Here is a 144179-nt window from a genome sequence, read left to right as displayed (position 1 = left end):
CTATTTATAACTATCTTCCTTTATATTTGTAATTCACTTGAGGTTTTTGCCTAGATAATTAAGAAATCAAGCAATATGGATTTTACTACTTGAGCAATTAGTCCAAATTCAAATTATTTGTACATCAGACCCACCATTCCTTACTTTTTCTATAATCTCATCCTGGATGAGCTGACCGGTGAAAGAGTTAATAATTATGAATTACATGCACATGTAATCCTTAACAAGATGATAACAATTACTTTAAAGTTACATCATTTCAAATGCCCTAGCAATTTTCACAACCTCAGAAGCAATTAAATGGTGTTCTTTTTACTTTCTCAAGTTCTTTAATAGAACGCATTAAAACCAAGGTTTTAAGGAGTCACAAAATGCTCCTTTATTTTCATACCATTACTGCATTTTACTAATTGCCAACAAAGATTTCTACTTTTCACACACATAGTGAGCCCAAAAGGATTATGATGTTTGAGTTTATTAACACTTATTACTTCGAAAAGCAGAATCACTTAAAAATTTTAATTTAGTTATTTGTAGGTTGTCATAAGATTCCTTTTTAAATGAGAGATAAATGGCTTTGTTTTTATATTCTGTTGTTTTAATTTTTCGAGTCTTGTTCTTTCAACATTTTCTAAGTAAAACTATATATTTAGAGAATGAGGCATCACAAATACTTTTTCTTTAACTTTTAGAAAATCATAATTAATATTAATGTTATTAATATTAAAAAAATTAAAAAATATAATTGGTGTAATCATGAATGCACAATCATGAAGATGATAAGCAATCATGAGTGTTAAGATTAAACTGTGAGTTTTTATCATTAACTTCTATAAAATGAATTTATTTACCTGTACTGTAGTTTTATACTAATAATTAAGCTTTCTCTTTGTCCTATTAGTCTTAGCTGCACAATGTCCATACAATAAAAAAAAACTGATTCTAATTATACATATGTCGAGAGAAGCAATAATTATTCATCTCTTGAGTCACATTATCAACTAGCTTCAAAAGAATTGAATCAGTCTTGGCATCTTACTAACCAACGTATTCAGGATAAAAGTGACCAGTGTTGTAGCCATGACTATATGACAAGATAGAAGAGTCACTAAGTGGAGTTGTTCAAGTAATATTTGTATTAATTAATTAATTTATTTATTTATTTTTAAAACATTTATTTATTTATTTTAGAGAGAGAGAGAGAGCATGAGTGGGAGGGGCAGGGGGAGAAAGAGAAAGAATCTCAAGCCGACTCCACACTGAGCACGGAGCCTGCTGCAAGGCTTGATCGCACCACACTGAGATCAGGGCCTCAGCCGAAACCAAGAATCTGACACTTAATCCACTGCCCCCCCCCCCCCCCGCTCAGGTGCCCCTCAAGTAATATTTTAAATAAAAACATAAAGTTTAAGGTAAGGATAATGTATACTTTTTTTCCCTTCTGTTTGGATAAGCCTCTTTGAACACATCCAGGAAAATTTAACCACATACATAAATGTTTTATAAGCCAGCTTTTTAGTAAAATAATCAAGTATATAAAAATAATATTATAACGTGTCTGATTTCTTTCTTGAAGAAATTTTAGCAATGTGAAGGCTGAAGGCCTAATTTGTTTGTTGTTTTTGAAAGCACAATGCTCAGATAGTCCAAGAGATGGCAGCCAACTTCTTTTAGGAAATAAATTATGTTGCTACTTTGTCATGGTAATTTTAATGTTTTTTTCTTTATTTTAATAACATCAACACTGAAGCAATCATTAAAAGAATAAAAACTGCTGAAATTCTAAATGTGGATATCTCATTGTTTAAGTGGGCTTTATTTAAAGAGATTCCTCAGAATATTTAAAAAGGCAAACTGAATAGATTTCTCTTTCCTTTTTTTAACTCCTGACTGCAGAGCAGTGGTTTCTGTCAGAATATTAACCTAAAATTACCTACAGAGAAGTAGGATTAAAGAATAAATTGTAGGGGCGGAACTCAGTCGGTTAGGCGTCTGCCTTTGGCTCAGGTCATGATCCCGGAGTCCCGGGATCAAGCCTCGCATCGGGTTCCCTGCACAGCAGGGAGTCTGCTTCTCCCTCCGACCCTCCCCCCTCTCATGCGCTCTCTCTCTCTCAAATAAATAAATAAATAAAATATTAAAAAAAAGAATAAATTATAATATTAATGATTATTTCAGCAGTATTAAAAACTAAGCACATGAAATACTAATATGTTATTTAGAAAGTATGTCAGAACCGATAGTTGAGGTTCTTTTGAATAACATATACCATTTTTGTTAAATTCATAATTAAAATTAACCCATTTTTATGACAGGTAAGAAATATTCTTTATAAAGCAAGAAAAGGATCAATACAGTGAAGATTTTGTTTATGTGTTTAAGAGGTTATTTTAACTATAAATATATTATTTTGACCAATATGAAGTTGTTTTGTTATGGGATTTTACAGAGTAAAGAAAGGCATTGTCTTGTTTGAGGTCGTTAATCAATTACAACTATGGACCTAGGAAACTTTGCTTCTCTGAATTCCAAAATTCAAATAAGGAAGTCTTTACATCATGTATTAGTTTTTTAATGCTGAGCAACAAATTCCCATAAACTAAATAGCTTACAAAACACCCATTTAGGGCGCCTGGGTGGCTCAGTTGGTTAAGCGACTGCCTTCGGCTCAGGTCATGATCCTGGAGTCCCGGGATCGAGTCCCGCATCGGGCTCCCTGCTCGGCAGGGAGTCTGCTTCTCTCTCTGACCCTCTTCCCTCTCGTGCTCTCTGTCCATTCTCTCTCTCTCGAATAAATAAATAAAATCTTTAAAAAAAAAACACCCATTTATTAGCTCACAGTTCTATAGGTCAGAAGCTGGACATAACTCAGTTTTCAGTTCAAGGTGTTGGCTCAGCTGTGTTCTCATCTGGAGCTCACGTGGGTGTGGCAAGATTCAGATCTTATTTTATAAGAAATAAGGAGGTATTGTAGAATTTTAAGTAGAGGAAAAACATCTTTTGATTTCTTTTATAGAAGCATCACTCTGACAGCAGAAAAGAGGTTGGATTTGAGGAGGCCAGGATGGGAGGTATGAAGGCTATTAAACTTTTTGTAAGAGATGAATTAATTAAAGCAGTGGAAGGTGAAAGAAAAGGGAGGGATAAATTAAGTTTGGAAAACCCACCAGTTTGATTAACTAATTGGAAATGATATATGATGGAAAGGAAGGAATCTAAGATAACTACTTGGTTCCTGGCTCAAGTAACTACTTAGATGGCAATGCCATTAACCAGGTCAGGTATATAGAGAATCTAATTAGTATTTTTTTTTTTTTAAGTAAGCTCTACACATGATGTGGGGCTCAAATTCATGGCTCCAAGATCAAGAGTGCCATGCTCCACCAACTAAGCCAGCCAGGCACCCTGAAGAGAATCTTATTTTTGAAATAAAAAATTTATTTTGATAATGTTGAATTTGAGGTATTTGTGGGAATTCAGAAGGAGATGCTCAATACTGGAAGATACAGGTCTGGAAACGTTACTGTGTAAGTGTTTATTGAAACCTGGTGGTTTTAAATATGTATGTTGCATTCTTGATCTGTGCTTCTTTTTCTTTAATATAAAGCTAAAAATCAATTTGAAATGTATCCAAATGTGAATAACATCATATTTGTTTTAATACATATTTTATAACTTCAAAGGTAAACTCCAAAAATTTGTGGATAAAAGTTATATAACTTTTTTTCTTAATTCCATTAAAAGATATGTTATTGTAGCTTGTGAGGTCTTAATACCTAAGCAGTATTGTACAGCATTTTATAAGCCATAACAATATTTCTAAGAGTAGTACTTCAAATTATTTTTATGTAACACATTTCAAACTTTAACAAATAACCTTATGTTGCTGAATAGTATAATTGGTAGACACTTGCATTTATTTTCTTCTTAAAAAGATCTGTTACCTTAGAGGCTGGGTTAAATAAATGGCTTTTCTCCAATTTCCATACAATCCTGAATATCATTTTACTGTAGCACTTATATTATTACATTGAAATGCTCTCTTTACACGTTTATCATCAAACAGCCCCCCTTCCCTCAGCCATCACCCTGGATTATGAAATAGTCTATAACAATAGCTTTCAAATCTTTTTGCTTTCAACTGTGGTAAGAAATACCTTTTATGTGAGTTACTGATAATGCTGAAATTAAATTTCACGAAACAATATTTATATTTGCTAAGGGAAATGTACTCTGATATTTTCCATTCCATTCCATTTCTTTAGAAACATTGGTGCAATCCAATGTATTGATTTAATGAAATTCTAATTGATCTCAAGCTGTGATTTGAAAAAACTTAATCCAAGACATGTCTTCTTGATGCTCATATCTCTAATGGTTAGCATAGGCTAAACTATTGGTTGCACTGTTGGTTGAATACAGACCTATAGAATTATTTTGATAGTACCGCAGATGTAAATTCTAATATAGGAAAAAAGAAGCTGCTTCCATTACGCTTAGAATAGGATTTTCTAAATTCACATTTTAAGAGGTAGGGTATGCTATGAAGCCATGAATTGTGTTAAAAAATAAAAGACTGTAAAGCGTTATTGCGTTGCATTTTTGTGTTTCTCCTAATACCAGTGTGACTTACCCACATGCATCCAAGGGTAACATACTGACAAATTCTCAATTAGTACAAGCATTTCTGAGCTTTTTGTAGGCAACTCTAAAGTATTAAAAGCTTTGTCACTTTCAGCATGGAAAAAACATAGAAACCAAATGATTGGGAGTATATAAAGGAGCTCAATTTTTTATTTAATGTTATTAAATATGAGGAAAAGTTGTTCATTTAAAATGACTACTCAGATAAACTAATAAATCAAGAGAAAATTATCCCATTTCACTATGAATAACAAAGTCCTAAAAACCTATATGAAATGTTGAATATAAAAATCTTAATAAGTATTTGTATTTATATTTATAGTATTTTTGTGATCTTGAGTATACATAGATAAATGAATAATATAAGAATCTATTATAGAATTCATAATACAGACATTTACATTTATATATTTTTTTCTAGCAGCCTCCCTTACTCTCTGCTCACTTTCACAGCTGAATTTCTAAATTTCAAGCTGCTTCAGTCAAGCTTTGTCCCAGTCATATCACTGAAAATGCCTTTGCTTCAATTATCAATGACCCCAACAATGCCCATTTCAAAGACACTTTAGGAACTGATCTTTCTTGCCAAATCTGCTCGATTTGATCCTGTAGTCAGTTTTGAAATTGTTTTCTTCCTTGGCTTCTTTGACACCATTCTTTTCCAGTTTTTTTCTACTTTTTATTGGTTGCTCCTTAATTTTCTCCCTGAAATCTGTTCTACGTAGTCTCTCAGAGAGTCTCCAGCAAGACTGAGCCCTAGTTGACTATGGTGTAATCCACATGTCAGTGTCCTTTTATTCGCTTTTTCCCTTCCCTGTTTGATTTTCCCACTCCTGCTTCTGGATCAACTCCAGCACAAGCTATTTGCACTCATGGTCTGAGAAACACATGTTGTACGCATTGCTTCTGGAGGAGAACAATGCTTTTCTTTCTCTTCAATCTTCCACATTCTGAGTGCCTTTCTGATAGAATTTAAAACAGAAAATTGCTTGCCAAGGTGTCTGGGAAATATAGTTTTTAGGTTTTTACTCCTTGTGGTACTATGATTTTTAATTTGCTGCTATTCTCAATTTTAGGTTAAAAAAAACTCCACTATTTTTGATGTCTTTTTATCAATGATTTATCAACTTTGAGCTGCTCATATAATCCAAGAGTATGCAGCACAGATAGATTCTAATTTAAAATAATTCATTTATAGCTCTCTTACTAAAGAAAGTTAATACATAATACAAATTTGTTTATAAATCAAGAGTCAGGAAGATTGGCTGTGGGTCATGTCTCAGTAGAATTGGCTTCATTCAGAATATTTGAGAGCTATTTCAATAGCTTAAGCTATTTGAGGTCTCAAGTTGTGTCTCATTCATCTTTGTATTCCTAAAACCCTAGCACAAGTCTGGGCATTTACTATGTCAGATTTCAAAGGTTGGTCCAAGATCATCTATTGGTATGCATGATGAATCTACTTTGGCTTACCCTTTGATTTTCTGCTGAATCAGCAATCAAGAATACAAGGGTTGTATATCACCAGGTGGATATATATGAATTGATATTGTTTCTTCAAATTTCCAGTTCTTCATGGAGATATGCCCTTAGTTTAATGATCAATGTAATACCTAAAGTGTAAGAATGTAGATAAGAAACTGTGAGGGAGGGGAGGTGGCCAGGCCAGCACTGTGTTCTACCTATTGCTTTGTAAGGCAATATCTTTTTTTTTTTTTAAAGATTTTATTTATTTGACAGAGAGAGAGAGACAGCGAGAGGGAACACAAGCAGGGAGAGTGGGAGAGGGAGAAGCAGGCCTCCCGCGGAGCAGGGAGCCAGATGCGGGGCTCGATCCCAGGACCCTAGGATTATGACCTGAGCCGAAGGCAGATGCTTAACCGTCTGAGCCACCCAGGCGCCCCTGTAAGGCAATATCTTGCTGCATACTCAAGTTCTGTGTCTTCTTGTGTTAGTCCCACCTACAGCATATCATACTTCCCTTGAAATTCATACAAGGTTTCGTTTGTGTAACTGAATAGATTTGGGCATTTTTGTGTGTGTGTAATTTCAGTAGTTAGATAAAGGGCACTTCAGAAACAGATGACATGGATCTATCTTAATTCCAGCATGGTGCTGCATTGAAAATACCATATGTATTGGTAGAAAAGTTCTATTGAGCCTTAACACAAGGTGGGGCAGTTCTACTGAGCCTTGACACAAATTTTCTTTGCCAAGAGTGTCATGTGGGACAAAAATATATATATTTTTTTAATTTTTTAGTTTTTTAAAAAAATTTTTAAGCAACTTCTCCACCCAGCATGGGGCTTGAACTCATGAACCCAAAATCAAGAGTCACATGCTCTACCAACTGAACCAGTTTAGTTTTTTTTAATGCTCTATAATGTTTGTTGTTATGATATACAAGAAAATTGAGCAAGATACCATGTAGTTTATTTTTCTTTCAGGATCAAATTTTAAGACATCATATTTAAAATCTTTTTTTAAAAATTGATTAACTTTATTTTTCAGAGACAGAGAGCGAGTAGGTGGGGAGGGGCAGAGAAGGAGGGAGAGAGAAAATCCTAAGCAGTCTCCATGCTGAGCATGCCGGGCTTGATCTCATGATCTTGAGATCATGAACAGAACTGAAATCAAGTCGTGCACTTAACCCACTGAGCCATCTGGGTGCCCCTAAGACATCATATTTAAAGTAAGAGAAGGTGGCTCAGTCAGTTAAGTGTCCAACTTGATTTCAGCTCAGGTCATGACCTCAGGGTCCTGGGATTGAGCCCTGTGTAGGGTTCTGCTCTCAGCACTGAGTCTGCTTGGGATTCACTCCCTCTCCCTTTGCCTCTTTCTCCCCTCCAAATAAATAAATAAATAAAAATTTTTTAAAAATAAAGAGAAAATTGACATTTGTAACTATCCCTTGTGCACCTCCAACAATGATCTGGTCTAGAAGTGAGAGTTAATGTTTTCAGGAACTTGTGGGCTAAATCCTTTATTTTTTAAAAAATACCCATTGAGGAAGACACCTGAGTAGTCATTACACACAACTTTTGTATTTGAACCTCTGCATAGTAAAGAAAACATCGAGAATATATTTGCAAACTTGGAGTCAAATATTTCTTAGATAAAACACGGAAAGCACAAATCATAAAAAGATAAGATAATAAATTAGACTTCATAAAAATTGAAAACTTCTGCTTATCAAAGATACCATTAAGAAAGTGATGTAAGGGACTCCTGGGTGGCTCAGTCAGTTAAGCGTCTGCCTTCAACTCAGGTCATGATCCCAGGGTCCTGGGACCGAGTCCCGCATTGGGCTCCCTGATCGGTAGGGAGCTTGCTTCTCTGTCTGCCTGCTGCTCCCCCTGCTTGTGTGCTCTCTCTCTGACAAATAAATAAATAAAGTCTTAAAAAAAAAAAGAAAAAGAAAGTGATGTAAAAGTGAAGTGACTAGGCATTCATAGATTTGAGAAAATATTTGCATTACTTATATTTAAAAAATGGATTTTTATTAGAATATATGAAGAATTCCTAAGATCCTATAATAGCTTTTGTGTTTAGATCTATCATCCTTCTTGAAATACTTTTTGAGAACTGTGAGAGTTTGAAGTTAGGTTGTTTTCCGTATGAATGTCCAATTGTTCCAATACCTTTTGTTGAAAGAACTTCTCTTTCTCCATTGAACTACTTTGATGTGTATAAAAATCAATTAATCATATAACTGATGTCTATTTCTGGACTCTATTCTATTCCATTGGTCTATTTGTCTACCCTTGAGCCAACACCACAGTGCCTTGATTACTGTAAATTTTGAAACCAGATAATGTGAATCTTCCAACTTTGTTCTTATTTTTCAAGACCATTTTGGCTATTGTGCATCCTTTTCACTTTCATACAATTTTTATAGTTTTGTTAATTTCTACAAAAAGGAGACTGCTGTGCTATGCCTGGGCTCCATGTCTTTGTGCAGTGGTTTGGAAAGTGCCTCCAGACCAAAGTCTGGGGAATTGAAGTACTTATCACAGTGGGTTCCTTTTGTCTCATAGATTACTGTTCTTTGCTACCTGTCACCGAAAATGTATCATCTGATGCTTCATCTATTTTATTCAACTTTATAGTTGTTTAAACCAAGATAGTTAATCTAGTACTGGTAACTCAGTCATGGTTGGAAACAGAAATCTTAGATAGAATTTTAACCTAGAATTCCCCACAAAAATAGGAGTATATTATATGGGAAATGTGACCATTCTCACTTTCTAATTACTACAGTGCAGAACTGTAGATTAGAATGTACAATATAATACTATATAAACAGATAAATACTATATACATAGAAGTTTAAAAAATCAAATGAAACTTTTGGTTGAACAAACTGATATGGTTCTGGGTGATTAATATTTTATTTTTTGTTTGCTGACCATTTGAATAAATTAAATAATTTCTCTTTAATTTGGTAATTAATGAAAGTAAACAATTTTCTCCTTTCCAAAACTTTGGAAACAAGTGCGGGTATTTTGGCTAAAAGTCTCTTTCGAGTTTGCTTTACATAATTGCTGTTTTTTTTTTTCTTGTGTTGTGTTTAATACCAATGACAGCAGGCACTTATTTAATGAATCCACTAATTTGAGTTGTAGCAGATGGACCAGCTGGATTATAGTTTGCACTTGTGTAAACATGGCGGAAAGTCTCCTACTTGGGACAGAAATTTAATTCCATCATTTGAAGCCATGAAATCAGATGCTTCCTATACATCATTTAAAATTCTGTAATTTTGGGATGTCTGGGAGGCTCAGTTGGTTAAGCGTCTGCTTTCAGATCAGGTCATGATCCCAGGGTTCTGGGATCGAGATCCACATTGGGCTCCTTGCCCAGCAGGCAGTCTGCTTCTCCCTCTCCCTCTACCTGCCACTCCCCCTACTTGTACTCTCTCTCTGTGTATCAAATAAATAAAATCTTAAAAAATAAAATAAAATAAAATTCTATAATTTCCAAAATAAGTGGGTAGAGTTCTCTGAGATTTGCCCCTACTTAAGTTTTTATGGTATTATTTTTATTATCACAATAATGTACTTAATAGTGTTAAGCACATACAAACATTTACAAAGACACAACACAAAGAATTATGATGAGCTATCAAACATTAAGAAGTTGGTTAAAGTAGCAGTGATTTGACTTGAAGTATGGTCAAAAAGATGTCATTTGATGGTTCTTGAAGAGATGGTAGTGAAGTCAACTAAGAGAAATGACAAAACTTAAATATATTAGAATAACTCAACATGAATTATAATTGCATATTCAGTAATTAGATAATCCAGAACTTTTTATGGGCCAGAAAAATATTATCTTGCAACTCCAATGATCATTTTATGTTCATTTAGCTTTGACAGTCAAATATGGAATCCAATCCAAGTGTCAGTGTTAAGGCATTAACCCTTTTCTTCCCTGCCTTAACTCCCATATAGTATTACAACAATTTGGAAGCCTCTTTTTACATCATTTGATTAAACAGTTTTATGTCCCTTTGCATGTAGGTGTTCTACCAAAGCAATGAAAATGGAGGAAAGAAGGAAGAATGGGTTGAGGAGACAACTTGAAAGTAAAATAAATAGGAGCTTATGGCCAATACAATGTTGAGGGGAAAAAAATGAGAGAGAGGAAAGGTAGTACATTCAAACTTTCATTAATTTGTTAGTGAATTTATTTAGTAAATCTAGATTAAATTCCTGATTTAGCATGCTGCAGTGCTGGGGAATAAAAGATGACTAGGGCAAGACTCCTTTCCCTAGGAAGTAAAAACACACCCAGTGAATTACAACACAATGTAATACATTATATTTTAATACTCCACTACTGTATAGTTAATGTACTGAGGGAAGACAGATGAGTGAACAAGTAATTACTAGGGAAAGCATGTGTGAAGACTCCAGAAAAGAGACAATGTTTATCTTAAATATTTAAAAAAAAGTGATCTTTCCAGGGAGAGAGATGTGGCACAGAAGGTTTGGGACAGAGGAAAAAAGTAAACAAAGGTAAAAGGTGTGGAATGCAAGGTGTGTTTGGAAAAGAGGAAATAGTTTGGCATGAGTGATTTTCAGGAATGTTTTGGGGAGTGTTGGGGGATGGCTCTGAAAAGCTAAGCTGTGAGTAAGTGGCAATGAGTTTTGTAAGTGAAGATTTTTGAATTATATCTTATAGGCTTTTGACAATCATTAGAGATTTTTTTTAAAAAAGATTATTTATTTATTTATTTGAGAGAGAGAAAGAAAGCAAGGGGAGGGGCAGAGGAAGAAGGAGAGAACCTCAGGCAGACTCTCCGCTGAGCATGGAGCTTGAGGCAGGGCTGGGTCTCAAGACTCTGAGATCTTGACCTGAGCTGAAATTAAGAGTCGGATGCTTAACTGGATAAGCCACCCAGGTGCCCCAACAATTAGTAGAGATTTTTAAAAGGAGAGTAACAGGAACAATTTATATTTTTCTTAAGTAACGCTGAAAGTAGGATAGATCAGAGAAGATTTCAATAATATAGGGAAGATGGTGGGACAAGAAATGACAAGGAAATGAGGGAAGCTTAAGAGACACTTTGAAAACAGAGTGAACTGGACCTTGAGACTAACTCTCAAGTCAGTGTGGGAGGGGAGATGACAGAATGAGACAGAATGGAGAGTGATACTACCAACTGAAGAGGACATGCAGAAGAGGAGCAGGTTGGCGGGGAAGTCGTGATCATACTGAATTAGATTTTGTTTGCAAGGCATTTGGGTGGGGATTTTAGTGGCCTAGAGGAAACAGTTCTGAGGCTTAAAAGTTTGGGCTGACGATAGAGGTTTGAAAATCGTACTGATATCAGTCTTAATCAAAATCAGGGAGAAAATCGTGTTGCCCTGGGAGAAGTTGTAATATAAAAAAGAGAAGAAGGCTGAGAATTGACATCTTAAGAAAACAGGTATTTGAGAGGTTAGCAGAAGGTGTCAGCAAAAGAGATGGAAAGTCATCCAAGAGAAGTAGTGAATAAAGACTGATGTCATGAAATTTAGTAGAGGAGCACCCAACAATATCACAACGTACTTCAGAGAGTTAAATCAAATGTTACCTGAAACTGGGTTCACCACTTGGTGGATGGCAAGCCAAAAGACATAGGCAAGCCAAAGAAGAGGAAAAGGAAAGGTTTTACCTGCAATAAGGAAAGAACACCAGGGATGTTTCCTAAAGCAGCGTCTCCCTGAACAATAAAACTGGGGAAGTTTAAAGCTAATGGTGCATGATATTCATGAAGGAGTTTGCAGAGTGGGGAATTCAGCATGGCATTGGGGCAAAAGTCATCCTTTTTTTTTTTTTAGAAATATCATTAAATCATTTATTCAGTAACAACACTTAGCAGGTAACAGTAATAAGTGCTGTACATACTCATTTCCCATTTAGCCTGAATTAGGAGTTTAGCTACACAATGCTTTCCTAATATAAGTTTTTCCACGGCCAGGGAAAACAGCATTTTAAATGGTCCATCTTCTTAAAGTTGAAGCGACTTTCTAAACAGGTATATAGAAAGGAAGTGGGAATAATTAAGCTTGGTTACTATGAAAAAGAAAACTAACACCACAATTATAGAAGAACATTTAAATAGGAAAATTATGAAACTATATATTAAAAAAGTATACATATATACACTATATCAAAATATCATTTCTATTTTGGTAACTAAATTTTTGAGATTAAAAACAGAGTAGTTCAAGCATTTCTAAATATAAAAATTTCAGATCTATGTTGATTAAAAACAAAATAATATCAGTTCTGTTGGAGTAACCATATATACATATATACACCAAGAAAAATACTTGCAACTCTGGAAACACAATTAATGAACAACTTCACATTTCTCAGTATTTTAATTGCTTAAATAGTCTACTTTTTTTAAATCTTCTTTTACTAAAATAGGTGTACTTAATTTTAAACTCAAGTCAGTGTGTGTGTTTTTGTTTTTGTCTTTGGTTTTTTTTTTTTTTTGCTTTTTGTAAAAGACAGCATACTTATTTAAAATGGTAGGCATTAAGGTTGCACCAGTTAAAAAATAACATTTACATTGTCTAGATGTAGCCATTTTAAAAACATACAAATTCAATATATAGTAGGAAAATATGTAAAAAGAAACCACATAAGGAATTATACCCCATTAAAAAATATAAATGCACATCGGGGTGACTGGGTGGCTCAGTCAGTTAAGCAGTCTGACTCTTGATCTCAGCTCAGGTCTTGATCTCAGGGTTGTGGGTTCAGGCCCCACATTGGGCTCCATGCTGGGCATCGATCCTACTTAAAAAAATAAAATAAAATAAAAATATACGATGCACCTTCTATTGATTTTTATAATTATTGAAAACTATTCTGATTTAAAAGTAGCTTCTATAAAATGTCAAAGTAATGTGCATTGTTTGCTTTCCTAATATAATGAATAAGTAAGTATTTCTATTGCGGTTGAATAGTACTACTAATATTTATTAGCAAAAATGTAGTATTACATATGGAAAGGTAGGCATTGCCCTGTATTCAAGTTTTTGTGTTTGATTTCCATTAAAATGTTTTCTATAACTTATAAGGACAACACACACAAAAGTAAAAAGATGAGGTAAATATCTTACACTTTTAAGGAATTATTTGAAACTTAATATTCAGATATTCTCCATGCTTAAGCTCTAGAATGATGCTAAAAAGATCCTCCAAAACAAAACAAAACAAAAACCAAACAGAAAGTCCTCCGTAATGACAATGATATGACACATATCTGAACCACACAATGAACCGCAGGTTTCTTGGTCTTCTGAATAGGCAAATGATGTTCTTCCCTCTGATTACAGAGCAATCATGACTAAGTTTTGCCAAAATTTTTGCTTCGGTGTGGGTTTCCATGAGGCACCGTGCTCCAGTTAAGAGCAACTAAAATGTCATTCAAAATTGCCATGCTATATAGCCCATGTGGAAAGAATGTCTGGTCAGTTTCTTGAATCTGACAGGTGAAAGAGAAGTAGGAGGAAATATTCCTGGCTCAAAAGAGTCAAAATAAGTCACTTTCCAAGAAAATCGACAGCAAGAGAATCCTGCAGATAGAGACACCGCAAGTGGAGCCCAGAATCCTAGCAGCCCAGTATCTATGTCATCTTTATTCTTCCAAATTCTCAGCATGTTAACTCTTTTACGATCAGGTGGGCAATGTCGAGGAGGAAGGTGAGGAGGATGGCGAGCAGCAGGGACAGGACATTGAGAGGCCATGGACAGGCCACCTCCTGGACTTGGCCACCCGCAACCACCCAGAAAATGCCACTGTGCTGGTCGAGCAGAACCGGAGACGCGTCCCTGTCCCGCTGGAGTAACGAGCCCTTCCTAGGCTCTGAGGACACCCTGGCTGAGGACTCCGCCCGTCGGCTGGGGGCCGCTTGGTCACATCCGTCGTCGTCATCCACTTCACGCTCACCCCAACTGCCCCCCTGAGTGAAGGCAGAGAATGCGGCCAATGGAGCAAATGGGACAGCAGTGCGGAGGCATCTTCACAGGACAGCTAGGCACCTCCTGCTCCCCATGAAATGGGGGGAAGAGGGGCAAAAGTCGCCTTAAAGTGACCGAGTCCAGGTCGAAGTCACCAGGGCTGGCAAAAGCCAGCATCTTTAATTCTTTGGCTTAGTTGGTCCAGTATGTGGGTGCCCAAAGGTGTTTAGAGCTGGCAAAGATAACTCAAGAACGTTAGTCCAATCTCTACTTTTGAACCAGCAATGGAGTTTTACCCCTGATTTATTATCCCTGATAGGATTAGGCTATCTCCTGACCTGACAGTGGCTGTTTGTTCTTAAATTTTTGCTGTTGTTGTTTTTGTTTGTTTCCTTAAAATCATTATCTACCGAGGTCAGTTCTTTTGCAATTTCAACATATCCCAGAAAGTTCTCCAAGAAATGTGCTTTGGGAAAGTAGCATAGATCCCAAGATGTCCGGGAGCCTAAAATGACTTTTTTTTTTTTTAATAATTTTTTATTGTTATGTTAATCACCATACATTACATCATTAGTTTTTGATGTAGTGTTCCATGATTCATTGTTTGTGCATAACACCCAGTGCTCCATGCAGAACGTGCCCTCTTTAATACCCATCACCAGGCTAACCCATCCCCCACCCCCTCCTCTCTAGAACCCTCAGTTTGTTTCTCAGAGTCCAGAGTCTCTCATGGTTCGTCTCCCCCTCCGACTTACTCCCCTTCATTCTTCCCCTATCTTCTTCTTCTTTTTTTTTTCTTAACATATATTGCATTATTTGTTTCAGAAGTACAGATATGTCTCATCTTTCTTCTTCTGGGGACCCCTAACTCTTTCTGCTTACAGAAGGGCATACGAAGAGAGACTGTTGGACCTGGGAGTTAGAAGATTTTGGTAACTTTTTAGAATAGTATCTACAGCATGATTGGTACAAACCATGGTACAGTAGGTTGAGGAGTGAGATAAAGGAGAATGGCAGGAGAGAAATCAGACAGTAGCTTAAGGGACATTTAGGGGAGAGGTAGGAGAAAGAAAACGGTTTCAGACTTTTGTAAAAATATGCTGTAGAAGTTCTAAATTACATTTTTTAAAAAAGATTTATTTATTTATTTGAGAGAGAGAGAGCAAGAGCAGGAGGGGCAGAGGGAGAGAGAGAAAGAATCTCAAGCAAACTCCAAGCTCAGCGGGAAGCCCAGTGTAGGCCTGGATCCCAGGATCCTGAGATCATGACCTGAGGCCAAAACCAAGAGTCCCACACTTAACCAACTGGGCCACCCAGGCACCCCTCTTTTTTTTTTTTGTAAGATTTATTTATTCATTTGAGAGAGAGAGAGCGCACGTGGGCAAGCAGGAGGAGGGAGAGAGAATCCTCAAGCAGAACTCTGCTGAGCAGGGAGCCCACCCCGGGCTGGATACCAGGACTCTGAGACCATGACCTGAGCCAAAATCAAGAGCCAGCTGCTTAATTGACTCAGCCACTGGGTGTCCCTCTAAGTTACATTCTCAATTATTTTATTGAAAAAATAAACTAGTGAAATAAGGGTTTACACAGATTTATGCAAGCTGGGGCTCCTGGATGCTCAAAAGTGACCCACCCATGATAGTGTTACTGACCAAGCATCCTGTTGTCCGATGTGCAGCAAAACCTGAACACTGTCACCAGTTTCTGTGGCAGAGAAAAAAGGTTTTAATGCAGGGCACCAAGCAAGGAGATGGGGAAAAAATTTTTCAAATCCGCCTCCCTAAGGAAAGAGAAAGCTGAGAATTTATAGGAATTTACAGGGTTGGGGAGGTATCTTGAGGATGGATGTAGGTGATTGGTGGTTGGGAAAAGGTGAGGTAAGGGGAAGGGAAGGTATCACTGCTTCTTGCAGGCGCCACCTAGTGACACGCTTGTACATCCCTCCTATGTATAAAAAATGAATGGCCTGCCAACTTGAGGAATGGACAGGAGGATCTCAGGGTGTGTCCTCATAGAGGCTACTTTCCTTCACCCTTATCCCTTCTGCACAACTGCAAGAATTCCTCCTGGTCTACTCCAGTTTTAGCTAGTCTCGTCGGTGGTCAGTACCACTTCTGCAAAACAGGCTCATAAATCAAGTTAGCCAGAGTTTCTTAAGGGTAGCATGATCAAACATTTGCTACCTTAACCTATCAGTTTCAGTAGTTCTGAAAATATTTCAGTTACTTTTCAACATCAGGATTATCTATGCCAATTCATGTATTTATCTGAGATAAACTTGGTAACTAAAATGTTAAAAACTATTTTTAAAGCCTTCAATCTAGCATAGGTAGGGATTATCTGTAGGAAAAAGATTATTTATAAGTGCAGAACATTTGGTAAGTAAAATCTTTAAACCGAAATTTTTCTTCTCCTGCGCACTACTCCATTCCCAATCCATGTGGAATAGATTTTAGTCATCGGTGTACAAAAAGTTGAAAGGGACCAAGAATTTCTGTCCCCTTCAAGGGTCCTTCTAGCTGGACTGAGAATCAAATCGACATGAGACAGATTATCAGGAGAAAATTAAAATTTTTTAAAGGTATTTATTTATTTATTTGACAGAGAGAGACACAGCAAGAGAGGGAACACAAGCAGGGGGAGTAGGAGAGGGAGAAGCAGGCTTCCCGCCGAGCAGGGAGCCCGATGTGGGCCTCGATCCCAGGACCCTGGGATCAGGACCTGGGCCGAAGGCAGACGCTTAATGACTGAGCCACCCAGGCGCCCCAGGAGAAAATTAAATTTAATAGCCTATGTGGGGAATCAACGCAGACGTGGCAATTCTAAAGATAGTTAGGCAAAATGAAGTATATATGTCACCCTGAACTAAGGAAAAGGGGGTAGGGGTCTGAGACTTCAGAAGAAAGGAATGCAATTCACAGGACAATAAGCAGAAAAGCAGATGTTTGGTAATTAGATGCTTGCCCTGCCATGCAGATGGGTCACTCAAATAAAATTGATTTAGGCTAATAACTCTCATTCTGGGAAAGACCTCTAATTTAGATTCTTCTATGTACTTAAGGGGCAAAAGTTTCTCTTGAAGTGGTAGGTTCTCCATTGCCTTCAGCTCAGAATAATCTTCATGCCAAAGAGGCCCATCTTGGGGTGGCCTGCCCTCAACTCCTCAGAGTCAAAGTAACAGTGCAAACTACTTGTCCCTAATTGCAAAGGGATTTATTGCTTAAAAAAAATAGACAAAATATTTTGTACAACAACAATACCATATCCAATAGAGACTTCATAAACGTACCTTTCTGTTCTGTCTACTCACTAAAGTTCTGCTGTTTTGGCTGTGACCTAAGAATCTATAATACTTTGTTATTAGTTACTTATTGCTGCACAAACAATTAGCTCTAAATATGGTGGCTTAAAATGACAACAAACATTTATTATCTCACACACTTTCTATGGGGCAGGAATTCGAAAGCAGTTTAGCTGGTTGGTTCTGGCTTGGGTTTTTCTTTATGAGGTTGCAGTTACATGCCAGCCAGGGTTGCAGTCATTTGAAGGCTTGACTAGGGCTGGAGGATCCTCTCCCTAGATGGTCCACTCACATGGCTGATAAATTGGTGCTGGAAATTGGCAGGAGGCTTTATTTAGTTCCTTACCCTAAAGACATCTCCATGGGACTATTAGAGTTTCCCCAATGCATGGTGACCACCTTTCCCAGAGTGAGGGATCCAAGAGAAAGAAGGCTTTGTGACCAGGGCTCAGAAGTTGCACTTTGTGGTTTCTACAGCATTCTACTGATATCATGGTCCAGTCCTATCCATTGTGACAGGGGAATACACAGGGGTGAGAATTCTAGGGATGAGGTTCACTGGGGAGCCATCCTGGAGCCTGGATCCCACATATTTATCATGGAGATGCCAATGTGTTACTTTGTGTAAGTCGGTTTTATAGTTCTTGCACAAAGACAGGGATTGATGCTCACATTAGCAGTGAGTCTTCTTTGCACTGGCTTATTCGCACATGCCTAGTAATTGCCGCTGTAACTTCTAGCAAGGGAGAAAGGTGCAGGGTTGGCTACTGTCTGGACTTCAGACAGCAGGAGGATTGGCTGCTGTCATTGCACAAAGCTGGTTAACCCCAGAGAACAGAGGACATGGGGAAGAGTTTCATTTTTAAGTATCATACCAATAAAAGGAGTGTTTATGCGGGAAAGTACATGCTGCTCTGATTTTTCGATGCTGCTCTTTCCATCATATCTCTGTGCTAAAAATTTGATTGATACAAAGGCCAACTTCCTTCAGCAAAGGGCAGGGTGAAGGTGTCATTCTAGGTTTTTAAAATGTGTATGTTTGCCTTAATGGCTGTATTTTAAATACTTAAACATTTCTCCTTGATGACAATAGTGGTGAGAACCTAGGAAACAAGTGCTAAAGTGTTCACTCTTTTCTCTTGTTTTCCTAACATGCATGTATCATCTATTTGAGGATATGTGGAGATCATTTTCCACCTGCATTTAACAATTATATAAACATATATATATTCTCTCTCTAGATGCTTATAAATTCCCACTTCGAAATACCTCTCGGACTGAACCAAAGAGAGAAATGATGAAACATATTTTTTTTAAAGATTTTATTTATTTATTTGAGAGAGAGAGAGAGAGAATGAGAGATAGAGAGCACGAGAGGGAAGAGGGACAGAGGAAGAAGCAGACTCCCTGCTGAGCAGGGAGCCCGATGTGGGACTCGATCCCGGGACTCCAGGATCATGACCTGAGCTGAAGGCAGTCGCTTAACCAACTGAGCCACCCAGGCGCCCCATGAGGAAACATATTTTAAAAAACATTCGTTTTCAAGTGTGAAATAGATCTCATATTCTAGAGGCACCTCTCAGTAGTTACACACAAATCTAACTGAATGATTGAGGTCAGGCAATCCTACAACAAAAGTATTAATAGGCTTTTGGCCACATTGAAATTTGTGTTGTCCAGATGCTTTCAGGCATAATTCTGATGATGTTGAGATCTGATTCTGAATTGGCAATGTACTGCATTATTTTTTTAAGTTAGCAGCATTTAATTGATTTGAGAATTATTTCTATGTTTGATATTTGGAGGAGAATGACAAACACCTCTTGTCCAGAATAACATTTTAAGACAAATTTCACATGACAGAGTGTTCTGTGATGCCAAATGTTACTCTTAGCTATTTTCTACAAGAAAGCATAATTATGATATTTCCATCAGCAAAATTATTTTAGTTTTTTTAATAAAAGTTGGTTTGCTTTATGTCAATGCAGTTGAAAGATAGACTTTACTGATACATTGTGAAAAAATTCACTGTTTAGTGTTTCCACAGAGAAATTACCAAGTACAGCAATCTCAGTGAAGACTATTTTGGACAATGAAGTTCAAAATACACCTATATACCTTTTTCAATAAACATTAATGTCATCATGATAATGGTTTATTTTATTTATTTATTTATTTTAAAAGATTTTATTTATTTATTTGACAGAGAGACACAGTGAGATAGGGAATACAAGCAGGGGGAGTGGGAGAGGGAGAAGCAAATTCCCCGTGGAGCAGGAAGCCGGATGTGGGGCTCGATCCTAGGACCCTGAGATCATGACCTGAGCCAAAGGCAGACACTTAGCGACTGAGTCAACCAGGCGCCCCCATGATAATTAATAATTAAGGATAAGGTTGTTTTTTTTTTTAATGATACTGTGGAAAGAGACGGAATTAAGACAGAAAAGCAAGAGTTCCAGTCCTAACTCTGTTGTGTATTACTGTGATCTTGAGTAAGTCCCTTAATATCTTTATTTTCAGTTCCATCAAGTGTGCCTGGGTTATAATCTACTGCGAGGATTAAATGAACGAATATATGAAATAATCCTGGTATAGATTCTAGAAATATTAGGTACTAAGTAAATATTCATGTCTATATTTACATTTTCTTTATTCTTTCCTCCTAGTTGCAAACTCTATTAAGTAACAGGTAAATCTAAGAAAATATGTTGCAAGAAGAAAAATCTTTTGTGTAATTTTGTACCAAGTTATTTCAGCCATGCAATTTTGCTAATGGATGTAGTTGGTTTAAGACTAAGGAGTATCTATAAATGAAAGTTTATTGTGTGTGATTTCTTGACAAATTTTATTGTTAAAATTCTTTATTTTAGGGAAAACCATTATGTAAAATATTGAATTTAAAGTAGGGGCCAAATGGTGGCCAGCATGATGATGATGATGATAATCAGAATGCCTTTACAAGGAACGTGACATTTGCAATTCTCTTTAGCTCCCAGCATTTCCTGTTGTCTTAATGGCTGGCTTCCTTCCTTTATACTACCTGAATAGTTCTTGTAAATATTCATTTGTTGTCTGTGGTTTCAAGCATTCATTCTAAGGATTTATTATTAGGCAAGACAATTTCCCTCTCCTGAGTTATGAGTGGAATGTGGAAATTGCCTACCAGAGCATCAGCTACAATAATACAAACTCAGATACTTGTGCTCATCTACTGCTTTCAAAGGCCAAAGAAATAGCAGCAGTAACAAAAATAATAGCTGATTACATCAAAACAGAAAAGGGCAAAACAAATCAACTTCCCCCTAAATGGATAAAAATTATCTACTTTGTTCTTTAGTTTCAGAACGGTAACATACTTCCCTTCTGTAAATAGCATTGGGTCCAGCATAGCTTATTTTGTAACATGTCTATACCTAAGTCAGGAATCATAGACATCTTAGGATTCAACAGTTTCAATTCCAGATCCTCTGAAAACTGATAGAATTCTGTTGAATTCTTACTATCAGCTTTGGAGCTTGTATCTTCAATGACAGGGACAACTTTTCTTAAAAATGTTTTCTTTCCCTTTAATTTGAAAATAATGTGTTCCAAATGCTTTGATTTTTATTGCAATTATCATTACAAATTTAAGAAAAACTAAATATTATCATAACATATACCTAAGCAGGAACCTAAAATTCATGTTTTGTTCACTTGTTTTGCAAAATGGGCTTATATTACCTAATAATCTGATCATTGAATTTATAGCTAATATTTACCCAAGATTAGACATATCATAATTGGAGCATGTTCCAATAAAACTATGTTTGGCATTACATCTAGTCTCCTAGTGCTTCCCAGGATTTATTTTCACGCTTATTTTACTGTACTTGTCCCCCCCCTTTATCTTCTTATGCTGACCTTCAAATAAGAAGATAGAGTATCGATAATAAAGTGAGGAGAATCCAGATGCCTCAGTAATATAAAGGGCATTAGATTCCACCAACTTAAAAACAACTTTATGATTTGGGATCAAATGGGTAGGTTAGTTTATAAGTACTGACATATCGGGGCACCTGGCTGGCTCAGTGGGTAGAACACACAACTCTTGATTTTGGGTTGTGAGTTAAAGCCCCACATTGGGTTCAGAGCTTACTTAAAAAAAAATGAAAAAAATAAAAGTGCTGACATGTTATCTAATCATCAGAGTTATGAAACATCAGGTACCAGAGCAGTTCTAGAGGTTCATTTCTGTTGACACTTTTAGGACACTGAGGAAAAAGTGTGATTGTCAGTTATTTCATTTTGTTACTTTTTTAAAAGACCTGCTGTTTGTTTGTTTGTTTTTTTTCCGGTGTAGCTAAGGAATCAATCTAAGTTTTCCCAACATGGCTCGCACATCAGGCAACCACTTCCAGATGTACTCTTTCCTGTATTCTCCATTTATGTGATTTTTCCCCCCAAGATACTTTAGGTTTTCTTACCTCATTAAAAAGTAATAACATCCATATACAAACATGAAATAATGTCATTCCTTCATTTGCTCAAAACCTGTGTATTGAACATTCTTCTTTTTTTTTTGTTAATGATTTTATTTGACAGAAAGAGATACAGCGAGAGAGAGAGAACACAAGCAGGGGGAGTGGGAGAGGGAGAAGCAGGCTTCCCATGGAGCAGGGAGCCCAATGAGGGGCTCAATCCCAGGACTCTGGGATCATGACCTGGGCCAAAGGCAGATGCTTAACGACTGAGCTACCCAGGTGCCCCGATTCTTCTGTTTTTTGGGACAGGCACTGGGGATGCAAAGTCTAATAAAATATGGTCCACAGACAACTAAATGTACAAGGGGAGAAGTTCTGATAATGATGTGTAAAGTGATATGGAGTTTCAGCGGGAGGGCATTCATGTCATCTGGGGTGGGAATTCTCAACTTCAGCTGCACATTAGAATCACCTGGGGAGGTGCTAAAAAATCCCTATGCCCAGGTGACATCCCCAACCAATTAAATCAGAATCTCTGAGGGTGGGTCCCAGGCCCCAGTTTTATTTTTAGAGCTTCCAAGTGATTCTAATGTGCAGCCAAGTTTGAGAACCATAGGTCTGGATATTCAGAGATGGGGTCCTAGAAGAGGTAAGACTTGAGTTTTATTTAGATATGAGTAAGGAAAGGGTTAAGGCATAGGCAGGGGACTGCTGGCTGGGCTCTGAAACTATTCCTGGCAGGCGGAAGCCTAAGCCAAAGTGAATAAGAGATAAGGAAGCAGACCACCTGGTCTCGGATGGTTGGGAATATTTTTCTCTGGTGGCTACAGTATAATCATAGAAAATGGCTAAACCTCAAGGAATTAAGTCATTAAGGGTGTTATCAATAGTCCATGCTCAAACCAAGTTGGCACAAGAATTTCACGGCCACAAGCTTCCCAGTCAGTTCCCAATAAAAGACTGCCACTAAAAGCCCTTAGTGGCAACCCACTTGGGACCCTCTCACTCTAGAGAGCTTCTCCTTTCCTTTCTGCTCTCGCCTTCACTTAATAAACTTTCACTTCATTTCACCCTTTTGTGTACACAAGATTCATTCTTTGACTCCGTGAGACAAGAACCCTGTAATCCTGTAACAGATGTATGAAGAGATTAGGGGATGCCATACTAGGGAGAGAGGGAGTCTTTTGAAGAGGCAAAGGATTATGAAATAACATGACAGGTTTAGGCAACTCATGAGTTACTCAGTACGGCAGAAAGAAAAACAGTGAATGAACTGTTCTAAGTAAGGTAGATAGAGAACTAATCATCAAAGACATTGACCTATTTATTTTCAACAGAAATGATTGTCATAGTCTGAGACAAACTGGGCATAAGAAACAAGGAATGAGTTTAGAAAGGAATAAAGATCTAAAGATTTAGAAGAATAAAGATAGGAGACTAGGAGTGCATGGCTATGAGGAAGAAAGGAATAAACCAGGATGGATAGGGTAGCACCCTCTGGAAGGAGCTAGGAGTTCAAATGATTGAAGGCAGAGGGGCTGCCTGAGGCAGGAAGGAAGAAAAAATTTTGATTATTGTAGGTCAGGATTGATATTCAATGTGGAAATCAGACAGGATTAATGTTTCTAGACAACTGTTTCCTCTTGTGTAATTTCATAGTGTGGATCAGGACGATAGTGCCTGGCCAAGGGGGTGGAAGGAACTAGGTAGGAGGTCCATGTCCTCTGTTACCTGGCCAGAGGGATCAGGACTCAACTATTTCAGGCATGGAGAATCAGAGGCCTGGTCTGAAGAGCAGATAGTGAGGTTGTTGTTTGATGCTTACTTTAATAACCAGGGATTGAAATCCTTCCTTTCCACACCTCTCTGCTGCTCCTTACTCTGCTTTCTCCTCCTATCTCCTGCACGTCAGTCTGAGTATGGAGAGGGACCACTGACCTATTTCTAAACCTCATTTATTACTGGGGAAGAAACTTCTTTTTTTATAAATATTTTATTTATTTATTTGAGACAGAGCATGAGAGACAGAGCACACAAGCAGGGGGAGTGGCAGGCAGAGGGAGAGGGAAAAGCAGACTCCTCACCGAGCAGGGAGCCCAATGAGGGACTCGATCCCAGAACCCTGGGATCATGACCTGAGCTGAAGGCAGACGCTTAACTGACTGAGCCACCCAAGCACCCTTGGGGAAGAAACTTCTAACATAGTGTTGACTAAACAAGACTTTCTCTGATTTGGGGAGTGGCTGTGTTTGAGCCTACAAAAAACATGCTATCATTATCCAAAGATGGAGGTATATGGAGATTGACAGTGACAGATTCTCACAAACCCATTTACTTCTTTTACAGGGTTCCATCATGAGAGCTCTGGTTTGCCTTTGCAGAAGGGCATCTGTCTTAGATGTAGTTTATAGCCTCAGAACAGAAATAATTAATAGACTATAGAGGGTTAAATAGAGCCCATACCCTCAGGTTGATTTGCATGGAACTAAATGGGCAGACTTGACTGATTAGCTACAGACAAGTATTAATAAATACACTAGCACTCAGAAAATAAGTATAAAGTTATACCAGCAAATTTAGGGCCTGCCTGTATCTGTAACCACATACCCTGCCCACCACTTGTTGCAATGGGCCCACTCTCTCTGCTTTTATTTGTGACAACACTTCCACAAGTATACTGGATCCCACCCCGTTAAAAAATTTTGTCTCTACAATTAATCCTTTGGCTTCTTTATTAACAATTGCCTTTTCCCTGCTGGACCTTTACCACCAATGACCAACACATTGCCGTCTTTAAAAGAACCCTCCCTGACCTCACATTCCCCTCCAGGTACCAGTCTTAGTTTTCTTATCTTCTTTATCTTAACCCATTTATTATCTCCATTATTCTTAGTCCTTTCAAGAAGGGCCATCTCTATTCCCTCTTTCTACTTCTTTACCTCAACTTTCTCCTGAACACACTCCAATAGGACTTTCATCTTCTCTCTTCCCCTATAGTCACTCTTGTAAAGGTCATTAATAACTTTCAAATTGCCCGAGTTGATGGCCAAATCATAATTCTCATTTTACCTGACTTTATTAGCATCATTTGGCAACAACTAGTCCCCATATAAAGCTTGAACCCTCTCTTCTTTTGACTTAGGGTACTGTTCTTGGTTGGTTTTAACCCACACATCACTGGCTGTATCTTCTCACTTACCTTGCTTTTATTTCCTTTTCTTAACTTCTCTATTGCCCCTCATTCCTTCTCAAGTTACACCCATTTGCTAGGTCATCTTATCCAGTCCAATGACTTTGATTTCCATCAATGGGCTGACTCATATTTTTATCCAGTCTTTCCCATGAGTTCTAGACTCATTTATCAAACTGTCTTTTTCAAAATCTCCATGTGAATCTTAAATAGATATGCTTCCAACAGAAATTCTTCATCTGCAACAGTTTCTTCCCCAGTGTTCCCTTACCCCAATACTTAAATTATAATTCTTGTAATTGATAGAATTTATGTTATGTTCTCTTGGCTACCTCTTTGATCTGTACTGTTTGCTACTCTTTCTCTTGACTCATTATACTAGCCATATTGATCTCCTTCCTATTTTTGAAAATGTCAGGCACACTCCCACCCCAGGGCCTTTGCACTTTCTGCTCCCACTCCCCGGAATGTGTTTCCCTGAGATATTCCTGAGGCTTACTCCCTTACTTCATTCAGGTCTCTGCTTAAATGTCCATCTTTTTAGAAAGCCTTTCTTGTTAACCCTAAAACTAAAAGCTTTTAAACATAATTCTGCATTCTATTTCTGTTTTATTTTTCTTTGAAAAACTTATCACTACCTGAGATTGTTATTTATCCGTTTACTTTTTGCCTGTGTTTCTTTTTTTTTTAAGTCTTTTTTATTTAAATTCCAGTCAGTTAACATACAGTGTAATATTAGTTTCAGGCATCTTTCTTACTAAAAAAAAACTCTAAGAGGGCAGGGATTTTGTCTGTATTGTTCCCAGCTTCATTATTTGCATCTCGTATAGTGAGTAGCACACAGTAAGGAGTTTCATAAATATTTGTTGACTGCTGATCAAATGAGTGAAAGAGCTGTTTATGAAATGAGATTCTCCTAGATAAGAGTGATGAGGGTTGCTGGAGGGTAGAGGGGTGGGGGGATAGGGTAGCTGGGTGATGGACATTAAGGAGGGCATGTGATATAGGGCGCCTGGGTGGCTCAGTTGGTTAAGCGACTGCCTTCAGCTCAGGTCATGATCCTGGAGTCCCAGGATCGAGTTCCGCATTGGGCTCCCTGCTCGGCGGGGAGTCTGCTTCTCCTTCTGACCCTCCCCCCTCTCATGTTCTCTCTCTCTATCTCATTCTCTCTCAAATAAATAAATAAATAAATCTTTAAAAAAAAAAAGGAGGGCATGTGATATAATGAGTACTGGATATTGTATAAGACTGATGAATCACTGACCTCTGAGACCTCTGAAACCAATAATACATTATATGTTAATTTAATTTAAATAAAAATATGAAAAAAAGAATGAATCATTTTGTGTTAAAATGATCTGATATAGTTTCTTGATTATTAGAAAACTTTCTGGGGCACCTGGGTTGCTGAGTCGTTAAGCATCTGCCTTCAGCTCAGGTCATGATCCCAGGGTCCTGGGATCGAGCCCCGCATCGGGCTCCATGCTCTGCGGGAAGCCTGCTTCTCCCTTTCCCTCTCCCCCTGCTTGTGCTCTCTCTCTCATTGTGTCTCTGTCAGATAAATACATAAAATCTTAAAAAAAAGAAAACTTTTTAACTATGAGAAAACCATTATTTTTAGGCTTGCACCTAGAGTTGTATTTGATATGCCCTCATAAACAAATTTCCAAGCATTGTGGCAAATTGTTCTTTATCTTATTCTAATAATCTGGTATTTGAACTCAAATAGGAAATATTAATTTCCCTTTGTTTTCTCAAAATTTTACTTTGTTATATACCCAACAGTTCTCCACTCCCCGCATTTTTCTATCATTCCTTTATCTTAATAATGATACATAAAATACAAAAGAGAAGGTAGAAGCAATCAGTTAGACTCTAGTGACACAATCTATGTTCTACATCAATGGATAGGTTTTAAATGGAACAAAGCGGGGCGCCTGGGTGGCTCAGTTGTTAAGCATCTGCCTTCGGCTCAGGTCATGATCCCAGGGTCCTGGGATGGAGCCCCGCATCGGGCTCTCTGCTCAGTGGGAAGCCTGCTTCTCCCTCTCCCACTCCCCACCTGCTTGTTCCCTCTCTTGCTGTGTCTCTCTCTATCAAATAAATTAAAAAAATCTTTAAAAAATAATAAATAAATGGAACAGAGGATGAGCTGTATTTTTCCCAAACTGCCTAATTCATAGAGCTAATCTGAGAAAAATGATTTGGCACACAATGGTAAAGGTTAGCTGACAAAGCAGATCGTTGAAATGGTTTTTCTATCTTCCACATTAAGATGTCATTTTAAAAGTTAGTGCTATATATAATAAAATTCTGAGTTTGGAGGCTTGTCTTTTTCATGAAAACCTGAAACCTGAGCCATTTATTTCAGCAGTTGTAAACATAAATCCCCATGGCTCATAATATGTTAGTAATCAGAAATGGCCCTTTGAGTAAGCATTTATGCATCAATAGCCTTTGAAAAATGTATCAATTCTGTGTTTTCTTTGATAAAGAGGAAAGGTGAGACGGAGAACTAAAAACATGAAAATGAGTAAAACTTAGAAAATACTAAAAATATTTACAACAGTAAAATCACTTGTTATGTTGTGTTTACATTTCTATAGTTTGTATTTTCAGATTTATAAGGGTTCAATTTTATTTCCAAATTAAACAACAGACAATGAGTAATGTAATATAAAATTGATTTCATTCATCAACTTAACTGGGAAGTGTTAGAGATGCCACATTGATATATAGCATCTAATCAAAGGAAAAGCACCCAATTGCTGATTTCGATGGCTCGTATGATAATAAATCCTCAGTCCATGCTAGAATTCTGTGATGTTCCTAGGCAACAGTAGTCCTCCAGTGACTTCATTATGATCATGTTAATGTTTTTTTTTTCCTCAAGGGTAGTTTGAGAAGCAAACTATAACTATTGCGAGTACTGGAATTACAGGGAAAATCCCAAATACCATATTATTTTGATATTATAAATAGTTCTATGCATAACAACAAAGTATATGAGGTTTACAATGATATTTAGGGCTTGGGGTCTCTTTTAGTATAGTAATTCATGAGCTTTCTAACCTCAGGCTGGGGACATATTTGTAATTTACTTCATTTCTTATAATTCACTTCAGGCTGGAAAGACTCTCAGGTTACACTTTCAAGGTTTCACAAGTGTAATGGCTTGTGATGTGTTTGTGATTCTGGTGATGACTTTAAATATTAAAACTGCAACTCTCATGATATTTACATGGGATCTGCCACTGACAACTTAAGAGGGAATGGTAGTTGCCTGCTTATAAAAACACATTCTATAATTCAGTAGTTGATATCCATTTAAAAAATTCAACCTTAAAACATCTTAATGCCCATTCAAAGCTCCTTACTTTCTAGTGATGAAATGCACAAACTGTTAAATACAATTTAGTTTAAATACTGGCAAATAATGAGAGACTTTAGAAACATCAGAACTTCTATATCCAAGCGAGAAAGAAGTCTGTGTACTTCTTTCAGTGACTCTGCCGTTCAAAATATATTGTCCTCAACAAAGGAAATCCTCCTCCACCCTTTTTCTTTTTTTTTCTTTTTTTAAAGATTTTATTTATTTATTTGAGAGAGAGAGAATGAGAGAGAGAGCATGAGGGGGGGAGGGTCAGAGGGAGAAGCGGACTCCCTGCTGAGCAGGGAGCTCAATGCGGGACTCGATCCGGGGACTCCAGGATCATGACCTGAGCCGAAGGCAGTCGATTAACCAACTGAGTCACCCAGGCGCCCTCCACCCTTTTTCTTATGATAAAAACCACATAATATGAAATCTACCCTCTTACCAACTTTTTTAGTATACAGCACACTGCTGTTACTATAAGCATAGTGTTGTATAGCATATCTCTAGAACGTTTTCATCTTTCATGGCTGAAACTATTTACCAATTGAACGGTGTATTGGTTAGGATTCTTCAGAGAAACAGATGAGTTGTATACATATTAATTAACTGTATATATCATAAAGAGATTTATTATAAGGAATTGCCTCAGGTGAGTATGGAGGCTGAGAAGTCTCAAGATCTGCAGTCAGCAAACTGGAGACCCAGGGGGGCAGATGTAGTTCTGGTCTGAGTCCGAAGGCTTGGAGACCGAAATTATTAATATTTTCTTCTTATGGATTTTGGGTAAGACAAGGCAGGAAATATATAATTACAGTAAGATTAAGTAATATTTGTCAGTAATTCTTGAATAACATTTTTCAGTCTGTATGTTTGCTATTACTGATATTTAAAGTAAGTATACAATACCAGTTATGTATTAGTTTCCACTTAGTATGGCTAATTTCTAGATGATCATAATGAGAAATTATTTTTTAAAATGAAATAATAGATGGCTAGGGAGAATAGAGAATCAAGTTTGTTAGAATGTATTTCTCTAGGATTGCCTGGGTGGCTCCGTCAGTTAAGCGTCTGCCTTCAATTCATGTCATGATCCCAGGGTCCTGGGATGGAGTCCTGCATCCAGCTCCTTGCTCAGTCAGGAGCGTGCTTCTCCCTCTCCCTCTGCTGCTCCCCCTGCTTGTGCTTGCTCTCTCTCTCTGACAAATAAATAAAATCTTCAAATAAAAAAAAGAATGGATTTCTCTTTCCAATTCTATTTCTTCCTTTTCTCCCCTACCCACCATAAATTATAGTTTTTAGTGATATTTGCCAACCCTTGGCATATTTAGTTTATATAACCTAATGTTGCTCAGGGGAAAAATATATTTACAGTGCCTGTCTGTAAGAAGACAAGAGTATTCTGTACATCAGACTTGTCCTGTAAGCTGTCCTAGAGCTTCAAGACCTCAAAGAATCTATGTCTTTACTTAAACATATTAACCAGCATGGATACTCATTAAATAGTAAGAGAAAGAGTCTACTTTTTAAATGTAAAATGACGAATTAATTAAGTGACATAAGAAAAAGAAAAGAAAAAAAAGAAAAAGTTCCCCTTCCCTCTCTCACTGTCTCTCTCTCTCTGTCAAATACATAAATAAAATCTTAAAAAGAAAAGAAAAGAAAAAGGTCCCCAGAATTAGGAAGTGGTACTAATGGTTTTCTTCATGACTCTGGAAGTTTTAATCTGTAATATGGTAGTATGGCAGTATGGCAAAAAAATATATATATATATATTTTTTTATTTGTTATTTGGTTGAAGATAATTTTATAGTTCAAACTGAAGGAAAATAAGGAAAGAGCTTAGAGATGTGGACTGAAATCTGAAAAAAAAGACTAGAGTGAAAGTTCTAGAGAATAATCAGTAATTGAAATACTTAAGGAACGCTTCCCTGCACTAATTTGCATATATGCATATGCATGTGTGTATATATTTGGGTATATGTAACTTCCTACATTTGTAAGAATGTACTTTTACTTTTCTCTGTTATTATGTTCATACTAGGTGGTAAATAATAGACGTGCATTTTATTTTAATTATTCATCAGTTTGTTTATTAATGAAATAACAAGTAGGATCTGATCCTAATTAGCAATATCAAGCAGTTCTCCAGCATCAGAGCTTCAACCAATTCATTTTTTTGCTCTTGTTCTCAAATTCATGCTTTCTATTTACTTTGTTGTTCAGAGAAGAAAGAAAGGAGCTAAGTTTTTCTTTGAGCACATACTATTGGTCATACATCGTGCTAAAAGTTTACATACAAACCATCTGATTCTTATAACTTGCTAGATAGCGTTAAACTCAGGTCTGCCTGACTTCCAGCCCATGCACTGTTTGACTATTCATAGTCTTTCTTGTTAAGTGTCACAGAACTCAAGATAGCTGATATTTAACAATACAGTTGACCCTTGAACAACACAGGTTTGAAGCACACAGACCCACTTATGTGTGGGTTTTTTTTAGATAAAGTACAGTACTGTATATGTATTTTCTCTTCCTTATGATTTTCTTCTTTTTTTTTTAAAGATTTTATTTATTTATTTAATTGACGGAGAAAGAGAGAGAGAGAGACAGTGAGAGAGGGAACACAAGCAGGGGGAGTGGGAGAGGGAGAAGCAGGCTTCCCACTGAGCAGGGAGCCTGATGTGGGGCTCGATCCCAGGACCCTGGGATCATGACCTGAGCCGAAGGCAGACGCTTAATGACTGAGCCACCCAGGCGCCCCTCTTTCTTATGATTTTCTTAATAACAGTTTCTTTTCTCTAGCTTAGTGTATTGTAAGAATACAGCATATAATGCATAAAACACACACATTATGCATTGACTGTTTATGTTATTAGTAAGGTGATTCAAAAGTTATACATGGATTTTAGGGGTGCCTGGCTGGCTCAGTGGGTAGAGCATTTGACTACTGATCTCAGGGTCGTGAGTTCAAGCCTATTGGGAGTGAGCCTACTAAAAAAAAAAAAAAAAGGTATACTTGGGTTTTTGACTATGTAGGGTGTTGGCATACCTAACCCCTAAGATGTTAAAGGGTCAACTATATTAAGCAGAAAATCCTTTTGCTCTTAGAAAGCATCTTTCTTTCAGTTGCCAAAATAGTATCATAAAACCCCTTGTATTGCTTTATACTTTTGTTTAAAATTCTCTAGCTCCACATTTCCTTCTTTGTGTAATGTCAGGAGTCTTTTTTTTTTTAAAGATTTTATTTATTTAATTGACAGAGAGAGAGAGAGAGAGAGAGGGAACACAAGCAGGGAGAGTGGGAGAGGGAGAAGCAGGCTTCCCCCTGAGCAGGGAGCCGGATGCGGGGCTCAATCCCAGGACTCTGGGATCATGACCTGAGCAGAAGGCAGATGCTTTAACCAACTGAGCCACCCAGGCGCCCCATAACGTCAGGAGTCTTAAAGTCAGATTCCTCTCTGCATTTGCGGATTCTTCTGTATACCCACACCCACTTTGGGTCCTGTCAAATTTACTTTAGTTCTCTGAACCTGCCTGGGTTCTTTTCTATTTCCCCGTTACACATTTGCTCTGCCTGTAATGCTTTTATTCCTTAATCCAATGACAAATTTCCACCCTTCTGTATTAGTCTGGGTCTCCAGAGAAGCAGAACCAATATAAGGTCTACATGTAAGATTTATTGTAAGAATTGGCTTACATGATTATGGAGGCTGAGAAGTCCCAGGATCTATAGTTAGCAAGCTGGAAACCCAGGAGAGCTGAGGGTATAGTTCTAGTCTGGGTTGAAAGAACTGAGAACCTGGAGAACTAATGGTGCAAATTCTAGTTCGGCTCCCAAAATAGGAGAAAACTGATGTCCCAGCTCAAAGACAGGCAGAGAAAGCAAATTCTCTGTAACTCCACTTTTTTGTTCTATTCAGGCGGGAAGCAATCTACTTTAAGTAGTCTATGGATTGAAATGTTAATCTCATCCACAAACACCCTTACAGACAGGCCCAGAATAATGTTTAACCAAATATCTGGGCTCCCTTGGGCCAGTTAAATTGACATTAACATTAACCATCACACCTTCCTTTACATTCGACATTTAAGGGCCATCTATGCTTTTAAAACTTTCCTGAGCATTCTGAGCTGAGTTAATTGTTTCCCTTGGCGTATATGGCAGAGATCACTAGCTGTTCATCCACTCTTCTTTTCCTGCTGGGCACACAGTTAGACCACATTACCCAAACCCCTTTTTGCTTTGGTGTGGCCATGTAGCCTTACTTAAATTTTTCTCACACAATCTGCTCTTCTCTCTTCTCCTGTCTGTTAGCTGTTTCCTTATACTGACAAGGAACACATTTGTTACTCTTCCGCCCCGCCTCAGCCTTACTGTCCTATTGGTTCCATTTTATGTGAGAAATAAATTTTATTGTATTAAGCCACTGATTTGGGGATTTATCTTTTACAACAGCAAATGTTACCCAATACACACATTGTAACAGATGTTCTTAATGTCCCTTCCCATATTGTTACAATAGCTTTGAGCTACTGCTTCTGTGGTAGGGAGTTTCTGGCACACTGACCAGTTTGCATCTTAAGCACCTGAATTTCTTTGCTTCACTATCTGAAGGTTTTCTTTGGCACCTTAGAAGCTTGCCATGCACTGTGGCAACCTGGAAGAGTGGGAGAAAGCCTCAGCCGATAGGAGGCAGAAGTCAGTGGATCACATGCTTCAACCTTCCCATACATGAGTGGGACAATTGTGAAGCGTGTTTTACATGGTTCTCAGAGGGCCCACAGTGGGATTAGTCCCAGAGCCCATTTGGTAACCTGCTTTTTAATACCTTCTCATTTCTCCTTTCCTCAACCCCTGGTAACCACTATTCTACTCTCTGCCCCATTAATTTGAGCATTTTAGTTTTCTCATAAATTTGGAAACATGCAGTATTTGTTCTGTCACTGGCTTATTTCACTTAGCATAATGTCCTCCAGCTTTATGTATGGTGTTGCAAATGGCAGGATTTCCTTCTTCTTCTTCTTCTTCTTCTTCTTCTTCTTCTTCTTCTTCTTCTTTAAGGCTGAGTAATATTCCATACATTTTCTTAATCTATTCATCCATTGGTGGACACTTAGGTTGTTTCCATGTCTTGGTTGTTGTAAATAATGCTGCAATGAACATATGGGTGCAGATATCACTTCAAGACAGTGATTTTATCTGCAGATATATATTCAGAAGTGTGATTACTGGATCAAATGGTAGTTCTATTTTTAATTTTTTTAAAGATTTTATTTTTTTAAAGTAATCTCTACCCCCAACATGGGGTACCAACCCCAAGACCAAGGGTCGCATGTTCTATAGAGTGCGCCAGCCAGGCACCCCTCTATTTTTAATTTTTTAGGAACTTCATAGATCTCCGTTTCTTTAGGGTCAGTTGTTGGAGCTTTGTTTCCTTTGGTCGTATCATCTTTACTTAATTCTTTCCGATCTTTGTATCTTTGAGTCGGTATCTGTGCACTTGAGTAAGCAGTCTCTTCCAGACTTTACAGGGAAAGGCCTTCACCAGTTAGCTCAGTCTGGGGTACTGGACAAGTCAGCTAGTAGTTTCTGGGGACAGGTGGGGCTGCTGTAGGAGTTTCTTGTTGGGTGAGGTAGCTGCCTGTGCTGAGGCTGGCTGGGCTCTGCCTTCAAGTAAGACTGCTGGGTTGGCTCCCTGCTCAGGCAGGGCAGCTGGCCACACTCTGTGGTGAGTTTGGGGCCACTAGTTGCCCTCCCCAATCTCCTCTGGTCTGGTGAGGTTGCGGGCTACGTTCCCAAGCAGGGCAGTGCCATTAATGCATTGTGCGATTGTGCAGGGCTTGCGGGCTGGGTGCTGCCGTCACTCCTGGTTGCGTGAGCCTCAGGCTGTATTCTGATTGGATGGTGCCACCCACAGGATTCTGGGTTCAGGCGGCAGCCGGTCGGGTTTCGCAGTCGGACCGGGGTCTCAGGCCGTGCTGTATGATCTGGCCGTGACTCAAACTGCATCCCGAAGTTGTTCAGGACCACGGGTCAGGCTTCCAGAGCAGGTAGGCTGTTGCCTCTGCTCCTCTAGGGGGTGAAGTTGCTGGCCCGGCTCCCTGGTGTAGAGGGGCCTTCAGCTGCGTCCCGCAGTTGGGGGTGGGGCTGTGCTCCGTTGCCTGGCCGGGTGGTGTCCTGGCTTCCTTGTTGGATGTGGCTGCAGACCGTGCTCTGCCACTGGGCATGGTCACTGGCTGGGCTCTTTGTGTGGGCGAGGCCACAGGCTGCATTGTGCCGTGCGGCAGGGTCCAGTGCCAGGCAGCGTTGCAGAGTGCAGTTGTGGGCGGGGCGCCGCTGCTGTTCGGGGTCCCTGGTTCTGTGGCCCTGGAAGCTATGTTCAACAGCTGGGCATGGCTGCTGGCTTGCCTCTCTGCCAGGAAGATAGGCTGTGTTCCACAACAGCTGGCTGTCTGTGGCCAGACTTCCGGAGGGATAGACTAGAGGCTGTGTCGAGCAGTTGGGCAGGACTGTGAATTTGCAATGTGGTAAAAGTGTAGTTGCTCCTCTTACCCTTCCTTTTCAGTTTTGGGGTCCAGGGGGTTGCTTCGGCTTTATCCACCGGGTTCTGGAATTTTCACGTTGGTGCCTTCTCTATGGATAGTTGTTAGTTGGTCTTATGAGGGGGACTGAAGTCAGAATGAGCTAAGTTGCCATATTGATGACGTCCCAGGGACAGAATTGTGGATTCAAATACTGCATCAGTGGTTTAGTAGCTGTATGATCGCGGTCAGTTACTTAACCCCTCAGGCTCAATTTAAAATGGGGATATTTAAAATGAGGATAATAAAGCTACCTTAGAGACTGTGATGAGATGACACTGTCTGTTGGACGTGGCTCCCAGTAAATCATAGCTTCCAAAGACAGTTGTGTTTAAATTTGAATGACTATCAATGGGAAGAGAAAAAGTTTAGCTATTTAAAAAGTTTTCATTTTGCAGATAAAATTTTACCATTCAGAGAGACAGAGGAACTTGCTCAGGTTTCGTTCTCACAACACTTGTAACTGTGATATAGATGTGAGAAGTTGAAAGCTTTATGTTTCTGAACTGGAAGCCCCTAAGGGAGGCAGGCAAGGAAGGAAAAACTCACATTTAAAGAACAAGGGAGAAATGTTTGGTTGCATGGTCATTTCTCTAAAGATGATTCCATCAACCACTGCATGGCAGTGACTGTGGTTCTCGACCTTTCTTTTGTTCATGGAGCCCTTTGGGCCAGGCTTGAAAATGCTTAGATGGAGTGAACGTGAGGAAAAGAAAGTAACGTCAGGTTAGGCTAGATGTGGGCCTGGAAACAGGTCATCTAGGATTCTGTAGATCAGTATAATCTTTGGGCCATTGAAAAAAAATTTTTTTTTAAGATTTTTAAAAATTTATTTGTTTGACAGAGAGACAGGGGTGGGGAGTGCACAAGCAGGGGTAGCGGCAGGCAGAGGGAGAGGGAGCAGGCTCCCCACCAAGCGAGGAGCCCAGATGCGGGACTCCATCCCAGGACCCCAGGATCATGACCTGAGCTGAAGGGAGATGCTCAACCGGCTGAGCCACCCAGGCGCCCCTGAAAATTTTTGAGCATGAATGAAAGTTTGTAATTCAGCCAACACTATGTGTCGATGATAATGATGTGATTCTGGAAGTGAGGAAATTGTGCTGGCATCTTCTCCTGGCCCAGAGTCCAGAGTGGTCACTCCCACTCACTCTCTCACCTGTGTTCTGGAAGATTCCTTCTCTGGCCTTTGCACTAAATGATAAACATCTTTCTTTTCTTTTCTTTCTTTCTTTCTTTCTTTCTTTCTTTCTCTTTCTTTCTTTCTTTCTTTTCTTTCTTTCTTTCTTTCTTTTCTTTCTTTCTTTCTTTCTTTCTTTCTTTCTTTCTTTCTTTCTTTCTTTCTTTCTTTCTTTCTTTCTTTCTTTCTTCCTTCCTTCCTTCCTTCCTTCCTTTCTTTTCTTTTCTTTTCTTTTCTTTTCTTTTCTTTTCTTTTCTTTTCTTCTTTTCTTTTCTTTTCTTTTCTTTTCTTTTCTTTTCTTCTTTCTTGACAGGAAGGGCAAAGAGAGAATCTTAAGCAGGCTCCATGCCCAGCACGGAGCCTGATGTGGGGCTTGGTCTCACGACCTTGAGATCATGACCTGAGCCAAAATTAAGAGTCAGCCCCTTAATGGACTGAGCCACCCAGGCGCCCCAACACATTTCATTTTTGAGCTTTTACAAGCCTGAGGAAATACTACCAGATGTTCTGTTATAGCTGAAAAGACTGGTGGAGTTTTGTTCAGTTTCTTAGGGTCAGCAATCCTGGAACAGCTCAGCTGAGTGTTTCTTGCTTAGGATCTTTCATGAGGCTACATTCAAGATGGTGGTGGGGGTTGCAGTCTCTGAAGGCGTGGCTGGGGTTGGTGCATCTGCTTCCAAGAATACTCCCTCATATGGTTGTTGTCAGGAGGCCTTAATTCCTCACCAAATGGGCCTTTCCACAGGGTTTCTTACAACATAGTAGTAGGACCTCCCACAGAGCAAGCACATGAGCAAGTGAGAGGGAGGTGGTGGAAGTTTTTAAAAGACATTTTCTCTTTCATTCTGCCTTTATGCAGAATGGTTTGCATATGCTTCTCACTAGCTCCTTGATCTCCAAGAAAGCACCAGATTCGTATTACCAGATTGGAACTCCTTTTTTGTCATATAGAAGGTATTGCAGATGCTTCATCCAGCCTGTGGGTGGCTTGACTCACAACTCATTACAACAGACTGTCCTTACCCTCTTCCTCCACTTCCCAGTGTCACATAAGCCAGAGGTTCAGTCAGTGGTTGAAAGCAGATTTGAGGAATAAGAGAGTCTCATTTAAGTCTGTCTTCCATGGAATTTTGCCTATGCTACCCCACTTGGTGTTAAGTTCTGATGCACCCATGCTTATGCATTAGCAATTCTGTTTGTTTGGAAAGCTCTTTTCCAGAATTTCATATGACTTTTTTGCTTTACCTCTTTAGAGAAGTCATTCATGACTGACCCATTTAAGGAAAAATGCTGTTATTGTTCTGTATCTCCCACGAAAGTGTAAATTCTGTGAGACAGGGACTTTGTTGGGTTTGGGCTTGTATACAGTTCTATTGCCCAATGCAATGCAGGGAAACTGGTATGTAATATGTACTCAGTAAATATTTTTAAAGATAAATAGATGAATAAAATCATGGCATTATATGTAGTAAGGTTGTATATACTTGAAAAGGGAGAAAGGAAGAAGAAAGGAAATTAACATCAATTGACAAACGATTATGTGCCCGTTCCCTGTACTAGATACCTTGAATACATTATCATACTTAATCTTCACATATCTATGAGGCCAAGATCAAAATCATACCACTAATTAGTGACAGAGATAGGTTTTAAGGTCTCAGTATACTGAATTTTTATTTTTTTATTTTTTATTATGTTATGTTAATCACCATACATTACATCATTAGTTTTTGATGTAGTGTTCCATGATTCATTGTTTGCGTATAACACCCAGTGCTCCATTCGGTACATGCCCTCTTTAATACTCATCACCAGGCTAACCCATCCTCCCACACAGTATACTGAATTTATATATCAAATAGTTTTAAGTACATGAGGATTACTGACTATATAAAGTAAGGAAGCAATAAATTCTGTTGTGTTGTAAATAATATTTTATGGACTATAATTGCAAGCTGTAAACATGAACTATTTTGTGGTTTTCAATATTCCACTACCAACAAATAGGATCTTGGAAATGTAGATGATAAGTGAAGTCTATGCTGGGATAACTCTTTGCCTTCAGTCTGTTTTTTTTTGTACAGAACTAATCATGAGAGCCACAAACAGCCGTTGGGGCTGAAAACTTCTTTTGATCAAGTGAATTACTGTTGTCTTGAATTTACTTTCTTTGCAATAAGTGAAGGAATGGATTAGGTATCCCATCTTCTAAATAGCCATCAAAAATCCTGGTAGGATTCCCATTTTTCTCCGAGCATTAAGTCTTTAAAATTGCAAATGCTTAAGTGTTTAGGGTTTTTAGTAATATACTTTCTTGGAAAATATATCGAAATGAAGTTGTCAGAGATTCCTTAAATCACTGCTGAGCAAATAATCCTCCAAGGCTGTCAGGTCTAAGGGGATTTTTATTCAGCTTAGGGGTTATTTTGTTGACAAGGAGCTTACTAAACACTGAATAGAAGAAAACCCATTTATGAGAAATGGGCCGGTTGGTGCATCAAATCAGTGGTTAATCTAAACCTGGCAGAGAAACACATTCAATGTGTCAGCTTAGTAGAATGCACATGGGTCATACATTTTCTTTTCATTTGCTCCAATCACAAACCAATTTAACTTTGTGGGTTGTGTGCTAAAAAGCTGATCCATGGATGCATGAAGAGAAATTGAGAAATAGCGTGCAGAAAATTTAGATTATATAATCTATTTAGGGAAATACTTAAATATAGCAAATTGTAATCAAGTCTCCTGCACTGCTTTAGCAATGTGAATATAGGTTAGTTTTTATGAAAAATTATGAAAAGTTCAAATGTGTACTGTTTTCAGCAATCTGAAAGAATAATTATTGAATTTGAAATTTAAGAAATTTTGTAAGAAATTGAGAATATGATAAATCTGAAATCATATTTGGATTTCTTGGAAAGGCAACACATATCTCATTCAAGCATTATGCCCTTGATGAACATGAAGAACATGGAGAAATCTTGGCCTTGAGTGGGGCAAGCATGAGGACAGAATTGAAGAGTCTGGATTTCCAGCCCTGGTTTTCTGAAACTATCGTGATTTGACCTGGATTAACTCACTTCATTTTCCAGGATTCAATCTCTTTCTCTGTGACTGAAGATTTACACCAGATCTACAGTTCTACTTTTTAGGTTTCAGAACTTTCTTTAAAATATTTATTAAACCATTATGTCTAAGCCTGAAATAGGAAACAACAACAACAACAACAACAGCAACAACAAAATAGGGCTGCTTTGGTTGGGGCTGTGACAGGGTGGTAACTGAGCACTTACATTTTCCTGGTCCTAACTCATGCTCCCATTGCCCATGAGAGTTTCCAGAGAAGACAATGGAACTATTTTATTTTTGGTAGGTAGTCCTTATCTTCTTTCCAGTTCTAATGCTTTGAGGTGTTTTTAAATAATGACAAACTCCCTTTGGATCAAAATTCCATTTTGAATTATGTAAAATGATTTCTTTAGTCAACAAATATTTATTGAGCTACTACTATATACCAGGCATTATTTAGGTTTTGGAATAAGTGAATGAACAAACAAGCAAAGAAATATTTTTTCACTCATGGTGCCTATATTTAGTGAGGAATGACACAATAGAAAAATAAATATGTTGTATGCCAAAAGATAAGTATGTGAAGGGGCTGGAGCTTCTGGGATGGGGAGTCTGTGTTGTTATTTTGTGCAGGATGGTCAGGAAAGTCCTCACTGAAGAGGGAACCACAGAATGCAGAGATTCTGAGGTAGGGGCATGCTTGGCATGTCCATAAACAAGCAAAGGGACCCATGTGGCTTGAATGAACTGGGCAAAAGGAAGAGTGGTAGAAGGATGATATTACAAAGGTCTTTGGGAGAGGGAGAGTGGAGAGATGGTGCAAAGTCATGTAGGACTTCTCGGCCACTGTAAGGGCTTTAGATTTCAGTACAAATGAGGTAGGCAGTCATGGGGGTTTTGAGCGAAGAAGTAATATTATATAACTTATGTTATAAAATAGCTTGCCCTGGCTTTTGTGTGGAGAGATAACTTTATTTTTTTACTTAAAATTTTTTTCTTTTTAATTTTTTAATTTAAATTGGATTAGCCAACATGTAGTACATCATTAGTTTCAGATGTAGTGTTCAATAATTTATCAGTTGCATATAATACCCAGTGCTCATCACATCGCGTGCCCTCCCTAATGCATATCACCCAGTTACCCCATCCCCCCACCCACCTTCTTTCCAGCAACCCTCAGTTTGTTTCCTATAGTTAAGAGTCTCTCATGGTTTTTCTCACTCCCTGATGACTTCCCATTCAGTTTTCCCTCCCTTACCCTATGATCCTCTGCACTGTATCTTATATTCCACATATGAGTGAAATCATATTATAATTGTCTTTCTCTGTTTGACTTATTTTGCCCAGCATAATACCCTTCAGTTCCATCCATGTCAATGTAAATAGTAATTCATTCTTCATAATGGCTGGGTAATATTCCATTATATATATATATGCACACACACATACACACACACCACGTCTTCTTTATCCATTCATCTCTTGATGGACTTCTCGGGCTCTTTCCATAGTTTGGCTATTGTGAACATTGCTGCTATGAATATTGGGGTGCAGGTGCCCCTTCAGATCACTACATTTGTATCTTTGGGGTAAATACCTACTAGTGCAATTGCTGGGTCAGAGGGTAGCTCTATTTTTAACTTTTTGAGGAACCTCTATACTGTTTTCCAGAGTGGCTGTACCCGTTTGCATTCCCACCAACAGTATAAGAGGGCTCGCATCCTTGTGAACATTTGTTGTTTCCTGTCTTGTTAATTTTGGCCATTTTGGTGTAAGGTGGTATCTCATTGTGGTTTTGAGTTGTATTTCACATGATGCCAAGTGATGTTGAGCATTTTTTTCATGTGTCTATTGGCCATTTGTATGTCTTCTTTGGAGAAATGTCTGTTCATGTCTTCCACCCATTAATTGACTGGATTATTTGTTCTTTGGGTGTTGAGTTTGGTAAGTTCTTTATAGATCTTGGATACTAGCCCTTTATTTGATACATCATTTGCAATTATCTTCTCCCCTTCCATTGGTTGCCTTTTAGTTTTGTTGTTTCCTTTGTGCAGAAGCTTTTTATCTTGACGAAGTTCCAATAGTTCATTTTTGTTTTTGTTTCCCTTGCTTTTGGAGACCTGTCTAGGAAGAAGTGGCTGTGGGTGTGGTCACAGAGGTTGCTGCCTGTGTTCTCTAGGATTTTGATGGTTTCCTGTCTCACATTTAGGTCTTTCCTCTATTTTGAGTTTATCTTTGTGTATGGTGTACGAAAAAGGTCCAGTTTCATTCTTCTGCACGTGGCTATCCACTTTTCCCAGCACAATTTATTGAAGAGACTGTCTTTTTTCCACTGGATATTCTTTGTGAAAGATTACTTGACCATAGAGTTGAGGGTTCATTTCTGGGGTCTCTGTTCTGTTCCATTGATTCATGTGTCTGTTTTTGTGCCAGTACCATACTGTTTTGATGATTACAGCTTTGTAATATAGCTTGAAGTCTGGCATTGTGATGCTACCAGGTTTGGTTTTCTTTTTTGACATTATTTTAGAAAAAAAACAAAACAGAACAAAACAAAACATTACTTTGGCTATTCAGGGTCTTCCTGGTTCTGTACAAATTTTAGGATTATTTGTTCCAGCTCTGTGAAAAATGTTGATGGTATTTTGATAGGGATTGCATTGAATGTGTAGATTGCTCTGGGTGGCACAGACATTTTAACAGTATTCTTCCAATCTCTGAGCATGGAATGTTTTTCCATTTCTTTGTGTCTTCCTTAATTTCTTACATAAATGTTCTGTAGTTTTTAGAGTCAAGGTCCTTTACCTCTTCGGTTAGGTTTATTCTTAGGTATCTTATGGTTTTTGGTGCAGTCATAAATGGGATTGACTCCTTAATTTCTCTTTCTTCTGTCTCATTGTTAGTGTATAGAAATGCAACTCATTTCTGTGCATTGGTTTTATATCCTGCCATGTTGCTGAAATTGCTCTATGAGTTCTAGCAATTTTGGGATGGAGTCTTTTGGGTTTTCCATATAAAGTGTCATGTCATCTGTGTAGAGTGAGAGTTTGACTTCTCTGACAATTTGAATGCCAGTTTATTTCTTTTTGTTGTCTGTTAGCTGAGGCTAGGACTTCTAGTACTGTGTTGAACAACAGTGATGAGAGTGGGTATCCCTGTTGTGTTCCTGACCTTAGGGAAAAGCCCTCAGTTTTTCCCTATTGAGAATGATATTTGCTGTGGGCTTTTCATATATGGCTTTCATGATATTGAGGCATGTTCCTTCTATCCCTACACTGTGGAGAGTTTTAATCAAGAAAGGATGCTGTACTTTGTCAAATGCTTTTTCTGCATTAATTGAGAGGATCATATGGTTCTTGTCCAGCAATAAATCCCACTAGGTTGTGGTGAATAATCCTTTTATTGTACTGTTGGATCCTATTGGTTAGTATCTTGGTGACAATTTTTGCATCCATGTTCATCAGGGATATTGGTCTGTAATTCTCCTTTTTTGGTGCAGTCTTGGTCTGGTTTTGGGATCAAGGTAATGCTGGCCTCATAGAACGAGTTTGGAAGTTTTCCTTCCATTTCTATTTTTTGAAACAGGTTCAGTAGACTAAGTATTATTTCTTCTTTAAATGTTTGGCAGAATTCCCCTGGGAAGCTCTCTGGCCCTGGACTCTTGTTTGTTGGGAGATTTTTGATTACTGCTTCAATTTCCTTTCTGGTTACAGGTCTCAGATTTTCTATTTCTTCCTGTTTCAGTTTTGGTAGTTTATAAGTTTCCAGGAATGCATCCATTTCTTCCAGATTGCTTAATTTGTTGGCATATAGTTGCTCATAATATGTTCTTAAAAATTGTTTGTATTTCCTTGGTGTTGGTTGTGAGTTCTCTTTCATTCATGATTTTATTTATTTGGACCCTTTCTCTGTTTTGATGAGTCTGGCTAGGGATTTATCGATCATATTAACTCTTTCAAAGAGTCAGCTTCTAGTTTTGCTGATCTGTTCTACTGTACTTCTGGTTTCTATTTCATTGATTTCTGCTCTAATCTTTATTATTTCTCTTCTGCTTGGTTTAGGCTTTATTTGCTGTTATCTTTCTGCAGCTCCTTTAGGTGTAAGGTTAGCTTGTGCATTTGAGATTTTTCTAATTTTTTTGAGAGGGGCTTATATTGCAATGTACTTCCCTCTTAGGACCATCTTTGCTGAATCCCAAAGGTTTTGAACAGTTGTGTTTTCATTTTCATTAGTTTCCATAAAATTATTCTTTAATTTCCTGGTTGACTCATTCATTCTTCAGTAGGTTGCTCTTTAACCTCCAAGTGTTTTAAGATTCTTCCAAATTTCCTCTTGTGATTGAGTTCAAATTTCAAAGCATTGTGGTCTGAAAATATGCAGGGAATAATCCCAGTCTTTTGGTGTTGGCTGAAACCTGATTTGTGACCCAGTATGTGACCTATTTTGGAGAAAGTTCCATGTGCACTCGAGAAGAATGTGTATTTTGTTGTTTTAGGATGGAGTGCTCTGTATATATCTGTGAAGTCCATCTGGTCCAGTGTGTCATTCAAAGTTCTTGTTTCCTTGTTGATCTTCTGCTTAGATGATCTGTCCTTTGCTGTGAATTGGGTGTTGAAGTTCCCTACTATTATTGTATTATTATCAAGGTGTTTCTTTAATTTGGTTATTAATGGTTGATATAATTGGCTGCTCCCAAATTAAGAGCATAAATATTTATAATTGTTAGAGCTTCTTGTTGGGTAGACCCTTTAAGAATGATATAGTCTTAATCTTAATACATCTCTTAATACAGTTTTTGGTTTAAAATCTAATTTGTCTGATATGAGGATTGCTACCCCAGCTTTCTTTTGAGGTCTGTCAGCATGATAAATGGTTCTTCACCCCCTCACTTTCAGTCTGAATGTGTCTTTAGGTCTAAAATGAGTCTCTTGTAGCTAGCATATGGATGGGTCTTGCTTTTTTATATAATCTGATATCCTGTGTCTTTTTTTTTTTTAAGATTTTATTTATTTATTTGAGAGAGAGAGAATGAGAGCCAGAGAGCACGAGAGGGAAGAGGGTCAGAGGGAGAAGCAGACTCCCTGCCGAGCAGGGAGCCCGATGTGGGACTCGATCCCGGGACTCCAGGATCATGACCTGAGCCGAAGGCAGTCGCTTAACCAACTGAGCCACCCAGGCGCCCTATCCTGTGTCTTTTGATTGAAGTATTTAGCCCATTTACATTCAGAGTAACTATTGAAAGATATGATTTAGTGCCATTGTATTACCTGTAAAGTCCCTGTTTCTGTAGATTATCTTTTGTTTCTTTCTGGTCTGTGTTAGTCTTGGGCTCTCTCTTCGCTTACAGGATCCCTCTTAATATTTCTTGCATGGCTGGCTTGGTAGTCACATATTCTTTCAGTTTCTGTCTGTCCTTGAAGCTCTTTATCTCTCCTTCCCATCTGAATGGCAACCTTACTGGATAAAGTATTCTTGGTGGCACATTTTTCTCATTTAGTACCGTGAATATATCATACCAGTCCTTTCTGGCCTGCCAGGTCTCTGTGGATAGGTCTGATGCCAGTCTATTATTCCTACCCCTGTAGGTTAGGAACCTTTTATCTCGAGCTGCTTTCAAGATTTTCTCTTTATCTCTGAAATTTGCAGTCTTCATTGTTACTTAAATGTCGGGGTGTTGATCTACTTTTATTGATTTTGGGAATGGTCCTCTCTACCTCTTGGGCATGAATGCCTTTTTCCTTCCCCAGATTAGGGAAGGAAATCTTTCTTCTCCCTTGGGCACCCCAGTAATTCTGATATTGTTTCATTTTATGGCATTGCTGATTTCTTGAAGCCTCACCTCATGGTCCATTAGTTGTTTTTCTCTCTTTTCCTCAGCTTCCTTCCTTTCCATCAACTTGTCTTCTCTGTCACTCTCTCTTCTGCCTCATTTATCCTAGCTATTAGAGCACCCAATTTAGACTGCATCTCAGAACATTTTTAATTTCGGCCCGATTAGATCTCATGTATGCACTAAAAGATTTGCTAGTGTCTTTTATGCTTTTTTCAAGTCCAGCTAGTAACTTTATAATTATTATCCTGATTTCCAGGTCTGATATTTTACTTATATCCATATCGATTAGATCTGTGGCAGAAAGTATTGCCTCTGGTTCTTTCTTTTGTTGTAAATTCCTCCTTCTAGTCATTTTGCCCAGAGAAGAATGAGTGAACCCGAAGCTGTCAGAAGCCAAGAATGAAAAGAAAAAGAAAGAGGAAAAGGAAAAAAAATGGGGGTGGGGTGGGGTGGGGAAGAGAGGTATATAATCATACAGGGTGTACAAAGCAAGGTGATCTGCTTGGTCCTGAGTGTATTTTGTCTGTGTGTTAAAAGACACTAAGTCCCAAAATTGTAAAGAAAGCAAAATTTATATACATAAAAATAATAAAATTGAATACGGTGAGAGGAAGCCAAAAATGAAGAATATATCTAAAAAATGCAAATGTAAAAAAAAGAAAGTTAAAAAAAGGCTTAAAAACAGAGTTGATAAAATAAAAAACTAGTTGAAAAAGGAAAGAAGAAAAAAAAGAAATGGCAAATTTTAAACCGAAAGATAAATGAATCATGAGAAAAAACCCTCAAATTGTATATACTATTTTCCCCTTGTGTTGGAGTTTTGCAGTCCTGTGTGGTCCGTAAACTTGCTGTTCACCTGTTTTTCCAGCTGGTCTTCTGGGGGAGGAGTTTGCTGAGCTGATTCTCAGGTGTCTTTGCCTGGGTGGAGTTGCACAGCCCTTTGCAAGGGGGCTGGGCTCAGTGTAAGCTGGTTGCTCTGTGTGGCTTTTATACCCTTAAGACTTTCTGCCGTGCTTCAGAGGATGAAAATAAAAATGGCCACTTGATCTCCAGCCCTAGAGCTGAAAGATCGGGGTCCCCTTCCTTCAGTAAACCCTCAGGGATAAGCAGTCTTCACTTTTGTGTGTGCCAAACTCTGAAGACTCCTATTGTGTGTGCCCACCCTGATCCTCCCCAGGGAAGGCAGAGGGTAGCTGCGTTTCTGCACTTTGTAGGGCGCTGGCACAGTGAAAGGTCACCTGATCATGCATACCTACTGTGCCCCTCCCACGGAAGGTGGAGGGTTGCCCGTTACTGTCCTTTACATGGCTCTTGCACTGAGAGCTGTCCCCTGGTCATGCAGGCACCTGCTCTGCTCCTCCCAGGGGAAGATGGAGAGTCCTCGTGTTCCAGACCTCTGCAGGGTCCCCATGCTGTGGCTCGTGGTTTATGGTGAACCGAGCTGAGAACCCCCTCCCCAGCTCACTGGCCTTAACCAGTTTCCCTGCTCCAATGCTTGGGAACTCTACTGGCTCAGGCACCCCTTTCTTTCTGTGACTTGGAGATCCTGAGACCACACTGTCCCACCTAGGATTCAGCCCCCACTTCACCAAGTGAGCACCTTTCAGGAAGGGATATCTCTCACTGGAGCAGATTTCTAAGGGTTCCGATTTTGTGCTCCAGGGCTATGTCACTTTCCTGTAGCCAGCTTAGGGAGGATCCCTCCCCACTCCGTTTATCTTCTGGTATCTCCCCTCAGATTCACTTCTCCACACCTCTTACCTTGCAAAAAGTGGTCACTTTTCTACTTGTAGAGTTCCAGTAAGTTCAGTCTTACCTCAGATTGAATTCATGGGTGTTCAGTATGATTTGATAGTTATGTAGCTAAATTCAAGGGACCAGATGAAATGAGGTTCCCTACACTTCCTCCATCTTGCCTCTCCTGATAATAACTTTAAAGAGGTCAAGTATAGAAGAAGAGAGAGCAGTTGAGTGGTTAATAGAACAATGTGGGTGAGATGTGTGATGGCTTGGACTAAGGTAGTAGTGGTGAAATAGTGAGAAATTGTTAGGTTCTGGATATATTTGGAATATAAAGCCAACAGAATATATTGGTGAACTGGATATGTGATATGTGAGAAACAGAGGAAACAAGGATGGTTCTAATTCTTAAGCTGAGTAACTGGAATGATGGAGATGGTGAGATGGAAAATCCTGCTGAAGGAACAGATTCTGGAGTAAAATAATCCAGAGTTCTCCTTTGGGGATATGCTTATTAGACATTCCAGTGGATGCTGAGTAAGTAGTTGGAGATGTGAGTCTTGAGCTCAGGCAAGAGCTCTGGGTTGATTATTAAATTGAAAGCAGAGAGCATATAGAGGAGATCATAACTGAAGTTATCACCAAGGGTATGAGTATAGATTGAAGGGAGTCCAAGTACTGAGCATTTCAATGTTAAGAAAGTAGAGCAACAAGGAGAAGCAAACAAAGGAGACTAGAAAGAATGGTTAGTGATACAGAAGTGGAGTCAAGAGAAAATGCATGGAAACTAATTGAAGGAAGCGTTTTGACAAGGAGTCTGAGTGATTAAGTGGTTTAAAAACTATAGATACGTTAAGTAAGGTGAAGTCTGAGAAGGAGGAGGAGGTGATCACTGGTGACTTCACAAGACTGAATGAAGTAGAGACCTTGACTGGATTGCATTCAATAGGAAAAAAATCATCAGGGAGTATAATAAATTTTTTGATGAGTTTTGCTGTAAAGGTGATATATGGTAACAAGAAGTTACTTAAAGATGACATATATTACTGCATGTTTGTGTGCTGATGGGGGATGGTCCATGGGGGTAATGTGATGATGCCTTAAAGAGAGAAGAATTCCTAGAACAATACTCTTTGAGTAGATAGAGGATATTGGGATCTAGGGCACACATGGAGAAGTCATACTAAGATAGAAGGAAAGAAGGTGGTCATAATCTGGGGGTGGAAGCATTAAAGATTTGAGGAAAGTGAAAAAGTTGTAAAATACAAGGAAAATCAAAGTATATGGTAGGAAAAAAAAATGTCTTGGGCAGCATGAAAGGCCTACTTGAGGTTAGTGCTCTTGACTTCAAAGTGAGACCAGTCAACATGGTTCTGTGTTTTTCTCCAGCTACTTGCACCTGCATGAAGGCAAGTGTTGTGTAAGGAAGGAGGAGAGAATATAACGGTATCTTATATACCGTTATATACCATTTCACATAACCTGTGAAAAAAAATTGCAAGATTGTAGGTTCTAGTGGGTAGAAGAAATATTGAAAATCGTAGCAGAGAGAATGAAGAAACGTGGAGGAGGGGGTGGTGCAAAAGAGAGTAATGTTTAATATTGAGATTGTGAAGGGAATGTCATTTAGGGCAGTGTGTGGCTTAAGAGAAGAGGAAATCAAAATTATTTAAAGAGTTAAGGTCAGTGAACTGCCTGGCTATTAAAATCACCAAGAATTATGACAGCAATCAAGTTGTAGACAATGGCAGTGACCGTATCTCAATTACATTATGAAAATCATGCTGTATTTTAATTGAAATTCAAAGTACTTAGGAATTAGAAGTATAGTTATCTTAATTTAATAGCAAAAATTTCCCTGGAAGAGTAGATTAGAAATCACTGCTCAAAAGCTGTATTTTATTGAAAAATGCCATGTCTTTTTGAGTTGCTCCATTTAGTGTACTTAGTAGAAACATTATAGATGTAGATATTTAGTAGAAATTCCTGACATATGTACTCCTTATGGCTCCCACATCTTTGTGCTTGGCCATCACCTCTCAAACCATAAAAGGATACAGAATCCTGTTGTGCAAAGAAGTATAAAAAGTCTAATACTTGTTTGAGAAGCAAGTTCTGCTAACCATTCTAAGTGATATAGGTCAAGTTTACCTGATTTTTTTTTTTTTGTAAACAAAGTGAAACATAGCCATGAAAACATAAACATTTATCTTTAGAACTAGATATTATTATCTGGACTATGATGTATATCTATTAACTATGCATTTATTATGTTTGATTTTTCAAACAGACTTACTATTGAACCCACGATTAGAGGATGGATGTCTGGGGTCTGAGTTTGGCTTAGCCATTGTGATAACAGTAGAGATATTAAAACTTTGATCCAGGCTTCCTATTTTTGAGCTACATTTTAGGGAAAAAGAAAGTTCATTTCAGATTTTGGCATGCAGAAAAAATTCAAAGATACCACCGAGGAAAAGTCACTGTTCCAAGATATTACCTGCTGTGCAACTTGAACAAATTACCAGTCAGCATCTGTCTTTGGCAATAAAGACTATAAACTAAATTGGCCCCCAATATATATTAGATGGAACCCCATCTTGTGCTCCTATCTATTTCTCCTGAAATTAGTGTCATTGTCTCACTTTTAATTTGTTTCACTTACTGTCATTATTTCACCTTTAAGTTGGAGAAGAATGTTCTAGGCTCTTGCACTTTTGTTTCAAAGCATTTTCTACCTGATCCTAGAATTTAACTCAAATCATCTCATTTTACCAGTAAGAAAACTGAGGACCAGGAGAACACAATGGTTTGTTCAAGTTCACATTATTAGTGGAAGTTACAATCGAAAGCTAGATCTCCTATATACATCTACTATATCTTACTGCCATTAAAATATTAGTTGTAAATAAGATTTGGCAAGGTTACAGCTTGACACTTGAAAATGTTAATGATTCTTTACTTTTAAAGAGCTTACTCAATTAAGACAAATATTCTGCTTTGTTACCACAGCACTACAGAAGCATAATTAGAGTCTGGGGGAATTTAAGCATTAACATTTATAACAGTGGCGTTTCTAAATAAAATCTGATTATAAGCTTCTAAATATGTTAATAATTACTATATAGCATATCCATTAGAAATATATGAGAAAGGTTCTTTTTCTAAAACATTTAAGTTTCTATTCTAGATTTTAAAAGCAGGAGAAGATGCATTACTGCTTTTAAAAATTCATATATAAGGCTTTTAGTAGTAGTGATAATATATCCAAAGATGGAGAAGTATAGTATTTCCTTTTATTTTTTTTAAAGATTTTATTTATTTATTTGACAGAGAGAGACACAGCGAGAGAGGGAACACAAGCAGAGGGAGAGGGAGAGGCAGAGGGAGAAGCAGGCTTCCCACAGAGCAAGGACCCCTATGCGGGGCTCGATCCCAGGACCCTGGGATCATGACCTGAGCTGAAGGCAGACACTTAACGACTGAGCCACCCAGGTGCCTCTAGTATTTCCTTTTAAATAAAAGAGAAGGACAACTCTATTGTGAATTTGTTGCTTAACTTTTATCCTATTTTCTGCATCATAACTCTGATATTAAAACCTTCTAATTTCAAAAGAATATTTTGTTTAAAAATATTTTCAGTTTTATTGCAGTATTATTGACAAATAAAAATTGTGTATATTGAAGGTGTACAACAAGATGTTTTGGTTCATGTGTACATGATTAGCACAATCAAGTTAATTAACAAATCCATCATCTGACATAGTTACTTTTATTTTTGTGGTGAGAACATTTGAGATATACTGTTATCGCAAATTTCAAGTATATCATACAGTATTATAACTGCAGTCGCTGTGCTGTACATGAGATCTCCAGAACTTACTCACCCTGCATGATTGTAAGTTTGTACCATTTAACCAACGTCTCCCCATTTTTTCCATTGTCCCAGTCCCTGGGAATCACCATCATGCTCTCTGCTTTTATGAGTTTAACTTTTTTAGCTTCTCTATATAAGTGAGGTCATGCAGTGTTTGTCTTTCTACATCTGGCTTATTTCACTTAGCACAATGTCCTCTAGGTTCATCTATACTGTTGCAGATGGCAGGATTTCCTTATTTTTAGAAGCTGATTAATATTCCATTGTGTATATAAACACACACACCATATTTTCTTTATTCATCTGTCAATGGACACTTTAGTTGTTTCTGTATATATCTTGATTCCTGTGAACAGTGCTGAAATGAATATGGGAGTGCAGATATCTTTTCAAGGTACTGATTTTGGTTTTTTTTAAATATATCCCAGAAGTGAGGTTGCTGGATCATATGGTAGTTTTATAGTTAATTTCTTGAGGAATCTTGAGGAATCTCTATATTGTTTTCTATAGTGGCTGTACAAATTTACATTCCATTACAAACGATGTACAAGGGTTCCCTTTTCGCTACATCCATACCAATACTTCTTATCTTTTGTATTTTTGCTAATAGCCATTCTAACAGGTGTGAGGTGATAACTCATTGTGGCTTTGATTTGCATTTCCCTGATGATTAGTGATTTGATCATCTTTTTATATATCTGTTGGGTTAAATTTTGTGAATGACACAATTTCTATAGCCTCAGATGCTATCCAGAACCTGGTTATCCTAAATGACTTAGTGATTTTGTCCACATGCAGAAAAAAGGATATTTTTATTCATAGCATATATTGAGTGTGATTTGACAGCAACATCAGTGGTAGTTTGGTTCTCTGTATTCACCACCCTACTTATTAGAAAAGATTCAACCATAAATATTCATTAATGATGTTGCTCCCCAGTGACCTACTGAATCAAGGGCTGTACCTGCCCAATTCCCAGGTTGTTGCCACTTTATTTATTAACTATTAGCACAGACATGTGTTTTTGATTTGACATTATCTGCTTATTGCCCCAATAGTTTTGTGTTTTTCTTTCAGACTCTGGGTATTAGTTGTAGGGACTATGGAGTTCTTTTTCCAATTTACTCCTTTATATAATTTGCTGATGTAGTAACCAGCTAAAATAAGATATTATCTTGGCTGACCTAGTTAATCTCAGTGCACTGACTACTCTTGGATATAAGTCTTTTGTGCCTTCACTAAAGTTTCTCTTAGCTCATGTTATTCTAACTACAAAAAAACCCATCCAATGAAAAAAACAAAAACAAAACAAACATAATAGGAAGCAAACACAACAGCCACAAAAAGCATAAACTGTTAGGATTGATCCATGAAAGATGACTAATAAATCCCTTCAATTACTGTTGAGTCATTGTCAAGAGAAGGCCTCAGACTACCTCATCCAGTGGCAACAAGATCACTTGAATTATTTTCTGTCTGTGATCATAATGGATTGGCAGCATATTATTAAAATTAAGTAAAATTATTCTAAACAGGAGGAGCCTGGGACACATAGGAAATCAGTGAGTTTCTGAAGATAAATATTAGATTTTTCATTTCCTGGCTTCTGTGAACAGATTATTTATATGATTTATGTGTTCATAGCTATGAATAAAGCAGTTATTTTGGAACATACTACTACTAACAGTAATAGTACCACTTATAGAGTTCTCATGTGCTGGACAGTGTGCTAAACACTTTTAGGGATATTATCTCTTTTGAGCTTCAAGATTTCTTCACAATACAGTTTTTGTTATTTTTTATACTGAAACCTAAGAGAAACTATACCCATAGAGCTCAAACAAAGATACTCATTGATGTCATAAAGAATATTCTCAAAGCATTCCTGTTATGTGTCAGACTGTGCTAGGGACTGACCTGCTATCTTGTATCTGGCCTTGAGTAAAAAGAAGATAAGTTAAACTTTAATTATTTCTTCTATTCTTCAGAATTCTGTCATTCTTAAGAGTTGAGGTGATTCTGGGATGATCCTCAAGGTTTTTTGTATCCTATTAACATTTTTCTTTTTTTTTTAAAGAGTCTGTTTATTTGAGAGAGAGAGAGAATGAGAGAGAGAAAGCACATGATAGGGGGGAGGGTCAGAGGGAGAAGCAGACTCCCCGCCGAGCAGGGAGCCTGATGTGGGACTCGATCCAGGGACTCCAGGATCATGACCTGAGCTGAAGGCAGTCGCTTAACCAACTGAGCCACCCAGGCGCCCAACATTTTTCTTATTTCCTCCTAAATCCAGGAGGGTTAGCCAGAAAGAATCCTGAATACTATGAAGAGATAATTCTCTGTGTAGTAACTGTTGCCATATTTGTTATGGAAGAGAAAATTCTAGAAAAGGTGTTCCTGCTATGCTTTTTTCCAGTGTAAGGTGTCTGATCATGCCAATAGACCTGTGTCTCTTGAGGTGCACCTGTACCTATAATCAGTGTGTAGAATCTGAGCAGGGAAAGGGCTTTTTTTTTTTAAATAAAGATTTATTTATTTTATTTACTTTAGAGAGAGAGAGAGAGGGAGAGAACATGCACGATTGCATGAGTGGGGGGAGGGGCAGAAGGAGAGAGAGAGAGAGACAATCTCAAGCAGACTTCTCGCTGGAGTGTGGAGCCTGACTCGGGGCTTGATCTCACGACCTTGAGATCATGACCGGAGCCAAAACCAAGAGTTGGATGCTCAATTGACTGAGCATTTTGCTAATATCAGTTACAATTAATCACTCTTGTATTTATTGAGTGCAGATATTCAGTTCAACCCTTATATATTATGTAATAACTATGGGGAAAACACTGTAGTGAATTAAATAATTTGGAGTATAAGAAGATGATGAAATAATTTTGCCTTCAAGAAGCTTACCATCATATTTTGGGGATGACAAATACACAAATACTTTCAGGTAGCTGTTTTTGTGTTATATTCATACCTTATAGTTCTTTTTCCCTCTGTATGAATTGGTTTGGTGTGTCTTGCTCTGTCATTACTGGCTGAAATCCAGCTGAATTTATTTTGAACTTGTTTCACATCTGTTGGAAGGCCAATGTCTGGCTCATCATCTTTGTGTAACATCCAGGTCCCCATGGACATATAAGATATATATATTAACTAATTTTTTTCTTTTTTTTTAAAGATTTTATTTATTTGAGAGAGAGAGAATGAGAGAGAGAGAGCACGAGAGGGAAGAGGGTCAGAGGGAGAAGCAGACTCCCTGCCGAGCAGGGAGCCCTATGCGGGACTCGATCCTGGGACTCCAGGATCATGACCTGAGCCGAAGGCAGTCGCTTAACCAACTGAGCCACCCAGGCGCCCAACTAATTTTTTTTTCTTTAGAAATAAGTTCCTAAGTATAAAATAACTAAAGGTATGTGTTTGAGTGAATATTTGTTCTGAAGCCTTGTTTCTGGCTGTGTGTTTGTACATACATGAAGGTGTCTGTTTAAGAATTGCTGGGGAATCTCACCCAAGCTGGATCAGGGTTGGAGCAAGGGAAAAATTGTTTTTTTGAAGAAATGGGAATAAATCAATCATGATTCTCCAGACAGAATGTTTGATTCTCTGAAATTTTCTAAAAGAGAGGATCCAGATAATACAGTAATGTAACTTCTTTTCATGTGGCTATTATCTGTTAATATCTTGACCATGTTATACTTGAATATAAATTGGTCTGAGCAGCTTTATATGATGCAAAATACATTATCATCTATTGAACAAGTTACTCTCAATAACTTTGTCTCCTGACATGATGTTCCATTTGCATGTGCGTTTTAGATGGAAATTGCTTTCTATATGGTTTAAGGGGACTGAAGGGATCATTGTGTGTAACTGCAGAGGATCATTGTGTGTAACTGCAGATGGTCTACTAGATCCTATTTCATTGTCTGTCTTTTTACTTTAGATTATAGTTTAAACTTTCCCCTTACCTTTGGTAGCCTTTTTATTAAAAGGTAAGAAAATTAATGGTGGAAATGGATGTTGTTTTCTAGGATTACTGAATGTATTTGCATGGATTTATTTCTGAGGAACCTACAAGAAGTTGCATGGGGATTACAAATTACTTTTTAACAGCCTTTGCAGACTTTTTCTCCATGTAATATTTTTGTCATTCTTCAGATTGAAAAGATTCTGGAGGGAAGATTGTGCTTGGATTGGCTAGAGAATATAGAGTAGGCAGAAGTCTGTGAGTAAGTGTGAATGTGAGTGTATGTATGTTTGTGTGAATGGAATGCATGGAAAAGGGCAAACATTTAAAATTATTTTATATAGGAATGTATAGAACATTCTGAATTGCTATCCAAGATATATTGGTTTTCTCCTTTTAATCTTTGAGAAAAGATAACTTTTTCTGTATTTCATAGTTTGTACTATGTTGGACTTGTGGCCCTCTGCCATTTCCAAAAATCTGGGATGCAGACCAGATTCCAAAAAGATTCATAGGCCACCCAGCAATCCATATGCTGACCAGTAAGTCAATCTTTAGTGACTGCCAGTTGTCAGTGTGTGATGTTGGACAACTTGGCAAGAAAACAACTAAGGAGGAAGAAACGGGAAAGAAGACTGAAAAAACTACAGTATATAATGTTTGCTGTAATGGTCTGTGATGTTAGAGTGCCAAGGGCTAAGTATTCAGGAGTCTTTTTTTTTTTAAGATTTTATTTATTTATTTGACACAGAGAAAGCATAAGCGGGGGTAGCTGTAGGCAGAGGGAGAGGGAGAAGCAGGCTCCCCGCCAAGCAAGGAGCCCGATGTGGGGCTCGATCCCAGGACCCTGGAATCATGACCTGAGCTGAAGGCAGACGCTTAACGACTGAGCCACCCGGGCACCCCTTATTCCAGACTCTTGAACTTAACCCTGAATTTCTTTGCTGCTGTAAGTTTGACATACTTAATTTTAGTTGTTATAGAATTTTCATGTTAGAAGAAATAATCTAATAAAAATGACAATTTTCAAGATAAGGAAATTGAGATATAGAATAGCTATTTTTCTCAAGATAACTTAGCTATTTAGTGGCAAATTCTTGGTTAAAAAGCAGGTCTCTTGACTCCCAGTCCATGGGATTTCCCATGAATTCAGGCACTGAAAGTTGGATTTTTTCCCCCTGATGATTACCTGACTGTAATTAATAGGCATATTAATCATGTGTAATATTTGAGATAAACTGATTTACAGATTATCTAATTTATAGTTTTCCAGATGAAGTTTCTACTGGTTATAATTTCCTCCCAGTGTCTACTTCAATTCTTAGCTAACGCTCGATTTTGTTATGATGTCCATGTTCTATCCTTATATAGTAGCTCCTCCCCCCACCCCTGGGGGATATGCACCAAGACCCCCAGTGGATGCCTGAAACCACGGATACTACTGGACCCTATATATACTATGCTTTTTCCTATACATACCTATGATAAAGTTTATTTTATAAATTAGGCACAGTGGGATTAACAACAACAATAGTAAAATAGAACATTTATAATAATATACTGTAGTAAAAGTTATGTGAATGTGGTCTTTCTCAAAATACCTTATTGTACCATACCCACCTTTCTTCTTGTGATGATGTGAGGTGATAAAATGCCTACATGAGGAGGAGGTGAGGTGAATGACTAGGTATTGTGATCTAGTGTTTGGTTACTACTGACCTTCTGACAGTGTGTCAGAAGCAGGATTATTTGCATCTGACTGCTGTTGACCTTGGTTAACTGAAACCTGGAAATCGAAACTGGATAAAGGGGGTCTACTGTACTCCACTCTACTTGACTGGCTCCCCTCCCCCCACCTTTTCTTAATCTAGGTAATCTCCTTGGCAACTGTACGGAATATGAGAAAAGTTAGTTGGCTGTCAGCATTGTTAAACAGGCAGTTCAACTCCCAAGTATTGTTTAGAGTTAACATCCTCTGATTCTTAGTCCAAGAATTTGTGGAGGTGCCCATAGGCAGAGGAGTAGAGGAGGAGAAGCAACAGAAATCAGATAGCACTGATTTATTTACACTGATTCACTACTGGGACAGTGGAAGCACTGACAGGTCTACAGCCCTGACATTTTCTAAATAAGCATATGTGAATTTATGTACATCTACAAATACAAGTCATACCCCTTCTTCATTGTTCCCTCTTTTGCCTTCACAAAGTTTCTCCCCATTTCTACTCTGGGAACAGTATGTGCCAACTCCTAGAGAGTCCCCAAAATGCTGCTTATTTTGTGCCACTATTAGACTTGGGCATCTAGTTTATTATACTAGTGCTATCATATCAGTATAATATGGGAAGAGGTTTGGGGTCCTAGGCTACCTTGTTTGGTACTTGGGCAGTTCTTTCTCAATGGTAATTCTTATCTTGGTTGGTTTATTTCCAAATGCATAGAAACAATATTATGCTTCTGTAATCTTAATTGTGCGAAACAAACAAAAAACTCCATGTTAGTTATTTTATTTTATTTAAAAGATTTTATTTATTTTGAGAGAGAGAGAGAGAGAGAAAAAGAGTGAGCACACACGCACGGGTGGGGGCAGGAGCAGAGGCAGAGAATCTCAAGAAACTCTGCACTGAGCATGGAGCCTGATGTGGAGCTCTATCTCACAACCCTGAGATCATGACCTGAGCTGAAATCAAGAGCTGAAAGCTTAGCCAATTGTGCCACCCAGGTGTTATTTTAAATTTATGTTAGTTATTTTAAATTTATTTTACAGACGTCAATTAACCTTAAATTGAGCTATTTTCCGCAAGTGTCTTTGTTCTTTGGTTCTGTTTTTGATACAAGGCTGTTCTCCCTTAGGTGATTAAACCTCCTTATTTCTAAAATGTTATTTGAACTTGGATCTATCTACATGTTATATTTTTATTCTTGTGATATTAGTTCCAAGTTTTCTAAATGGTGTTTTCCTGATAACTTATGTTTCTTGGCTTTCCTAGAATTCAAAGTCATTTCAGCCATTTGTGTCCTTTTTGATATGTAAGATGTTGGTGAAATATTTGGTGAAATTTTACTGGATTGGGCTCCAAGTCATAGGAAATAATGAGGAATGTCAGATTTTACATTAAAAATCCTTATCATGTTCTCCAGGAGAGTGAGATTTTTTTTCTGTTAAATTTTAACTTCCTGGAGATTAGGGTTATTTAATTCTTAATTACCTACCTGGATGATCTGCATTGTGAATAGGCACACTTTGTGTATGTGGTCAGTTTGGAGCCCAGTGTAGATAATTTGTCTTTGAATTATGAACATTTAACTTCATTTGAGGTAGAAATCTATTTAATTAATGACAACAATACAAATTTTCAGGCATGACAGAGGGGTCTAGACCTCCTTAAGCAGAGCATAGACCATATCTACTGTGTGTCATATGAGGTTTAAGAATGGGAAAATAAATTGCAAAAAGCAAGTTGAAAGAAATAATGGTAAATAATAACTGAATATTTAAGCAAAAGTGGTAGAAGAAAATGTAGACTTACTTATATATGTGATATGGGAAGATAGAAATAGTTCAAGGATAATACTGAAGTTATTAATAGTAAAGTTAACTGGGGCCTAAGGTGAGAGAAAGTTCATGCTCCAATACCATGCAGTAGTAACAAGCAGAATGTTTTGCTGTTCTATATGCTTCATTAGGCTCAAAAGTTAAAATGCCATTGCTTCCTTTGAACTTGCCTGTCATGTTTTATCTCACGATGAATTATACAATATTACCTTCATAAACAGCATATGAACTGTAGAGAGCCTCTTTTCTCTAGTTATTTGGAAAGATGAAAAACTCTGCATACACTAAAATAAATGATGTTTCTTCTAATTCCAAGGTTTTAATTGTTGAATTGTAATCACAAGGTATAGATGATATATTTGTTTAATTAAGAAAGTCTGATGTTCATGAGGAAATAAGAAAATGTGTAGCAGTGGCATGTAAGAGTCAACACCAAGGGCTAAGATTTTCACGACTGAGTTATCTTTGTGCATATAATTAAATACTATTCATCTCTCACGTCATATTTAAGGGAGATAGTTTAAAATGCTTTATATGTTTATGAATCTATAGTTTCCTTAGTATTGATCTGAACACCTAATAAACTTGGCTTTGAAGTAATTTTTGGTTGTATAATTTATTAGCAGCTTAGTTTTTTCATCTTTGAATCCATTTTAGTATTTGAATTTAAAATGAATTCAATTAAAGGGCAAATAAGCAATGATGAAAATAGAATGAGAGTGAGAGCAAATTGTTAACATTTGGTAGAAAGGCAAGAGAACTGAAATGGGAGTCAGATCATGCAAATTCTGGTCCTAGGCTGACTTTCACTCACTATGAGACCTTTATCTTCTGGGACCCCAGAAGCCTTTTATGTAAATTAAAACGTATAGATTAGAGGACTCCTGGCACATGAACTGCATAGTTGTTTAACAAATAAGATTCCCTTTTCCTATTGGGCATACAGATTCCTTTGCATTTTAGAAGTGCCCATTGGAAGGGCACCTGGGTGGCTCAGTGGGTCAAGTGTCTGACTCTTGATTTTGGCTCAGCTCATGATCTCAGGGTGGTGAGATTGAGCCCTGACTTGGGCTCTGTGCTGGGGGTGGAGTCTGCTTAAGATTCTCTTCCCCTCTCTCTGCCCCCCACCCACCCACATGCATGCATGATAAGGCTCTCTCTGTCTCTAAATAAATAAATAAATAAATAAAATATGCATTATGATTAGTGACCAGTGATGTCATTTCTTTCAAAATCTATTTTCTCAGTGAGCATGTTATTCAATTAATGCAAAATGTGAAGTTGTATAGCTTCTTTGTCAAGAACTGATAAACCCATGTGTCATTTTACACAAATGGTTACTTGGAAGAGGAAATTGGCTAATCAAGATGAAAGTACAGCAAAGAAACAAAAGATGATAGTGTTGGAAGTGAAATTCCAATTGAATGTAAATGTAGTTATAGAAGGAATAGCTGACTGTGGGAATGATAACTGCCTGCCATTGGGGAGACTAGATATGCATCCTGAGGAATTTAGTAATGGTGAACTTACTAACATACATGAGGGAAATAGTTGTGATGAAAAGGAGAAAGATGTCCCAGAGAAAGTGACACTGGCATAAAATTTAACACTAAAGGAACATTTGGGGATATTTCATGACATGGAAAATATAAAGATAAAAGTGTAGAAGCTGATCCAAACAAGAATATGACAATTTTCAAGGCATAGAAGAGGTGCTTGCTCTGTGTTGTAGTATATGACAAGGAAGCACATTCACACTACTCTTGATAAGATTTTTTAGATGAAGAATTAAAGCATTCTAATTCTTAATGTTTCTAATGTTTTAAATTACAGTATAAATATCAGCTTTACTATTTTTGAATAAATATCAGCTTTACTATTTTTTCACTTCCCTATATATTTATAGCCAACAGTAAGAGCATTTTAAATGTTTTGGCAAAAAATTACAAAGGTCACAAAATAATTATAAATCTTCCAACTGATGATTAAGGCCAGTTTGTACAATTTCAGCTTGCACAGTCATTGCATATGAAGGGATCTTTTCTGGATTCTCTATATGGTTCTATTTATCTAAACACATAATCTAACTCTAATACTACACTGTCCTGATTACTGTAGATTTATAGTAAAAGGTTTCAGATCAGTGTAACAAGCTTTGTTGTTTTTAAAAATTATTTGGGTTATTCTGTGCTCTTTGCATTTCTGTGATTTTAAAAATCAACTTGTCAATTTAAAAAAAAATATCCTTCTGGGATTTTAATTGGTGTTATTGTTGAATCTGTAGCTCTGTTTTGGAACAATTGATATCATATAGTTTGAACAATTGATATCGTATAGTTCAAGTCTCCTGAAGATGTTGTATCTCTTCATTTATTTAGGTCTACTTTGATTTTCCTATAATTTTCATTCTACAGATCTTACATATGTTATTATTATCTCTGCTAAGTGTTCCCTTTTTGAAATTATACTAGTATGTATGAAATAATTTTAAACATTCACATAATTTTTTTTAAAGATTTTTAATTTTTAAGTAAACTCTGTACCCAGCTTGGGGCTTGCACTTAAAACTCCGAAGTCAAGAGTCACATTCTCTACTGACTGAGCCAGCCAGGTGCCCCTGACATTCACATAAATTTTTTGAGTGGATATATTATTTATATTTATATTTATATTATTTATGTCTTCAGTTCTTTGGATAAATACCTAGGAGTGGAATTTTAGGACATATGGTAAGTATATGTTTAATTTTGTGAGAAAGTGCCAAACTCTCTTTCAGAGTGTCTATACTTTAAATATTTTTAGGTTGTATCTTATAATTTGATATACTTTTCATTTTCATTATATTCAAAATATTTTCAAAATTTCCATTGTGATTTTCTCTTTGAACCAGGGGTCATTTAGAAGTATGTTGTTTGATTTCTTAATACATAGGGGTTATTATATTAATATTTTCTTCTTATTGGCTTATAGTTTATTTACATAGTAAGTTTTGATCAAGAATCATATTCTGTATGATTTCAATACTTTTAAATTTATTGAGACTATTGTATGGCTCAGTATGTGGTTTCTTTTGGTTAATATTCCAGAGTGTTGTTTCACTCTCCTATATTTTTTTTGTTTGAGTCTTTTGTCTGTCGTGCCAATTGCCAAGAGAACAGCCCTCAAATTTCAACTATATTTATGTTTGCTTATTTTTCATTTTAGTTCTATCAGTTTTTGCTTCATATATTTTCAGGCTGTTTTGGGGGGCATATATATTTAAGATTTTTATGTCTTCTTGATAAATTGATCCCTTTATCATTACATAATGATATTCTTTATTCCCAGTAACATTCCTTATATTGAAGCCTATTTTGTCTATCGTCATCCCAAATTATTTTGGTTGGTGTTAACATGCTATGTCTTTTCCCATTTTTTTTTTTTTTTGTATTTCTGAAATTTTTTTTAAAATTTAATTTTATTATGTTAATCACCATACCCCATTTGTTTTTGTTTAATCTATCTGTGTTTTTTATTTAAAGTGGGTTTTGTATAGGTAGTTTATAGTTGGGTCTTGCTTCTTTTGCGCAGTCTGACAACTCTGTTTTTGTTGTTGTTGTTGTTTTTAAACATTTTATTTATTTACCTGACAGAGAGAGACACAGCAAGAGAGGGAACACAAGCAGGGGGAGTGGGAGAGGGAGAAGCAGGTTTCCCGCCGAGCAGGGAGCCCGATGTGGGGCTCGATTCCAGGACCCTGAGATTATGATCTGAGCCGAAGGCGGACACTTAACAACTGAGCCACCCAGGTGCCCCAACAACTCTGTTTTTTTTTATTGGAGTCTTCAGATCATTTACATTCACACATTTAATGTAAGTATCAATATCATTGGTTTAAATTTACCCTCTTTTCTTTGTTGTCTATTTGTCCTATATGTATTTTTTCACATTTCCTCTTTTACTGCATTCTTTTTGATTGAGATTAGTTGGGCTTTAAAAAATAATTCCACATTTATCTCCACATTTGACTTATTCATTATATACCCTTTTCTTAAAATTTTAGTGGTTGCTTTAAGCTTCCAATATACATCTTTACTCTTTTTTTTCTAAGATTTTATTTATTTATTTGAGAGAGAGAGAGAGAACGAGTGGTTGGTGAGGGGCAGAGGAGAGGGAGGAGAAGACTCCCCGCTGAGCAGGGATCCTGATGTGGGACTTGATCCCAGAGCCCTGGGATCATGGCCTGAGCTGAAGGCAGCCACTTAACTGAACCACCCAGGCATCCCTACATCTTTACTTTTTAAAGATAATGTTACGCTGCTACAAATATTGTGAAAGAAATTTACAACACAGTATTTCTATTCCTCCAGACCTTTTTGTGCTATTGTCACATATTTTACTTTACATATGTTATAAATGACAGAATACACTGTTACTATTTTTGCTTTGAACAGTTATCTTTACAATATTAAGATACAAAAATTTGTCTTTTATATTCATCCATAAATTTACCACTTCCATCTGGTATCATTTTCTTTCTTCCTGAAGAACTTTCTTTTACATTTATTCTATTCCAGGTTGGTGGCATTACAGTGAAACTTTTTAGCTTTTGTTTGTTTCAAAGTCTCTATTTGATCTTCATTTTTGAAAGATATTTTTACTGGGCTAGAATTCTGGGTTAAGCTGTTCTTTCAACAATTTAATTCTTTTAAAAATTTAAAGATGTCATTCCATTGTCTGCTGGGTGGCATAGTTTCTAATGAGATTTTTACTGTCATTGTTATCTTTGTTCTGCTGTACATAGTGTCTTTTTCTGTTGCTGCTTTTATGATTTTCACTTTATGCCTGTTTTTCAGCAATTTGGTTGTTATATGCCCTGATGTGGTTTTGTTTATTGTGCTTGGATTTTGTTGAGTTTCTTGGATTTGTGCCATTATAATTTCTAAGAACTTGGAAAATTTTGGCCATCAAATTGTCGCATAATTTTTCTCCTCTTGCCCTTTCTGGGAACAGTGATATACGTTGTAGACTTTTTGTTATTGTTCCACACGACACCAAGGCACTATTTATTATTATTTTTTAAATTTGGCACTATTTATTATTATTTTTTAAATTTGGGGTGGCGGGTGGCTTAGTCGGTTAAGCGTCTGACTATTGATTTCAGCTCAGGTCATGATCTCAGGGTTGTGATATCAAGCCCCGAGTTGGGTCCACACTGGGCTTGGAGCCTGCTTAAGATTCTCTCTCTGTCCCTTCCTCTGCCCCCATTCCTGTCTGAATGCGCTTGTGCCCTCGCTCCCTAAAAAAAAAAAAAAAAAAAAATTATTTTTTCTTTCTTTATTTCATTTTGGATAGTTTCTATAACTATGTCTTCAAGTTCACTGATATTTGTTCTGCAGTATCTAATCACTTGTTATTCCCATTCAGTATGTTTTGATTTCAGACATTGTATTTATATTTTTCCTTTGAATCCTTGAGCCTTTTTATATTTCTAAAGTTATTTGAAGTTTTTTATTTTTTTATTTTTTACCGCTAAGATACAATCTCTATCATGTCTGGACTTATTTCTATTGATTATTCTTTTTCCTATTTAGGGTTCCTATCTTCCTGTGTTTTGCTTGCCAGATGATTTTTGATTTGGCACTTGATGTTGTGAAATATGAATTGTTGATTGGAAGAATTTTGTTGTATTTCTTTAAAGAGTGTTGGAATTTGTTCTGACAAACAGTTGTTTATGGATCAGTTTGATCCTTTCACACTGTTTTTGAAGCTTTGAGTGAATGAAGAATAGCCTTTATTTAGCTGTTCCCACTCCCAAGGTGTTACCTTTCTAAAGAACCAATCAAATAACACAGAAGACCATAAATACTCATGTGCTATTAAAATTGGAGCTTAAATACATAAAATTTTGGATTCAACACTTTGGAAAATATACATAATGGGAATACTTTGAAAGTTTCTCAGGTTGGCATGAAAAGAAATTGAACACAGTATCTCTATTTTTTGAATAAATGAATTAATAACCTTTGGGGAATCATTAGTTAACATTTTATTATGAAAAACTTCACACATACATAAAATAGAGAGATTTGTAAGTGAACCTCTATACCTTCATATGTCCATTATCTAATTTATGTAATAGTCAACATTTGCCTTTCTTTTTTTGTAATCACATGCCATTATCACATCTAACAGAATTAACAGTAATACTCTAGTATCATCCCAATCCATATACAACATTCCATATGTTGCATTTGGTTATTATGTTTCTTGAGTCTTTTTTTATTTTGTAAAATCTTCCTGCCCCTTTCTTGGTCTGTGATTTAGTAGAAATTTCAGGTTGTATGTTATATAGAATAGTGCTTCTCAACTTTAATATTTGAGATATAAATTGTCTAAGGGTTTTGTCAAAATGCAGATTCTTCTTCAGTAAGTTTGGGAAGGGCCCTAAAATGTTGTATCTCTTTTTTTTAAATTAAAACATTTTTACTTTTTAAATTCAAGTATAATTAACATACAGAGTTATATTATTTTCAGGTAAACCCAATTAAGCAGTTCTATTCATTACTCAGTGCTCATCATGATAAACATGCTCTTCATCCCTTTACCTATTTCACCGATCCCCCTACCCACTCCCCCTGGCAACCACCACTTCTCTCTATTTTTAATTTTTTTTAGAATTTAAACTGTTGATTTTATTTTTTTGTTTCAAGTTTTTACTTAAATTCCAGTTAGTTAACATAGTGTATATTAGTTTCAAGTGTATGATTTAATGATTCATTACTTGCATACAACACCCAGTGCTCATCACAACAAGCACCCTCCCTAATACCCATCAGCTACTTAACCCATCCCCCTGCCCATCTCCCCTCCAGCAACCCTCAGTTTGTTCTCTATAGTTAAGAGTCTGTTTTATGGTTTGCTTCTCCTTTTTTTTTTCATATTTTCATGTTTTGTTTCTTAAATTCCATTTACATATGAGTGAAATCATACGGTATTTGTCTTTCTCTGACTTATTTCACTTAGCCTGATACTCTCTAGCTCCAACCATATGTCATTGCAAATGGCAAGATTTCATCCATTCTTTTTTTTATGGCTGGGTAATAGTCTGTTGTGTGTGTATATATATATATATATATATATATATATATATATATATATATATATATATACCACATCTTCTTTATCCATTCATCAGTCAGTGGACATTTGGGCTCTTTCCATAATTTGGGAGTTGTAGATAATCTGTCATAAACACCAGAGTGCATGTATCCCTTTGAATCAGTATTTTTGTATCTTTTGGGTAAATACCTAGTAGTGCAATTGCTGGGTCATAGGGTAGTTCTATTTTTAACTTTCTGAGGAACATCCATACTGTTTTCCAGAGTGGCTGGACCAGTTTGCATTCCCACCAACAGTGCTTGAGGGTTCCTTTTTCTCCACATCTTCATTTCTTGAGTTTTTAATTTTAGCCATTCTGACAGGTGTGAGGTGTATCTCATTATAGTTTTGATTTATATTTTCCTGATGATGAGTGATGTTGAACAATTTTGTATTTCTTTTTTAAAAGATTTATTTATTTATTTTAGAGAGAGAGAGAAAGAGACAAAGTGAGAGAGAGAATGTCAAACAGACTCCCTACTGAGTGTGGAACTGGTTGTGGGACTCAGTCCCAGGTCACTGAGATCATGACCTGAAATGAAGTCAAGAATCAGCTGCCCAACTGACTGAGCCACCCAGGTGCCCTGATAGATTTTGTGTTTCAAACCAAATCCCAGATGATGCCTATTTTAATGGACAGAGAACCACACTTAGAATAGCACAAGTTTCATAGCCATCTCCGCACTTACTTAATCAGAATCTGCATTTAATAAGATCCCGAGTTGATTCATATGCACATAAAGTTTGAGAAGTGTGGCTCTCAAATGAGAAAGCTGGACTATATATAGTAAGGAAATGATCTCTTTTTTTCTTTTCTTTTTTTTTTTTTACCTTTTCTTAGTCCCTTTAAAGTAGTATCTGATTTGCTTCTATTAATATGGTCAGCTTCTGTTCTGATTGGTCAGTTTGCTTGTCTGATTGATTGATGCCCATGCCATACTGGTTGTTAACTTTTTTGAATATTATCCTTGAGTTTTATGTATATATGCATATGTTCATCTATACATTTCATTAGACTGCCAGATAGACATTTATGAGATATTCAAGGTTATAATGAACAAAAATTTCTTGTTTGTTGTATGTTTTATTTTCTTTGCTTTCCTCTAAACACAAGGAAATTAATGTGTATTACTATTAAGTCATCATCAGATAATTAATAAGCATCTCATGGTTTACACAGTTACCTTCTAGTACTTATCATAATTCCCTTTCATCAGCCAGTGCTTATAGCCCTTAATTTCTTCAAAACATTAGAAGAGAGTGTCAACTAATAATGATGAATTAGATTGCATTTCTGTGTGCTCAACACTCAGATAAGTACTTGGCTTTCATTTTCTTACTGTCAGTGTTCAGGATTTTTCAGTGTTAAGAAATGAAAAGAAGGCATTACAGAGCATAATAGGAATATTTGTTGAAAAACTGGATCATAGTTTCAAGCATTATAAAAAGAGCTAGGTATAACTTAAGAAACCTTGAAATTGGGGCAGCTGGGTGGCTCAGTCATTAAGCTTCTGCCTTAGGCTCAGGTCATGATCTCAGGGTCCTAGGATCGAGCCCCACATCAGGCTCCCGGCTCGGCAGGAAGCCTGCTTCTCCCTCTCCCCCTGCTTGTGTTCCCTCTCTCGCTGTGTCTTTCTCTGTCAAATAAATAAATAAAAATCTTTAAAAAAGTAACCTTGAAATTACCAGCAAAGAGAGATATTCAATTTTTGAGGATTATTTAAAATACCAAAATAAAAATGTAATTTTAAAGCAAGGTGTATTTAAAAAATAACTAATCTCAAATATACTTTACTTGCCTAAATTATATTATTTGATTTTCTTCATTATAGATATTCTTCTTTTCTCTCCAGAAGAAAGTATTTTTTAAAGTAATTTTTATTTTCATTTTTTACATGGTATTTATTATAGTTGTATATATCCATAAACAACATATACTGTTGTTATTGTTGGTGGTGGTGGTGGTCTTTTCTTTCTTTCTTTTTTTTTTTTAAGATTATTTATTTATTTATTTGAGAGAGAGAGAGAGAGAGACAGGAGAGAGGGAACACAAGCAGGGGGAGTGGGAGAGGAAGAAGCAGGCTTCCCGCTGAGCAGAGAGCCCGATGTGGGCCTCGATCCCAGGATCCTGGGATCATGACCTGAGCCAAAGGCAGACTCTTAATGACTGAGCCACCCAGGAGCCTTTCTTTCTTTCTTTCTTTCTTTCTTTCTTTCTTTCTTTCTTTCTTTCTTTCTTTCTTTCTTTCTTTCTTTCTTTCTTTCTTTTTCTTTCTTTCTTTCTTCCTTTCTTCTTTTTTTTCTTTCTTTCTTTCTTCCTTTCTTTTTTTTCTTTCTTCTTCTTCCTTTCTTCCTTTCTTTTCTTTCTTCTTCCTTCTTCTTCCTTCCTTCTTCTTCCTCTTCCTTTCCTTTCTCTTTCTTTTTCTTTCTTTCTTTCTTTCTTCTTTCTTTCTTTCTTTCTTTCTTTCTTTCTTTCTTTCTTTCTTTCTTTCTTTCTTTCTTTCTTTCTTTCTTTCTTTTTGCTGTGCTTTTGAACTTTATTTAGATGGTATCATACTTGTAGGCATCATTATGAACCATGTCTTTTCTTCATTAAAATTATGTTTCTGAGAAATATCCATGTTGTTATATGTAACTCTACTTCATTTATTTTACCTGCTGATCTGTATCCATTATGAGTATATCACAGCATATACCTATTCCTTTTTTCCTTTTCCTGTTGAAGAACACTTAAAATGTTTCCAGATTTTGCTATTGCAAAGGATGCTGCAACAAGGTCAGGTATATTACTCCTTAGAATATATTTAAGAATTTTCCTTTTGTAAATACTTAGAGTAGGAATTGTATTTTATCTGTGGGAATTTTCAATTTCATTAGATGATGCAAAATTGCTCTCTGTGGTGATTTTAACACTTATGAACCCAGCAGCAGCATATGAGTTCTTATTTTTCTTTATCCTTGCTTAGAGCTGCCTTTTTCTTTTTCTTTTTTTTTTTTGGTAAGGTTAAGAAAACTGGCCTGAAAACTGCAGTCTGTCTGGGTACATGTCTTGAGAGAAGACACTGTGATACATGATTAATTTATTTAATGTTTATTGCTTAATTCCATTATTCTTGAGTCAATTTAGTTCTCTCTAGAAAATTACATTTCAAATTTCTTTTTTTAAAAAATGATTTTATATATTTGAGAGATAGAGAGTGCATGGTGGGGAGGGGCAGAGGGACAGGGAGAGTCTTAAGCCAACTCTGCACTGAGCAGGGAGCCCCACTGGGGGCTTCATCTCATGACTCTGAGATCACGACCTGAGCCCAAACCAAAAGTTGGATGCTCAACCGACTGTACCACCCAGGCGACCCACATTTCAAATTTCTTGACAATCTTTAACGTACCTAAGTTTTGTTTAATTTTTCACTTTCAGTATTGTTTAGTTTCAGTTTCCCTTTTTTCTGTAAGCATTGTTGGAGATATATTTCTTTCATTAATTAAAAATTGTTTTTGTGGGGTTTTCTTTGTTTTCTATAGAATGTCTTTTGTTGTCTCTTTATTTCGTCCTACCTTCATTTTGTAGATTTATTTTCTGATTCTTATTCTAACATGTTGAATAGAACACAACTCACTTATTTTTTAATACATGTATTTGTGGCTGTAAATTAAACTGATACAACTTTAGCTGCATCCCATGTGTAGTGCTTGCATTGTTTTAATTCTTAATATCTTGTTATTGCCATCTATTGTTTTCCTTCCTCCCAAGAAAGGCTGTTTTTACTTGCTGATTTCTGGTTAAATTTTGTTAGAGAATCCTGTGTATGGGAAGCAATGCTTTGGCATTTTTTGACTCTTTGTTACTTTTTATGAGGTCATTTTTGTACATTTCATATATATTTGAAAAGAAAAACAAAGTCCAGTATTTATACCTCTTAGATCACTCTTTCTTGCTTGCTTATTTATCTATCTATCTATTTATTTATTTACAAGGCTCCACACTGGTGTGGAGCCTAGCATGGGGCTTGAACTCACAACCCTGAGATCAAGACCTGAGCTGAGATCAAGAGTCAGATGCTTAACCAACTGAACCACCCAGGCACCCTACTAATTTTGTTTTATAACACTTGATGTATTCAGTAAATTTGTCTTGATCTATCAATATCTGACATATAGGGGTTAAAATTTTCCCCAAATGACTGAGGGCTTTTCAAATTCTCCTTGTATATGAAACCACTTTTGCTGTATATGTATCAAAACTGGATGTTTTAGTATATACATAGCCATGATTGTTTTATTTTCGTGAACTGTTTCCTGTATTATTACGTAAGACCTATCTCAGTAATGTCTTCATTTTTTGCCTTAAGTTCTACTTACACTGACATTAATACGACCTCAACCAGTTTCTTTTGGTTTGTAATGTTTGCATATCTTCATTTCTTTTGGATTCTTGTCCTGTGAAGGTGTTTAGGCTAACAGATCCTATCCTTGACTCACTGTGCCCCTTGGTACATTTTTTGTTATGGGGCTTGTGCCTGTGACTTCCACTTACTTAAGGGGGCAACTGGCTAGAAGTAAGCACTTTGCCAGTCTGACCCTGCCTCAACTCTGAATCTTCTTGGAACCTCTACTTCAGATAGACAATATTTGATATTAATATTTCTTTTTCCTTAAAAATTTTTTTGCTGCAGTTTTGTTAGATTTTAGATTTAATTTCTTTCTTTCCTTCTTTCTTTCTTTCCTTCTTTTCTCTCTTTCTTTCTTTCATGATTTCAGAATTTCTTTATGCTTTTTTCTAGTTCCTTTTCTAGTTCCACTATTTTAGGATAGTGCTTCACAAACTTGACTGTATATTGAATACACCTGTGGAGCTTTAAAAACTAGTGACATCTGGTCTGGGTCTCTTCCCCCACCTTCAAACTGTGGTTTAATTAGTTGAGGGGGGGTGTAAGGTTTGAGCATCGGGGTTTCTAAAGTCTTCCCAGGCAATTCTAATGTGTACTATAACCTAGCTCTGGGAGCTCTCCCTAGACAAGCTTTTCTTTCTGCAAAAGCTGTTACTGGTTCTGGCTCAGCAGGGGAAGGAGGAGAATAAAGGGTCTTTTCGTTTAGCTGTAGAGTTACAAAGTTCTTGATTTACTTCATGGCCCCTTAACTTCTCTTTCTATATACTGTTTCTGAGATTTGGTTATCTCTGAAATTTTTCTTACCTTTGTATAGATTTGTCTTGCATTCATTTGACTGTGGATTGTCTTTGTTTTGCGTTCTCTGTCAATTTATCTTCTTTGAATGCCCCCACATATTTGATCAGTTGATATCACTATTGTTTTATAGTACTATATTAATAATATACTGTGATATAGTTTTATATATGTAATATAGTTTAGTACTAATACATGTATATTCTGTTTTTTAAGGGATTCTGAAAGGGATGGTAGATGAATTTGCTCAGATTTTTTCCCTTTTTTTTAGAGAGAAAGAGTGTGGGTGGGGAGGGGCAGAGGGAGGGAGAGAGAATCTCAAGCAGGCTCCACATTCATCATGGAGCCCAATGCAGGCCTCTGTCTAACAACCCTGAAATCCTGCCACCCAGGCACCCCACTCAGATTCTTTCTTGATCTAATCTTTGCCTCTTCATTAAACTGTATTTTAAGCCATTGTATGAACTAATTGAGTCTTTTTTGTTGTTGTTTCCTCATAAGCTATGCTGTATTCCTCAGAAAGCTCTGCACTGGAAACTTGCCTTCTTTCTGAGGTGACCCTATAGATTATAGTTTTCCTGGACTTTTACCTTCCTGGGATTTTGGACCAAAGTAGGTCCTGGGAGAGATTTGGAAAGAAAGGGAAAAGATCATTTTCATGGCTCCAGAGGTCACACTCTTGCCGCATTGAATTCCATATTCAGAAAGATATCAGATACATGCTTTACAGTAAAGGAGAGAGATATAAAAACGTTTAATATACTATTTGCAAGAGCCAGTTTAATGTTTTAATTCAAAAGAGAAATCTGCAATCATGAAATTTTAGACACTAGTAAGATGTCAGAGAAGATGAAATCATCCAAGTAAACTTATTCCTTAGGCAGTCTTAGGGGTCTTCTTGATTTGACATTATTAAAATTGGGGTGAAAAGTATGCATATAAGGTAACAAATATGTTTTGCCTAAGAGTGTGACTAGGGTTAATACATTTTTTTATATTTTGTATTACGTATTTCTTACCTGATCTTTTGTTTTTCATTTTCTGTTGTGTTAAAACCTTAATTTACTATTTATTGTGCTTACAGAATATATATAATCCTAGGTCCCAGGGAATGTATTTTGATCAGTACAGGGAACCATATAGGGACAACTTTATGGATTAATATTGGGAAATAATAAATATTTACTAGATGAAATACACAAAACAGTTGAATAGATTTTGCTCAATCTTCTTTACAATAGTCACCAAGAGACCGGCTGAAAAATATCAGCACTGAAGTGTTATTTTTTGAGAAAATTTATAACAATTGAAAGCAGAACTTTAAGATGAAGTTGCCAGCACAATCTTACAGCATCATCCCTAGGTACTGTCAGTAAGATTGAAATTTTTGATCCCTATCATTATTTTCTACATAGTACATTCACAGACTGAGCACAGGTAAATAATGTTCTGTGAATTCAGTTCATCGTGCCAGTATCTTGAAAGGCACTTTACATCAGTGCTTTCTATCATATATCAACAGGGGATTACTAGTCTCAGCTCTTCTGATTGTATTCTGAAAACTCTGGTATTTATCTTAATCCTCTCTCTTTTCCCTTACCAAGATATCTTTTTCATATCATTCAGGCAATTTTGCTCGGCATTTTCTTTGGGGATTACAATTTCTTTTATGTCTCTTGGGGTCTCTTCTAATTAGTAGTAGAAAGGAATTAGGGACTCCAACTTTGCTGATTTGTGTGTGTGCTAGTCTGATCTCACAGCAGTTCTTTTATATTCCTAATAAATACTTTAAGAGATTCAGCTTTCCCAATTGTATGGTTGCCTCTCAGATGATTGACTTCTACCAATTAACAGCTGCTAAATGACTTTACTATGAAAAAAAAAGTCATGTTTGCTTTTTTTTTTTTTTTTTTGGTAGAAGGGAGCCATAAACACAGTGTTATCATTGGAAATTTTTCTAAAGAAAACATTGGGGGGAAAAAATCCTACCAATTATTAAGAGGAATGAAGTAGAATTCAAATTTGATAAAAACATATTTATCCCTTATGAGTGTCACACTAAATTTATTTTCATGGTTCAATGATTAAAATTTTAATTATAAAATAAAATAATTCTTTCTGGGGCACCTGGGTAGCTCAGTTGTTAAGCGTCTGCCTTCGGCTCAGGTCATGATCCCAGAGTTCTGGGATCGAGCCCCGCATCGGGCTCCCTGCTTGGAGGGAAGCCTGCTTCTCCCTCTCCCACTCCCCCTGCTTGTGTTCCCTCTCTCGCTGTCTCTTTCTGTCAAATAAATAAATAAATAAATAAATAAATAAATAAATAATAATTTAAAGAATAGTTCTTTCTCAGTAAAATGACCTATTTTTAAACCAGTAATTTTATTGTGACAATTTAGTAAGGACATTTAAGTTTATTTTATTTGCTTAAACGTGGAAACCAAACACAATTTTCCCCTCATTTTATTTAGGCTACCCTTAGGCAAAAACTATAGCTAGTCCCTCTCAATATCTTGTTTTTCTTTTCTCTCCACTTGTTCTTAACTTTGTGATATTGATCCATCTCAGGAACTTAAAGTTCTCATGTCCTCTGTTCTTTTGTCTTCTCCTTAAAACTCCATCTCAAGAAAGTATCATTTGATTCATTCAAATTAATAGACATTTTATTAAACTTTATGAATTTGCATTTTAACATAGGACAAAGTTCTAATTTTGCTTACACACCTGAAAATGAAATTCAAATTTGGCGTAAGTTGGAGTGGGGAAATTTGGGGGAAATTTAAGCTTACTGTTGTGATTGAAAATCATCCAATAGATGATAACTTATCTGGATTTGTGCTGGATTGTCTATTGTCAACTCAGCACCGTTACTACTACTTCCTTCTGAGGCTGGGAACTATATTTTCAAGAATGCTCTGCTTTGAATGGTTCTAGATTAGAGCCTTCCAAATTCCAGTCTTTCAAATTCCAAAAGAACAACAGAAGCAGTTCTTTTACTGTTGTCTGAGGAATTTAGCTTCCCTTTGCCTGAAGAACATATGATGAGCTCTCCTGAAGTAATCATCTTTCTGAAAAATGTCAATCATCCTTAAAATTCAGTTCCACTTCTTATCATTTCTTCTAGACCTATAATTAGACAGAAAGCTCTATATGCCACAGGAAGATGGATACAAAATGTGACCTGGGAGGAGATACCAAACTTGCCAAATATGCCAATATGGATATTTCTAAGCAAAGACTCTGGATTTAGTGTTGTCTTGAGTACCTGGGAAAGGCTCTATAAGTTTGCTCAGTTGGTTGACTAAAACCTGAACCCAGTAGTGGCTATTGTCAGAGTCTGGGATTGATTTTACTTTCCTTACAAGCTAATAAGTTAGCCTGTTACAGTTTCATGGAATACGTAAGACTCTTGGGGTCAGATATAAAGAACTTTATTACTGTATAACAAGTAGTATGGGCATAACTTCTGCATCATTTCCCCTGTTCTCTAAGTCTCAGAAGGATAGTTCAGAGGGCACAAATAGATGATATGCATGCTGTGGGTTTGTGTTGTAGATGAGGAACAATGAGCTTGGGAATCTACCTATCCTATGGCAAGTGTATGCTTTGGTTGATGGAAACATTACTTCATATCTGAAATGATCGCTGAAAACACAACCATGGGAAATAGCTTGCATAAAGATCAATCAGGGCCTTGTATTCATGGAACTGGCAAGAGCATGCAGTTTTGCTCAGAGTCCATGGTGGAATGGACTTTCCCATAAGTCTACTCCTCTGTCCTACATGTTCTTGGCAAAACTCAGATTTTCAACTTTATTTGCACTTCATTGATCATTCTGATTAATCTGAAGGATTGAGGCTGAGACAAATCCATTCAATTTGTTTTATACAACATTTAATTAAGGATACTATCAACATGACTCTAATCATCAGAATGAGGCCATCCTTCAGTATTGACCTCCTCCCTGTTTCCCAAAGTCCTGGGCTCAGTTAAGTGTGAGTAAGTCCCAGGAGGATAAGTATGTCTCATTTCAGAATGGCAGGATGTAATCTAAGTCCAGTCTGTTACCCATTATGATTCTTTTAAAGGAGTTTAGACTGACTTGCTGATCTTTGGTTTCATTGCTAATGTTACAGGGGCAATAGATGCTACAAAACCAATCCTCATTCCCAATGGAGAGATATTCTTGGACCATTCTCTTCCACAGACAAACATACAACTTGGAGAGCACAGGTAACTTCAGTTTGGGATTTGTTGGTAAACCTGATTTGGATGACCATTACCTGACTTTGGTTTAACCACATGAGCAGTGTAATCAAGTAGTTGCAGCCTTGATTGCTACACATAGCATAACCCAAGGCTGTTTGGATATTAGAGGGGGCATATGAATTTGTCTCAGTCAGATCGAAACACAGTTCTGTCAGTCTTGTGTTTGTACACATACGAGGAGAGATACGTGTACTGAGGCTGATGTTGGTAGCACCAGGAATAAGATGGTTAAGGATCAGTTCTGTCCAAATGGATTTTTCTGCCTTTATAGCACATAGAGAGGGATGACAAACCTGGCAGCAAGTTAGATAGCCAGGTGCGGTTGCTGCTTTACTCAGACCACAGTAATTGTTAAAATGCACATACTCAACAATTAGTGGGAATGCTCATATTGGTTCCCTGACCTGTTTAGTGACAAGGAGGGTCAAATGGAAGGCCCTGGAGCTGTTTCTTCCTGCCCTGATAGTAAACAAATGCAATAGAGCTTTCCTGCAGTGATTTCAGACATTTGTGGCATCATCACACACTTAAAAGAAGTAAGAATGATGATTCATATTACATTCCTATTAAACTTCTCTCTTGTACAGAAGACAACAGCACTTGGAGAAGGACTTAATCAGGTAGTGACTTCATTAGCAGGTAGTGTTCAGGATGTGATTTCTTTACTTGAGCAAATTAACTTTGTCCGTAGTTCATAGTATACAGCTACCAATCAGGCAAATTCCTTTTTTTCTTTATAACTTATTAACAAAGACAAATCAGAAGCAGGTGAATAAGAAGAAAAAGTCTGCAGGAGAAATTTTGGAGGAGGGTGCATTCCACTTAGAGACTAATTAATACTATGGCTATAAACTGAGGCTGGGCTGGAACATATCGGGCACAGGGTAAGGTTGAAAAAGTAGGCTAGGGCTTGATGGTGTAGGGCTTTTAAGGAAACAGTTTAGGTAAAGGATTTTAGATTTTATTTTAGGAATAATAGGCAGGGCATTTGGTATGATCTGATTTATAATTTAGAAGATTCCTTTAGCTGTTATATGGTTAATGGATTGAAGTGGGACAAAGGTGTCAGGCAGGAAGCAACTAGAAGGCTATTTGAGAGTGCAAGTGAGAGATGATGTTGGCTTGGACTGAGGGGGTAGTGGAGAGGCAGTGAAATCACATGGGTTAGAGAAATATTTTCAAAAGCAGAGTTAATAGAATTTGATGATGGATTGAAGGTGAGAAGTCAAGGATGACTCTAGGTTTTAGGCTTGAGCAACTGAATGGTTAATAGTGCAGTTTACTGAGCTAGAGAAGACATGAGGAATGAGGGAAGAGAGTGAAGAATATACAGAGATGTTGTGGTTGGGGAGTAGGAAAACTGAGAATTCTTTTGAGCATCTAGTGTTTGAGATGCCAAATAAATAGCCAGTGGAGATGTCCAGTAGGCAGTTGGATATATGAGTCTGGCATTCAAGGAAGTGGTCCAGAACAGGTATAGGTTTTCGAGTTATTGATTTAAAGATGGTATTTAAAGACATGCGGTTTCCTAAAGGTAAGGAAAATAGAGAGATGAGATGTAGTTCCATGGCCAGCACTGGAACACTCCCAACATTTAGAGGTTAAGCAGAAGAGGAAAAGACAACAAAGAAGTTTGATGAATAAGGTAGAAGGTAAATAGGAAAAAGTTGGGTCATAGAAACCAGGAAAAGAAAGCATTTCAAAAAGGAGGAAATGATCAACTTATTTTATTTTATTACATTTTATTTTTAAAAACCACTTTATTGAGGTATGATTCACATACAAAAGCTGTACATATTTAATGTATACAACTTGATGAACTTGGCGTTAAGTGTTCATGTGTGAAACCATCACCACAATCCATGACATAAACATAATCACTACTCCCAAAAGTTTCCTCCTACCCTTTTATTTATTGATTGATTGGTTGGTTGATAAGAACACTAAACATAAGATCTACCCTATTAGCACATTTTTAAGCATATAATACAGCATTGATAACTATAGGTATTATGCTATACAGATCTCTAGGACTTATTTATCATGTGTAACTGAAACTTAGTACCTTTGATTAATATCTCCATTTCCTCCTGCTTCCAGCCCCTGTCAATTACCATTCTACTCTGTTTCTATGAGTGACTATTTTAGATTCCTCATATAAGTGGTATCATGTAGTATTTGGTTTTCTGTGTCTGGCCTATTTTCTTAGCATAATGCCCTTTGTATTCATCCATGTTGTTGGAATTGGCAGGATTTCTTTCTTTTCAAAGACTAAATAATAGGTGTGCCTGGGTGGCTCAGTCAGTAAGGTATCTGCCTTTGGCTCAGGTCATGATTCCAGGGTCCTGGGATTGAGCCCCTCATTGGGCTCCTTGCTCAGCGGGGAGCCCGCTTCTCCCTCTGCCTGCTGCTCCCCCTGCTTGTGCGTGTTCTCTCTCTCTCTCTGTCTCTGACAAATAAATAAATAAAATCTTAAAAAAAAAAAAAAACCCAAAAACTTGTCTTTAAGAAAGAAACTATGGAAAATACAAGTAGAGGTCCTGATCGAGCCCTGTGTTGGGCTCTTGGCTCAGTGGGGAGTTTACTTCTCCCTCTACTTCTCCCACCTGCTTGTTCTCTCTCTTTCTCTCTGTCTGTGTCTTTCAAATGAATAAATAAAATCTTAATTTTTTTTTTTTTACTTTATAATAGCCATCCTAACAGATTTGTGGTCGTATTTCATTGTAGTTTTGATTCTCATTTCCCTGATGATTAGTGATGTTGAACACCTTTTCATGTACCTCTTGGCCATTTCTATGCCCTCTTTGAGGAGATACCTATTTGGGCCTTTTGCCCATTTATTAGTCAGCTTATTTGTTCTTTTGCTTTTGAGTTATAGGAATTCCTTATACATTTTGGATATTAGCCCCTTATCAGATATATGGTTTGCAAATATTTTCTCCCATTCTATAGGTTGTCTTTCATTTTGTTAATAGACTAAGTTAAAACTGTCACAAGAGACAAAGAGGGTTATATATTAAGAAAAGGGTCAATTCAACAGGAAAATATAACAGTTATAAATATATATGCACACAACTTCAGAGCACCTAAATATATAAAGCAAACATTGACAGATCTGAAGAGGAAATAGACAGCAATACAATAATAGTAGAAGACTTCAATACCCCACTTCCAATAATGGATAGATCAGACAGAATATCAATAAGGAACCAGCAGACTTGAACAACATTATAGACCAAATAGATCAAGTATTTTAAATGCAGCCAAAATTTCAAATACAGTCGAGACAGAGAAGTGGTCTCTGACATTGATAGAACAGAATATTATAGTGACTTCAGCAAGTGGAATGTTAGTGGTGTTGTAGGGATGGAAGTGGTGGAGACTGGTGTGAGTTAAGAAGAACATTAAGACTAGCTGAAAGATATACTTAAAATTTAAAACAAAAAATGGAATGTACAACAATCCCACAACAACAATAGCAGGAACAAAACAGAAACAGAGAACTTAAAAAGCAAACAAAAAAACCAAAACAACAAGATCCAAAACCTCTCTTCAGATTAAATACATCTTTGAACTATGTTCTAATTTTCCTTTTACCACTTATCTTCCCCCTAGTGTAACATATTTCAGCCACTCAGTTTTATCCTCATGTCACTCTAGATTCTACCTTTCCCATTCCAGTAATCTGCTCTCTTAATGGTCATCAGTGACTGCATAATTATATTTCATTCTCCTCCTAAAACTTTCTCTTCTCTTGATATCCACAACCTTCCATTACATTGTTTCTCCCTTGTAACATTTTTTCTTTCTTTTCTGACTTGTCTCTCTTCTGTCCTTCCTCAGACTGTATTTCACCTTTTTTTCCTTCAGTTTTTATACATTCTTCTGTACTAATTGCCTACTATCTTATGGTTTCAATGACTTCAGTTATCCCTTCAGCATGAGTGATTCATACATTTGTCTCAATCCAGTTTCATTTCCAAGCCTCACACCAACATCTCTAACTTTCTTATCAACATCTTCATTTAGATAGCCTGCAAATAGTGTGTTCCAGACCTGTTCCTCTTCCAAACTTCTATGTGGTGAAGAAAGCAAGCTTTCATGAAGATAATATTTTTGCATGGAGTTGAAAGTTGTTCCAGGATTAAAGTAAATTTTATAGGAATAAGGACTCCTTCGGAAATTTATCTATTTTAGATCTTTAATGTTTAAATGCAAAATAGCTATTAGTAGGAATATTTTATTCCTACTAAATGCTAAGAGCCGTGTAGAAAGCATGCTTTTATGGAGAAATTAATCAAATGTTTAGTAAGGCATTAATGGTGCAAGGAGGGATTATCGGTATAAATTTTAATTAGTGACAACATACTTCAGACAGAGTGGAAACATGGTTTGGAATGTCTGATTAAACTCTTGAACATTGGGCATTTAGGGCACAGCATTTTCACTGTGTTTTAATGTAAAACACCATAATATATACATATGTATGTAGCAAGTAAGTTAATGATTATGATTTTAATAAGTTATAAAATATATTATAAATTATATTTGCCTCAATCCCTTTGTTAATATTACATAGATATAGTGGTTATTCAGAGTATTTTTGTTAATAGGTAGCAGTTTTGCATTGGCAAAAGAAGATATTTTATTCATATTAAGTTGAAGGCATCCTAATGCAGGAGAAGCTTATGGGATATAAAATTGATTTTTGTTCTTCATTCATTATATCAAATTGAATATGAGCCATGTAATGAAAAAAATGCTTGGGATGAATTTATTTAAATACCCAAATATGTTATTAATCTGACAAGAGAGGATCCATTTAACTTTTCTATTACATAAGCCTATTGAGTTCAGGGCTTCAGAGATCTTTTTTTGCATGGTATACAAAGATGAATTCAAAGCTAGTAAATGGTGGGTTAAAGGAGGGTAAAGGCGGGTTAAAGGACATAGAAATGCAGAATCAGGAGCTGTTTTAGGGGGAAGTGATATTTAGGAGGCCTTGAAGCATGAGGAGGAGTTCCCCAAGAGGATATGGGAAAAAGGAGTTCCAGGGAGAGAAAACAGAATGAGGATTGAAGTGGAAACTGAGTGTCTGCATGGACCTGAGATGAATTTAGCTTGACTGGATATCTCTGGGTGTGATAAAAATGAAGATAAATTTGGGAAAAATATTATGAATAGATTTGAATACCTGGCTCTGAAGTTTGGACTTTTGGAGATAGTGGACAACCATAACATTCTTGAGTTGGGTGGGAAAATAAAGGGACTCAAGCTTTAGAAAATATAATCTGCTAGTGGTATGTAAACTGCATTGGTAGCTGGAGAGGGAGGAGATGGGTAACTGGTTTCCTTGCAGATGTAGGCTATGTGTGTGGATATTCCACCTGGTGAAAAATAGCTGTACTTTGCTCAGACCTGAAACTCCCATTTCCTATGGCAATTCCACATGAGCTCAACTATGTGCCACATTTTCTCTGTAGAGCCCTTTATATGCAAATTGTTTTCTTTGTACCTATTTAACTTCCTGTTAATGACAAACCAACACAGCTTTCATTGGTTTTTAGTTTTCTACTGTTGAAGCCAGGAATTTTACCATCCTCATTTTGCATTTTAGACTAGTGTATGAAAATATTAATTTTCTGGGAATCTTGGTTTTTCTGGTAAGAACAGGGCTTAAGAACCAAGCAGACATGTGTTTGATTCCATTTCTTGCTCTTATTAGGAAAGTCACAATTCCTTAAGCTCTATTTCCTGACTGTGAGATGAGTGAAATAATACATAATTCAAGGTTTTTGAGAATTGTCAATGAGATAAATTATGTGAAGAATTTAGCGTATTGGCCTGTTCATAAGGATGATCAGTTGAGCTCGTTTTCCTCTTCATCTTAATTGACTTTTTGCGCAGTTCAGCATTACTGATGATTTCTTTTTTTAACTCTCCTTTCCTTTCTGTAACACCTCCTTTTCTTGGGTCTTCGCACACCCAGCTCTGGCCTCTGCATACTCTGGTCTTTGATTAGCTTTGCCCTCTTCTGTATATTGACCTTTCCTGGAGTCTCATTCTTTGCCCTCTTCTCTAGGCTATTCCTAGGTGATCTCTCTAATGCCTGCAATTTCAACCAATTTCAGTCCAAGTTTTTATGTTTAGTAGAATCTGTACTCTTTAGTTTCATATCCATTTTTCCTACAGCAAGCTGAATGTACACTGCTAGGTATTATGACACAAATATTTGAAACTGAACATGTCCAAAACTTAGTGGGTTATCTTCTTCCCCTCCTGGTGTATTTCTTCTTAAATTCTGAGTAAATGGTACTGTTAACTGACTTTTCCTAGGACAAGCCAGTGTCCTAGGAATTTTTCTAGATACTTCCCTCTGCCTTACTTTCTGCTTGTGATCAATTGTTACCTCCTAAATTGTTTTCAGTATGCCTTTTTTTTTTTTTTTCTGAAAGGGCTGTATTTCAGGCCCTCTTTGCATAGATTACTATAATATCCTTCTGACAGGTTCACCTGCCTCCTATCTTTTTCCTCTACAAATTATTTGAGTCTTTTTCTCAAATGCAAATGTTATCCCCATATTCATCAGGGTAAAACTCAAACTTCTTTTTTTATTATTTTATTTTTTTTTAAAGATTTTATTTATTTATTTGACAGAGAGAGACAGTGAGAGCAGGAACACAAACAGGGGGAGTAGGAGAGGGAGAAGCAGGCTTCCCGCTGAGCAGGGAGCCCGATGTGGGACTCGATCCTAGGACCCGGGGATCATGACCTGAGCCGAAGGCAGATGCTTAACGACTGAGCCACCCAGGCGCCCCAAAACTCAAACTTCTTATCTTGACATACAAGACTGCTAGTGGTCAGACCGTGCCTACGTCTTCAGCCTCATCTGTCTCACTAAACTATTGCATACCTCAGGGTACAATATTAAAATGTTTTTGCAGAGATTGTTTTCTCTATTTATCATTACCTTCCCTATCTTGTCTCCAAGATAGCTTTTAGCTCCAAATCAACTCATTTAATATTCAGAAATTCTTATTAAGCATCAGTTATGTGCCAGGCACTGTGCTAGTCAATCCTTTGTGAATAATTCCTTTACTACCAGTACTTTTCATTCTGCCCTGTGCACATCTCCATTATCAAATTGAATTGTCAAGATCTGCATATTTATCTGCCTCTTTTACTGAACCATGTGCTTCCAGAGGGCAGGAAATTTGTCTTATTCTTCTAGGTGTCATTAGCTCTTGACACACTCATAGATAATCATTAACTGTTGGACAAATAAATGAATGGTTATTTTAAGCAAAATGTTAATAACATTTCTTAGGGATATTTGGAACAATATCATTTTCCTTGAGCTTAGTAGAACACAAATACTGTTTCCTGAAATTCTAAACCTACTGGGCTAGAAAATGAGTGTTTTAAAAAAGATGGAACACCTCAGCATTCTAGTTAATTGGCGTGAATAATTTCTGACAGAAGGTTGAACATCAAATAGCTATCTACTTTGCCTCTCTTTTGTATTTATCATATATATTTTCATAGAAATAAGCAATAAACCAAAGAGATGTTTACTCACAGATACCATTGCTTTTCATTTGGGGGTGGATAATGAACACTAAGAAGGCAGGCAGAGTTTCCAGGGAGTAATTGATGTTGATGTTTTGTGCTACCATGTGGATATTCTAAAAAACGAAGAGGCTCTAAACTAGCATTACATGCCTAATAGTTACAAGCAAGGGCCATGAGGATCAATGATTCTTTAATGAAATGCCGTGTAGCTCACACTGTCACTATCCTATTCTTAAAAATAAGAAGCAAGAATGAACTATTGAATTCATGGGCAAGGAGGGCTATTTGGATGGTATAACCCCAACTCCTCTTTTTATAAATGAGGGAATGGAGGGCCAGCAATGCTAAAGTATTAATTTGAAGTAACAAAGCTAACAAGTGTTAGAGGGAGGATAGAAGTCAGACATCCTAACTAAGATTTCTTCCAACTGTTTTAAGTTCTGGCAGAAGATCATACTCTGAACTGTATGGGAACAAGGTTGATATTATATTCATTTTATTTTTTTTTATTTTTTTATTTTTTTAAAGACTTATTTATTTATTTGACAGAGAGAGACACAGCAAGAGAAGGAACACAAGCAGGGGGAGTGGGAGAGGGAGAAGCAGGCTTCCCGCTGAGCAGGGGCCGATGTGGGGCTTGATCCCAGGACCCTGGGATCATGACCTGAGCGGAAGGCAGACGCTTAACGACTGAGCCACCCAGGCGCCCCTTATATTCATTTTAAATAGGTACATTAATCAGTCATTAATTATATGTATACATTTATTACTCATATGGTTAATTATGTGTCAAGTAGCTCATAGTTGATATTAATTTTATATCATAAAGCAAGATTTCACAGATTTTATTCATTTTTTTTCCTTTGTTAGCTCTTGAAAAAAATTAAGATAATGTCAAGTTTCCCTCCAACTCTGGACAGATAAATGTGATTTATAGTGCCTAATGTAGTTACTGACTTCAGGCCCTATGGAATGTCAAGTCTAGATTCCAGGTTTTATATTTCCTATACTTCCTAGAAAAGTCGTTGGGGTGAGTTTGTAACAGATGGTCAGGTCCTCAGGAGCTCTGGATTAGAACTTGCCTGGGAAATTATATGATAGGAAGGCTGCCTGATGATCTGGGAGTGGATGAAAATGGGGAGAGGGCAAGATGGGTGGGGAAAGAGCAGTTGAACAGAACTAAAGAAGAAAAAAAAAAGCAAGGACAGTATTTAAGGAAGAAAGGAAAGAAGCAAGAAGGTGAGGCAGGAAAGTTAGACCTGGAAAGGTGAATTGAATTCCTGCCTGTTATGGTAAGATATTGTGCTAGTAAACTTCAATTCTCATTTAATTTCACGACTTCAGGACTTATCCCATTTTACAGGTGAGGGAATGAGACACAGTGGGGTGAAGTTATGTGTCTAAGCTATCTACTTAGTAATTGTCAGAACTAGGATTAAACCCAGACTTAGTATCTTCTCTTGAGGAAGGAGGAAAAGCTCATAAAATGCTTCTCAGGTGCTAGTTCACAACTTGAAAATTTAATCCTTCCTTCTAGGCTAATCCAAATTGCCCTATAGTACCTGCCCTTAGGAACTTAGTTTCTTACAGAGGGCCCTGGAGAAAAGTCTGGAATGGTTTGAAGATTGAAAGATGGGAGGGAATTCTTCCATTCGTATATTAGCAGGAGCATAAGAGTGAGAAAGTTGAAATAGTGGCAATGACAATGTTGTTGGACCTCCCAGAAATGATGGAGTAATGGTTTTCCTTCTTTGGGTGCAAAAATCTGCACATAAACAGAATGGAAACTAGTTTCCAAATGGGATAGAGGGTGTGTGTGTGTGTGTGTGTGTGTGTGTGTGTGTGTGTGTGTGTGTGTGTGTGTGTGTGGTGGTGGCTGTGGTAGTGGTCCTATTTATAAAACTGTGTTGGGATTTGAAGCCTTATATGATTAGGATTGTAATTATACCTTAGATCTTGATTGTTCCAAAATAGGGTGTAACTTGGGAAGAAGATTAGTAGCAGATTAAATTGCATTGCACACATTTAAACACATCCAAATGCCCAACACCTGCATTAAAAAAATTTAAATTATAACTCACAGGTTTTTTAAAAAAAAGAATAATGTATTTACTATTTTCATAAGAATGGAACAGTTTCATTACATATAAAGAACAAAATATGGAAAATTACAAGGAAGAACTTAAAAAAACAGCCATTATTTGACAGAACACTTTAAATATTTGCTGAATAGCACTGAATATATCTATGTGTGTATATGTAGATAGAAGGATAGATACTTAGGTAAAAATAATCTTGGAGCAGATGGGATAATTCCCTACTTGTAATTTTTAATTAAAATATAACATCTCATATACATTTAGTAAAAAATTTTAACTTCAGATTAAATATTTGTTTTTAATAACAAAGTCATATTAGGCCTTGAAGTATCTCTCTAGAATTATTCTAAAAAATTTAAGAGATTGGGTCGTTGAATTTTGTTAAGTATATTTTTTCAACATTAGAGGGTAGCTACAGACTGTCAGCCACAAATAAAAGACATTAGCATATTTAGACTTTTCTTCCTACTCTTCATTTCCCTTTTATCTGTTTCCTTCAGACATTCCTGAACTGATTTTACTTTTGGTGTATTTTTTAAACAACTTTAAACTTCTGCTTCTTGCTATAGTTTATGTATTTTTGCAAGCCACCCTTGTTCACAATAGGAACAAGGCGAAGTATAACTAAATCACAGATAAATATGAAGTATTAAAATTTATTATAATTCAGAATGTTGATAATCCTGGCTCATGATTTACCAGTAATTTTTCTGTGTAAAGGTTTCTTCTGACATATCTTAATTACTGAAGGCAAGTTTAGAATAACACAGAAGTCTCTCTTTTTAAATCAGTATTCACCTATTCACTAATAAGTCCCATCATAAATTGTTGTGTCTCAATTTACCATTTATGAGCAGTAGGAAAAAATTTTGCCTTTCTTTGCTTTGGTAATGAAATTATGTGTTCTAGTATAGTGAGGCCATGAGGTGAGTGACTTATGGCTTACTATTTTTTAAATTATAGGTTGTTAAGATTTGTCAGGATCAGGTCCTAAAAATGAGTTTTATTCACATATCAAAATCCAAGTTGAAACACTGGCTTGCTTGTTAAGATTAATTAACTAGAGGTAATACTTTCACATTGTCTCATTAATAGAAGAAAAATTGGCTCACTAATCACTGACAGAATTTCAGTAGAAAAGTTAATGATGAATGTAAGCAAACCTATATAAATACAACCCTTTTACTGTTTAGGAAAAAAATAAAACATGTTTTTTTTTCGCCTCCAAGGTAGAGATAATTACCTAGTGTGCAATTCTCCTGCAGCTGTTTTCTCATCTTTAGATGACCTCTCTTTCCTAGTGTTAGAAATCAGAAAATTAACTGTTTCTGATCTTGTATGGTTGAGCAGTGTTGGATGTAATAATAGTGGAATTAGGACACAGTGGCTCTGTCCTAAGTAGATTTGAACTGGGACAAGTTTCTTAGCCCTATGAGCCTCAGTTTCATCTGAAAAAATGATGGAGGTGAACTAGTGGGTCTCTTAAGTGTAAAAAATATTATTCTTAAGAAGAACTTAAATAAGCTCATTCTTAAATGAGCTATGTTGAAATATAAGAACTCTTGGGTGTTCCTTGTGTCAAGTTGCAATGCAACAATTTCAAAACATTCTTGAAACAAAAATATATTGACTTGCTTTGACTTGAGCTTTAAGTGGTTTTGTAGAATTGAGTGCTCAATCTTAACACAGAGGGTCATCACTGATGATGTTTCTGTGATAAGCACCACATTGCATCACTGAAGCCCTTTAGTGCTTCAATCTATCGGATTGACGGTTAACCTTTTCCAATTCCCACTATAGTGGGAGCAGGTGAAGCATTAATTGTGGCGAAAAGGGGAATCTAGTTATTTGATAAAACAATAATCATATGCCTGGCCACTTCATAATTGGTACAAATCCTGGGACTTTCAGTCAGGGTACAAAACCAACAAAACCAAGTATTTTCTACCAACTTTTAGTATAATGTTATTGTTGCAACTCTTTTTTAGCGATGATAAAACGTGTCAATTTTTTATTATGGTTATTAATTAAGTCCCATATATCTTGTAGCTTATGAAATTTCTTTATAGAACTGTCAGTAGGTTGAGTGTAAATATAAGTTTTACAGTGTTGAGTTTTCTTTCTTTTTTTTGGTGCAAAAAGGTGTTTTTATTAAAGGGGACAGGACCTATGGGCAGAAAGAGCTGCTGTGACTGTGAGGAGCAATTGATTATATACTTTTAAGTTGCGGTAGGGGGTAGAGATAACGAAAGTCTCTAGAGAGATTTCCATCTGTTAAGAGGGAGGATCCTGGAGGTCTGGCTACAGTGTTGAGTTTTCATATATATATTCTGTGTCTTCATATATATGTCAGTGAGAATGTTGTGTTATGCTCTTCTCCTTAGATGTTTTATATGTAGAAAACTAACGTAGAGTTTTCTAGTTAGATGCCATCTTAATTACAAAATCGAATCCATGAGTCCTAATTTCTCTCACTAGGTAGAAAATGTCAGACCAGATCATCTTTAAAGATCCCTTAACTCCAAACTACTGTATTTGTATAATTTGTGCTCAGAGTAATTAAGCCGTCTTTATTTTTCTCAATTAGTGATAATGTTACTCATTCTGAGTTTATCCAAACTACTGGATGTACATGCTCTATGCTTGTAACCACTTTAAGATTGCTTTAGAGATATTAGTAGATGGATACAATTAGATGTAAACCATTTAAAATGATTGAAAATTACATGTAGTTAAGTCATTATTAGAAAAAGAGTCTTTAAAAGTTCCATTCATCATCTGAGTTTAGCAGCCACGGTTCTTGTGTCTAGTTTGGGATTTCAGTTCTTTAATTCACTACTTATCTTGGGACTGAATATTATGCCCAATAGGAGTTATGTGTTTGTTTCTTCACCGAAAACCATGACAGCTTCTTCTGGCAATCTTAATGCAAAGTGATTTCAAAATAATGTTTAGCCTGGAAAGTGTTGTTCTCCCCTGCCTGGTGAGTGATGAAACATGGGCATGTTGCTTCCTGCTGTTGCATTGCTTTCCACAGAGCACTGTCATTGTGAATAAGAGAAGCATTAATGAAAATGGTGAAATTTGCATCTCATTTCAGGGATTACTTTTTCAAATCCAGTCTTTTTTTCCAGAAGCTTAATATTTTTTTCTGATTCTTTTCGTTGACAGAGCAGTGGTAAGTGGCATAGTCAAAGAGCACAGAGTGTTTTGAGTCCACCTTAAAACTCTACCTCTGGTGCTCATTTTCTCCCTTTGTAAGATTTTGTAATATATGTAATTTTTGAAAGATGGCATAGTACTTATGAGGAAGGGCTCTTAGATTAGACAGGCTGATTTTGAATTTTGGCTGCAACCCTTAAGAACTGTATGATTCCGTTTCCTTTACTTAGTCTAAGACTCAATTATTTCAATGGTAAAAATGGGGTTAGCAGTACTTTATGTACTTGTTCTGAGCATTAAATTAGATAATCCATGTAAAATATTTAGCACAGTGCCTGGTACAAATATATATTTATTAACTGTTGGCTATTGTTATTAACTCTTACTAAATACAGTGCAGACCCACATAGGAAGCACTCAAGCTATTGTGACTGAACATGTAGGAGGCTCAGTAGGTGTACTCTTAAGCAGTAATTACAGTTAGTCTCTTTTCTTTGTAAATCTATTATCTAATATGTTCTGAGAAGATATTCCTGATAGGACATCTCTTTAGGCATTAAATTATGGTAGAGATGACTCATGTTTGGCCTGTTCTACTTTTCCACTTCACTGGATTGTGTGTGGTTTTCTTGAAATTAAATTGCCTTTTTTATTTCCAACTGCACACCAAGTTGCTGTCTGGTGCCAGTATTTCTTAACCAAGAATTATCCAGTTAGTCTTTATTCTGATGAAGGAAGAACCTTAAAATTCTGTAGCAGGTTTTTTATCTGGGACATTTAACAAATTCTAATTACAAAGGACATACGGTACTGATTTCACTAGTAGTATAGATCTGAGAACAACTGTAATATAATAAAGAGAGCACTTCCTTGTTTTTCCTAGAAAATGAATGCAGTGTATGGGAAAACTTTTCCCTGAGTGGTGAGTGATTTCAGTTACTTAAAGCAAATGTTTTTCCGTAGAATATACACAATAGTAACCAGTAATATACATAAACAACCCACAATCTTGCTTATTTATTTCATAGACTAATAGGTTTTTTTAAAAGGTAAAGTGTGGTATAATATGTTTTTGGAAGGAATATTTATCAGAACAGTTCCTCTTGGGCGCCTGGGTGGCTCAGTTGGTTGAGCGACTGCCTTCGGCTCAGGTCATGATCCTGGAGTCCCGGGATCGAGTCTCGCATCGGGCTCCCTGCTCAGCGGGGAGTCTGCTTCTCCCTCTGACCCTCTTCCCTCTCGTGCTTTCTATCCCTCATTCTCTCTCTCTCTCTCAAACAAATAAATAAAATCTTTAAAAAAAAAAAAAGAACAGTTCCTCTTATTATCAAATTAATGTGGTAAGTTAATTTTTTTTCCTAAGGCAAGATAATTAAAATTTTCATAGTGTGTATGTATGTATATATAATACATTAGAAAACATGAGGATTTGAGTTTTATTTATTTATTAAATTATTTATTTATTTGACAGAGAGAGAGAGAGAGCAAACACAAGCGGTGGGGGGGGGGGCAGCTGAGGGAGAAGCAGGCTCCCCACTGAGCAGGGAGCCCTACTCTGAACTCATTCCCAGAACCTTGGGATCATGACCTGAGCCAAAGGCAGATGCTTAATCAACTGAGCCACCCAGATACCTTGAGGTTTTGACTTTTAAAAATGTGTCATTATCCATTTTCTCAATTTTCACTCTTGTGAGACTACAGTGTTGTATATACTGTCATTACACTATATTATAGCACAGAGATTGATAGCATTTTGAGTTACTGCTGGATTAGAGATACAAATAATCACATTTTTTGATCTATGTACATAGACAGAAACAGAAACACATATACACTCACATATTTATATATGTAAAGCTTTCTTTAACTCAATTTTTTTGGGGAAAAATCCCTCTAAGCTGATCTAGTGAGAGGGGCAAACCTAGAAAGAGAGTTTGCTTGAGCTCAGGACTGCCAGTCCCACAGTCTTATACTTAAAGGGTCACCTCCTCCATCTTTGCCCTCCAACTCATCCTTTCTTTTTGCTTTTCTTTGGGAAGATATATAGGTTTATGACATACAGATGGGCAGAAGAACATTTTATCATGATTATAGGATTCTTCTCAAACCCTGATTCTGTTGCTTAGTGGGCTAAGTGAGACCATGTTGAGGTTCCTTTATATCAAAACGATGTAGACTCGGGGCGCCTGGGTGGCTCAATCGTTGGGCGTCTGCCTTTGGCTCAGGTCATGATCCCAGGGTCCTGGGATCGAGCCCCGCCCGCATCGGGCTCCCTGCTCCGCGGGAAGCCTGCTTCTCCTTCTCCCACTCCCCCTGCTTGTGTTCCTGCTCTCGCTCTATCTCTCTCTGTCAAATAAATAAATAAAATCTTTAAAAAAAAAAAAAAGGATGTAGACTCCATCTTAAAATCAAAGTGATCTTCTATGTTGTGTTTACCCTAAGTGTGATGATCAGGTAGAAGATGTAGGGCTGCTGGATGACCTCTAAGACTTGGAGCAGAATTGGCTTAGGTGCTTTACGAGAGACCTTTTTAGGGGTTGTAGCTCCCAAGAAGTGGCAGTTGATTCTTCTGCAGCTGCATGGGAGTACATACTCAGAGGCTCCAAAAGGGAGCTGGGAAAGGAATACCTAGACAGGTCCAGACCTTTAACTTCTGTACTCATGACTGTGATTATCACATCCTCTAGTACTGAGATCCATCCAAATGTGCTTGCTTTTCACACTGACCCTTCCTAGAGGAAGATCTAGGGAAGGGAAGGGACAAAGAGAGGGTCTTAAGATCTTTTCTGCAATCTCTAAGTCTTTGACATCTTTTTATGCTTTCTGTTCTATTTTGTAACTCTATTTTGTAACTCTTTTAAAAGTCTAACGATATATTGGATATCATACATTTATCATTATGACTTTGATGTATAAAAGTGAGCTTTTAAAGACTTTATTATTGAAGATAAATCATTTTATGAAAAAAGGAGAAAAATAGAGTAGTTGTTTATCTCTTTTAAATACTATAGATTTGTTCACTTATTCCCTTACTTCTTGGTATTATAAAAATGAGAAGATCCTGCAATGTTCATGTTACTCTCTCATGGTTTCTCTTGTGCCCTAGATTGTAGATTATCTTCTGTTTTAGATACATACAGAGTTATCTCTCTGGTCTTGGAATGTATTGTTATTTCCCAGGGCAATAAATCAAGGAGGCTGACTGAAAGCTCTAAAATAACTAAATAACCAAGTTGTTGAGTCACTAACAAGCATATGCAATTCATCACTTAAATGATACATGCCACAACAGGTAAGACTGTGAATGGTGTGCTATTGCCCTCTTTTTATTTATTTATTTTTAGTTGTTTCAGGTAGGTCGCTAGGGCAGAGAATATGAAGAGGAGGATATAAAAGGGAGAAAAATAAAAAAGGAAAGCTTTATATTATTGATTTAAGAGGATAACAATTTGTTATTTATAGAGCTAGAAGGGGACATTCAGGCATGAGCTTTTTATAATATAGCACTGTGACTGTCCTAAGGATGCTATTTTAACTAAGGGTTAAGAATAACACTTTTAACTTCTATTAATAAAGCACATGTGGGGCGCCTGGGTGGCTCAGTTGGTTAAGCTTTTGCCTTCGGCTCAGGTCATGATCTCTGGTTTTGGGGTCCAGCTGCATCTGGCTTCCTGCTCAGTGGGGAGTCTGCTTCTCTCTTTCCCTCTGCCCCTCCCCCCCTACTTGTGCGCTCTCTCTCTCTCTCAAGTAAATAAATAAAATCTTAAAAAAAAATAAAACACATGTGATGTCTGTTTTAATACATCTTAAAGAATTCACCTAAGCCAATTGTTCTCAAACTTTGATTTGCATATACATCAAAGCAAGGCTGTTTAAAATTCAGATTCTCAGGCTCCCTCTTAAGATTCTGATTCACTCCTGGGGAGGGTTCCAGAAGCTGTGTTTTAAACTAGCATCCATGAGATTCAGTATGGGTGGTTGGCACATTTCTTTCTCCTCTGGGTCCTGCCAGAACTTTGGAATGTCTGAAAAACAGGACAGTTGTTCTTAATGAAGTATAAGTAATTACTATAAAATAGTATCAATTTAAAGCTTGATACCATCTCCTAGTTACTATTAAATCCTGGTGTTGTGATTGCTTGTGTAACTTTGATGGTGTCCTGTTTGAGGCATCTTGCTATTCCTGTTGTTTGTGCCTGGGGGTCTGTCTTTGTTACTTAGAAACAGAAATCAATTGTGGTTAACTTAAGCCAAAAAAACCTCTATTCAAAATCTTTTTCAAGCTCACAGAATTGCTGGGAGTCTGAAGGGACCAATTTTGGAAAAGGAGCAGGACTCAAGGCAGTGGGGCTGGGGAGACCTGTCAGGAAGACCCACCTGTGAGGCTGCCATGCAGGAAGAGTTTGGGCCATGTCCTGCAGTTGCCCATGCTGCTGAGAAGAACATCAGTGCAAACATGGCTGTCGGACTTGCTCAAGAGTCAAAGTTCGGGGGAGAGTTTTTGCAGTTTGTTCTGCTCCCCATTCCCTGGCTTCTGATATGGACAGGAAGGAAATCCTAAAAGCAGACTTTTGAGACTGTTTTGAAGACTTATATCAAACATCAGAGAGTTACTGATCTCTGCAGTTTTATTTCTTATAGTGATGCTGATGAGAAAGCATAGATATCAACTATATGATTTATTACTCAGGCTGACTAGTACAGAGTCAGTGGAAAAAGCAAAAGGTCATCTGTGCCCAGAAACTCAACTTTTAAATTAATTAATTAATTTGTAAAGACTTATTTGTTTTAGAGAGAGGGGGAGAGAGAGAGAGAATGTGCATGTGAGTGGAAGAAGGGCAGAGGGAGAGGGAGAGAATCTCAAGCAGACTCTCTGCTGAGCTTGGAGCTGGACATCAGGCTCGATCTCACAACCCTGAGAAAATGACCTGAGCCAAAATCATGAGTTGCTTAAGCCAAGATACTTAATGACTGAGCCACCCAGTCGCCTCCAGAAACTCAGCTTTTAATACTTTTCTTCATGGCGTTATTCAAAACAGAATTTCTCCTGTTTTAAGATATATATTCATGCAAGTTTTTTTCCATTCTTTTTATCTGTGTGTTTTAATAAGCATACAATGCTTAAAATGACATATGCAAGGAAAATGAATACATTACTAGCATGCAACATATTTATTTTGTTATTTCATACACTTCTCTGGATAGTACTGAATGTATCTATCCTAGTTGAAGAAGCATGATCTTTTTCTTTATTTTTATTTTTTACTTTTTATTTTATTTTTTTAATATTTTACTGGCTAAATGCTGGTATACATTTATATATATATATATATATATATATTTAAGATTTTATTTATTTATTTGACAGAGAGAGGCACACAGCGAGAGAGGGAACATAAGCAGGGGAAGTGGGAGAGGGCGAAGCAGGCTTCGCACTGAGCAGGGAACCCAGTGCGGGGCTCGATCCCGGAACCCTGGATCATGACCTGAGCCGAAGGCAGACGCTTAATGACTGAGCCACCCAGGCGCCCCAAGAAGCATGATCTTATGCTATCACTAAAAGTGTATGACTATTTTTTTTTTTGCTTGTTCCTTACATATAAATACACCAATCAATTTATGAAATACGCATTTAGATGACATAAAGTTTGTTGTCATTTGTTAAACAGAAAACCATTTCAAAATTTTAAGCCTTGTTAATTTTTGGGGGGAAATATTTCTTGACTGAGACAATATTGGATGGATGAAATAATTGAATAGTTTTTGGTTGATTGAAAACTTCAAGTTCCTTAAGATCTCTGTGTGGCTTTATATAGGAAAGTAAGCACTCCCTAAGGACTTCTGCTTATTCTTACTATTTTTCTTCAATGTCCAGAGCTCTGCAATGTGGCTGTACCCGGTTTCCAGGTAATCTCTGTCCTCTTCCCTGTCCAAGAGGCAATCATTATGATTATGATCAAATTGTGATCACATTTATTATGAATTAGCTTTGCCTTTTCTAGACCTTCATGTAAGAGGAATCATATATTATCTTTTGGATAAGGCTCTTTCCCTTAGTATAATATTTTTGAAATTTATCTATGTTGTTGTGGATATCAGTAATTTGTTCCTTTATACTTAGTAGTGTCCATTCTATGGATGCACCACAGTTTGCTTATGTGAACACTCAGACTGTTACCAGTCTTTGGCTATTATCAATGAAGTTATAATGAAAATTCTTATATAAGTCTTTGTGTGGACATTACCTTTTCTCTTTGGATTTCTTTCCCATTGGATTTCAGGAGGATGGGAAGCAGCATTAGGGTAGCTTGTATTGTAGCCACACTTTGAAACTATGTGTGTTTCAGCAAAGGCTTACTCATTGTGATGCAAAGGAATCTGTTTCAGTCTGATCTCAGGAACTAGGAAATCAGTCCTCAATGAGACTAATGTGTTGCGCTCTACTCTTAGAGAATGTAACTTTTAGGTTCTCTGGAAAGCAGTGCTGAGACAGTGAGGATTGCAAAGGGTTTGTTTTACTTAGGGCTGCCATAACAAAATACCATAGGCTAGGTGGCTTAAACAACAGAGATTTAGTTTCTTCGGTTCTTGAAGTCAAAAGTCCAAGATCAAGGTGCCAGCATGTTTGTTTTCTCCTGAGGCCTCTCCTTCACTTGCAGATGGTTGTCTTTTTACTATGTCCTTACATGGACTTTTCTCCGTACACTCACAACCCTGGGGTCTCTTCCTCTTCTTATAAGGACATCGGTCCTATTGGATTAGGGTCCCATCCTTATGAACTTATTTAACTATAATTATTTCCTTAAAGGTCCTCCTTATTTCCAAAGACAGTCACATTTAGGACTAGGTCTTCAACTTTTGAATTTTGGGGAGACACAAGTCACAATTCAGTCCAGAACAAGCTTTATTGAGAGGTTAACACCTGTAGAAGATAAAAGGGAAAGAGGCATTAATTAGGCAAGGAAAGCTTTCAAGCCATGATAGAAGTCTATGAAAGGAATGAGGGAAGGAAGCAGAAAATGGTGGGGAAAAGAGGTAGCCAGCACTATATATCTTAGGAAGCTCAATGGAGAGCTTTGAAGCCAATGCTTGCCCATGAGGACCTTCAGTTAGGAAGAAATGGCTGGAACCTAGTACCTCTGCTGAGGTCTTTGGCTGAAGGCTTTGTGGGAAGAATGTAGGCTTTAGGTTATAAAATATATCCATTTTATACCCTGATGGTTACCTTGCTTATGTGACATTATCCCCTGTAAATCTATAGATCCTTTGATTACCATAAATAATCCCAAATCATGTACATTCTCCTCAGAATATTCCATAGATAAGGACTAGTCTTCTATCAAATATGATTATTCTATTTTGTAGGCAGTCTAATTACCAACATCTTATAAGATCATTAGATCCGGACACATGCCTTCTTTCCCCAGGAGAATTACTGCTCCCCTACCAAAGAGGAGGGAAATAAATCACAGTCCAGTTGCTTTAACTTCCTTCTCCCCAGTAGATTGTCTAGTACTTAAAATCCAGTTCATATTACCACCTTATGCTTAGAAAAGACAAGTTCATAAGATAGAAAGTAAATTAGTGGTTTCCTTGGACTGGGAGTGGGAAAAGGGATTAACTTCCTGGACATAAGAAATCTTATTGGTTGGATGAAAATCTACCAAAACTAATTTTTGATGATGGTTACACCACTTGGTGAAATTACTAAGATCACTGAATTGTAAACTTGAAATGGGTGAATTTTACTATATGTAAAATCATAAAGTTGTTAAAAAAACAAATGCTGAAAGTAAAACACAAAGACAGATAAAAATATGTCAGATTTGGGAGAAAAAAACCTATCTGAAGAACATGTTTAATTAGTGCAATTCAGTATATAAACCTTGTAAATCACAAGTTTGCTTAATAAACAGTTTTATCTTAAGATAATTCAGCCCAATTATATTATTATATACTCTATAATTTATAGGTAAATAATTTTCTTTATCAAAAAAAGTTATGTAAAATTGAAACTAGGGTTCCAATTTCTTACCCTTTCCATCCCAAATAAACAATGATAAGGGTATAGTAATTTGAAAATCATGAAAGTAGGTCATTTTGAGAAAAATTATAACAGCTATAAATTGCCTCCGAAATTCAAATTATGGCAATGAGAGATGTTTCGTATGTCGTGATATACAATGGATTGAGGAAATGCTCTGGAAGTGTTCCAAATACAGTACATATGGCATGTATTTGAATCCTACACTGAGAGGCTGTTCTGCATTGATGATAATAAATTGGATTGGTTAAGTAATTAAACTGTGAGTTTTTTGGAGGTGAAAGACATTGTTTTCATGGCACGTTTTACTTGTACTGTTCTGTATATATTTAATAATAGTACATTACTGAGCCAAATTCTTAAAGTAATTCAATTATAGTAAATGATAATACTCAACTAAGAGAGTCATTAATCACTTTTAATCTATCTCTTGCAGGCATAGGATTCTTTTTAGGGCATAGACTTGTAATGATTTAGTTTTAGGCAATCATGTACAAGTATATTTAGTTTTAATAATTCATGAAGTACTAAAATATTGAACAACTTTAATCAGATCCACAATAAATTTATTAGCTGGAAAAATATAGCATAGATTCACATATTTTAATTTGAGACTGTAAAGTTTATGATATGGTAAATGTTTAGAATGAAAATTTTTCATTCCCTGTTAGAATTTGTAGGCCTCAGGAGTAGTTTAGAGATGCCATGTTCTTTATTACTTCTCCATTCATCTCTAGTATCAAAAAACATTTTTGTGGCACTGGGAATTTTTTTCCCTATTCATTGGCTTGCTATATCATCCTCTTTATTATTCTTATTCTTATTCTTACTATTATTATTATTAGTTTATGCCATTCCAGAATATTGGCTTCAGGTTTTTCCCCTTTATCTCTTTTTCTCAAGGTTTGAGATAGGCACTAGGACCTTATTTCCTAAGCTTTCTAGTGTTCTTCACTGGCTTTAGGGTCCAGAAGGGAGCATTGGCAGGATCACCTGCATTAATTGTCTCCTATTCTCTCTGCGATCCACTTGGAGTTCTGCCTTTTGGTACTGAATGTTTGAGAGAAACTAGAGTTTGGGGCTATATAAAATTCATGGTTACATCTGTACACATAAAAAGATATCAATTCTTTGATAATCAGCAAGGCTTGATTGCTGGATATCTATAGGTTCCCCTCTTCTTTTATTTTTTGCGTGGGATGTTTAGACCTCTAATGGACCTTAAATAAATCTTCATCATGGGCATAGTTGTCTCCAACCAAGTGTATTGGAGGGTAAAATCCTTCAATAAAAAATGAAGAGATCCTTTGTTATGTGGGCAATTAAAAAAGAAACCAACTTAGCTCAAGATATAGAAAAACATACTGATTCAGAAAGGAATATATATATATTTCTTTTTTTTTTTTTTTTTAAGAGAGGGACAGAGATGGGCAGAGGGAGAGGAAGAGAGAATCTTAAGCAGGCTTCACGCCCAGCATGGAGTGTGACGTGGGTTGGATCTTACCCCTTCTGTTGGGTATCGGAGCTGAGGCAGAAGGAATTCCGAGTAGGCAATAGTGACAAGACAGGGTGACAGAAATCCAACTAAAAAAATCATGACCCACAAAAAGAAGAGGAGGCAATGGGAAGTGTGAGGAAGGAGATTCTATGCATGTTTTTTAGGTAATTGCATATTATTAAGAAGTGTCTTTCTCAGAAAAAGAGCAAAAGCTGTGTGTCTTGGCTCAGTCCACGCAATTTAGAATTGAGGTGCAGGAATACAGGAGTAAAGGGGAACATGGAGAGAATCTCAGACATATTGGAAGCTGAAGTTATGAGTGTCAGTGCTCAGGGTGGGAGACTTGGGGGCCTGTAGTAACCATCATTACAAAAACGAATATTTTCAAAGTACATAGTCTTTCTAATGGCAGCCTCTAATCATGTTTTAATTTGGGGAGCCCTAAGTGATTGAAAAAGATTCTTTAAAGACCCAGAAAAACCTGAAACCATGATGCCTTTCTCTTTTCCTTACATTTTTGCCAGTTAAACTAAGTGTGCGATCTGTCAATGAAACAGTCTGCTATTGCATTAGAGAATTGTATATGACCTGTAAAATACCGTACAGTAGTGTTCATTTGGTTCTTGAATTTGATTCTGTTTTTATCTTTACTGATACACTAAGTGATTATGAATCTGGTGTTGTTATTTGTGCTTTAATATCAACCTTCCATCTACTCTAGGAATTCAGAAATTGGGCTTTTAGGAGATAACAGGTAAGAGTTGCTTACAAGAGATTTTTCAAGAAGAATCTTAAACTCTAATCAGATTCTGGAATGAAAGTCTTTTGGCTTTGACTAAACTGTGAAAGAAGAAAGGAGAGGACTTTCACTTATCTGAATTAATCTATGGGAACAAAGGGTTTAGAGTATTGTTTTATTCACAAAGGAAAAATGATTTAGAGCCCCAGTTGTCAAAGAAAGAACTAAAAAGAGAAATTGAAACATCTTGGCAAGCTTTCTCTTTCTTCCCCTTGGATCCTTTTCATAGGAAGAGTTAGGATATTTTAATAATAGGTCTCTTTTGGGGTTTTTGCTCATTTTTTCTTTGTTGACATATTGCAGTATTAAATAAAATATCCTCATCAAATCCAACAACCTACTGCTCAGTGCCTAACACAAGAACAAGCAAATAGGCAAACAGACAAATGTTTACAGGTCAAAAAACTTTAGCAAATAGGAAACATGATATCTTAACTCTTCATTACATGGGCTAAATGGTGATTTGAAAATCACATTGTTGGTTTGTGTCTTCTCCTTGAAGAACATTAAGGTATTAATAAAACTCCTGCATTAGCAGCATAGTCTGCTCAACATACTCATACTTGGTCTCTGTAGCAAGAGAGCAGAGCTAACTCAAAATTCCCCTCTGGCTAAATATGCTCTCTTTATAGTCTTGTGCTCTGTCTCACTAAAAATTATTAAGCACATAATTAGCTAAATGATTTTAACAAGATAAAAATGATGCTCTTAAATTGAGATTTAAATTAAAAGTTTAAATTAAATGAAATCACTAGTTATCCTTCCTGGTGCTGGAGAGACACTTTTACAAATGGAAATTTCCTTTATAATGTAAATTTCCTATACAAGAAGGGCAATTTATGCTCTGTTTTTAGAGCTTTTCCTTCATCTGCTCTTCCTCAATTGCCTTCAGCTCAAAATAATCCTTACACCAAAGAGGCATATTTTGGGATGGCATATTTTGGTCCCTTTCAATATATTTAAGTATATTTTATTTATATATAAATATACATATACATGTAAATATTATGATCTAGAATACGCATCTATGCTAACTCTACAATCAACAAAATTCTTTCTGAAACATAAAGAAAATAAATCATTAAATAGTTCTTATCATCTTCAAACTTCCTTTTTTTTTTTGGTGGAGATTCTAAGAAATCTTAGGATAGGTTTTATCAAAGCAAAAATTGCATTGGACCAAGTTGAACAGGCAAAGACATTATGCAAATCTATTGTAGGTGGGGAATGGCAGCAGAAGCAAAGGGCAGGAGGAGTTTTAAGCACAGAGACAAACTAGGGGGGAAGTACTTGAGGCTGTTAGTGGGGGAGGTTGATCAATGGGTTGTGCTGAGCACATTCAGTTATTTCCTGAGTTTGCAAATGTTTTTTGTTCTCCGTGATTAGGCCATCTGTGTTTATAATTGGTACTTGCCAAAGAAGTTAGTCTCTTACCCTCCTAGAGACTGCGAGATAGGGGCTTTTCTTGATGATTACATTTCAAAAAGTTTGGTTCCCAGGTCTTTGAGAAAGGTATTCTTGGGCTATAAAACTGACAAGAGGCCTTTAGAAAGATTTACATCTCAAAGGGGCAGAGAAATAATTTACAACTGCAAATTTTTCTGAAGGAAAATGCTCTAAGAAAAGAGAGGCCAGAGCCTAGAGGCAGGAAGGAAGACTGTTGCTTAGGCTGAGGGGATTGAGACTCTTTTGGTCAGTTTATTTGATCAGAATCCTTTGCTTATAAATCTGAAGTTCCTAATTTCACAGACAATACTTTGGTATTGAAGAAGCATTATGTGTGTGTTTTGATCTTCAGTAACTTTTCTTCCTGTGCTAGGACTAGATCATGTAAAATGTAACCAAGTGGTAATTACTGATAATACTGATAATGGTGGATAACTTTATGTGAGTTTTTTTAGTAATGAAAAGTTTTTAGACTACTTCTACAATGAAGTTTTGATATATTAATCGATGAGGGTTTTTCCTTTGCCTTACTGCTTTTTTGAAAAATTTTGCTTCAATTTTCATGAATTAAATATTTTTATTAGCATGTAGTTTAATTCCTTTTTAGTTGTCATTGAGATAAATAAGTTGCTTTGATGTGAGGACTATTGAATTTCCTTTTATTAACCTACACAGATGGATTTAGCTAAGACCAAAAGCTCTGAATTCTCTGAGCTTTTCAAACTCTGCTTCCCAATACCCAGTATATACCACATTAGTTCTATAAATTTTGTTCTTGCTGGGACAAGTACATCACATTTAATCCACTTTTATTTTTATTTTTTTTTAATTTTTTTATTGTTATGTTAATCACCATATATTACATCATTAGTTTTTGGTGCAGTGTTCCATGATTCATTGTTGTTCATAACACCCAGTGCTCCATGCAGAACGTGCCCTCCTCAATACCCATCACCAGGCTAACCCATCCCCCTACCCCCTCCCCTCTAGAACCCTCAGTTTGTTTTTCAGAGTCCATCATCTCTCATGGTTCGTCTCCCCCTCTGACATACTCCCCTTTTCTTCCTCTCCTGTTATCTTCTTCTTTTTCTTTTTTCTTAAAATATGTTGCATTATTTGTTTCAGAAGTACAGATCTGTGATTCAACAGTCTTGCACAATTCACAGCGCTCACCATAGCACATACCCTCCCCAACATTTAATCCACTTTTAATAGACAAGAGACATTTCAGTGATTTAGTCTGATTGTTTTGCTCATTTTTCTTGTTTTAACATAGTTTTTTTCTCCCTCCAAGTTTATAACAAAAATGAATTTTTAAAAATATTAGTATATATGAATCTTGTTGGGAAAATATAATTAAAATCTCCTTCCAAGCCAGTGAATCTTTTCTGCAAAATGTAGATAGAAAAGAATGAAACAATTTTATTATTGTATAGTCGTTAAGCCCAACTATGGTGTGCATCACAGGGAATATGCTAAAGAGATTGCAAAGACAATAAGAAATACTACTTTTTATATAGCCAGGCAGATACAATCCATTTACACACATGTTAACTGTCTTTATCCATGGAAGAATAAAACTGCATTTATATTCTTGACAACCAGGAAGTTGTGGAACCAGGCACCTAGGCTAAACTCTACAGAGTATACATAGGGCTTCATCCTCCCAAATGTTCACATTTTTTTTTTTAAAGATTTTATTTATTTATTTATTTGAGAGAGAGAGAATGAGAGATAGAGAGCATGAGAGGGAAGAGGGTCAGAGGGAGAAGCAGACTCCCTGCTGAGCAGGGAGCCCGATGCGGGACTCGACCCCAGGACTCCAGGATCATGACCTGAGCCGAAGGCAGTCGCTTAACCAACTGAGCCACCCAGGCGCCCCCAAATGTTCACATTTTAAAGGGACAGCTCAGGCCCCCAAAAAAGACCTTCATGGGGTGCAAAACTGTCAAGAAATTTAAATTTTTTTTGACGCTCATTTAACTTTTAAAAAGATTTACATATATCTATATCTCACAGAGAAAGAGAAAACATTTATAATTTTAGGCCTTTTAAAAGGAATGCTAAAGGTAAGGGAGGCCTGGGGAGGTGTAACCGAACCAACGTGAGTCTGTTCCTTGGTGAGAGAAACTGCACCAGGTGAGTTGCATAAAGAAAACTTTATTTGCAGCAAATAAGATCACAGGGAATGGCTTCCAAAGCCCTAACTGCCTGAGAGAGGGTGAATGGGCACCTTTTGTTTAGGGTTAGGATGGATATTTAGATAGGGAGGCCTTGTCATTATATGTAGAGGCAGGCATAAAGTTGCCCATGCACCTTAAGGAGACAAGCCTGTGCGTACGTTGTGTGTTATGTAAATGAGGCTGAGGCTCCTCCCTGGGTGGAGATTTTGGTATTATAATGAGGTAAAGGTAATGGTACCTCATTCCAGAGGTCACTCCATCTGTGCAGTTGGCCGGCAAGGGTTAAGTTCAAAGGGTGGGGAAGTCTCATCAGGAAAGTCACCATCGCCTAAGGTGCGGTTTCAGGTTTCATTTGCCTGAAGTTAAGAGGTAAGCCAGAAAGAAGAACTTAAGGAAAAATCCAAGACTGAGGTTAGTGAGTACAAGCAGGTGGGCAGTAAAGGTCAGGTCTTGGGGTCTAGCTAGAGACAGGACAGAAATTCTGTTTTCCCCTTCACACCAGGGAAACTTTTAAATTTAAATATTTTAGATTTGTGTTCACCCTTATAATCTATGCGACATTCTTTTAAACTATTTTCTCCAACTTTAACCTTGTAGAACTAAAGGTAATATATTTAGCCATATTTTAACAGATGCAGCAGGTAAAACTCCCAAATAAGTGTTTTCTTGACTAAAGGTATCCTTTGTGAATTATTGAGACCACCTTTACATTTTATCAGAAATTATTTTTAAAACCTCGCAAAATCTGTTTCTTTAAAATGCAATAGAAGGAATTAGATGCATATCTGAATTTTTGTAGTGATTTCAAATGAATGAGATTGAATAAGTAATTGCTTGTCAGAACTTTTATTTGCCATAGGACTCTATTCTAGCTCTACTCAAATTACACAGCAAGATTCTTAAAGCTTCACATTTATTTATGAAATGGGAAAATTTGAATGGACATATTACATTCAAACAGAATCATGTTTAGAGTCCATTTAAGGACTTTCATTCATTCACAGATTATTTATTGAAGATCTACTGTATTCAGGGATCAAAGATTTAGTGAACAAAGGGACTCGATGGTTCCAGGTGGTAATGTTTACCATGATCTTAGAATGTTCAGGGAATCAGGATGAAAATATTTGCATTTATATAATGTATTGGAAAGAAATATGTGTTCCTTAAGAAAAAAGGTTAATAGATATTCATGCATTTCCATATTTTAAGGTTTCTCTGTTTGCACCTTTCCACATATATCCCCCTGAGGTGATCATTTGCAGTGTTGCTGAGGCATCGATTTGAATTTAAGGTGCTGCAAAACAGGAGAGCTGCAACCAAATAAATTATCTGGTAAGTGAAGTTAGCTGGCTGCCACAAAGCACATCACAATTTGACTCTGTAATTCTCTACTTATTGTTAAGTATGTATGTAATAATTCTTGGGAAGTTATTTAGTTTTTGAATTTTGGAGTAAATTTATATCCATTGTTTCCACATTTAAGAGAGTTTTAGGACATATTTTGTAAGCTGAGATTTTCTTGTGCTTTTGGTGATTCATGGCATCCTTTTTGTTTTTCACTTAGCATTTTTATTTTTATTTTTTTTAAAGATTTTATTTATTTATTTGAGAGAGAGAGAATGAGAGATAGAGAGCACGAGAGGGAAGAGGGTCAGAGGAAGAAGCAGACTACCCGCTGAGCAGGGAGCTCGATGCGGGACTCGATCCCGGGACTCCAGGATCATGACCTGGGCCAAAAGCAGTCGCTTAACCAACTGAGCCACCCAGGTGCCCTCACTTAGCATTTTTATAAAGCCTTTTTTGAAAGTTTAAATGCTAGGATTGGAGGGATAAGAATGTCCATCGAAGGTTTGTTTTTTTTTTTTTTGAGGTTGTTGATGGGTCAAAGCTGTAAAAACTTTTAAGGAGTGAGCAGAGTGGGGAGTAACCATGGGATTGGTGGTACCGATTAGGATAAAGGAATCCCATGAAGAAGATCTACCAGGACAGGAATCATTACTTAAAGGAAGATTATTATTTAGGAATAAAAGACTTAGAACTTGTGTTTTTTCTTTTGTTTCTTTTTGCTTTTAATACAGGAGAGCAGGTTCCATATGGATAGAACATGCAAGCTATTAATTATTCTGAGAAAAAAGGCCATATAATTTTGTTTAAAATGTTTTTATTCTGTTCAATGAGGTCTTAAAGTTTACACAAGGAAGAGGAAGGTTGAGTTGGTTTTTTTAAAAAAAATATTGGTTGTCACTCTTTGGCTTTGGACTCTTCAATCATTTTTCACTGCTGTTAAAATGCAGTCCAAAGTCCCCATTGTGGAATGAAAGGCCTTCCACGGGATAGCCCTTAGCTACTTCTCTAAGACCTGTGCTTCTCAGTTTACTCTTCTCAGCATCACCCACAGGCCTGCTGAACGTCCTGCAGTTCTCTGTGTTGTGCTGTTTCAGGCCACTGTGACTTCGCTTATCCTTTCCCCATCCTGCCATCCTGGACATGAGTCACACAGGAAGGGTCTCCTGGGTGATGGGACACCTTAACCGAAAAGTAGTTTAAACAAAAGGGTCTCAAGCTCTGCAGTCTGGAGAGTGCTCCAGACTCTCCCAGTAAGCTAGCTTGTTGAACTTCAGATTCAGCAGGTGTGGGAGGTGGACCCCAGAACCGGCATTTTAGCAAACACTACACAGGGGATTTGATACAGGTGGTTCATGATCACACTTTGAAATAACCTGCCTTTTTTTTTTTTAAGATTTTATTTATTTATTTGAGAGGGAGAGAATGAGAGATAGAGAGCATGAGAGGGAAGAGGGTCAGAGGGAGAAGCAGACTCCTTGCTGAGCAGGGAGCCTGATGCGGGACTCGATCCCGGGACTCCAGGATCATGACCTGAGCTGAAGGCAGTCACTTAACCAACTGAGCCACCCAGGCGCCCGAAATAACCTGCCTTAAAAGATGACTAGCCCTCAGCCGGCAGGAAGGAATCTGGATAATGGAATAAAATGGCATTCCAGGCACAGGAACTCCTTGAACAAAGTCATAAAAAGCAGTGGTATGCTGGAGCTCATTCATACTGGCTTGCCAAAGTTGGTTGTTAAATCTTCAGGAATTTTGTGTGCTGCTTGTTAAACACAGCCATTATTAAAATTAGATTTATATGAATTTGCAATTAAATAAGTTACATTAAAAGCAACAGTAATAAACAGAACTCATCACTTTCTAATTATTTCACCACATTTACTATTATCTATGCTTTGTTAAGCTTATTTATGTCTATTGTGTTTGTGTGGTGGGACCGCTATGTAATTATGTGTTACTGTGTATGTTTTTCTAACTCCATGTTCAGTGACTCCATGTTAGTAGCTTGAAATAGGCTGTAACAGGAGTATTTGCCATGCAGAAATTGGCAAATGTTACAAATCAGGTTCTACCTACATTCCCTCTTTCCCCAAGAATATATATATATATATATACACACACCACATTGCTGCATAAGGAGTGAAAAAAGAGTTGGTCGTATCTAGTAAAGTATAAGCAGTGTGATATGATACTTCTGGAATTTTAGCTGGATGTAGCTAAATATGGAGCTCAAGATACAGGCATTGCCATATCACAGTGTGCTTTGTGACCCAGTTTTGAGACACATGGACTTTATTCTATTGATGACAGGAAACCATTGTTTCAGTTGAGACTGCAGAGTGCTGCCATCAGATTTGATTTTGGAAAGGTGGCTCTGTGGAGGATAATTCTGCAGTCAAATGCTCTACCATCTATGGAGGATAATTCTGAAGCTGACAAAACTGAAGACCAGGAGACCATTCAGGAGGCCATATCTATTTAAGAGATGGTGATGAATCAGACCATGGTTTTGGGGAAATATTTAGAAGTTAAATTTGATAGTGATGAGGGAGATCATGAGAAAGCAGAAAAGGTCATGTATGACTGACATTTCCCATGTAGGTGACTGAGTGGATGTGATAACAAGCCAGTGAGGTAGAGAATACAAGACTAAAAGCAAGTTTAGGTGAGGAAAATGATGTTTACACTAGAGATTTGTTGTTAGACATATTCTCATTATAGTACTTCCCAAACTTTTTCATGTTATGACTCTATAGAGAATGATAATGTGGCCTATGAGATAAAAGGCAGAGGCTGCTTAAGGTTGAAGGCAACCAGTTTCTAGAGGTTCTAGTCACCCCCGGCTCCTGCTTTGCTTGGCTCAAAGCTGAGGAGATCATTATTGTGGTCCACGTTTTACCTGCTGGAGGCATATCACTTGGGAAGCTTCCATATTATACTCATTATCCTCTTGTATCTCTAAACTCAGAAGGAAGATTAGGGAAGAGGATTGAGGATGAATGTACATGTGTACGTGTGTATGTTTGTGTCACATAATATAATCCATGTTGTAAAATGCTCACAGAGCTTGGTTAAGTTACATATTTAATATTGATGTGACCTGTTGGAAGGTGAGAGAGTTAAGAATGAGACACATATAAATTAAGACCGTAGCATTACTTTCAAAATTAGAGCAATTGCAGGCAATCTGATTGAGGGCTCTGTCCCAACCATTGTCGCCTAGTGTTTCTTTGTTATCGCTGAAAAGAAGGAGGAAAATGCAATTGAGAATTGAGTTCCTTTAAGCTAATTGGGAGTGCAAAAGGAAGCAAGTTAATGTCTTTTTTTCCAGATAATCTTAATTGGCACTTATAGTAAAAAGAAAATTGAAACAATTTGAGTATAGATTGAGGGAGAAGACTGCCCAAGTTCTGGCCTATAGTCAGAAGACTTCTAACAGTAAGAATACCTGTCTATTTCTTTTAAGACCTGAGAAAGTTGTTATTTTTGTTTACTATAAAATACCACAGCGTATGATTTTATTTTCTTTATCAGACCCGTATCCAGTTAAATCTATATTTGTCATCATATTTTCTATACTAAAAACGAGGAGGTAGCATGCCTGGAATATCATTCTGTATTTATGGCAACAGTGAGATAAACTGTATGATAAAATCAGTTGTATAGATAAACTATATGATAAAATGAAAAAGCAGATTGTGGATATTGAAGAAGGGACAGATTCAGACCTGTTTAGGAAAGGGAGTTTGGGGACTAATTGTGGTGAGAAAATGAGAGAGAAGGGGCAAATCGAGATTCATTTGGTCTAATCTATTGGGTATATAGTGGTACTTTTTGCTGGCAGAGATGATAAAGAGTTTGAGCAAATTACGGTGCATTATATTGATTGCTGTCACATCCAATGCCTCCATTTCTAAAATATTGCCAATATGCAATCTTATGAGAAGTTAATTACTGACATCACATGACTGGAACGGTGAGAAGACAAGAAAATTAATTTTGCATTTCTGATGAGAACTGAACATTTATATGAGGAAATACATGTAAACACTTAAAGTAACAAAGTTGTTACTTCTGCATATTATTTTATTTTTATAGCTACAACTTTTTGTACTCTGCATGACCAAATAAAAAGAAGTGGTACAATATAATGAGGTGTTCAATAAATTAGGCCAATTTAGTTATATGAAGAATACATGTCAAAATAAACCAACATGCCAGGATGGGTAGGTTTATTTAACATGATGGAATTGTAGGAGATAAAACCAGTTTTACTTGTAATTTTGAAATCTATATGCACTTCACCATTTTCATATTTGTGATGTATTGGATATCTTTTGGCCATTGCTAGTGATTGCCTAAGGAGTGGAGAAATTAAATAAATCTTCTCAAAGTTATGCATATGTCGCTTAAAAAATTGGGAGAATATATAGATGATTATAGATGTGCTGTGGCTGTAATGCATACCCTAACACATTAGGCCTGCGAAACATTTCTTCGATTTGTGATCTCATTTAAAATATGCACATAGAAGATACTAGAGTGAATCCCTTGTTCATGTTGGGAACCAATCAGTGAGGAATAAAAGCGACTTGTTTGTTTCTAATCATTGCATATTTCATTTAATAGATTTTTAAAAATGTTATTAGTGTGAAAGAGTAAGTATTTCTTTCCTAAAAATGTTCATGTTTACTTTTAATTTTGGACCCAGAACATTTTTCTTTTTCTCATGAACGTACTGGATAGAAACTAGGATATTCTTCATTAATTTCGATAAAATGTCAGAAATGTTATATTTTAAAAATCAGCAGTCTGTAGTTATGACTGCCAAGGTCAATGCAAAAACATAAGGAAGATTAACAAGAAAAATCACACTAAAAACTTATACAGAAGTTTTTCTGTATAAGAGCTGTGAAAACCTGAAGCCTAATGATATGTCAGCCTACTCTTATAACAAACCAGCACAGAATGCCTTTAAAGCAATGGAATGTTGGTATGAAGTAATTACTGAGAAGCAAGTTGAGGTGTTAAGTTTGATACATTGTGGTCTTTTCTAGCCGGTCCAATTTGCCTCCATGGTAACCGTTGCTACTTCTCCAGCCTGACTACCATCCAGCTCTCAGCATTTTCTTTTAATGAGAGATATTCTTTGGTTGGATGCAATTTCGTTTACCACCATTTAGTTGGATTTTTAAAAACAATAATTCAGTGCTTAATTATATAAATTGTCAATCTTCAGATTTTTGAATTTCTGGCCCCTTTCACTTTATTTATTTTACTGGAATATTAATTCAGTTAAAAAAATTTCACAATAGCTTTGAACACTTTAGACAAAATAACTGCCTAATGGTCATGCCATTGGTATTATGAGTTACTGGTTCCAAATTTTGCCTTCAGATAGCTGAGAGGACAAAGAGCCATGAAGAATATTATGTTAATTTTTCATATCAACCCACTCAGTGTTTTCCTTCTTTAATAAAATATCAATACAATGTTTTTGAAGTTAATTTATGATTTTTTGTTCACACTTTCCCCAGATATTAAAAAATAATTAGCATGTTTTTTTCCCCTGTGATAAGAACCTGAAGTTTGGAGGCAGGTAAGTGCAGTGTGAGTCTTGCCTTTGCCAGGTACCACTGTGGTCTCTGGTTAAGTACTCAACATCTCTGTTTTTCTACCTTTCTCATTTGCATTGTTTAGGACAATCAAATTTGTTCCATCAAATAATATGTGTGATAGTTCCTAGCACAAAGTAAGAAGTGAGCACATGTTACACAAAAGGTAACTCTATTTAAAAATTTTTTTTAAAGTTTATTTATTTTTTTAAGTAATCACCACACCCAACGTGGGGCTCAAACTTCAGACCCTGAGATCAAGAATTGCATGCGCCTCTGACTGAGCCAGCCAGGCACCCCTAGCTCTATTTTTGTTCAAAGTATAGGGAAACAAAGTTATGATTATCCAGCGTTCTTCAAAAATCTTTGCATTTTATCCCATTTTATATTTTTACCTAATTTTGTACAAATAAATTATTTGTAACCATTTATGAACACATTACAATAACAAGTATTCAAAATTTTTTACAAGGAAAATTGTATACTTTCAAGGTCTTACATGAAATTCAGAAAAGTATTATATGACACAGTTCAACAGGAATTAAAATATAATAAAGTGATGCATGCAATATTCAGTTCTGAGAAGATTTTTTTCTCTTAGAATATATAAAATCAGGAATTTGAGTATTTTTATTACCATTATAAAAGTAAAACGTGCTGCATGATGCAAAAAAGAATTGAGAACACTCATTGCCTATGCTTGTATGATCGAAAGAGAAATGACATTTAAATCTAGATCAATGTGAAGGGAATTTCAATTCTGTACAAGTAAAGAAGAAAAGACTTTTTCCACTGGCTCAAAAGCTCTGCATAGGAAACTTAAAAAGATTCAATTTTTTCACAGTAATTGAATGGCTATGTAATTTCAGTTTTACCCTATAACTACACAAGTGAACCTTGGTTATGGGATGGAAAAAACTGAAACTATTTAAATTTTACTTCTATCCATTTTCTCCTTCCACAGGCAATTATATAAAATGTATTTTTATGTTGCTATGGAGGAAAATGCAGTATTAACTTTTTTTGGCAATATTAAAATTTAATCTTTATTCAACTCAATATTGTATACAAAACTTATATTCTAATTCTGTTAATTTAATTAAAATAGAATATAATTTATGTAGAATATATAACAAAATTCTTGAGGGGGTTAGAAAGTAGAGGAGAAAAAGCCCATTAACTAAATAATGTTTGTTAGTAAAAAATACTTTAGGTAGCTGAATAGAGGGAATAAACATATTGATGTCTATTCTTGCATATCTTTTTTATAAGAGATTTTATTTATTTACTTGTCAGAGAGAGAGAGAGACCACAAGCATGGGGAGCGGCAGAGGGGGAGGGAGAAGCAGGCTCTCCTAGGAGCAGGGAGCCCGATGTGGGGCTCAATCCCAGGACCCTGGGACCATGACCTGAGCTGAAGGCAGATGCTTAACCAACTGAGCCACCCAGGCATCCGTGTTCTTGCATATCTTATAATGATTAGGGTATCTTTACAGCACTCTTGATCTTCTCTGCAAAAATCCATCTGCTCCACTTTGTTTTCTTTTTTAAATGGAAACACCATCCATTTGTTTGCTTAAATCAGAGATCTGTGTTATCTTAACTCCTTTTCTCTCACCTCTTACATCCTATCAATCAAGGTTGTTAATTCTGCTCCCCACAAAAAAACTTTTCCAGTCCTATTCATTTCTCTCCATTTCCACTGCCACTGCCCTAATTTGATTCCACTTTTTGGCTTTATGAATAATGCTGTTATGAACATTCATGCTCACATTTTTGCATGACCATGTTCTCATTTCTTTAGGTATATACCTAAGTGTAGAATTGCTTTGTCATATGGTAACTATGTGTTGAACTTTTTAAGAAACTGTCAGACTTACTCTAAAGAGATTGCACCATTTTGCATTTCCACCAGTAAAGTATGGGAATTCCAGGTTTTCCTACATCCTCATCAACACTTGTTATTGTTTATTATAGTCATCCTCACAGGTGTGGGAATGGCAGCTCTTTATGATTTTGATAATGATGTTGAGCATCTTATTGGACACTTGTATATCTTCTTTGGAGAAATGTCTAAGTAGGGCTTAAATTTTTTTTTTTTTTTTTTTTTTAAGGAGTCTCCATGCCTAGCATGGAGCCCAATGCTGGGTTTGAACTCACAGTCCTGAGACCAAGACCTGAGCTGAGATCGAGTCTGATGCTTAACTGACTGAGCCACCCAGGTGCCCCTAAGTAGGGCTTAATTTTTAAATGTGAATGTTCAACCAAGGATCTGTAGATATAGAGAAAAGCCTGATCCACAAGAATTGAGACAGAAAAAATGACCCTGGGAAAGCAGTAATAATTCAGGAGAAAGAAATAACCAAAGAAAACTCACTCTGATAACCTCAGAGACATGTGAGATCTACTGCAGCCACAAAAGAGGATGCTCTGGAAAAGAAAGTTTGAGTAGCAAAGACTGTTTTGGGTGTATAGTTCTAAAGCCACTCAGATGGGAGAGGAGAGCTCTGAAACCTGCAGCTGGAGGTTTCAACCTGGAGAGGCTCAGGACCTCCTGGCTGGAGTGGACTAAAAACATGCTTTCCAATTAATGTGTGTGTTAGTGTATAGTTAGTTCATTACATCCTGTTTGTGATTAGCTAATCTTGGAGGCTGAGATGACAGCTTGTACTTGGAGATTTTTCTTTTGCAGGATGTGGTTATAATCTTCTGTCCTTGAAATATAGAAATACATCCTATATTAATGTTAAGTAGTCAGATAATAAGCATGTTTTGGTTTAAAACATAAAATTTATAGAAGTGAATATTGGGGGCGCCTGGGTGGCTCAGTTGGTTAGGTGTCCGACTCTTGATTTCAGCTCAGGTCATGATCTCAGGGTCCTGGGATCGAGTCCTGCATCAGGCTCCATGCTTAGTGGGGAGTCTGCTTGTGATTCTCTCTCTCCCTCTCTGCCCCTCCCCCCTCTAAAAATAAATCTCTAAAGAACAAAAGTGAATTTTATACCGATCTGCACGTTAAAGACCTTGAATAATGAGAGTCCTCAGCTTTTATAACAGCCTAATGGAGAGGGACTGGTGAAGATTTAGCTTTTTTCTGCTAGTCAGGTAATAACAGAAGGGGCAGTCTTAGGGGTTGGACTGCTGTGGGACAATTACTTATTTGATCATAAGATGCTTAAATACCAAATATAGGTAATGGAGCACTTGCATTTCCTGTTTTCGGATTCCCTCTCTGTGCTCCCATTCACTAATTTATCCTAGTCACTCAGCTTGCAGTGGCAGGGCTAAGATTAGAATCTTGGGAGTCTGATTCTAGTTCCTATGCTCTTAGTACTATGCTTATTTTTGAGGAAAAACAGCAGAACAATTAAAATGGTAGCCTTTCGGGGGCTTTGTCTTGGTTTAAGAGTGTTCATTTAACATACCTTTTGCTAACATACCTATCCTGTGGACGAATATCTACCCTAAAGCTAGCAGCAGAGATTGGGAGAAAGGGCAATTGATTCCTCTCTGCTCTTTTTCTTTTTATTCACTACACAAAATTAATAGGCCTTTCTCCTCTTTAGTGCCTGCTAGTATTGAGTGAACTTGGGAGAAATAAAAGGGAGCTCTGGAAAGTAAGTTACCTCAGTAACCATTTTCCAACACTACGTGATAATGACTTCAGGCTCCTCAGAATCAGGAATATCTGTTACCAGGGAGGGTTTTTATAGCTATTAAGGAACTAAAAAGAGGGGCACCTGGTTGGCTCAGCTGGTTAAGTGTCTGCCTTCAGCTCAGGTCATGATCCCAGGGTCCTGGGATCAAGGCCTGAGTCGGACTCCTTGCTTGGTGGGGTGCCTGCTTTTCTCTCTACCTGCTGCTCCCCCTGCTTGTGCTCTCTCTCTCTCTGACAAATAAATAAATAAAATCTTTAAGAAAAAAAAAAAGAACTAAAAAGAGAAAAGAAAACACTTGACTTTGGTGTATAAAATTAATACTAATGATAGTTATCAGTAAAAATAATGAAAACTGGGTATCATTTGTGGATAATTACCTTATGTGTAACAACTATGATGAATATCATTAATATCTATCAAATTATTCCTGTAGGTGTTATTTGATTACAACACTAAATTATGTTCAGATATGCCCAGGTTCTTTTGTTCAATGTCTGAAATCTTAAACTTCAATATCCCATTCTTTCATCATCATCTCCTTTCCTGCTAGGTTAATAATCTAAATCAAACTCATTTTAATTCTTTGAACCTGAGTTTGTCCATCAGTAAAGTAAACTCTGTTATGAATGGTTAATGTAAGAACCAAATAATATGTAGCCAAAGTGCTTGGTGGAGGCAGGCTCATTGCTGATACTGTATAAACATCTTCTCCATTTTTTCTGTTTTTTAGGTCTTCAGATTCTTGACCTTTCAAGTTTACTTCAGTTCTTCTCTTGCCTTTATCCCTAAGCTCCTCATCTCCTTGTCCTTCCTACAAATTACTTCATATTTCATGTAATCGGACTTCTCTGCTCCTATGCCTGAGTGCTCAGTGCAGCAAAGAAAATTACATGTTGATGGATTGGTCCCCCTACAAGTTCAGTTTCTATATTATTTGAACTCCCAGTACCCTTTATCTATCCTTGCACTTTCTTTCTTTGGTTCCCTTTCATTTGCACTTATTTATTATTTCAAAAGTGTGTGTCCTCTCAAAATCCCCAATCTAAGATTCACACCTTATTATTCTGCTATGGTTTGAATGTGTCCCTCCCTCCCCAAAATTCATATGTTGAAATCCTAACCCCCAAAAATGATGGTATTGGAAGGTGAGCTTTTGGAAGGTGCTTGACTCATGAGGATAGAGCTGAATTCTAAATAACAAAACTATCTTTTGTGCCTGAATTATCTACATAGTTTCTAGAATGACCCCCAAGGAACACAAAGATTTGCTTTCTCACCTTAAAAAGAAGGATAATAGAATTAATTAAGTTTGTTTTGGTCTTTTCTAAACATAATTTATTCAGAACAGTTGTGTGATTACCAAATTTGAGATAAAAGACTGATAAATCAGAGGAAAAGTCGTCTTTTAAATTTAATTATAAGTAAGAAGACTAATATAAATACACTTCAATGATTGTGTGGCTTTCAAGTTAAAGGAAACATACTCATGTTTATGCATAAATACTGGTATAATATCTATCCATAAAATGATTTTCTTTCTAGGTTTCATCAATCAGGGATAATAATAGTACTTTATAATATAAATAAAAAGTCCTAACAGTTTTTCAAAGTTTGGCACTGTTCATAATATGTTCTTATTCCCAGGGTGATCTTTGACTCCATCCTTATAAATTAACTGTGTATTATAACTTAAGAGAGGATTCTACTTTTACATTCTATTAGTGCCGATTAAAATAATGCATTAGCCAGAGCTGTTAGTTTTATTACCAGGGCAAGGATAAATTGATGACATTTTAAAACCTGCAGTGATGAGAAAACTTTAAAGGGACAGCCCTAGTCCCACTTGCTTACAACATAATCCTGGCAAAACTATAAAGTTGCTGTAGGGACTGGAACCAAAGCCTGGAGGAGGCTTTTTTTTCTCTTGTTTGAAAGCCACAGCTTTACCAGAGGAAAAAGTGTTCTGTGGCCTTATGCTATCCATCTGGAAAATGTCTGCCTACCTCTTCAGTGATTGTGGGACTCATTTTTCAGTCACATTCCTTAAAGAATACTGCAGAGTCTTATTAGCCAGAAACTACATTAGTTCTTATCACCTACAGTCTTCTGGAAAAACTGAAAGGAAAAATGGCATTTCTAAAATGCAAGCTTGCTAGATTCACTGAAGATATTCCACTCTCTTGGCTCTAGATGCTCCTCTGAGCCCTAATGACAGTTAAATCTACTCTTTCAGGATTTCACGGGTTGTCTCCATTTGCGCTGTGACAGCTCTTCTGAGACTCAGTATCTCAGCTTCCCTGGTAGACATCACCCTATAATATATAGACAGAGCTAAAATTGCCAAAGTAATATTCTTAGAATTATCATCAACATGAGGGAAACTAAAAATATTTATAACTGAATGAAAAGGAAAGTACTGCATGTCACTGTTTGCAAGGTAATGTTAAAATGGTGCTTAGAGGAAAATTTAGAACCTCAACTGCATTTACTAAAAAGGGCAGAAAGGTATGTGTTGTTAAGAGTCTAGAAAAGAACAGGGTAAACAACAAAAAAGTAGAAGTAAAGCAAAATAAAGATATGAGTAGAGAAAAAATTACATAGAAATATTTTTGAAATAATAAGTTAAAAAAACCAAAAGACAGTTATTGGAAAAAATAATTGTGTATAAATCCTTGGCAAGAATGATCAAAGAATGAAGAGAAAAAGCACAAGTAAATAACAGTTTTCCACAAAAAGGCAATATGACCTGAAATATATTAAGATTAAAAAAAATCTTTGAAGTCTATAAAACAATTTCATGCTAATACTGTCAGAACTTGAATAAAATAGATAATTTTGTAGTAAATATAAATTAAGACATTTGAAAAAAATAGAAATCCACGTAAATCAATAAAAGTTAAACAAATTGAATCAGTAATCTAAGTCTTACTCAGCAAAAGACACTATACTTTGATGGCCTTCAGGATAAATTTTATCAAACTTCCCAGAAAAGGGTATTTCTTTTTTATATATAGTATTTCTTTTTATATATGTAATATTTTAATTTAGATATAATTGACATGTAACATTGTATAAGTTTAAGGTGTATAATGTATAGATTTGATACACATATATTGCAATATGATTATCACTGTATCATTAGTTAATGCCTCCATTACCTCATATAATTATCATTTCTTCTTTGTGATGAAAACATTTAATATCTAGTGTCAGCAATTTTCAAGTATATAATACTGTATTGTAATGATAATCACATTGCTGTGCATTAGATCCCCAGTACTTGTCTTCTAACTGCAAGTTTGAAAAATATATTTGTAATATTTTTGTTATGAATTTATATACAAATATAGATGTATATATATTTTCAGGGTTTAGAAACAGAGAAAAAACTTCATTTTATGAGGTTACTATTACTTTGGTATCAAAACAGAGTAATTATAGTGCATGCAAATAAAATTGTAGACCAATCTTATTTATGAACTGAAATAGTCAGATTCTAAGTTATATACTCACAAATCAAGTTCAGCATTATGTGAAAATTAATATATCTCAACCCAATAATACATACCAAAATGCAAGAAAATTTCAATATCAATAGACTGAAGAGGGTGAGGGGTCACTTCTGTAAATGCAAAAAAGGAATTGATAAGTTTACCATTCATTGAAAGAAAAACCATTAACAAATTAAGAGTGGAAAGGAATTTTATTAACTTGAAAAACTATATCTAAATTTTTTTTATATCAGGCATACCAATGGTGAAACTATAAGCATTCTCAATAAAGTCAAGAGTAAGACAAATATGCTCTCTATCATTTCTTCATCATTGGAATTGAGGTCCTAACCAATGCATTTAGAAAGCAAATGAGGTATACTGTTGGAACAGAAATGTGTCCATTTCTCTTCAGATCCTGTAATATTCCTATCCACCAACAATTGCTGACCAGAATTTATACTATATTATATATGTTATATAATACTATATTATTATATGCTGTATAGTATACTATACAGTGTATAACATATAGTCATACTATAGTGTAGTGTAGTGTAGTATAGTATAGTATATATATTTGTTTCTTCCTGAGAGGTGACAGCCATTCCTAATTAACATGGAAGAGAAATGGGTCAAGAATAAACAATTCTGGAGGTGACTGAAGTCAGGATCTTTCCCTACTAATTATCAGGCTATTTAAAACTCTATAAATTAAGATTGTATGTTGTTGTTATTGCAAGAATGGTGATAAAAATCCAATAATGAGAGACAAGAATCAGTATTATATATAAAATAGGTATAAATAGATATAAATGTTGACAGATATGGCTATAATGGCATAATGGCATAAGTGGAACTATACATAAATGAAAAGAAGATCATTAATTATTTCATGCCTAGATAATTGATCACCCATGTTTAAAAGAAAATGAGACAGTTATCTCAAGCTATAACAAAGGAATTTTTTAGGTGGATTAAAGATCTCAGTGTGAATATTTTTTCTTCAAAATTTTAAAAGAAATGTCAGTAAATATCTTTGTGACATCAAATTCTGGAGGGTGGTTACCTCTGAGATAGATGAATATAAAAATTTATGTGGAGAAGCATACAGATCATTTCAAATAAGTTAATACTGTTGTATTTAAAATTTTTTTTTAATTTAAATTCAATTTAGTTAACATATAGTGTATTATTAGTTTCAGGGGTAGGGTTTAGTCATCCGTCAGTTGAATGTAACACCCAGTGCTCATTGCATCATGTGCCTTCCTTAATGCCCATCATCCAATTACCCCATCCCCCCACCCACCACCCCTCCAGCAACCCTGATTTTGTTCTTTGTAGTTAAGAGTCTCTTATGGTTTGTCTCTCTCTCTGATTTTCTTATTTTATTTTTCTTTCCCATCCACTATGTTACTGTGTTTTGTTTCTTAAATTCCACAGATGAGTGAAATCATATGGTATTTGTCTTTCTCTGACTGACTTATTTCACTTAGCATAGTACTGTCAAGCTTCATCCATGTCATTGCAAATGGCAAGATTTCATTCTTTTTGATGGCTGAGTAATATTCCATTGTGTATGTATATACCACATCTTGTTTATCCATTCATCTGTTGATGGACATCTGGGCTCTTTCCATAGTTTGGCTATTGTGGACATTGCTGCTATAAACACTGAGGTACGTATGCCCCTTTGAATCACTATTTTTGAATCCTTTGGATAAATACCTAGTAGTGCAATTTCTGGGTCATAGGGTAGTTCTATTTTTAACTTTTTGAGGAACCTCCATACTGTTTTCCAGCTGCACCAGCTTGCATTCCCACCAACAGTGTAAGAGGGTTCCCCTTTCTCCACATCCTTGCCAATATCTGTTGTTTCCTGAGTTGTTAATTTTAGCCATTCTGACCAGTGTGAGATTGCATCTCATTGTGGTTTTGTTTGTTTTTCCCTAATGCCGGGTGATGTTGAGCATCTTTTCATGTGTCTGTTAACCATTTTTTTTAAACAATTTTTTAAAAGATTTTATTTATTTATTTGAGAGAGAGAATGAGGTAGAGAGAGCATGAGAGGGGGGAGGGTCAGAGGGAGAAGCAGACCCCCTGCTGAGCAGGGAGCCCGATGTGGGACTTGATCCCGGGACTCCAGGATCATGACCTGAGCTGAAGGCAGTCGCTTAACCTACTGAGCCACCCAGGTGCCCAAACATTTCTATTTTTTAGTTTTTATTTATTTATTGGAGAGACAGAGCATAAGTTGGGGGAGGGGAAAAAGGAGAGGGAGAAGCAGACTCTCCATTGAGCAGGGAGCCCAATGCAGGGCTCGATCCCAGACCTGAGCTGAAGGCAGATGCTTAACTGACTGAGCCACCCAGCCGCTCCTCTGTTAGCCATTTGTATGTCTTCTTTGGAGAAATGTCTGTTCATGTCTTTTGCCCTTTTCTTGACTGGATTTTTTGTTTTTTGGGGTTTGATAAGTTCCTTGTAGATTTTGAATATTAGCCCTTTGTCTGATATGTCATTTGGGAATATCTTCTCCCATTCCATAGGTTACCATTTAGTTTTGTTGTTTCCTTTGCTGTGCAAAAGCTTTTTATCCTGATGAAGTCCCCGTATTTTGCTTTTGTTTACCTTGCCTCTGGAGACATGTCTAGCAAGAAGTTGCTGCGCCCAAGGTCACAGAGGTTTCTGCCTATGTTCTCCTCTAGGGTTTTGATGGATTACTGTCTCACATTTACGTCTTTCATCCATTTTAAATTTATTTTTGTCTGTGGTGTAAGAAAGTGGTCCAGCTTCATTCTTCTGCATGTGGGGTGTCCAATTTTCCCAACACCATTTTTTGGAGAGACTGTCTTTTTTCCATTAGATATTCTTTCCTGCTTTGTCAAAGATTAGTTGACTATAGAGTTGAGAGTCCATTTCTGGGTTCTCTATTCTGTTCCATTGATTTATGTGCTTGTTTTTGTGCCAGTACCATGCTGTCTTGATATTACAGCTTTGTAGTACAGCTTGAAGTCTGTAATTGTGATGCCTTCAGCTTTAGTTTTCTTTTTCAACATTCCTTTGGCTATTTGGGGTCTTTTCTGGTTCTATACAAATTTTAGGATCGTTTGTTCCAGCTCTGTGAAAAATGCTGGTGGTTTTTTGATAGGGATTGCATTGAATGTGTAGATTGCTTTGGGTGGTATAGACATTTTAACAGTATTTGTTCTTCCAGTCCATGAGCATGGACTGTTTTTCTATTTCTTTGTGTCTTCCTCGATTTCTTTCATGAGTGTTCTATAGTTTTCAGAGTGCAGATCTTTTACCTCTTTGTGTAGGTTTATTCCTAGATATCTCATCGTTTTTGGTGCAGTTGTAAATGGGATCAATTCCTTGATTTCTGTTTCTGCTGCTTCATTTTTATTGTATAGAAATGCAGTAGACTTCTGTGCATTGATTTTATATCCTGTGACTTTGCTGAATTCCTGCATCAGTTGTAGAAATTTTTTGATGGAGTCTCTCAGGTTTTTTACATAGAGTATCATGTCGTCTGCGAAGAGTGAAAGTTTGACTTCTTCTTTGCCAATTTGGATGCTTTTTTCTTTTTGTTGTATGATTGCTGAGGCTAGGACTTCTAGTACAATAGTGGTGAGAGTAGACATTCCTGTTATGTTCCTGGCCCTAGGGGATAAACTCTCAGTTTTTCCCCATTGAGGATGATATTTGCTGTGGGTCTTTTGTATATGGTCTTTATGATAAGACCGTATGCATACCCACGAATAGAGTCTGTTCCCTCTATTTGTACATTGTGGAGGGTTTTTATTAAGAAAGGATGTTGTATTTTGTTAAATGCTTTTTCTGCATCTATTGAGAGGATCATATGGTTCTTATCCTTTCTTTTATTAATGTCATGTATCACGTTGATTGATTTGCAAACATTCAACCATCCCTGCTGCTCAGGCATAAATCCATATGATCATGGTGAATAATCCTTTGAATGTACTGTTGGATCCTATTAGCTAGTATCTTGTTGAGAATTTTTGCATCCATGTTCATCAGGGTTATTGGTCTGTAATTCTTTTTAGTGCTGTCTTTATCTGGTTTTGGGATCAAGGTAATGCTGGCCTCATAGAATGAGCTTTGAAGTTTTCCTTCCATTTCTATTTTTTGGAACAGTTTGAGAAGAATATGTATTAACACTTCTTTAAATGTTTGGTAGAATTCCCCTGGGAAGTCATCTGGCCCTGGACTCTTGTTTGTTGGGAGATTTTTGATTACTGATTCACTTTCTTTGCTGGTTATGGGTCTGTTCAGGTTTTCTATTTCTTCCTGTTTCAGTTTTGGTAGTTTATATGTTCTAAATATATCCATTTCTTCCAGATTGCCTGATTTGTTAGCATATAATTGCTCATAATAATCTCTTATAATTGTTTGTATTTCTGGTGTTGGTCATGATCTCTCCTCTCTCATTCATGATTTTATTTATTTGGGTCCTTTCTCTTTTCTTTTTGATACATTTGGCTAGGGGTTTATCAGTCTTGTTCATTCTTTCAAAGAACCATTTCCTAGTTTTATTGATCTTTTTTTTTTTAAATTTCTATATTGTTGATTTCTGCTCTAATCTTTATTATTTCTCTTCTCCTGCTGGGTTTAGGCTTTATGTGCTGTTCTTTTTATAGCTCCTTTAGGTGTAAGGTTAGGTTGTGTATTTGAGACCTTTCTTGTTTCTTGAGGAAGGCTTGTCTTTGCTATATGCTTCCCTCTTAGGACTGCCTTTGCTACATCCCAAAGGTTTTGAACTGTCATGTTTTCATTTTCATTTGCTTCCATGTATTTTTTTAATTCTTCTGTAATTTCCTGGTTGACCCATTCATTCTTTAGTAGGATGTTTTTTTAACCTCCATGTATTTGTGAACCTTCCAATTTTTTCTTGTGGTCTGAAAATATTCATGGTATGATCTCAGTCCTTTTGTACTGATTGAATCCTGATTTGTGACCTAGTATGTGGTCTATTCTAGAGAATGTTTCATGTGCACTTGAAAAGACTGTGTATTCTGCTTTGGGATGAAATGCTCTGAATATATCTATGAAGTCCATCTGGTCCAGTGTGTAATTCAAAGCCCTTGTTACCTTGTTGATCTTCTGCTTAGATGATCTGTCCATTGCTGTGAGTGGGGTGTTAAAGTCCCCTACTATTATTGTATTATTATCAATGAATTTCTTTAAACTTGTTATTAACTGATTTATATATTTGGCTGCTCCCAAGTTAGGGGAATAAATATTTACAATTGTTAGATCTTCCTGTTGGATAGACCCTTTAATTCTGATATAGTGTCTGTCTTCAACTCTTATTACAGTCTTTTTTTTAAGATTTTATTTATTTATTTGATATAGAGAGGATGCACATGAAGGCAGAGTGGCAGGCAGAGGGAGAAGGAGGCTCCCCACTTAGCAGAGAGCCCGATGTAGGGCTCTATCCCAGGACCCTTGGATCCTGACCTGAAATGAAGGCAGACATTTTTTTTTTTTTTAAAGATTTATTTATTTATTTATTTGAGAGAGAGAATGAGAGAGAGAGAGCATGAGAGGGGGGAATGTCAGAGGGAGAAGTAGACTCCCTGCTGACCAGGGGCCCCGATGTGGGACTCGATCCCGGGACTCCAGGATCATGACCTGAGCTGAAGGCAGTTGCTTAACCAACTGAGCCACCCAGGTGCCCTGAAGGCAGACACTTAACTGAGCCACCCAGGCACCCCTCTTATTACAGTCTTTAAAAGTTTAAAATCTATTTTGTCTGATATAAGGATGGCTACTCCAGCTTTCTTTTGATGTCCATTAGCATGATAAATTATTCTCTGCCCCCTCACTTGCAATCTGGAGGTGTCTTTTGGTTTAAAATGAGTCTCTTGTAAGCCAGCATATCCATGGGTCTTGTATTTTTTCATCCATTCTGATACCCTGTGTCTTTTGATTGGAGCATTTAGTCCATACAGAGTAATATTCAAAGATACGAATTTAGTGCCATTGTATTGCCTGTAAAGTTGCTGTTCCTGTAGATTGTCTCTGTTCCTTTCTGGTCTTTATTACTTTTTGTCTCTCTTTCTGCTCAGAGGGTCCCCTTTAATATTTCTTGCAGGGCTGGTTTAGTGTTCATGAATTCCTTTAGTTTTGTTTGTCTTGGAAACTCTTTATCTCTCCATCTATTCTGAATGACAGCTTTGCTGGATAAAGTGTTTTTGGCTGCATATTTTTCCCATTTAGCACATTGAATATATCATGCCAGTCCTTTCTGGCCTGCCAGGTCTCTGTGGACAGGTCTGCTGCCAGCTTTATGTGTATACCCTTGTAGGTTAAGGACCTTTTGTCCTGTGCTACTTTCAGGATTTTCTCTTTTTCTGTGTAATTTATAATTTTCACTCTAATATATCATGGTGTTGACCTATTTTTGTTGATTTTAAGGGGAGTTCTCTGTACCTCTTGGACATGAATGCCTGTTTTCTTGCCCAGATTAGGGAAATTTCAGCTCTCATTTGTTCAAATAAACCTTCTGCCCCTTCTTCCATGCTCTTATTCTTCTTGGACTCCTATAATATGGATATTATTTCTCTTTATGGAATCCCCGAGTTCCCTAAGTCTACCTCTGTGTTCTAATAGTTTTCTTTCTCTCTTCTTTTCAGCTTCATTGTTTTCCATAATTTATCTTCTGTATCACTGATTTGATCTTCTGATTCATTCCTCCTCATTTTCTGGTCTCCATTTGGAACTGCATCTCAATTATAGCATTTTAAAATTCAGCCTGACTAGATTTTAGTTCTTTTATCTCTGCAGTATTCTCTAGTGTCTTCTATGCTTTTATGAAGCCCAGCTAGTATCTTTATAATCATAGTTTTAAATTCTAGTTCAGACATCTTACTTATATCCGTATTGATGAAATCCCTGGTTGTGCATACTACCTCCTTTCTTTTGGCGTGAATTTCTCCATCTTTTCATTTTGTCCAGAAACGAAAAGAAGAAAGAAAGAAAAAGAACAATAACAACAAGAATGAAAAAACAAAACAAAAACTAGATTCTGGGTGTGTTTTAGTCTGCTTGTTAAAAGAAACTACTAAATATAGAAAGAAAGAAAAAATATATAAAATACAATGAAAGGAAACAAAAATTTAAAAAATATATAGAAATAAAAATTTAAAAAGAATAAAAGAAAGAATTGAAAAAATAAGAAAATAACTGAAAAAAAAGACTAAAGAATAAAGATACAAAGAATACTATATACCGTTTTCCCCTGGAGCTGAAGCTTTGCAACTTTCTACGATCTGTAAACTTGGTGGAGTAAGTTATGTTTGCTGGTCTTCTGGGGGAGGGGCCTGTTGCACTGATTCTCAGGTGGCCTTGCCTTAATGGAAATATGCCTCCATAGTGCAGGGAGGCAGGACTTGGTGTGAGGCACTCCTAATTCTACTATGTGGTGCTGTTTTGCTCCCTGATGGCTTTCAGCACTGATAGGCAGGATGAATATGGTCGCGCCCCACTCTCTAGTCCCAGAACTGAAAATTCATGCCCCCCACTCTTCAATGAGCCCTCACAGAAGAGCATTCCATCACTTTTGTCTCCCCAGTTTCCATCAGAACTCCGTGTTCACCTGGACTCTGTCTGAGTGTTTTTATCTCAGGCATGCAACTGAGTTTCAAAACTCGAAATTTTAGGGGACTTCCACAGTGCGGACCTACACAGTTTCTCCCAGGGCGGGTATTGCTAGCTTCTGCCTTTTGCTGGACCTGTCTCAGGAAAGTGGTAGCAGTGGTTCGCAGTTTATGGCAACACAGAGCAGAAAACCAGCACCTAGACACTGTTCTCAGCTGGCTTCCCTGCTCCTATGCTTGGGAATTCTGTTGCACTCAGGCACCACCTGTTCTTCCTGTGACCCTGGGGATCCTCAGACCACACTGTCACACCTGGGATTCTGCCCCATTTCACCACCTGAGCACTTTTAAGTCTGGCACATATCCCACTGTAGCAGACTTCTAACTTCTAAATGTTCTGATTTTGCACTCTGGTGCTTGTAATATTTTGTGGTAGCCTCCTTAAGCAGGCTCTCTCCCTGCCATCGTATGCTCAGCTATATCACACCAGATTCAAGTCTCCACATCTCGTACCTTCCAAACTGTGGTCACTTTTCTACATGTAGATTTGCAGCATTTGTATTCTCAGACCTCTGATTGATTTCTCAGGTATTCAGAATAATTTGATAATTATCTAGTTGTAGTTGAGGGATGAGACAAACTTAGGGTCCCCCTACTCCTCCACCATCTTAAATCCTCCAATACTGTTGTATTTATTGAAAACATTTTAAGCTGATATAATATCTAACATCCAATTATAGGTAAAGCAATAATATATTTCTATTACATTATATACATTTTTTCCTGTATGTTTTGAAATCCTTAAAACAACAAAATAAAGATGGAATCAATCTGGGATTGCTTCCTGGATAAGGAAAATGAGGGATAATTAAGGCAAAAGGTGAACAAGTGTGTGGAAACTGTAGCTTTAAAATAGTCAACTTTTTTTTTATTAGAACAAATAGTGATCTATTGTATTATTAGTGGCTTAAGGAAATTATAACATGGCCCTGTTATCTGTCTTTAATCTAAAATACAACCATTTTATTATATATTGAAAAGACAGAAGAAATACTGAATATAAGAAAAAAGTAAACGTTTTGAAGGAAATTGTAGTAGATAAAATTGAAATATAAGTACTTTACAATTCATAGCTTATAAATTATGTAGGCTGATGTTAGTTTATGAATTGTAACTCCATGAATACATTAATGTTTACTCTGTCTTTTAACTCAGAAATTTAAGGTAAAATAATATTTTGTTTAGTATAAATTGTATGTGTATGACAGGGAAGTTAATTTTCTTTCCAACCATTCCCTCTGAAGTGGGTTATAAAATCTATCTCATGAATTTTCTCTTTAAAATGTATTTCTCTGGATCCAAAGTATTTGATCCAAAAAATGTAGATATTAGATATCTCAGATAAACGTTATTCATTTAACAGTTTATTATGCATTAAATTCTGTTGATAAACAAAATATTGATAAGGATGAGAAAACAGATCAAATTTAGGATAATCATTACACAATTCAAGGATGGTCATAGTTATTGTATCACTTTTGTGCCTTCAAACTGAAGGTGCTAGATAAAAATCTTTATATACAAATATATACATTTTGGAAGTACTTCGTATGTGCAGCAAAAAATTGTGAAGACTCTGCTTTTTCTTTCCATTGGCTAGATGTGCAGTGTACTCTATATGTTTTTGTGTTTATTTTTCACCTTTTGTGTAAACAACTTTATCTGACTTGTCATCTACAAAATATATTATGGTTTATATTTGTTTTCTATCGCTGTGTAACAAATTTCCACATGCTACTGGCTTAAAACATCACACATGTACTATCTTACAAATTCTGTGGGTCAGGAATCCAGCACAGTTTCACTGGTCCTCTGCTCCAGATCCCACAAGGCTGAAATCAAGGCATTGGCAGGAATGAGTTCTATCTGGAACTCAGGGTCATCTTCCAATGTCATTCAAGTTATTGACAGAATTTACTTCATTGCAGTTGTAGGACTCATGGCAGTTTGTAGGCAGTTGTAGAACTCTCCGTGGCAATCTCCAATAGGAGAATTCTGACTTCTGTTTTCTAAAATGAAGTTTTATGTAGCCTAATCAAATGAGTGACATCCTATCATATTCACAAGGTCTACCCACACTCAAAGGCTAGGGATAATATAGAGTGTGCACACTAGAGGCAGGAATCTTGGGGGCAGTCTTAGGATTCTGTCTACCAGAGGGTGTTTTATGCTCTGATCCTTATTTTAACTAATGTAAAAACAAAAACACTAACAATCTTTTTCTCCTCTCTTTCTGTTATTGTTCCTGAGCAATTTAAAAGACTATTTTCTGATAATAACTTGCATGGCTAGTGGTGGGTGCATTTCTGATCTCTGAATTAAATTTGGAGAAGCAGATACTTATCACTTTGCTCATGTTGCTTTAGTGATTATGTAATGGTTTCTGCATTTAGGGGTTCATGAAATGCTGTGAACCTTGTCTGTTAATAAGAATAAATCGCTTGATAGGGACTAGTATTTACTGATGTAAGTAAAATTTGAACTTTTAAATAAAATTGTTAGTGATTATATTTGAAGAGCAAAATTAATGGAGTAAAATAGTATGTTGTCTTAGAATATATAAAAAATGAACTCTAAAATTTTATGGAATATTGTAGTGAGAAACTTGGGGGAAATTCTTATTTTTGATTAAATGCCACAAAAATTTTATATTCCTTTTGCCTTCTTTTTAAGTGATGATAATCTTCATTTTGTTTTTTACAAAATAATGAATAAAGTGGATTAGTCATGGAAATATAATACCTTTATCATTTTTCTCTTCCTTTTTTGAAGAGCAGAGAATTAAGTTTCATTTTCTAAACTAGAATAATTTGACCAATTGTGAAGTTGGTTGAGGTCACAAAATAGAAATGGGTAAATAAAAATTCTGTATTTTGTATTGTTGGCCACTTTCAGGACCTGGTAAATTAATGGGGAGATAGTTCAAAGAAAAGATAAAAAAAATTGAAGGCCGAATGAAGCAAATTTGGGTTCTTCAGATATAATCCTATAATAGATAGAAGTACTGTTTGAAGAAATGGAGTAAATAAAGGAAAAAGTGTAGACTTAAACTTTTTAGATTTAAACCAGCAAATCCAGATACCAACTCTTGCCAGTCTGGGTAGATTATAAATTATGTCACATTATGGGACCCATACAGTGCAACAGATGTGAAGTCTTCATGTGTCTGACCTCTGTGCTTTCCTCCTCTCATTCCCAGGAAGGATTAAAACAGTTCAAATAAGAAATTCTAGGTGTAGTTCTACTGTCCTTTAGTATCTGCTTCAACTAATAGATTATGTGGTTAGTCCTGGAAGGTTTCAAGTGTGAGATTGATGAATAACAATTCCCAAGTGCTATTAAAAATAGCATGAAGAAGTTTAAGTAATGATTGCAGAGCTGGCTTTCTGGAATTTTCCAAATTATATTTCTTTTAGAGAAAATTTAAGCATATGGAAATTATGTGGACTTTTACAATTAGAGGCAGTTATAATTGATTATATTAATCATTAATTACATAATGCAGATCCTATTGTATTTAATGGGCTTTGCTTTAAAGCAAATTATAATTTTGATCTGAATTCTTATTTTTAACTAGAATTTATACTTAAACTGATATGATTTTTTAGATTCACCTCTCAAAATTTATAGCTTAATTTTTGTAAGCATTAGAAGAACATCCTTTATGGTTGACATAAAAAAGGGGTAGTACATGAAGGGATAATGGATAATTCTACCTGAATAAATTCTTGAGTGTTTGAGAAACACTTACAACCTAATAAGAATGGAAAATATTGAGATTCTTACTTATAACACTTTTTATAATGGATATTGTCTATTTAGACTGTGTTCCATTTTTTTCTTTCACAAAGATTTAGATACTGGATTTTTTTTTTTTTTTGGTGTTGGCTATATATGTTTTTACTTTTCATGGTATAGAACCTGACTCAGAACTTTACTTAGGCACATTATTATAATTCTTTTTGGTACGTAATTACAGTTTAATATTTTAGTTAATAGGTAATATAGAACCAACTATAAACACATATAAGATCATCTTGGTGAAAATAAAGATAAGCCAAAGATTGTAAGAAGAATCATATCACTCACCTCTTATATTATGTTGGAATAACATTTAAGCCATTTGTCAGAAATATAGTAGGTATTATTTATAGACTTTAGTCAATTATAAGCAATTGGGTTTAATTTTTTTAACAATGAGATTTGGTAAGTATATCATGTATTTCCAGAAATTAGAAATAATGCCTTAAATTAAACCAAATTCTTTTGAGATATATCATGTTAACAGGGAGACAGGGAATTAATGTTTGAAATAAAGTGAACATATTAAAATGTACAGAGCTGAGCTTCAGTAAAAATTAGAAAAAAAAAGGGAATAATAAGAATACAACAAAGCAACAACTTTCCTGCATATTGAATAATATCTTCAGCAACCAAAACTAATTGGTTTAAGTAACAAATGAGCTAATAAGTAGTTTAAAGATAGAATATAGAAATGCAGATAATTGCTCGTGTTCCTTTGAAGTAGTGAGTGGTATTCTTTTTCATGTTTTTCATTTCCAAAAGGAAATATGCAAGCTATTTATGTCTGATGAATTAATCTGAACTCAAAATTAATCAAGCTTTTTTACCCCCCTGTTCTTAGTATATTCAGTTGTTAAGTGTAAATGACTGGAGTCAATTTTTAAAATGGATTTAAAATGGGGAGAGTGGAGGAGTATTAATGATAGTGCAGTTGACTTTGATTGGGGCATAAGTTCAGAAAAAGAATAGCAAGTCCCTGAATTAAGTACTATAAATAGAATGTTTATATTGGCAAGCTGTAATCATTCTGAAACATATGAACTCAAAGTAGCTATAAGTTAAGATGTAGTCAACTTTTAAAATAGCAGTACAAGTTATTTCTAATGCCTTCATTCTCCATTTCACTGGGGGCTCTGATAGTTAATATATGACACTGCTTTATTCACCAAAGCAACTTCGTCTCCAATTTTCCTGTGTTTCTTTTATATTATTTTGGGACATCATTGACAAAATACTTTCCAATAAATTTTGTTGTCAGAAATTTTGTCATGAAAAGTAGATGTATTTCTGATTCTGCCACTTACCTGCTATGAGATGCTCAGGGAAAGTTTCTTTGGTGAGATGATACTTGAGCTGAGACCTGAATGGTAAAAATCAGCCAGTTCTACAAAGATCAGGAGGAAATAGTTAAAAGATCAGAGGGAAGAGAAAATGCAAAGGTGAGAGTGAACTTAGAGTGTTAAAGGAACAGAGTTTGCGTTACTGGAGTTGCAGTGAAATGGGGAGAGCCAGGGATCAGATGAAAGGAGAGCCAGGGGCCTGCTCATGTTGGCTTTTGTCCATGAAAGTTGGATTCTGAATTTTATTCTTAGAGTGATGAGAAAGGCAGCCACCAAAAAGTTAATATATTTTTTTTATTGTGAAATATACCATACACATGAAGAGTGTGTATCTACAACTTAGCTTAAGAAATAGAATGCTACCTATATTACCAAATGACACTGAAGCCTACTTATTCCCTTCCCTACATGGTTTCCCTCACCTGTTCCCCACCAGCCTGAATTTTGTCTTCCCCAGGCATTCTTTCTAGTTGTTTCATATGCTGCAAATCGTGGTTTAGTTTTCTCTTTTTTGAACTATAAATACTGGATTGATACTGTATATATTCTTTTGTGACTTGCTTTTTTGTCTCAGTATTATGTACTTGTATTTAATTTGTTTTTCCTGCTGGATAGTGTTTTGTTTTATTATGACACCACAATTAATTTATTCATTGAATATGGATATTTGATTTATCCCCTCCTTTTTGTTTTTCTTTTTTCTTTTTTTTGCTCTGAAGAAAAATGAATAAACTAGGAATAAACTATGCATTATGCTCCAAATAAACTTTCATTGTATCCTGATGCACACATGTAGGGGTTTCTCTAGAGAATTGTTCGATGTAGGACATGTGCATTTCCAACTTTAGGAGGAAATACTAAATTGTTTTCCCAAGTGATTGTATCAGTTTACATATGTACCAGCAGAGGATGAGTCTCATTTTTCCATATTCTCTCCAGTGCTTGTATTGTCAAATTTTAACTTTTAAAACCAATGAAACCAATCCAATGAAGTAAAATATTAACTCCTTATGATTTTACATTAGATTTCTCTGAATGTCAATAAAGTCAATCATATTTTAATGTTTTCTTTTTGTCTTTTTTTGGGGATTCGTTTTCCTTTTTAATTATCTCAATAATGTCTTTTGGTGAACATACATTCTTAATTTTAATGTATTCTATTTATGACCCATTTCTTTTACAGTTAATGCTTTTATAATCTTATCAGAAAGACTTTTAATATCCTAAGTCGTGAAATTTATTTTCCTGTATTATTATTATTTTTTTATTTTTTAAGATTTTATTTATTTATTTGACAGAGAGAGACACAGCGAGAGAGGGAACACAAGCAGGGGGAGTGGGAGAGGGAGAAGCAGGCTTCCCGCAGAGCAGGGAGCCCGATGTGGGGCTTGAATCCAGGACCCTGGGATCATGACCTGAGCTGAAGGCAGGCGCTTAATGACCGAGCCACCCAGGCGTCCCTCCTGTATTATTTTCTAAAAGCTTTATTTGCATTTTACACATACTTACAATTACTATGAATCTAATGTTTGCTATGAGGTCAACTTTCTTTTCTTCTCATGAATCTACAATTGTATGTGGCTTTGACTAACTCTTACTCATAATTGATTATTTGCTTATGTGTTTAGTGATAATATCAAATTGAAAAAAGTCATCCCTTAATCACTGCTGGGTTGTGCTGTATTTGCTGTGAATCAAGGGTTCAAGCATATACTCATTTTTACTCCTTGCAGATGATCTTTCTTTTTCTCTCTTTATTTTTCAGTCTTTACTTTTCTGCATTTTTATTTCAGTATATTAGGTGTGTTTCCTGTTTTCTTCTGGAGGGAGTCTTGGTATGCACTTTCTGAAATTCAGAAATGGTTTATTATATCAGTTCTGGACAACTCTTGGTCATTATCTCTTTACATGTTACATTTCTCTCATTCTGTCTATTATTTCCTTCTGGACCTCTAGTGATGTATATGTTGGACAGTCTCGTTTGATCTGCTGTATCTTCTAATCTGTTTTCAGATTTTTCATCTTTTTCTCTTGGTGAATTTATTCAAATTTATATTCTAGTTTCTTAGTTTTCTTTCCAAATATGACTAATTCGGTTAATCCAAGCATTGAGTTTCTAATACCTATTATTTAAAAAAATTCTAGATATATATAGATATATCTATATATATATCTATATCTCTCTATCTATCTGGTTATTTTTCTAATCTGCCTAACATATATTGATAATCTAATTTTTCAACGTCTTATTTTTATTTCCTTAAACATATTAAGTATATTTATTTTTTTAAAGATTTTATTAAGTATTTTCATATTACTTTTCTCATAATTCCATCTATGTACAGTAATCATGAGCTTTATTTTGTACTGTGTGGCCTTTGCCAGCTCTTATTCATGATTTCTTATTTTCTTGTGAATTTAGAAATTTTTAACTGTGAGTTTTTGTGTTAGGCAATATATGGCCTCTAAAGATATGTATGTCCTAATGCCTGGGACCTGTGGATATGTTCTTTTACATGAGAAAGGGATTTTGCAAGTGGGATTAACATTATGAACCTTAAAATGGGGAGATTATCCTGGTATGTTTGGGTGGGCCAAGGCAAACCACATGAAATTTTTAAATTGAAGATAAGGGAGGAGAGATGAGGCATGAGAAGGGATAGGCCCACCATTACGGGCTTTGAGGATGAAGGGAAACATGAACCAAGGAATGCCAGCAGCCTCTAGAAGTTGGGGAGGGACATCGCTGACAGCCGCAAGGAGTTGAGTTCTTGGTGCTAAAAGGAAAACTACTGTCCTGATTTGTAGTCATATTTACTTTGGTTTTTAAAAGATATATTTCCCTATGCTGTGTTAAAGGTAAATCATTTGATTTTCGTTCTGTTTGGTTTTAATTTTTGTTTAAGATTTTATTTATTTATTTGACAGAGAGATAGCGAGAGCAGGAACCCAAGCAGGGTGAGTGGGAGAGGGAGAAGCAGGCTCCCCGCGGAGCAGGGAGCCCGATGTGGGGCTCGATCCCAGGACCCTGGGATCATGACCTGAGCCGAAGGCAGACGCTTAATGACTTAGCCACCCAGGCGCCCTGGTTTTAATTTTTTTAAAGATTTATTTATTTTAGAGCGAGAGCATGAGAAGTTGGGCAGCAGTAGAGGGGGAGAGAGAGAGAGAGAAGCAGACTCCCCACTGAGTGTGGAACCAGATGCAGGGCTTGATCTCATCACCCTGAGATCATGACCTGAGCTGAATGCTTAAGAGTCACATGCTTAACCGACTGAGCCACCCGGGTGCCCCTGGTTTTTAATTTTTAAGAAAAGTGTATAAGACTTCCAGTGCCTGTTCTGACTTGGAATTCATCATGTCTATCCACACGACAGGAAAAGCGCTGAATAAACTGGAAATTGACAACTCTTTATAGGTCCATCAGAAAATTGAAGTTAAGGGGCAAATTTCTGCCCTGTAAAATGAGAGACAGGTGAATTCCGAGAATCAGCTTATGGGGAGTAGAAACAGTAATAACTGGTAGAAGACATAAATAATGATTAACAGATTGCTGGAGAAATAACCCAACCAATTCTCCTGGAGCTAACAAGTGATAAATAAGTGATTATAGCAATATTATAGTATAAAAGTTGTCAATATATGTCAGTTGCTTTTCTGTTTACTAGCCATGAACAATGTGAATTTGAAATTAAAAACAATACTACTTAGAGTAGCACCAAAAAATGAAATTTTTAGATATAGGTCTAACAAAATATATATAAAAGAAAAACTTCAGAACTAATGAAAGGAGTCAAAGAAGATCTAAATAAATGCAGAAATAGTCCATGTTCCTGGATAGAAAGACTCAACATTGTTAAGATATAAGTTATTCCCAGCTTGATCAATGGATTCAATGAAATGCCAATCAAAATCTCAGCAAGTTATTTTGCGGATATTGGAAACTCATACTAAAGTTTGTATGGAGGAGCAAAAGACCCAGAATAGCTAACACAACGTTGAAGGAGAAGAACGAAGTTTTAAGAAGTGTCTTTAGATTAATAATTCTTAATTTTAAATAGTTAATATATCATGTCTCTCTTTTTTAATCGCTTTCACTTGAGCAGTGGGAGGGGCAGAGGGGAAGGGAAAGAGAGAATCTCAAGCGAAGCCCACGGTAAGCACGGAGCCCCACTTGGGGCTCAGTCTCACGACCCTGAGATCATGACCCCAGCCCAAATCAAGAGTCAGGCACTCAACTGATGAGCCACTCAGGAGCCCCAATATACCATGTCTCTTATAGTTCGTACTCCTTTCTATCATGTTCATGAAATACTTCTGGGGAAACCTGGGCTCTGCGCTGGGCCTGGAACCTGTCTAAGATGCTCTTTCTCCCTCTGCCCCTACTCCTGCCTCTCTCTAAAAAAAGAAATACTCTGTATCACAAAACCAGAGAGATATTTACTTATCTTTTCTGCTAATAGTTTTAAAGCTTTGTTTTTGACATATAAATTGGTTCATCTGGATTTTTTTTTTTTTGGTATATAATATAAAGTAGGGATGAAATTTTATCTTATTTTTTTCCTATTTAGATAACTTTTCAGTCTCCTTTATTTAATAAATACCTTCTTCACTAATCTGGCAGAACATCTTAGTTATATATCAAAGTTCTATGTATGTATATGTCTGCTTCTGGGCCCTTTGCTGCATTATTTAATTTGTTTGTGCCAAAGTAGTACTACAGTGTCTAATTACTACAGCAGAAAACACAAATTCTTGCAGGGTGATTCCTTCTCTGTGTTCTTCTGTCATTGGCTTTTTACATGTTCATATAATTTTAAAATCATTTTATCAGTTCTAATTAAAAAATACCCTCTTTGAATGCAGACTGAAGTTGCACTGTGGCTAGAGATAAGCCTGGGGAGAATTGACAGTTTTATATATTAAGTGTTTTCATCCATGAAGACTGTATCATTTCCTTTAATTTTTTTGTTTTATATTTTTCCCCATAGAGCTTATGAACATCTTCCATTAGACCTATTATTCATCAGTATTTGATCTTATTGTAAATAATGTTTTATTTTTATTTGTCTTTTAGATGATTCTTGCTTATATTTAGAGATGCAATTGATTTTTATGTTTTGATCATATGTCTTGGCATTTTGCTAAATTCTATATGCATTATATTGTGTGGAAATATGAATGAATAAATGTGCAGAGAATGGGAAGCATAGTAGAGGAAACTCAGTTTTCTTGAAAAAGATTCTTCTGAGGTGAGACTTAAAAGCATTTTAAATTCGAAAAAAGAAAAAGACAAGTTTATAAAAGTTCAAACTATAGTAAAGCACATAAAAGAAAGGGACTCTATTCTGCCATCTCATCCTATGGTAATAATGATTATTTGCAGTGTATCCTTCTCAGACTTGTTTTTCTCTCTCTTATTACTCCCTTTATGTATATTGGTTGTTACTAAATAGGGGTAATAATTTACATATTATTTTATTTCAAATACTATTTTGGACTTTTAAAATGTCAAATTGATGTACATTTTAACTCTAAACTATAATCCATTCCCTCATTCAGAAGCACTCTAGTTTAAGGATCATAAGTTTTATTCTGACCCATAATATGACTCATCATAAGTCTTAAATCATCTACTGTAGTTTCTACTTACCCTAGAAAAAGGGAAAATGCTTTGGACAACAGCACCAATCTCCTTGTCTGAGCTGATATGTTACACACAGTTCAGCACAATATTATGAACCAGTTTATTTCATGGCAATTTTTTTTGTGCTATGTTCAAACAGTAACCTTGTCAAAAATAACAGAGTTCGACTTATCTTAATTCCAGCCTCAGCCCTTACCGAACATGCCTTTTGGTGCTGGTAATTCCTATTGCATTCATATCTCATCTGATTTGCATCTACCATAACTAAACTGCTTCATGGTAGTCTAGTAGTGTTTCCTCTTCATTCATATTTCCCCCTTTCAAAACTAGATTTACGTCATTCTAGCTTTTCTATTTCCTCCTATTGTAGATTTCATAGCTGGACTTTTCCTGCTTCAGTCTTTTTCTGTCAGTCTGGTTTGAGTATTTTGATATTGCTTTGCTTATGATCACCTGATACAATCTGGCCTGAGTTTGCTCACTTTTATTCAAACCGACATAATTTTTAAAGATCTTTAAAAATAAGAAGCACTAAATTGTATTATTTTAATTGTTTCCAAATAACCTTGTTAATGAATTCTTTCAAATTGGTTTTCAAATACAAAACATTAAAAATATTGATTGTAGAATGATACTTAAGTTTTTTTTCTGCATTGAGGCACTGAGATAGGAAAATCTTAGTTTCTTTTTTTTCATAAGAGACCTTTAAAATATTTCCTATGTTTATGTTTAGAAATATATGTAAACTTTTATTTCACAAGACATTGTTTCCTTTTTTCCTGGCAAATATCAAGAAGTGCATTGAGAAAGTTAGAGAAAGATGAGTTATTTACTTATGTGAGATATTTATCTTTGTTTTAGTGATTTTTTTCAGTTCCTGATTTAGGAGAGACTTGAATGACTTTTTATGACTTTTCTGATCAGATAAAAACCAATTAAATACAGAAATTAAAAGTTCACATCAAGTTAAATGCTTCTATGGTCATAATAGCACTTCCTCTAATTTTATTTATTTATTTTTATTGTTATGTTAATCACCATATATTACACCATCAGTTTTTGGTGTAGTGTTCCATGATTCATTGTTTGTGCATAACACCCAGTTCTCCACGCAGAATGTGCCCTCTTTAATACCCATCACCAACACTTCCTCTAATTTTAGAGAGCTCTAATCAATGCATTATTTCTTTTATGAATACTACTTTGATATATGTTTACCAGTCTATTTTTCTCTTCCTCTTCAGAAATAGACATCTACTCTTTGATTAATACATAAATTTATAATATTTGAATGTTTATTATTCATGACCATTTACTAAAATTTTCATGACTTGACTTTGCTTATAAATGTAGACATGACTTATTTACAAATGGGTCCTTTTTTAACTTTACCTTAATTATATAGCATATTTGGTTGATGATGCTCCTCTATTTTTATCCCAGTCGAGGTCTAACAATATTAGAAATATAACATGCCTTTATTTTTTCTTACTTCTTACAAATTGAATATGGATTTGTGAAGTATTTTGATGTCAAAAAATATTTTTATATGAATTAGTATGTTAACTTTTTCTGAGCTACCTGTTTCAGTCAGTTATTACCTCAGTAATATTGCCACAACTCAGTGGCTTCAAAGGATACTTACTCGCACACTTATTATCTCTGCAGTTGCTATGCTTCTCGCTCTCCTTCTGGCTGCAGGTGTGTAAATCAGCCAGGGAAGCTCCGTTCCAAATGTCTTTTGGTCCCCAAATTGGAAGGAAGTAGCTCCTTGGGGCCATCTTTAATTTTTATTTATTTTTTGGTTGATGGAAGGGGTGGAAAGTCCCCAAGGTGAGCAGAAATCTTTTAAACCCTGGGCTTGAAACTGACACTTTCACTTCTGCCTACATTTCAATGGCCAAAGCAAGTCATATGACCAAGTCTAATATCCATGAGGTTGGAAAATGTACTTCCATGGAGGTTTGAGATAAGAAATAAATATTTGCTGAAAATCATCTAATCTACCACACTGCCCTTCTACTGTTGATTAATTACTACATTACTTACAATAAATGCAACTGGTATGCTTTTGTGACCAATAAAAATTTAAATCCAGAAAAAATCCGATTATATATTCACACAGAAAATTTGATTTATGTTTCTTTGTGTTGATACTTAGAACAAATACTTCACTTTTCCAGAAATAATATGCACCAGGATTTTCTCACTAAAATGTATACTATATATTTTTAACCTCAAATAGTCTGAATTTTCAGCTTGATCTGTGAACTTTGTGCAGAGGTTAAAGTTGTCATGAAAATAAGATGAAATTATTAATGCTTTGTAAACATTGTGTGAAAGAAATTAATTTTCTAATGTTTATAGGTCCTATTTTGGTCTATTATCTTATACTAAATTCCTGGGTGTAATTATAGACTCAATCACATATACATTACTTATTACTTATACAGTGCAAGTCCTGAACAGTATGATGTTGATAGACTATTTCATCATGCAATTTCAGTGTGAATTCAGTCATATTAGGCAGCATTACCTGTTCTCCCTTGTCCAAATCCTAAAATTTATACAGGATTGTATAAAAAAGAACAGTATTTCTTTCTTTTCTCTATCCCAATGATAAGATAAATTGAGTCCTATTTGAAAGTGGAAAATGATGGTCTTTAATAGAAATTGTGCCAAAAATTCTCTGTGCTCACCTTTTAATTGTCAGTATTTCTCATGGCTTTCTTTTGGAACTTCTCTTTGTAATTTCTCTGGGTAATATCACCACCTTCTGTGGCTTATCTTTCTGTATGCCAATGACTCTGGTACATACAGATCATATCTCCTTCCCAAGTTCAAAGCCTACATTTACAAAATATTATCGAGCATGTTAAACAAATATATTATAAACAATACAAACTCAACATATTAAAAGTTGCTTCAGTTTTTTGGTTGAACACACTGTTCCCTTTTAAATTCTGTTTGGTTGGGGCGCTTGGGTGGCTCAGTCTGTTTGGCGTCTGCCTTCCCAGGGTTTTGGGATCGAGCCCTGCATTGGGTTCCCTGCTCAGCAGGAGGCCTGCTTCTCCCTCTCCCACTCCCCCTGCTTGTGTTCCTTCTCTCACTGTCTCTCTCTGTCAAATAAATAAAATAAAAAAAAAAATTCTGTTTGGTTAATGGCATTGCTGCTCACATAATCTCTTAAGCAGGAAACTTTGTTGGTCCAGAAATAAACACTCAGGCCATATCTGAACTTTGAGAACAGAGTATCCCCTCTTCCTATTACCAGGGTTTATTAACCTAGCCACTCTGTGACTTAGTTAATTCCATTGTAGTTCAGTTTCCTTAATCATCAGATAGTAAACCCTGTGTTTTCCCTAACCATCTTTTCTAGTTAATTACTGAGGTGTACAAACTAACTCAACTTAATAGCTCAAAACAATATTGTATTATTATTGCTCAGGTCGATGGACTCAGTGAGGCAGTTCTTACTTGGATACTCTCATGCAGTTCCAGTCAGATTTTAGATGGGACTGAAGTCCTCTAAAAGATTGACTGGGCTGGACATTCAGAATGACCCAGTCACATGGCTGGCAGTTGATGTTTGGCCAGGACTGTTAAGCAGAACGCCTACATGTGCCCTCTCCAGGTAATTTGGACTTTTTACAGCTTGGCAGGTGGGCTCTGAGAAGGAGTGTCCCAAAAGCAATTTTTACAAAAGGCAGGAAGCAAAAGCACCAGGGCAGGTAAGGGCTATTTCTGCAAGTGACAAAGTATCATTTCTGTCATATTATGTTGGTCAAAGCCTTCATAAGATGATGAAATAATAAACCCTGCACCTCACTGGGGGCAAGTTCACTTTGTAGAAGAGCATAGGAGATGAGAGATATTTTTGCAGCCGTTTTTATAAAATACAATCTTCCACAACTTACAAATCTGAGACTGGGTAAATTTATCAAAAGCTGAGTTGTCGAAAGATCAGTTAACCAAATGACTTGTATTTTATTTTACCACTTATACCAATTTATCCAAAACTTACTTATTTAAGTGATTTTTAAAGTTTACAGTAAAACTTAAAGGGCCATTGGATTGAGGGTTTTGGAAATCCAGGGTTCTGGAAACTTCAGACTCTTCCCTGCCCTCAATCTTAACCTTTTATGCCTGCTTCCCCCCCCCCGCCCTGGCCTCCTCTGTACTGCTCTTTTTTCATCTCCTATCCCTTCTGCTGCTTTCTTTCATCTCTCAGCCCTCCATCTGCCATTCCTTGCAGTGGCATCTCAAGCCTATGCTCAGGCTTGATTGTCTTTTCTGTCCTTCTCCCAGCAACTCCATTTACTCATTTTTTTTTTTTTAAACATAACACTCCCATAGTACTTATCACATTGCTTATTTATATTATTTACTTTTTTTATGTCTCTTACTAGACAGAGCAACTGGAGGTCAAAGACAGTGTCTTATTCATCTTTATAGCTCCATTACCAGGCTTGACTCAGAGTAGTCCATCAATAAATGTTTGCCTATTGAATTACTTATGATTCAGAAATATCTTTGATAGCTTTTAGTGCAGGTCCAGAAACAAGAAGATGAAATTTAACAGCAGTAAATATAAATTTCATTATTTAGGCTCAAATGGTTTGCTTTAGTGCATTTACGAACGACTCTGCTTGTTGGCAATTCTCATGGGATTTTTGTAAATACAATTTCAATATTACGCATGCATTGAAAAATATAGTACAACGTTAGGCATGATGAAGACCCTGGAAATAATTTCATTTGAGGAAGCATAAAAAGGAATGAAAATGTGTGGCTTGGAAAAGACTTTGAGAAAATATGATCTTTTTTTTTTCAAGCAACTGATAAGCTAGCATGTGGGGATTCTGCCAGCTACTGAGTATGTATGTTCTACTTATGCATTCTGGAATGGGAGAAATAACCACAGGATGGATTCATGGACCCACTGAGTTCACTGTGAGATAGACCTGAGCTGAAACTCCAATGATCACCTGACCTTCATAAGTCCCTATTCTAATGTTGGACCACAGTGATGTTTTGGGTCTTCTGGAATTAGTGTCAGTTCAGAGCCAGTGTGCAGTAGTCTCTGAAAGGTGTGATTATTTCTTTTGCCCCAATCTGCAGTTACTTTAGTAAAAGGCTATAGGTCCCTTTGGGGAAGACTGGGAGAATGATTACCAGTATAAATTTTTGGCAGTGTACTAGGATCCTTCCTCAGGGGGAAGGCCTCCATTTCATTCATGGATTCTGGGTCTGTAAACTGGCTTAAATCAGGAAATTGATTGAGGGGCCATGACCCCTGTTTTTATGATTCAGGTTAGACTTTTGTTCACTTGACCTAGAACTTTCCTGCTTATACAGATCAAGTAAGAATTTAGTGGGCTTTTCCTTTCAATTCTAAGATCACCATGATCAGTAAGCAGATGCCATACTAACTTGCCATTTCCAACATGCTCGCTGTGGGCAATCTTCTGATCCATGTTTCAGCCAATCAGCCAACCAAACTTTTAGAGACCCCTCTGATATCCCCAAACTGCAACATTAGATGCCAGATCTGCTTCGTGAGTCCATTTAGTAAATTCAGCCTGATCCAACTTTATGTACCTTCCACCATTATCCCATACCCTTAATATCCCTTCCCTGGATTTCTGTCTGTTTAGGAAAACTTAAGCAGTACTTTTGAGTGTTAACACATCTCATTGGTCACACTTTGTACCACACAAGAACCAATGGTGTAGTTTCAACATGAATGCTAGCAAGCTCGAGATCCAGGAAGAGTAGATGTTTCAGTTTGAATCTGAAGGCAAGAAAAAATAGATTGAGGGGCACCTGGATGGCTCAGTTGGTTAAGCATCTGCCTTCAGCTCAGGTCATGATCCCAGAGTCCTGGGATCGAGCCCCACATTGGGCTCCCGGCTCAGCGGGGAGCCTGCTTCTCCCTCTGACCCTCTCCCCTCTCACGCTGTTTCTCTCTTGCTCGCTAATAAATAAATAAATAAAATCTTAAAAAAAAAAGATTGATTTAGTGCTAGAAACATACTTCTTTAAGACTCTGTAAATTCACCTTTATAGAAAGTATTCAGAGGATGAAGACTTGTGCCTGGGACCTTTGACCTGGGTGCCTATCTTCAGCGAGCCCTTGTTTCCCCTAACAAACACTTATCCAGCAATAAATGCAAGATATACTTTATAATAAAAACAGTGTGTTTTGCACCATTTTTGCTTTTCATAGGTTTGAGAATCATAGCCTAGAGGATCATGTAAAAGTTAAAAGGACACAAGTAATTTTAAGAGTCTAGACCAGAGGTGGGAGTATAAGAGAACTGAATTGGAGATGAACTAAAAGGGGTGTAAGATTCTTTCAAACTCTAAGGTTCTCAAAATGATATGTGAATGCAAACAAGCTTGTTCTTTCTAATGCTGATGGCTCATTTCTTAATTCCTTATAATAAGTTGACACTTTAAGAAATACTCACTTTTGGAAACAAAACACTAATTTACTTATAAGTTACAATATAAATGTGTTGCATTTATAAAAATACCTAATTCAACACCAAAAAAACAAATAATTCAATTGAAAAATGGACAGAAGACACGAACAGACATTTTTCCAAAGAATTACAGATAGCCAATAGACACATGAAAAGATGTTTAACATCACTCATCTTCAGGGAAATGCAAATCAAAATGACAATGAGATATCACCTCACACATATCAGAATGGCTAAAATAAAAAGTGCAAGAAACAAGTGTTGGTGAGAATGTGGAGAAAAAGGAACCCCAATGCATTGTTGGTGGGAATGCAAACTGGTGCAGCCACTGTGGAAAACAGTATGGAGTTACCTCAAAAAATTAAAAATAGAACTACCCTATGATCCAGTAATCACACTACTGGGTATTTACCCAAAGAATACAACAACACTAATTCTGAAGGATATATGCACCACTATGTTTATTGCAGCATTATGTTCAATGGCCAAATTATGGAAGCAGCCCAAGTGTCCATCAATAAATGAATGGATAAAGAAGAGGTGGTGTATATATATAAAATATTATTCAGCCATAAAAAGGAATGAAATCTTGTCATTGCAGCAACAACATGGATAGAGCTAATGCCAAGCAAAATAAGTCAGTCAAGAAAGACAAATACTGTATGATCTCACTCATATGTGGAATTTAGGAACAAATGTGCAAAGGAAAAGACAAACCAAAAAATAGACTTTAGAGAACAGATGGTTACCAGAGGAGAGCGGGAGTGGGTAGGAAGATGGCTGAAATAGGTGATGGGGGTTAAAAGTACATTATCTTGATGAGCACTGAGTAATGTTGCATCACTATACTGTATACCTGAAACCGCTTTAACACTGTATGTTAATTATATTGGAATTAAAAAAAAGTGAATGGGTGCTCTCAAACCCCTAATTCATCATTTAGGCCTATTTCTGGTGTATCTTAGTGTGTTCCAAGTATTTTCTTTCAGACAAAAAATACTTAAGAAATTTTTATTTTTTTCGGATTTAATAATTTTAAAAAGTTAATTGAAAAAATGGGCATGAGAGGTGACTGAAATAAAAAAAACTTTAAAAAAATTTTAAATAACTTTGGGTTATTCTGTTATAGTTACATCATTTAACAATGGAAGGGTGATATTCAAGTGTTTCTTCATTATTTAGGAGTTAGAGCTGGCTGGTCAGAAGCCTATAAACTGAGATTGGGAATTGGATTCTGTGATAACAATGACTGTAAATATTAAACTTGCAGGTTAGGATGGTGGTTTAATAAAGAGCTTGTTTGCCCTTCTCAACTTCTGATGGAATACTAATAAAGACATAGAAATGTAAAACATACATGAGCCCTGGAAAAAAAGGGGGTAAGGGCTTACTACAAGAAAGACAGAAAGTATAATCCCATGTTCTTTAAAATTGGTGAGGATGGCTTAAGAAACAGGATGAAAAGCTCCATCCTCTGAGCCAAAACAAAAATTTTCTGGAGAATGGGTGGGAGATTTCTGTGAACATCTCCATGGCTTTAGCTGAAGGATAAAGAAAGAATCTAGGTAACAGGTAGAAGATCAAAATTGAAAACTCAAGAATTGGAAGATATGAAAGGACTTGTGAGGGTTGAAATCCTAAAGTGGAAACTGTCACAGAATTAAATGCACATTCTAGAAATTACTATTGAAAAGGAAGGTTATGTTTTAAAAGGGAAGAGTACTAACAATAATCTGAGTCTATGTTTCCAAAATCAGTCAAGAGAAAAAAAAAAAAGGGAGTGAGGTGATAAAAACACAGCACAGCTTCATCTTCTGTATGGTGATGACAAGAGTAACTACTTCCTTTTTCACTTATACTTAGAGAATGTAGACTGTCATGAGTTTCTAAATGTACACCAAATGTTCATTTTTTCCTCTTTTCAAGCGTTGTATCCCACTGGTATATACGAGACTCTATGGAATTCCACTATATGTGGAATTTTTTATTTGTCCTTCTTGAGTTGTCCACTTTTTAGTTTTCCTTATGGTAACATACTCTTTCTATACTCACCATCTCCTTACGGAATCCCATTTTACTTGATGCTGGTACTGAAAGTTCATGAACATAGATACGCCCACAGTGTGCTACTCTATATTCCTTTACTCTGTTACATATTTATTCTCCACCATGGCCCAGAAGAGTTTGTCATTAAGGAATATTTCAGTGTAGGAGGGGAAGATTAAATCTATATGTTAAATGTGATTCATCTGTGGGAAAGCACTGAAAAGTAAGACCCTTCACAGAGACTTTCCATTGCTCTACTTTCTTGCCACAGTTGTCTTTGTTAAGATCTGGGCCTCAGTGACAACAAGAAGAGAATCTCAGATTGCTTTTTCAAAGATGTCCAAATGTAGTGACTATTAAGTTATAAAGAAAGTTTGGAAATAAAATAGGCAAATATGCGTCAAGAAAATTGGGTTATAAATTTAATTTTGGACAACATGAAATTAATGGCCAAAACATCATATACAACATAAAAAGGTATAGTATAGTTGCAAACATATTTGTAGGCAACAATATAGCTTTAACATAAATAGAGCAAAAACTGACAGAGCTACTAAAATAGATAAATAAGCCAACAACAAATGAAGGTGATTTTAACATATTTCCCAGAGAATTTGATACTAAGAAAGAAATAAGCAAAGATATTTTAATAATACAGGTGGTATGCTTTTGCTCATATATAAATTTATGCCCACCAAGGAGAGAGAGAAATATTCTTTTCAAGCACACATGAGATATTTATAAAAATTGACAATAAACTCATTCAAAAAGAAGGGCTCAGTAAATACCCCAAATCAATTCCATAAAGAGTATACTGTCTCCCCACGCCCAATGCTACTAAACCAACCTTGTTTTAAAAAGGGGCTGAGAGGGAGAGGGGCACCTGGGTGTCACATTTGATTAGGTATCTGGCTCTTGGTTTTCGGCTCAGGTCATGATCTTTTGGGTCATGGAATGGAGCCCCATGGAGAGCCTGCTTGAATGCTGTGTTGGGCTCGGTGCTCAGCGGAGAGTCTGCTTGAAGATTCTCTCTTCCTCTCCGTCTGCCCCTCCTGCTTGTGCTCTCTCTCTCTCAAATAAATAAGTAAATCTTAAAAAAATAAAAAGGAGGGGCTCCTGGGTGGCTCAGTCATTAAGTCTGCCTTCAGCTCAGGTCATGATCCCAGGGTCCTGGCATCAAGCCCTGCATTGGGCTCCCTGCTCCTCGGGAAGCCTGCTTTTCCCTCTCCCATTCCCCCTGCTTGTGTTCCCTCTCACTTTCTCTCTCTGTCAAATAAATAAGTAAAATCTTAAAAATAAAATAAAAAGGAGCTGAGAAGAAGAGTTATGAAATTCCTAGAAGAGTGAGGCATAGCTAAGTCAGCTTATATTTAGGATTTGTGCACTTTCTTTGCATGTGTTCTATTTCAGTAAACACTTATTTAAAGAACTAG

At 36.5% G+C, this 144179-nt stretch overlaps 1 long non-coding RNA gene across 1 annotated transcript; it reads left to right on the top strand.

The window, feature by feature from the left end:
- Positions 1–34331: 34331 nt before the first annotated feature.
- On the top strand, positions 34332–102961 carry LOC113919251. Its single transcript, XR_003518913.2, has 3 exons — positions 34332–34487; positions 74692–74788; positions 102840–102961. It is a non-coding gene; the product is annotated as an uncharacterized LOC113919251 (long non-coding RNA).
- The last annotated feature ends 41218 nt before the right edge of the window (positions 102962–144179 follow it).

Source organism: Zalophus californianus, chromosome 3 (genome assembly GCF_009762305.2).
Source record: "Zalophus californianus isolate mZalCal1 chromosome 3, mZalCal1.pri.v2, whole genome shotgun sequence".
Classification (NCBI taxonomy): Eukaryota; Metazoa; Chordata; class Mammalia; order Carnivora; family Otariidae; genus Zalophus; species Zalophus californianus.
Note: the sequence above shows the minus strand (reverse complement) of the source record. Positions and strands in the feature narration are given on the sequence as shown.